Below are 144,179 nucleotides of genomic sequence, written 5' to 3' on the forward strand. Positions count from 1 at the left end.
TACAGTTACTACTAGCTGCACCTTTCCTGACTTTACATTTGTAGATTTTATTTCATTGTTTAATTGCCACTACAAAAAAAAAAAAAAGAAATGGTGGTTGTGTTTTCTTAGAGCATGAGTTTTGGTAAAAAAAAATTCAGATATGATCATCAAGATCTTCTGATTTATTTATTTTATCTTCTGATTTGCTGAGCATGACAGGCCTGAAAATGAAGAACCTGTGTGTTGATTTCCTGAAGTGCATTTTCAGTTAATCTAAAAGAAAGGTACTTTCCACATTCTCACATGAGCGACAAAGCAGAAAAGGGATGAGGTAAAGGAACAGCAACAACAAATAATTCTACAATCTTCATACTTAGAAAGGGATTTACAAGAATGTATTTTGGAGAAAAGTGTAGGCCTATATCGTTCAAAGGGTAGTTTATTTTGGCATGTTCATACCATCAGAGGAGCGATGACCGATCGGACGCGATTCCTGCTTCTTCATTTTTCCTCTTCTTAAAGGTGAGATACGGGAAACTAAAAAAGAAACCGTTTAAAATAGAATGATACTTTGACTGACTATTAAGAATGTAAACCGTGGCATTAGTGAGATAATCCAATTATCTGTTCTTGAGTCCTAATGTTCGGGTTTTCTAAAATGACAAAAGTGATTATAGGGAAGCTATATATATATATATATATTGAATAGTAGTGCTATATTATGTAATCTCGGTTGACATCGCATAATGTATAGGCTATTTTCTAATGCTAAAGAATTATGTAGAAGTGTTGCTTCTTATAAAAGGGTCACTTTCCATCAGTGAGCGTTTTTAAACCGGGTGTTTTTCCACCGTTTACTCAAAATGCGTAGCCTACATGATATAGACCACGGAGAGACATATCTAATGCTATACAATATAGAAAAAAGTAAATGTATAAAAATATTTATCATTTGGAAACCATAGTTTTCAAACTGATGGAAAACATGGTTTAATTACATATTTAATTAATTTAATGATTAAAAACTATTTGTTGTGCTTTTTTCCACTTTAAATGAAGCCAGAAACACTGCCTACATGTAAAGTGATTGTAATGAGGGGTGTAAGCAATAGAATGTGATTATTTTTTTAACTTATTATTCTAAATTGGACTGATTAGTGAAAAAGGATGCTGAGATAAATGTTGTTTAATAATATTTTATTCATGCTTTTGAGAAGTAACTGTTTAACAGAAACTAAACTAAATATTTTAAATTATCATAGCATCAGAAAAGCTGTGACAGCAGATGTGCTTCTTCATTTTCTCAGTACATTTTTTATCTGTTTGTTAAACCTCCTTGAGCAGGACCTGCAACATCAGCTCTAGAGTGTCAAGCTCTGAAGAACATCTTTTTAAATTATCCTGTCATTGAGAAGAAACATCTTGAAGAATGAAATGCCTGATGTCTCTGCTATTCCTGGTGCTCTTCTGTTCTGTGCTGGTGAGCGGTGAGTGCTCTTTTCATTAGATTATTTATGGCAGTAAATCTTAGTTTTACTTGTTGCAATTTAGTGTTGCATTTGGTGATTTGAAAATATAGATACAAATTATGATCTGCTTGAAAACTTTTGTCTTATTTTTTGTGCATGAACGAAGAACGAACAGATTTGTGATAAATGTTTTATTTTTTTTTAGGTTGTTTATTGGCATTTTTATTTATTTGTCTCCCCCCCACAAATGAAAATTCTGTCATCATTTACTCACCCTCATGTTGTTCCAAATATAGTAATACAGGAATGCGTGTTTAACTTTCAACCGACGTGATCATTATCTATTCATTAACCGACAAGATTATTAAATTCGAATTAAACGAAATTAGAATGGATGTGTCTGTGACCCATTAATAAAATTATTTTTGTTTTCTTTATTTTACAAGCAGTATTTTATTTTTATTGTGAGTGTACAAAAATAATAGGCCTATTTAACCCTTCACAGATTCGTATAAATAAATGTGACCATAAATGTCTGAGTATTTTAAGTTTTTTCCGCTTTTATTAGAAAATTCAAGTGATCGCGCCGGCGCTTCGCGCACACACACAACAGTTTTAGTAACTTGACATTGCAGCCTGTTAATTGTCAAAATAACATACAGTCAACCAAACGTAAAAAGTTACACTACTCATTTTAAGTAGTCTGTGTACAATCAAAGCATTTAAATAATAAATATAGTTTAGCATCCAAATACATTGTGAATATGGAAACATTTGGATTTGTGCCAAATTATAACGCTGGTTTCTGTCAGAGGTGGAAAGTCCAGGGGTCAGAAAGTAAAAGTCCTGCCATATTTTTATTCCAACCGCTGAAGCAGTGTTAAAGTTAATGAGATAATTAAGTGATTAATTGAGTGATGATTGACCGTTGTAAGGGTGGACCTCCTACAGGGGTTCAGGCTGTAGGGTTGCCGAGCGACTAAAGAAACGTTATCAGCAAGATGGTAGAAAACTGTACATTTCTTGTCTATTACCACCCACTGCTACTTATACCAACGACGGAAATAAGCACAGTTACAATAGCAAAATATGTGGAGGGCGTTGCTATAATGTGACAATATTGTATTGCAATAGGTAGCACTTCAAAGTTAATACCAAATCAAAACTAGTTAGCACATCATTTGAAACCCAAATATGAGACATTCAAACTGACCAATCAGGAAATTAAAACTTCCCCCACTGTGCTAAAGGTGTGACAGTTCATAGACCCCCGATGTATATACATTTTGGCCTACAGGGCTTGATCACTATCAGCACCTTTGAGCCTTCCAAATGGCCCTTGTAGCAAGAGAGAGGGGGTTGAATCAGTAAAGCAAATGTCTTTGTTCATTTTAAAATATCCTTTAGATATTTTCAATCTTACACCGTTATTGAAGACACCTGATGTTAACAAGCAGAATCACCAAAGGAGAAAATCACAATTTTTAAGTCACCATCATGGAGATTAGGGATTGCTTTAGTTGAGCTCTTGACCCTTGAATTTTTAATATTACATTTTGTTTGTCTGTAACTGAGTTATAACATAATCATGATTTGACCTGAATCACCAAACTCATTTAAAGCCCAGTCTCTGAGCTAGATTTACATTATTGATTATAGCAGCACTGTGATTCTACAGCAAAAGATCCTGCTTTTTCAATATAATCCAAAGGATTTCTTAAAAGTTGTTCTGATTTTTAAAAACAGAAAAAATTTTTGTGTTAGGCACACACAGACATCAAGAATCAGCGTATGAATCTCAACAACGGTGTCAAGCAACATGTTCTGATAAACAGATCAACTCTGAACGCTAGAAAACAAGAAAATCACATAAAAATAGCAAAAATTAAAATAGTGAGAATAAAAGAAATTACTAAGACAATTAGGTTCATAATTTATTCATGCAGCAATGCATGATGGGAGCCATGGATGAATTTTGATTGGTGGCACCCATAATGCACTGCAACATGCTTTATTATTCTCACCACTGTTGAGATTCACAGGCTGATTCTTCATGTCTGGGTCTCTAAAATAAAGACAGTTTTTTATTTTCAAATTAGAACAGCTTTTAAGCAATCATTTGGATTATATTGAAGAAGCAGGATCTTCTGCTGTAGAATCATAGGGCTGCTGTAATAAATAATGTAACTCAGAGATTGGGCTATAAATGAGTTTGTTGATTCAGGTCAAACCATGATTATGTAAAAACATACCCAAGACCACCTGATCATCTTTTCTCTATGTTTATCTGGATGTTACTTCAGTTAAAGCAGCTAAACAAAATATGATATTTAAAAGTCAAGGGTCAAGAGCTCAACTAAAGCAAACCCTGATCTCCATGATGGTGACTTAAAAATTGTGTTTTTCTCCTTTGGTGATTCTGCTTGTTAATATCAGGTGTCTTCAGTAATGGTCAATCATCACTCAATTAATCACTTAATTATCTCATTAACTTTAACGCTGCTTCAGTGGTTTGAATAAAAATATGGCAGGACTTTTACTTTCTGACCCCTGGACTTTCCATCTCTGCCAAAATTATGTCCTGTATACCCCCCGTAAAACTCTTAATTGCGCCCCTGTTGACACCAAGCACGTCTTGAGTACTAGGGAACCTGTAACCTATGGAAGTTAATTAATGCCAAATGTGTTGAAACAATAAAGCTTGTTGAATTGCACTAATTGAAAAAAATATGCATTGCATTAACCGTACTTGCATTTTAATGCATTGTATTTTTAGAGCTTGCATTTTTCTGGGCTGAAATTAAAACATGGTCATATATTTATGCTGTGCATATTTCAATTCAAAACATGTCACACACGTTTTCATTATTAAAAATCCGAAGATTCCTATTCACCTTTCAGATTTCACTTCCAACATATTCATTCTGTTTAAAAATACAAAATAAAATATTCAAAAGGTAATTTTCGGTCCATTTTATTTCGTTTTACAAATTCGCTTCCATAAATTCAGTGGTTCAAATTTGACAGAAAATTCTAAATTGGACATCCGGGAACTGCTGTGTTCGAAATCACCCCCTATACCCTCATTCACTATTCCCTACATTACTCCACTAATATAGTCCACTTGAAGGAGTGAATGAAATGAGTGAGTGAATTCGGACACTGAGTGCACCAGAAGGGCTGCCGATTTCGCATAGTTTGTACTGTTGTTTAATAATCATTTTGAAATGTAGAAAACTGGCAGCTCCAGTAGTAATGAATATTTATGTTGAACTCTGCCATGGAAACTAGCATGTTCAAACCTTTTAAACGATTTAATGATCAATTAAAAAGGAATTTATACCTGTATGATAATGCTGGACCAGCGCGGTTTGGAAATAAATTGGATGATTGATTCAACTGCAGACGCCATCTCCTGGCGAGACACGGGAATTCATTCAGCGAGCGACTCTCACAGTGCATTATGGGTTTTCTCTAACCGGTTGAGCCAAAGCCACTAGAAGGCAAGCCTGTAACCTTTAGCCAAAAAAGCGTAACGGCTAATGCTAACTCGCAGGGAAGGACACCAGAGGCTGTTTTTTAAATGGATATCAATGGATTAGAGCAGTGGTTCCCAAACCTGTCCTGGAGGACCCCCAGCACTGCACATTTTGGATGTCTCTCTCATCTAACATCTCCCTATAATATACAATCTCTGGTCAAGTGTTGTACACTTGTTATTGCAATGCATTGTGGGATTGAATGAGTGCACTCAACATCATCCGCTATGTTTCAGACACCACTACAAACGGCTGTTCTCTTTGTTCTTCCTATTTAAAAATATAGGGGTGATTTCAGACACAGACACAGTTACAGCAGCCAAAGAAACATTAAAGTCAGGAAATCAAGGGTCAAGAGCGCAACTAAAGCAAACGCTCACCTCCATAATGGTGACTTCAAATTTTACTATTTTCAATAAGACATCAACATCTAAAAGTTTTGTATGAAAGAAATAATCAAACTGGATTGTAATAAGTGAAGATGCTGAGATCTAGTCAGATCTGTTAGCATTTAATGTTCTGTTGCTGCTGGTCATGTGACAGTGTTTTCAGCTTATTTAAATAAGGAGATTTTACTTTACTGCCAAGTCATTCGACCGTTTTATCATCCAACTGTTTTGTTATTGTATTAACTACAGATTATTTTTGTAATTTTACATACATTTGTATGTAATATAAGTAAACAAAATACAGTAAATAAAAATACAGTAATTTTTCTGTATAAAAAATGTGAATTACTGTAATTTGTCAATCATTTTTATTCTGTCTGTGCAGAGTTATAAATGGAAGGTCTTATTGAATTTCACAGTAAATTTTAAAAAGCAGCCAAATAGAGCATGGGAAATGAAAGTGGGCTGCCTACATAAAACCTGCATGGGCCCAAAGGTGCAAAGGTTGCTTTGGGCCCTCATCCTCACTGGGCCAACACAGGTAGCAGTTCGCTAGTGTGGGCTGCTCACAGAGAGCCCGCAGTGAGCCCAAAGCTGTGGGCCTCGCCTGGGTAAGCCTGCACTGGGCCTGTTTAGGTTTGGTGTGGGCTGGCCCTAGCCCACTGTGCCCGCAAAAAGCCAGCATGGGCCCCACAGGGCCATGTTTGCAGAGTTTTGTATGGACAATACAAAGGTTAGTTTATTTTGGCATGTTCATATCGGATGAATACTGGGAGATCGCAAACTGCATCATCTTCCTCATACTATCAGAGGAGCGGTGACGGAGTGGACAAGATTTTTGCTTCTTCATTTTTCCTCTTCTTAAAGGTGACATACGGGTCATTAAAAAAAAAGAAACTGTTTAAAATGGAATGATTGGCTATTGCAATGGATTGTGAACATAAACCGTGGCGTTGGTGAGATAATTATCCCAGGTGAAAAAATACTAGCCATAGTTATTTATAGTAAATACTATAGTGCTTTTGAAATTGTAGTATACTATAGTATTTGCAACACTTTGTTAATAAATTCTACAGAATACTGTAGTATTAACTATAGTGAACTGATAAACTGTAATAAATACTGTAGTATACTTTAGTTTTTACTACATTAAACTGTAGTGTATATTGTAGTATAAAATACCCTATAGTTGTAATACTTAGTACAGTATTGGGTAAAGTAATTTGTTTATATTACTATAGTTGTTATGTTACCATAGCAACTATAGAATTACCACAACAAATTAATTCAAGTACTTTTCTATAGTATGGTTTTTTATCTCACAATTCTGACTTTTTTTCTCGCAGTTACGAGTTTACATCTCGCAATTCTACGTTTTTTCTCAGTATTGCGTGATATAAACTCACAATTGCGATTTATAAAGTCAGAATTGCGTAATATAAAGTCATATATACTCATCTGTTTGCTCGGCCTCCTGAACAGGACCTGCAATATCAGCTCTGAGATCTTCAAGCTCAACAAAACTTCTCTTTCATTCATTGCATCATTGTGAAGAAACATCTTGAAGAATGAGAAGCCTGATGTTTCTGCTGGTCCTGGTGCTCTTCTGCTCTCTGCAGATGACTTCAAGCGGTGAGGACTCTTTGATTTTAATTAAGATAAAATGAATTGTTTTCAGATTTTTTGTGGAAGGTTTAGTTTCATTTGTTGCATTAGGTGTTTTAAAAATATAGATATATCAACTTAGGATCATGAGCATCGTATATATTTGTGATAGGCTTATTTGTCTCTATTTCAGCTCCATTACAAGTTAATGTGGCTGAAAACTGCTGTATAGAGTTCAGTAAAGTGAAGATTCCTGTGAGACAGGTGAAGTCTTACTACTGGACCAGCAAATGCAAACAGGCTATTGTGTGAGTGTCATCTTAGACATTATTTATTTATTTTATTTCAATATTGCAATGTCAATCTGAATGAAAGACTCCATTAAAGAAACACTTTGATCTAAATCTTGTTTTTGTCCTTTTCCCCTCAGGTTTCAGATGATTTCAGGGAGAGAGATCTGTGTAGATCCAGAGACCACCTGGGCGAGTGGATATGTTGCTATAGTGGACAAGAGAACAACATCTGTGCCAGCTGACCCTTCTGTTTGTAAGTCAAAATAAAACCTATTTGTTGCATAAATGCACACTAAGTTACAATTTATACAAATTAACTATAGTATATACAATTTATATAAATAGCACTGAGCATTACACCATTAAGCAGTTGAAACATATCTCTGTGTATTAACTAAATATTTACATCGAAGAGGGTTGATTTACAATCCTATAATGAATTGGAAATCATAGTTTTCTTAAAACCAGTGTATCTATTCTGGTATTTATGTTACAGGCAATGTCTTCATTTGGTATCTTAGAAGTGACTGTGGGTCTGACCCATGTCAGGAATGTAGTAACAGTGTTTACTTGTTTAGCCCAACTTCCAGAAAATTCCAACAAACAAGTACACAAATATGAACTTGTTTTGTAATTAATTAATTTGTTCATACAACCAACTTTATCAAGAGTCATATTTGGAGAACTGTCAGTTTGAACTTTATTCTTATTAATTTTATTCAATATATATATATATATATATATATATTCAGTGAATCATCAGCTGAAGTTTATATCAGTGTGCTCTGTGTGGAGGTATTTTTGGAGGTAAATCCTGACAAAACGCAGCCTTGAAGGGAAAAGATATTGCCTATGTTTTAGCTAATTGTGTTTGCAGGGGTTGTTTATTGTTTTAATAAATATGTGATCATGCCAAAGGGTAGTCTCCAGGAGAGTTCAACAGCGTCCCAGATGAGAAGAGTCCTTCCAGAATTTATGGCTCTGTGACCCTTACCAAAGTGTCTTACATAAATAGAACAAAGCGTGTCCAAGATAGTGGGTCTCATTCACTAAGCATGTGTACGCATGAATTTGTGCGTGAAATCTGTGTGCAGACATTTTCATGAACAAATAATGATTCATCAATAACTTTCCTCTTAAAATTTATTTAAAAAAATGTAGGAACAACTGAAACCACTCGTGTACAAAAGTCACATATTCTTGGTGGCTTTATAAACATATTAAGATGAAATTTATACATAGATTTTAATATATTTCATCATATCTTTAATAAATTTCATATTAACACACATGCTTTTTTGTCTCATAATTGCAATCTCTCTCTCTGTCTTTCTTTCTCTGTCTCTCTCTCTAATGGTATTAGTCTGCTATCAAGGCTCAAGCCTTCGTTACTAGTTCTGAAATGACGTTTTGAAATTAGCAACGGAGGCTTGGGATGAGATGCCTAAGAAATGAGATGCGTAAGAAATTAGTCATACACACAACAGCATTTTAAGGGGAAAAAAACTCACAAATGTCTTGAAATAAATCATCTAAACAATGTCTTGAGGCATGGTAACCATAGTACAAGTGGAATAATTGACTCTGGGCCGTTGAATTCTGAGAGAATAATGCACATTATATAGTGTGCATTATTTTCTAAGAATTCAACGGCCCAGAGTCAATTATTCCTTACGTGTTTTGTCTTTTAAATCATGTCAGTTGATACAGCAGGTGTTCATCACTAATGCTCACCCTTGTGAAAAAGAAGTGCACTTAATTGTTTTGAATGTGTACTTTTTGTGTACTTCAAATCTTAAAAGTATACTTTTTAAAAAGTGCACTTGCAGATAATATAATATAATTAAAATTAAAGGCCACTTAAGTGTACTTAAAAAGAATATACTTTAATGACAATATTTATTAACACACTTAAGTGCACATTTTAAAAATGCACTTTGTAATAATGCCTAATTAAGTTGTACTTAAAGAAAGTACACTTTAATGACAATATTTATTAACACGCTTAAGTGCACTTTTTAAAAATGCACTTTGTAACAATGTCTAATTAAGTTGTACTTAAAGAAAGTACACTTTAATGACAATATTTCTAAACACACTTAAGTGCACTTTTTAAAAAAATGCACTTTGTAATGTCTATCACTTTATTTATTACTTAATTATCTAATTAACTTCAACACTGATTCATTGTTCCCTTTTCACGCTCTGAGTGTGCACTCATAAACACCAGCAGTGTTCATTTAAAATAATGTTCTACAGTGTAGCTACAATAATATTACAGGACTGCCCATAAATTTCCCATCATACATTTGCATTTACAGTTAAAACATGAATACAATGCATTGTTGTAAAATTTATTGTAAAAATTACATCATTTGCTAACAGTGCAGGCTGCATAAAGCTGTGTTATCTTTGCAATGGTTTTCTAAAGTATTATACAGTATTCATTATTAATAATATGGAAACTGATTTTACACATATTTTATTTATTACTTTGTTATTTACAGCCATGGACTCAGATCCCATTGAAGTGGCAGCCCTGGGAAGGCCTCTGTTCCCTGGTATGCTTTATGATTGCCGTAAGGATTCCTTCATTCCAGGTGATATAAAAAGCTAATTTTCTCCTTTTTCAGCATTATGTTAAATCACCTATTTACTAGTTGTGTAACTTGTGTAACAACAACATAAAACCTGCATGTTTTACAGTACTTCACTTCCTCATACATACAGTAACTGTTAAAGCCACTTCTCATTTCAGGTGTTACTCTGTGGGATAAGAAATCATTGAGTGAAAATTTGGACACCCGTCCACAGCCCCATACAGATTGGAAGTTCACTAGCGAGGACTCTCTCTCTAGTAAGTCCTTTCTTATGGATGTTAGTGCTTCACTGAAGGCCAGTTTCTTGGGGGGGCTGGTGGAGGTGGAAGGATCTGCCAAGTACCTGCATGACACCAAATCCTCAAACCATCAGTCCAGAGTTACAATGCATTACCGTGAGACCACAAGATTTGAACAGCTCACTATGAAACACCTGGGCAACATCATCTACCCTCAGGTATTTGACCAGAAAACTGCAACTCATGTGGTCACAGCTGTGCTGTACGGAGCACAGGCTGTCATGTTGTTTGATCAGACATTTTCAGAGAATGACAATGAGACGAAGATTGGTGGAGAACTGAATGTCATGGTCAACAATATTCCTAAATTTTCTATTGGGGGAAAAGGATCTGTAAACATGACAGAAAGTGATAAGAAAAAAGCTGAGCATATCGCCTGCACATTTCATGGTGATGTTCGTCTTAAGAATAACCCCACCACATACATGGAGGCCCTGGAAACATGCAAGCTGCTCCCCACTCTGCTGAAGGAGAATCCACAGAGTGCAGTTCCAGTAAAAGTCTGGCTCTATCCTCTTCATCGACTGAATACAAAAGCAGCTCAGTTAGTGAGAGAAATCAGCACAAATCTGGTTTCCAACACTGAAGATATAATGGAGGCACTGGAGAAGACTAAGAGGACATGCAATGACCTCCTCAGAAATACTCTGGTAAATGTTTTCAGTGACCTCAAAAAGAGGCTTCTGTCATTTCACAAATCATTGAGCAATTACAAGACAATGCTTCAGGAAGCTGTCAGAAGGGTCTTGCCTGCTATTCGAGGAGAAGAAACAACAAAGGAGAAGTCACTAGAAGACATCTTGAAGATTCACTATGACTCTGATTTTAATGCTGACAAGCTTAACCAGTGGTTAGCGGATGCAAAATCTGAACTTTCCATTTTGAGTTTTCAAACCATGACACTAGATAATACAAAAATTAAAAACTCAAATGACCTCAACAACATCCTACTTAATCCTGATATTGATGCTGTGGTGTGCTTGACCTTCACATCTCTGAACTATGAAGATCAGTATCTTTCAGCGCTGAAGGAGTTTCTGAAATCTGACAAGTTTAAAGACGTTGATGAGAATAAGATCTTGTTTTCAGTGGCATCTGTCAGAAAGTGGTTCACTGATCCTGATGTCATTAAAATGATGAGAGATAACTTATCTCTCTTCAGAGATTTTTCAGAGGCCAATAAAGATGAAAACAGAATTCGCTTCGTTATTTCTGCCATCTCCAATGCCAATATTAATGGCTCCTCCATCTATTTGTATGAAAAAGGGAAACTGACAGATACACAGTTCCAGCCCGTGTCCAAACCTCCCCCACCAATAGTGAAGGTTGCCCTGAACAACACCGTGTACCTGAAACTGCAGAAATCCCCAACTGGAAAAACAGTGAGTTACAGAGTGGAGTACAAGCAAGTAAAAGCAGATTCTGGAGCTGAGTGGCTTGTCACAAACACAACTGATGAAGACTATATTCTGACTGGATTGGAGTCTAGAATTCAGTACTTGATCCGCTACAGGATAGTGGGTAAAGTGGGAGTGAGTGAAGCCAGTGACACTGTCAGGCCCATACCTTAAAACATATCTATTTATTAATATGTATTTTGGATAATGTGGCTATATGTGGCCTTATGTGTTTGCAATGTGTGTATGTGGGTGTGCAAATGTATTGTAATGTACAATGTAAAGCGACCTTGAGCTACGGAAAGGCGCTATATAAATAAAACTTCTTCTTATACCATTCTCAGCTAACTGTTATCTGCACATCTTTTTCATTTAATCTTTTTTATTTAGTTTTTTTATGATATAAAATGTTCTGTGAATACAGCCCCTGGTGACATTTGTTGGTATAAAAAATAGCAATTACATGAAATATCAGTGGCCACTAGATGGCTGTAGTACTCACTGGCTGGCTGCATAAGGCTGAAATCTATAAACCAATGTTGTAACAAACTTAACTTCTTAAGTTTTAGATTTTATCACAAGTTAAAATTGTAGAATTAAAAAAAAAAACAAATATTCAAAAACAAATATTCTCATGTTAACATTGAAGTGTACTGGGAATTCATTCTATTTATAAAACTGTTTAACTTAATCAGTGAGAATGAGTGTGTGTGTGGGGGGGGGGGGGGGGGGGGGGGTGGGCAGCATTGAATAGAAAGAAATGTACATATACAAATCATGCAGTTAGCTAACAATATATTCATTTAAGCAATATATTAATTTAAGGTAGAAACAGGGTGCGAATTACACACTGGCCTTCAGGAAAAAACTCCAAATTTAACAATCAATCACAATTCTACAGACTGTTACCAATGTTTTTTTTTCGACCATCAACTAAAGCCATTACACTGCAAAGGTGGAGCAGAATCTGCATCTGACACGGCATTTATGTTTATTTACACATAGGCCTACTGTTTAATGCTGCTCATTACATTGCATAAGGTAAAAAGCCTATAAACATGAAGTCATTCGCCTAGGGGTGAAGCTGCAATGTCATGACAAAATCCTTAGGGATGATTATTGCTCTTAAAAATGTAATGATGATTATTAAGCTGTCAAAGTTTTTTGGTGGGGAAAAAACATATTCTGGCTACAGACAAAACAAGCCAAGAACCGTAACCCATTTAGAAGGCGACGTTCTCGTGACCTTGCGCAACGTTCCCTAAAAGTTCTAAAAGTGATGACAATTCCGAACATTTACAGAACATTAGGGACGTTCCTGAAACGTCCTCTTTTGGTAATGAAAGTGTTGCAGTTCAAGGTTCCTTATATGACTTTGGGGGGACGTTCCATTTTGGTTATTTTATGGTCACATAAGAACGTTACAAAGAGGACATTTGGGACGTTAACTGAACTTTCCCACATGGTCCTCTGTTGGTCATTTAATAACGTTCCTGATATGAGTTTAGAGGGACGTTCTATTTTGGTTATTTTATGGTCGCGCAAGAACGTTACAAAGAGGACATTTGGGAAGTTAGCAGAACATCCTGTAATAGTCCCCTAAACATTCCCAGAACGTCCTGAATGTTCCCTGAAGGTCTGGCAAATAACATCCCCCAACTCTTAAAAGAACTCTACATCGTGACCGTCTCTGAACATACTGGGAACATTACCAGGTGACATTTAAAAAAATGATCAATGACTGGCAAAAGCGGCTACCGAACAAAACTGTAAAATTAAAGTAAAATATCCTAATTTATATTCCTTTAATATCTAATATCTAATTTATATCTATCACACCTGATGCAACTCATGAGCTCATTAGTAGAGACTGGATGTGTCAGATATAGGGAGACGTACAAAATGTTCAGAGCTGCTGCTCGTCCAGGACAGGTTTGAGAAGCACTGCTCTAAATCTCAGCATCCGCACTTATTTCAAACCAGTATGACTTTATTTCTTTCATACAAAACTTCTTAATGAGGTGTTGATGGTTTATTGAAAATAATAAAGTTGAAGTCACCATTATGGAGGTGAACATTTGCTTTAGTTGGGCTCTTGATTCTTGACATTTTAACATTAGTTTTTTTTTTTTTTTTTTTTGCTTGCTTTAACTGTTTTTCCAAGACATGCTTGTTATAGAAAAAAAATTACAAGAGAAATTTTCATCAGTTGAATTTGGTTATTTAATGACGGTGATTCAATCATTATGGAGTGTCCTGATTCATATGCTGAATCTTGATGTCTCTGTGTGTCTACATGATCCTGTCTGAATAATTTCTGCATAATGACAAAAACTTTCAAAATATCAAAGCAAGACATGATTTTATGCAGCATTATAGTGCTACAAAAACATGAAAGAAATACTATATCTAGAGATCAGTGAAAAAGGCTCCTGTATGATGCAACCAAATTTACCTGATAAAATCTTTTATCTCACAATTTTTGTTATAACAAATGTGCTTTAGAAATACACAGTTATATCAAATGGAGAATAAAGCCCCCCAAATAAAGTCTCTTGTAAGTGCTAAAATTATATATACTTGAAATAAATTGAGTTAACAAAATTAAATATCTACAGTAAATAGCTTTTGATATACTGTATCCTTCCTGGTGCTGTTCTGCAGTCTTTTACTGCCATTTCGTGGAGGTTTTTAATCTGAAAGGCTTTCAGTGACAAATTAGATATTATGTAAAGTTTTCTCAAAATATTATAGATAATTAAACCATACTAAAACTCTTGTCAACTGTTGCTGAAACCGAAATTGAAATCTGTAAGATTACAAGGATTACAACTGTAAGATTACAATTTGCAATGAACTGTTTGCTATATAATATCATAAAACAAAAATCAGGAAAGAAAGAAAATGAAGTTTCTGAGGAAAACAAGTTGTCTTGTGAATTCTTAAAAGCATCCCGTGGATCTCCTAATGGATCTTTAGACATTTCCAGAGACTCTCCTCCTTTGTTGTTTTAGTTGGAAAAGATCAATTAATGATTTAGTCTGAATAAATATAACATTTTAAAGTGAATTTTTAACTCCCAAGTAAATCACACCTTTTTTTTCTAACTGTGAACACACACAAAAAAAGCTTCCCTTTTCTTGTCATTACTCAGCCATATTTTAGTTCTGTGAAGCAGTTTAACTGTTGCTTCTCTATTAAAGTTAACTAAACAATAGTTTAGTGCTAACTGAGTTTAACAATAGTGGATTTAGTAGCTTTAATCAAACACACCTGAACCAATATTTAGTGTTATCAAAATTCAAATTTGATCATAAAATCTTCAGATTTAGTACAGTTAAAGGGGTAATGACATGGATTTCTTATTGTTTTAATATGATCTGAGATTCACTTATAATGTTATTAAAGTTTTTTGCACAAAACATATATATTTGTGAAAAAAAACGTTGTTTATAGATAAAGTATTATGAAATCATTTGATGCAGCTGCTGTCAGATCCAGTACAGCTGGCTGCTTCATCTCTCAACAAAAGTTTCTTTGTGAACTCTCAGGTAAAGAGCCACAGGTGAATATCAGCCGTTATGTGACTGAACGCCAGTGGGCGGGGCTTATTGTGATGATGTATAGCTATTCATCAGTGTCTTGCTCTGGAGGAAGGCATATGCAAATGTATTTGTGACGTCACAGATCCCACAATATCAAAACGAGCTGCTTTTGGAGCTTTGTTTATAATGAGGAGGATGGTTTAAACTATGAAACTTGCAGGATGTTTTAATGGTACAAAGACCTCAATATGTCAAAAGATCAAGGCAAGTTTGATTTCTCATGTCATGACCACTTTAATGCTGAGCACGGCAGAACTGAAAAGAGGAAGCCGTGTGTTGATTTTCTGAAGCACGTTTCAGTGAATCTGAAAGAAAAGTACCTTCCACTTTCATACATGAACGACAAAGCAGAAAAAGGACGAGGAAAAGGAAGAGCTAAAAACAACCCGTATACTACAATATTGATACTCAGAAATGGATTTACATGAATGTCTTTATGAGGAATTCCTCTCCAACTATGTATATAAGAAGGAGCTCAGACGTTATTCTGGACACATCAGATCTGAGATCTTCAAGCTCTACAGATTCTTTCTGTCTTTGTGAAGAAACATCTTGAAGAATGAGAAGCCTGAAGTTTCTGCTGGTCCTGGTGCTCTTCTGCTCTCTGCAGATGACTTCAAGCGGTGAGGACTCTTTGATTTTAATTAAGATAAAATTAATTGATTTTTTGTGTAAGGTTTAGTTTCATTTGTTGCATTAGGTGTTTTAAAATATAGATATATCAACTTAGGATCATGAGCATCGTATATATTTCTGATAGGCTTGTTTGTCTCTATTTCAGCTCCATTATCAGTTAATGTGGCTGTAAACTGCTGTATGGAGTTCAGTAAAGTGAAGATTCCTGTGAAACAGGTGAAGTCTTATTCCTGGACCAGAAGCGACTGTCCCAGACGAGCTATTGTGTGAGTGTCATCTTAGACATTATTTATTTATTTTATTTTAATATTGCAATGTCAATCTGAATGAAAGACTCCATTAAAGAAACACTTTGATCTAAATCTTGTTTTTGTCCTTTTCCTCTCAGGTTTCAGATGATTTCAGGGAGAGAGATCTGTGTAGATCCAGAGACCACCTGGGCGAGTGGACATGTTGCTAAAGTGGACCAGAGAACAACATCTAAAACAACAACAACAACAACTGTTTCTACTGCAAAGACTCAGAGCCCCACAGTCTAAAAGAAGCTACACTGTTTCTATTTGAACTCTGCATTTCATATTGTATATTGTGCTGATGTATATATAAAACTATTTTATTTAGAGAATAATTTATGTGATTGGATTCAGTTGTTTTAATAAAATATAAATGATAATTTTTATCATCATGGAGTATTGTTTTTATCCTCTGTTGCACACATGTTGAAAATAAACTCTTTATTTAAATTTAAGTCTATGTATCTGGTGGATCTATATATTAATAGATGTTAAGAAACAAACTATTTCTATTAAGTATCTCAGTCAGACTGAGTTGTCTAAAACTGACTACTACCTACAAACAAATCTGTTTAAACAACACATTTCCCTTCTTGAAGAAGGGAAATGAAGAAATGAAGATTCCCTTCTTGTGTAAGTACCTAAAATACTATATAATTGAAATTAATAGAATTAACAAAATTAAATATCTACAGTAAATAGATATACTGTGTCATTCTTGGTTCTGTTCTGCAGTCTTTTACTGGGAAAAAAACGGAAAAGCGTAGCGCCAGATCACAGTTCAAACGAATACTTATACATACAGTTTCTGGTGGTGCATAGATCCAAAGATAACTCCAAGATCAAAAAGAATGAAAGATCCGGAGATTTTTTGACTTCATTCTTGTGTGCGGATCTTTCATTCTTTTTGATCCTGCAGTCTTTTACTGCCATTCAGTGGTGGAAGTTTTTAATCTGATAGGCTTTCAAAGAGAAAGAACTAGGCTACATTAAATATTATGTAAAGTTTTCTCAAAATATTGTAAATAATAAAACCATACAAAAAATCTTGCCAACTGTTGCTGAAACTGAAATCTGTAAGATTCTGTAAGATTCTGTAAGATTACAATTCACAGTGAACTGTTTGCTATATAATTGTATCCTAAAACAAAAATCTTGTGAATTCTTAAATGTATCCTGTGGATCTCCTAATGGATCTTCAGAAATTTCCAGAGACTCTCCTCCTTTCTTGATTTAGTTGGAAAAGATAAATTAATGTTTTAGTCTGATTAAAAACATATTTAAAACAGTTCATGTGAGTACAGTGGTTCAACCTTAATATTATGAAGCAACGAGAATACTTTTTGTGTGCCGAAAAAACAAAATAACGACTTTTCAACAATATCTAGTGATGGCCGATTACAAAACCCTGCTTCATGAAGCTTCGAAGCTTTACGAATCTTTTGTTTCGAATCGCGTGTCAAACTGCCAAACTGCTGAAAACATGTGACTTTGGCACTCCGAACCACTGATTTGAAACAAAAGATTCAAAAGCAGTGTTTTGAAATCGGCCATCACTAGATATTGTTGACAAGTCGTTATTTAGTTTTTTTGGTGCACAAAAGGTATTCAGATACTTTCAGATATGATCATCAAGATCTTCTGATTTATTACATTTAGTGCTGAGCATGACAGGCCTGAAAATGAAGAACCTGTGTGTTGATTTCCTGAAGTGCATTTTCAATTAATCTATAAGAAAGGTACTTTCCACATTCTCACATGAGCGACAAAGCAGAAAAGGGATGAGGTAAAGGAACAGCAAAAACAAATAATAATAATTCTACAATCTTCATACTCAGAAAGGGATTTACAAGAATGTCTTTTGGAGAAAAGTATATCGTAGCCTAGGCCTATATTTAATAAAGTGCTCAGAAGTTAATACACATCAGTGTGATAGCCTACACAATTGTGTAAATTGTTCATGGCTCAGAACAATTAACGGGATTTATTTTCTCAATACAGTGTGGAGTTGTAAAATGCTGACTTGTGCAGTGACTTTTGTATGGACAATTCAGAGGGTAGTTTATTTTGGTATGTGTAACGGAGGCCAGCTAGTAGTCGCTGTGTGAGTAAACCTCACTCCTCTGATCTCAAGAGATGCTCTAGCGACTGACGCTAGCACTTGCAGCCTTTAGCCTCCTCGTTAGAGCATCCGACTCCCATGCCAGAGACCCGGGTTCGAGGCCTGTGCAGAGCAGGGCGAGTAAGACCTGGGTAGAGGGGTGACACATGTTCGTATTGGATGAAATTGCAGTGTGCCAGCTCAGTGTTGCCACTTAGTGATTTGGTCGCTAGATTTAATGACTTTTCAAACCCCCTTAACGACTTTTTTTCAAAAAAGCGCCTAGCGACAAATCTAGCGAGTTTTTGGACAAAACTCTGTCGCCAAAAGTCGCCAGTACTGCGAGCGTGAGGTTTTGCTTTCCAGCTGTAGTCACACCTCTCTCTGCGTCTACTCTGTTCAGTGAGTATGAGGCGCCGGACTGGACAAAAGCGAAGCAAACGCCGCGAGCGAGCGACACTGTGCGAGAGAGACCGAGTGTGCGCGCGAGAGAAACCGAGTGTATCCGAGAGCGAGCGAACCTGCGCGAGAGAGACCGAATGTGCGCGCCAGAGAGATCGAGTTGTCAGAGAGATTTATTGCAATTAAAGCATCACTTTCTTTTCACATGAACATGGTAACATATTTGTTACACAGCTACATAATGAATTAAGTGCAGACAGGAAGAGCTTTTAAAGCTTTATTTGTTTTTTGTTTGTTTGTTTGTTTTATTTTTTTATTTTTTATACCCCTATTGTTTTGCTATAAGACATTAACTGATCAGGTTGTGCATGCATTACTTTTGGACTTTCCAAATGATTACAGTCTTTTATTTTCATGCATCTACAGATTTCAAATTTCTTATTAAAAATGTCTGTGTTCTGCTGAAGAAAGGCAGTTGTGCATCAGGGTAAATGAATAATAAGAATTTAATTGAACAAATGAACAATTTTTTTAAAGGATTCATGTTAAAGCAAGTGCCATTTTCCTTTTTTTTAACTTCCTGTTTGGCTATTTATGCTGGGATTCAGTTTGGGTCAGTTTCAGCCAATTTGTCAATGCCTTTTTTTTTGGTCTGTGCTTTAATAAATAGCAAATTATGTACCATAATCTATTTCTTCTTTATTTATTTTTTCTCCATCTACTGAAAAATAGTTTGATAGGCTATGTCTGTACTTTATATACTACATATGCTACTAGAAATGTTAATTATGTATCGTTTATTAATGTAATGTATTAATTTTTATATTGTAGAATTATAGCTGTAACCAGTGCTGCAAATGTAAAACGGTATTGAAATGGTAGAATTACAGTAAATGGTTTTTGTGTTCTTTCTGTTAAACTTTTATCCCAGTTTTGAAACTGTAAAATTGGTCCCCAAATTCCACTCCAACATTAGAGTTGTTTTAATGACTGCATATAATCTGATCAATGTTTACTAATGTACTAATTTACTAATGCTCGGACACACTCGGTCTCTCTCGAGCAGTGTCGCTCGCTCGCGCCGTTCGCCTCGCTTTTGTCCAGTCCGGCGCCTCATACAGTGAGTAATATGTATGCACTTATACAATATGTACTTATGCACTACTCATCCATGTAGTGCGTGAATTGTTTAACATTATTTTTTCATTTAACATCGGAGTCTGATACCCCCTCCCTCTCCCCTATGTAATTAAAGCTGCGACAGTTGAGTGCATGAAGTGTCTAACATTCCACACTTCGTTTTTTCCGTTAATAGACCTTATGTAGCCCCGCCCCCGCCCCTTCTCTACTGACATTTGTTAAGACATCTGCTTTAAACATAACAATGCTCATGATAACTTTCATTAACTCTACAACAAGTAAATCCACTTCACCAGCAAATTATTCTTCAACAGCGATGCCATAGAAATATACAGAGCTACCGCAAAAACGGAAGTTCAAAGACAATATTCTAAAGATGGCGGCGCGCTTGTTTCTCTGGTAAATAAGGTCTACAGAGTACCTCAGGGATGACGTGTTTTTGTAGGCCAACCCGGAAGTTAGCGGCGCACGGATTCCCTCGTTCAAAAGCCTATGCATTTTTCCCATAGACTTTTGGAAAATCGCAAAAAATAAGCTCTGTGTTTCCTCTGCCATTCAAACTAGTGGCTGATTACAGCAAGACAAGCCTGAAGTGCCCCAAAGAAGCCGTGCTGTAAGAGTAACAACAATATATATATATATATATATATATATACATAAGAATGTAATAATATAATGTGTATAATAATAAAAAAAAAATGTACAATGTGACTTTAACGTTAAAGTGGGTTTTGAACTTTTGACCAACAGAGTATGTTCGTGTGATATATTGAAATTCTCTTCACAGGTTCAAGACCGTAAAGGGTCGTCAGGTGTGTGCCAATCCCGCTGATTCATGGGTACAGAAGCTCATCCAGACCATTGACAGCAAGCGCGTCTTGAGTACTAGAGGTGTAAAGACTACCTAAAAACCATACTTGAGTAAAAGTACAGATACCTTACATCGAAAATGACTCGACTGCAAGTTACAAGTAACCAATTCCAATACGACTTGAGTAAAAGTCTTAAAGTATCTGATTTTAACAGTACTTACTCATGCTGAATGTAGGCTCAGAGATGCTCTAGTCCTCAACTTGTGATAAAACATTTTATCACAAGTTAAAATTGTAAGAATTTTTTTAAAAACCATTTGTGTTGGGTGAGACACAACGATGCCAAAATATGCTTGCTGACAAATCTGACCATGCTATAAGGAAAAGAAGTATGAGACAGAGTAATCATTTATTTCTAACAAAAAAACATTGAATTTTGAAAATTTTAATATCTGATATGTTTTGAATATTAATAAATATTTGAATATTTAAAAGATATTCAGTCAATTCTTTATGTATGTGTGAGTGACTGTTTTCTATTTGACAGAATTCAAAATAAAAAAAACAAACAATAAAAACCTGCTCTGTTATAGGTTCATTCAATGCTTTGTGTGTGTGTGTGTGTGTGTGTGTGTGTGTGTGTGTGTGTGTGTGTGTGTGTGTGTGTGTCACATTGAGAATGTTGTTTGTTGTTTGTTGTTCTGTTTTGGTTGTGGGAACAGTGATTTGAAATGTTCTAAAAACGTGGAAATGTCCAGTTTGCTTAACGTTGCGTTATCTTAAGGTTAGCATAACATTCCTGCAACGTTCTTTCCACCTAATTTTTTTTAACAATACAACATTGAAAGAACACTTATTTGGAACATTCCAAGAATGTTAAAATGTCCACATTCTTTAATTTTAAAATGTTATTTTAAGGTTAGAATAATGTTCCTGCACCGTTCTTTTTTCTATTTTTATTCTTTTTTCAATATTTTTTATGAAATCTTGAGTCATTTCTGTCCCTCCATTGACAGCTACGCAACTACCACTTTGATGCTTCAAAAAGTTCTTAAAGAAATTGTAAAACTAATCCATATGAATGAATTTCACACATTCAATTCACATTTATTTGTATAGCGCTTTTCACAATACATGTCGTTTCAAAGCAGCTTCACAGAAAATGCATGTCAACATTACAATTTAGAGTACAATCAGAGATGGCTGTCCAATTTTTGTAATTTCAGCAATGTACATATACAAATCATGCAGTTAGCTAACAATGTATTAATTTAAGCAATGTATTAATTTAAGGTAGAAACAGGGTGCGAATTACACACTGGCCTTCAGGAAAAAACTCCAAATTTAACAATCAATCACAATTCTACAGACTGTTACCAATGTTTTTTTTTTCGACCATCAACTAAAGCCATTACACTGCAAAGGTGGAGCAGAATCTGCATCTGACATGGCATTTATGTTTATTTACGCATAGGCCTACTGTTTAATGCTGCTCATTACATTGCATAAGGTAAAAAGCCTATAAACATGAAGTCATTCGCCTAGGGGTGAAGCTGCAATGTCATGACAAAATCCTTATTGCTCTTAAAAATGTAATGATGATTATTAAGCTGTCAAAGTTTTTTGGTGGGGAAAAAGCATATTCTGGCTACAGACAAAACAAGCCAAGAACCGTAACCCATTTAGAAGGCGACGTTCTCGTGACCTTGCGCAACGTTCCCTAAAAGTTCTAAAAGTGACGAAAATTCCGAACATTAGGGACGTTCCTAAAACGTCTTCTTTTGGTAATGAAAGTGCTGCAGTTCAAGGTTCCTTATATGACTTTAGTGGGACGTTCCATTTTGGTTATTTTATGGTCACATAAGAACATTTTAATCGGATAGGCTTTTAATGAGAAAGATGATAGAACTAGGCCAAATGGATCTCCTAATGGATCTTTAGACATTTCCAGAGACTCTCCTCCTTTCTTGTTTTAGTTGGAAAAGATCTATTAATTTTTTAGTCTGAATAAAAATAACATTTTAAAGTGAATTTTTAACTCCCAAGTAAATCACACCTTTTTTTCTTACTGTGAATACAAAAAAAAAAAAAAAGCTTCCCTTTTCTTGTCATTACTCAGCCATATTTTAGTTCTGTGAAGCAGTTTAACTGTTGCTTCTCTATTAAAGTTAACTAAACAACAAGTTTAATGCTAACTGAGTTTAACAATAGTGGATTTAGTAGCTTTAATCAAACACACCTGAACCAATATTTAGTGTTATCAAAATTCAAATTTGATCATAAAATCTTCAGATTTAGTACAGTTAAAGGGGTAATGACATGGATTTCTTATTGTTTTAATATGATCTGAGATTTACTTATAATGTTATTAAAGTATTTTGCACAAAACATACATTTGTGGAAAAAAACGTTGTTTATAGATAAAGTATTATGAAATCATTTGATGCAGCTGCTGTCAGATCCAGTACAGCTGGCTGCTTCATCTCTCAACAAAAGTTTCTTTGTGAACTCTCAGGTAAAGAGCCACAGGTGAATATCAGCCGTTATGTGACTGAACGCCAGTGGGCGGGGCTTATTGTGTTGATGTATAGCTATTCATCAGTGTCTTGCTCTGGAGGAAGGCATATGCAAATGTATTTGTGACGTCACAGATCCCACAATATCAAAACGAGCTGCTTTTGGAGCTTTGTTTATAATGAGGAGGATGGTTTAAACTATGAAACTTGCAGGATGTTTTAATAGTACAAAGACCTCAATATGTCAAAAGATCAAGGCAAGTTTGATTTCTCATGTCATGACCACTTTAATGCTGAGCACGGCAGAACTGAAAAGAGGAAGCCGTGTGTTGATTTTCTGAAGCACGTTTCAGTGAATCTAAAAGAAAAGTACCTTCCACTTTCATACACGAGCGACAAAGCAGGACGAGGAAAAGGAAGAGCTAAAAACAACCCGTATACTACAATATTGATACTCAGAAATGGATTTACATGAATGTCTTTATGAGGAATTCCTCTCCAACTATGTATATAAGAAGGAGCTCAGACGTTATTCTGGACACATCAGATCTGAGATCTTCAAGCTCTACAGATTCTTTCTGTCTTTGTGAAGAAACATCTTGAAGAATGAGAAGCCTGAAGTTTCTGCTGGTCCTGGTGCTCTTCTGCTCTCTGCAGATGACTTCAAGCGGTGAGGACTCTTTGATTTTAATTAAGATCAAATTAATTGTTTTCAGATTTTTTGTGTAAGGTTTAGTTTCATTTGTTGCATTAGATTATTTAAAAATATAAATAGAGCAACTTAGGAACTAACTAAGAACTTTTATCTTATTTTTTGCATTGGAATGGTATAGACATGTGATAGGCCTTTTTGTCTTCATATTTCAGCTACCGGTGCAATTGATGCAGCAAATTCAAAATGCTGTATGGAGTTCATTAATGTGAAGATTCCTGTGAGACAGGTGAAGTCTTACTACTGGACCAGCAAATGCAAACAGGCTATTGTGTGAGTGTCATCTTAGACATTATTTATTTATTTTATTTTAATATTGCAATGTCAATCTGAATGAAAGACTCCATTAAAGAAACACTTTGATCTAAATCTTGTTTTTGTCCTTTTCCCCTCAGGTTTCAGATGATTTCAGGGAGAAAGATCTGTGTAGATCCAGAGGCCAGCTGGGCGAGCGAACATGTTGCTAAAGTGGACCAGAGAACAAAAGTCTAAAACAAGCTACACTGTTTCTATTTGAACTCTGCATTTCATATTGTATATTGTGCTGATGTGTATATAAAACTATTTTATTTAGAGAATAATTTATGTGATTGGGTTCAGTTGTTTTAATAAAATATAAATGATAATTTTTATTGTCATGTATTGTTTTTGTCCTCTGTTGCACACATGTTGAAAATAAACTCTTTATTTAAATTTACATCTATGTATCTGGTGGATCTCTCTCTCTCTCTCTCTCTCTCTCTCTCTCTCTCTCTCTCTCTCTATATATATATGTAATGTTAAGAAACAAAGTGTTTTAAGTATCTCAGTCAGACTGCATTGTCTAAAACTAACTATACTCCCTGAAACAAATCTGTTCAAACACATTTCCCTTCTTGTTTAAGTACTAAAATACTAAAGTACTAAAATACTTGATATTAATAGAATTGACAAAATTAAATATCTAAAGTAAATAGATATACTGTGTCCTTCCTGGTGCTGTTCTGCAGTCTTTTACTGCCATTTCGTGGTGGAGGTTTCTAGTCTGATAGACTTTCAGTGAGAAAGATGATAGAAGTAGGCTACATTAAATACTATGTAAAGTTTTCTTAAAATATTATAGATAATTAAACCATACTAAAACTCTTGTCAACTGTTGCTGAAACCAAAGTCTGTATCTGTAAGATTACAAGGATTACAACTGTAAGATTACAATTTGCAATGAACTGTTTGCTATATAATATCCTAAAACAAAAATCAGGAAAGAAAGAAAATGAAGTTTCTGAGGAACACAAGTTGTCTTGTGAATTTATGGTATGGTGTTGCCTCCAGGCAACATGGTCTATTTTAGTTTGTTTTTAATAAAATAAGGCACAAATTGAATGATCAAACATATCTCAGGACAGAATAACTCAAATACTAATCAATAAAAGTGCAAAAAAGACCAAAACATGACCAACAGGGGTCCATTTTGTGTCCTGTTTCAGCACATGTCACATGGCTCCATATTTTCTCCAATGAAAAATGCTTTTTTCACTTGTTTGTATCCATTTAATCACCCACAAAAAATACGAGTCACCTTCACTGGCAAGTAAAGAAGTATTTTCAAGAACTTTACATTATATATCATCAAATGTTTTAGAGAAAATAACAAAAAACTGTGTGTTGCCTTAAAGCAACATTGTACCATAATGGAATCACACAAGGCCATTATATTTGTAAGGAAAAGAGTTATAATTATCTAAATATATTTGCATTTTCATATGATTTTGTAATGCATTTATAAGAATAATAATTCACATACTATAACTGCATATATTATGATCTGCACATTTTCTATAGCACTTCAAAAAGGTATATGTAGCACTGGCAGTTGATGAGGGTGAGGATGAGGGGTCATACTGTGATGAGGAAGATGAAATCATAGTGACAATCCGTCAGGGATAGAGTGAGGGTGAGAGAGAAGATGGAGATGAGGATGAAGATGGATATGATAACTTGATATAATAACACAGTAATATGATGGTTTGGTAATACTTGTGTTCCACTATGGTACAATGTTGCCTGAGGGCAACAGCTGGATATAAAATGTTACTTTTTATTAAATATGAAACTTTTAATACATTAAAAACTTGATAAATTTGTTTTTTTAAGTGTCTAGTTAAAGAAATTGATGGTTTCAATAAATATATTCCTTTTTTTCTACATGAAAATGCCAAAAGTTTAAATTTTTCCATTGTGGTACAATGTTGCCTCGAGGCAACAAACTTATAAAAAATAAATAAATGAAAAATTTATGAAAATGTTTATTGATATTGTTAAAGTGCCCAATTTTAAGCAGGAAAAACAACACAAATAATTTTTTCCTCATTGATATCATATTGCGTACCATAGAGGAAGCATCCTGTGGATCTCTGGATGGATCTTCAGAAATTTCCAGAGACTCTCCTCTCTTCTTTTAGTTGGAAAAGATAAATGTGTATTGTCTGAATAAATATAACATTTTAAAGTGACTTTTTAACTCCCAAGTAAAGCACACCTTTTTATTCTTACTGTGAATACACAAAAAAAGCCTCCCTTTTCTTGTCATTACTCAGCCATATTTTAGTTCTGTGAAGCAGTTTAACTGTTGCTTCTCTATTAAAGTTAACTAAACAATAGTTTAGTGCTAAGTGAGTTTAACAATAGTGGATTTAGTAGCTTTAATCAAACACTCCTGAACCAGTTAATCAGGGTCTTTGGGTTTACTTTGGATGAAAGCGGTCATATTTAATGATAGAAAAATTCAAATTTGATCATAAAATCTTCTGATTTAGTACTGTTAAAGCTGTAATGACATGGATTGTTTTATTGTTTTAATATGATCTGTTAATGCTATTAAAGTTTTTTTTTTTTTTTTTGCATAAAACACATATTTGCAGAAAAAACATCATTTACAGACAAAGCATTATGAAATCATTTGATACAGCTGCTGTCAGATCTAATACAAAATTTTGTTTGCGAACTCTCCATACTGTATCCAGTGTAGAGAGCCACAGTGATTATAATCTTGTATTTGATTTTGACGTGACCCTCACATCAGTGTAGGCGAATGTCAGCCGTTACGTGACCGAACGCCAGTGGTGTGATGATGTATAGCTATTCATCAGTGTCTTGCTCTGCAAATGTATTTGGCAATGTGACATCACAGATCCCGCAATATCAAAATGAGCTGCTTTTAGAGCTTGATTAAATAAATGCTTTGTTTATAATGAGGACGATGGTTTAAGCTATAAAACTTGCAGGATGTTTTATGCACGGCAGAACTGAAAAGAGGAAGCCGTGTGTTGATTTTCTGAAGCACGTTTCAGTGAATCTGGAAGAAAAGTACCTTACACTTTCATACACGAGCGACAAAGCAGAAAAAGGACGAGGAAAAGGTCAACTCGCATACCACATGAATGGATTTACATGAATGTCTTTATGAGGAATTCCTCTCCTGCTATGTGCAGATGACGTCAAGCGGTGAGGACTCTTTGGTTTTAAATAAGATAAAATGAATTGTTTTCAGATTTTTCAGTTTCATTTGTTGCAGAAGGTGATTTAAAAATATAGATAGAGCAACTTAGAAACTAACTAAGAACTTTTATCTTATTTTTTTTTTTTTTTGCATTGGAATGGTATAGACTTGTGATAGACCTTTTTGTCTTCATATTTCAGCTCCCAGTGCACTTGATGCAGCAAATTCAAAGTGCTGTATAGAGTTCAGTAAAGTGAAGATTCCTGTGAAACAGGTGAAGTCTTATTCCTGGAGCAGAAGCGACTGTCCCAGACGAGCCATTGAGTGTGTCATCTTAGATGCTTTGTTTATAATGAGGAGGATGGTTTAAACTATGAAACTTGCAGGATGTTTTAATGGTACAAAGACCTTAATATGTCAAAAGATCAAGGCAAGTTTGATTTCTCATGTCATGACCACTTTAATGCTGAGCACGGCAGAACTGAAAAGAGGAAGCCGTGTGTTGATTTTCTGAAGCACATTTCAGTGAATCTGAAAGAAAAGTACCTTTCACTTGCATACATGAGTGACAAAGCAGAAAAAGGACTAGGAAAAGGAAGAGTTAAAAACAACTTATATACTACAATATTGATACTCAGAAATGGATTTACATGAATGTCTTTATGAGGAATTCCTCTCCAACTATGTATATAAGAAGGAGCTCAGACATTATTCTGGACACATCAGATCTGAGATCTTCAAGCTCTACAGATTCTTTCTGTCTTTGTGAAGAAACATCTTGAAGAATGAGAAGCCTGATGTTTCTGCTGGTCCTGGTGCTCTTCTGCTCTCTGCAGATGACTTCAAGCGGTGAGGACTCTTTGATTTTAATTAAGATAATTTTTTTTTTTTTTTTTTTTTTTTCAGATTTTTTGTGGAAGGTTTACTTTCATTTGTTGCAGAAGGTGGTTTAAAAATATAGATATAGCAACTTGAAAACATTTGTCTTATTTTTTTGCATTGGCATGGTATAGACTTAGGCCTTTTGTCTTCATATTTCAGCTCCCAGTGCACTTGATGCAGCAAATTCAAAGTGCTGTTTTGGGTCAAAAAATGTGAAGATTCCTGTGAAACTGGTGAAGTCTTACTCCTGGACCACGAGCGACTGTCCCAGACGAGCCATTGTGTGAGTGTCATCTTTAACATTATTTTTTATTTTCAAACTCCATTAAAGAAACACTTTGATCTAAATCTTGTTTTTGTCCTTTTCCCCTCAGGTTTCAGATGATTTCAGGGAGAGAGATCTGTGTAGATCCAGAGACCACCTGGGCGAGCGGACATGTTGCTATAGTGGACAAGAGAACAACATCTAAAACAACAACAACAACAACTGTTTCTACTGCAAAGACTCAGAGCCCCACAGTCTAAAACAAGCTACACTGTTTCTATTTGAACTCTGCATTTCATATTGTATATTGTGCTGATGTGTATATAAAACTATTTTATTTAGAAAATAATTTATGTGATTGGATTCAGTTGTTTTAATAAAATATAAATTATAATTTTTATCATCATGGAGTATTGTTTTTATCCTCTGTTGCACACATGTTGAAAATAAACTTTTCATTTAAATTTAAGTCTATGTATCTGGTGGATATAGATAGATAGACGGAGCTAAACGGAGACGTTTATGTTGCAAGTCACAGAATGGACTGATGAAACCTGTAATGATTAATCTTCTATTAAAGCATGAATTTGATGTAAACAGTAAATCTACATAATATTCACATATGCAGCTCATAGGGGACATACATACATAGCAGTTACAGCATGAAATAGTATTTAAACCTATAACATTTTACATAAATAACTTTTAAACAGCCTATGACATTTTTTATTTCACAATTCTGACTTTTTTTCTTGCATTTGCGTGTTTATATCTCTCAGTTCGGACTTTATAATTCGCAAGTGTGAGTTTATATCACAATTCTGACGGGGGGAAAGTCAGAATTGCAGGATATAAACTTGCAATTCTGAGAAAAATAGACAGAATGATGAGTAGCCTATATCTCACAATTCTGTTTTTCCTTCTAAGAAATGTGAGATATAAACTCGGATTTGTGAGGGGGAAAAAAGTCAGAATTGTGAGATATAAACTCGAAATTAACCTTTTCATTCTTTTATTCTGTGACTTCCATAGACTGCTACTGCAGAACTGTCATTTTCTGCAACCAGGTAGGCTCCGCCCACAAAAAAAACCTGCCCTTTTCTTGTCATTACATTTGCATATTTATGCAAATGTAATGTCATAGCATTTTATTTTAAAGTGGAACTGTTCCTTGTTCCAAGAGTTGCCCTGACTAAAGATTTTTCTAGTAGTCGTTCATTTAGGCCATTAATCATTTAGTTGCACATTTATATTAAATTAATTAATATAATAATAGCCCACTAAACCATCCTTTAATAACTATATAGCTATAGGTGTGATATAGCACATTCCGCGCTCAAGCTCACGCATAAATCTTGCTGCAAAGTACCGGCAAAAGTAATAATTATCAATGTGTTGGGGGAAAAGAACACATTTTAAACTATTTATAACATGTTTAAACTATAGTGCTTTCTGAGTCAGTGTCGGCTGCAAAGATGAAGTTGATCTCCTCTCTATATTTGAGAGATCTTTGTCCTGTATCCGACATCTGAAGACATATAAGCAATTGTGGGGATGTCCCAAACAGCAGCTTGGCACATTTGGCCATCGTTCACAGAGAGCAAAGGCTGGTTTGAGACTTTAAAGGGTTAGTTCATCCAAAAATGAAAATTCTGTCATTTATTACTCACGCTCATGCCGTTCCACACCCGTAACGCAAATTGAGATATTTTTGAGATATTTTTGTTGAAATCCGATGGCTCAGTGAGGCCTACATAGGGAGCAATGACATTTCCTCTCTCAAGATCCATAAAGGTACTAAAAACATATTTAAATCAGTTCATGTGAATACAGTGGTTCAATATTAATATTATAAAGCGACGAGAATATTTTTGGTGCGCCAAAAAAAACAAAATAATGACTTATATAGTGATGGCCGATTTCAAAACACTGCTTCATAAAGCTTCGGAGCATAATGAATCAGATTGTCGAATCCGCAGTTCGGAGCGCCAAAGTCACGTGATTTCAGCAGTTTGGCGGTTTGACACGCGATCCGAATCATGATTCGACATGCTGATTCATAACGCTCCGAATCTTCCTGAAGCAGTGTTTTGAAATCGGCCATCACTATATAAGTCGTTATTTTGGTTTTTCTGGCACACCAAAAATATTCTCGTCGCTTTATAATATTAATATTGAACCACTGTACTCACATGAACTGATTTAAATATGTTTTTAGTACGTTAATGGATCTTGAAGAGAGAAAATGTCATTGCTCCCTATGTAGGCCTCACTGAGCCATCGGATTTCAACAAAAACATCTCAAAATGTGTTCCGAAGATTAACGAAGGTCTTACGGGTGTAAAACGGCACGAGGGTGAGTAATTAATGACAGAATTTTCATTTTTGGATGAACTAACCCTTTAAATAGCAAGTAAATATATCCCAGTGCCTTTTGTTGTCATGTTGCAAAGTGAACTGAAAAGAGGAAGCCGTTTGTTGATTTTCTGAAGCACGTTTCAGTGAATCTAAAAGAAAAGTACCTTACACTTTCATACATGAGCGACAAAGCAGAAAAAGGATGAGGAAAAGAAAGAGCTAAAAACAACTCACATTCTACAATATTGATACTCAGAAATGGATTTACATGAATGTCTTTATGAGGAATTCCTCTCCAACTATGTATATAAGAAGGAGCTCAGACGTTATTCTGGACACATCAGATCTGAGATCTTCAAGCTCTACAGATTCTTTCTGTCATTGTGAAGAAACATCTTGAAGAATGAGAAGCCTGATGTTTCTGCTGGTCCTGGTGCTCTTCTGCTCTCTGCAGATGACTTCAAGCGGTGAGGACTCTTTGATTTTAATTAACATAAAATGAATTGTTTTCAGATGCAAATTGTTTTCAGAGCGACTTGAAAACTTTTGTCTTATTTTTTGCATGAGCATGGTATAGATTTGTGATAGTCCTTTTTGTCTTCATATTTCAGCTCCCAGGGCAGTTAATGTGGCTGAAAAGTGCTGTATAGAGTTCAGTAAAGTGAAGATTCCTGTGAGACTGGTGAAGTCTTATTCCTGGACCAGAAGCGACTGTCCCAGACAAGCCATTGTGTGAGTGTCATCTTAGACATTATTTCATTTTCAAACTCCAGTTGATCTGAATGAGACACTCCATTAAAGAAACACTTTGATCTAAATCTTGTTTTTGTCCTTTTCCCCTCAGGTTTCATATGATTTCAGGGAAAGAGATCTGTGTAGATCCAGAGACCACCTGGGCGAGCGGACATGTTGCTAAAGTGGACCAGAGAACAACATCTGCTACAGCAAAGACTCAGAGCCCCACAGTCTAAAAGAAACTGTTTCTATTTGAACTCTGCATTTCATATTGTATATCTGACCACTATTTCTATTTTTTCTATTTCTATCTATAAAATGTGATGTTTCTGTGAAATATGTTATATGATTTGAGCTTTTTAATAAAATATAAATGATTATAATGTGATGTGTAAAGCAATCTTTTTATCCAATTTAAACTTATTTTTGTTTAAAAGTCTGTAGTAAAGTAATATTACTACTATTAATAATAATAGTACTACAAAAAATCTAGTAAATAAATATAAAAAAAATCTAATAAATATTATAAATATTTGATACAATACAACTTTATTGTTAGTTTTCACAAAAATTCACTTAGCGTCGATAAGGTCAGCTTCATCATGTATTACCAACACAATTTACATTTTTATTTAATTTACAACATTTACAACATAAGTCATAGTGTTCATACACAACATACTCCAAAAAAATAAACTCTCATTTATCACACCACTGTTCCTGGTTAAAACAGACTGATGCAAGGAGTTTTTCAGTCTAATTAAACTGAGGGCTGTAAAATATTTCTATTTGATGTTAGAAGTTGATATTATAACGCATGTGAGAGATCAACCAGTCTACGAGCCAGTCTGATCATATTTTTGTTGTGATCTGTCTGAAAAGACTGTTCCAGCAGTAAGCCAACGATCTTTGCACAAATGCGAATTTGATTACATATTTTAGATTTAGTTTTGCAGACAAACTGCTGGTTTTCTTTGAACTGGTACACTAAAAGATACATCTGACTCCATCCACGGTAATGACAATCCTGTCTGCGCTAGTAGGTGTCAAGTACTGTAAATCTGCACATTTCTCAACACTATGGGATTAAATTCCCGCCTAAAGTATTGCGGTCACGGATCCAAAAATAATAAGTGTGAATCAACAATTTAAAAACACATGTAAAAATATATTGCACAAACTAAAAAATATAATGCAAAATGATCAGAATAGCAAACAACGTGGTCACGGATCAAAATATAAAAAGCGTGAATCGAAATAAATTAAAAGCGCATTTGAAAAATAACAAGCATGAAACAAAACTTTAAACACATTAAAAATTATATTGCACAAATCTTAAACTTGTGTTTATGTGTTATTAAAACTTGCTTTTATTACTCTGTACTTTGTGCTCTTATATTTTCTGCTCATATTTTACTCTTTTGTATGCTTGTGCTGTTTTTCTCTTTGCTCTTCTTTCTGTTATGCTCTTGCTTTTTCTAAATGTTGCAGTTTGAGTTTCATGTAAATTAGGCCGGGCTTAAGCGTCACCATTGGTCCACTAGTTCTAGATTGACAGCTCCTCCCCTAGCCAATCAATTGAAGAGAGGGAGTTGATGTCACTCCAATGCTAACAGGCTGATATCTAGCAAAATGACAATCAAACACTTTTATATTTAGTACAAGGTTTTAAAATATTACAACATTTTCCATGTTTTATAGCGGTTGTACCGAATGACCTGATGTTTCGGGACATGCGTATGAGCAAGTGAAAACATTAATTTTTCAAATAGTTAAAAGAGAGTTAGTTACTTTGCTTCACGACCATTTGGTCATTTGCAGGTGTCTGAATGATGTCACATCCTGTCACATGATACTGACCGCATGACTCGATCCAAAATGGTCCCTTTATATTGGTTACTCCAAATGACATCAATGAAATTCATTTTCCGGACATTTTTTCTCATAACAAAGCAATGACTTCTACACATAATTTTAAAACCATTTTGCACTATGTTGATATATGATGATATAAAATCATGCCAGAATAAAAAATATATACATTTATTACATTTTAAGATATTTTAATCACAAATGAAATGGACGGTTAAACTGAATGATCCTTCAAAATCTTTAAAACACCTTAATATGTAGCAAAATATAATTAAAACCTTTTGGATTCAATAAAAGAGATCTAGTTGGATATCATATCATACTTTGGATGTCATATCTTTGTTTGGACAAAAAAATGACCCGTCATGTCATTGACCCATATATATATCTCATGCTGATAGGATAGATGTGGTTATTGCTGATGACGAGTTGATTGGATAGATCATTTGTACGTGCTCCTCCTAAACTTTGTCATTTGATGTTTAATGCTCAGTGCTTAAAATTCACCCTTAATTTGAGGCTAGCAAGGCCGATCTTGAGCAAAATGTTCAGTCTGTTGCAGTCTAAGATAATAAAGAATACGCAATACAATACTGCAATTGTGACACAATACAAAGCAGTGAAATACATGAATGTAAGAAAATGCTGAGGAGGTGATTTTAAAACCACATAACACGACGCAACACCATGTAGTCACAGGAAATCTGCTTCCTTCTTTCTTCTCAGTAGTGCACATGTAAAACCAGTCAGGGTCAAACACATATTTTGTTTTTTCATAGAAATTATTTTCACAGCTGAGGAAAAGTGGTCTAGTTAGTTTTGGTTTTCCAAAATTTTGCTTTTCCCACGAGAAACTTTACATTTGCTTGCTAAATGCAAAAGCATTGACACAATTTTTCCTCCCATCTCATATTGTTTTCCTTTACCATGTCCCTTTAGGGGCTCCGTAGTAAAGAGATTAAGTAGTAGGGGAAAGTCAAGTCAAGTCTAAAACATGAATGATGCAAAAACACCATTTTGAATACACATGAATGTCTGGTAGACATCCCCTCTTTCTCAGAATATTTGTCCCTGTGAAATATTCAAATAATTAATGTTGAGTAAGGCCACTTGAAGAAAGCATGAATTGGGCCCTTTCTTATAACACTGAAAAAACAGAAGTAGAAAGAGGATGAGGAATGGAAACAGCTCAAACCATGATATGTTGATCCTCAGAAGTGCATTTACTTGAATATCTATTGGAGGAATATCTCTCATATACTCAGTAGACTATATAATGAGAAAAAGTAGCTCTCTGCATGCCACTCTGAAATATTTTCTCTGAATATTTGACTATTGGGTTAAATAAAATGATAGTTCAACTAAAAACCAAAATTGTGTGATTATTAACTCACCGAAATGTCTTTCAAAACCTGAATGAGTGGAACACAAAAGTAAAATTAATTGCAGAATGTTTAAGATGCCCTTTTCTTAAAATGTAAGACAATGGTGACCATGACTATAATAAAGTAAGGCAAGATTTCTAATGAATAATGACTTTCGTTCTGTTCCTCACACAAAGCAACCATTTCTTCAGATGTTTTGAAATATGCACACAGGTTTTATGATGCTTTATGCTGCTTTTTTATATGGACTTAGATGCATAAACAAAGCCATTATGTTAAGATGGTACCTTACAGGATTAGTTCACTTTCAAATGAAAATAACCCCAAGCTTTACTCACCCTCAATCCATCCTAGGTGACTTTCTTCTTTCTGATGAACACAATCGGAGAAATATTAATAAATATCCTGACACATCCGAGCTTTATAATGGCAGTAAGCGTTACCAAACGAGTATAAGCTGAAGAAAGTGTCTCCATCCACATCCATCCATCATAAACGTATTTCGCACGGCTCCGGGGGGTTAATAAAGGCCTTCTGAAGCGAAATGATGCATTTGTGTAAAAAAAAATCCATATTTAACAAGTTATGAAGTAAAATATCTAGCTTCCACCAGACCGCCTTCCGTATTCAAGTTACAAAGAAAGTGTAAAACTCTTGCAGTTCAAAAAGCTTACGCTACGTCCTACGCCTTCCCTATTCAACTTATGGAAAAAGTGTAACTGACGCGACGCCAGTTTACACTTTCTTCGTAACTTGTAAGATGTGAAATAAGACGTGAACATTATTCAGAATATCATCTTTTGTGTTCCAAAGTCATACAGGTTTGGAATTGCATAAGTGAGTAAATGATGGCAGAATTTTTATTTTTGGTGAATTATTCCTTTTCATTCTGTGTATGACGTTTAATTAATTTGCATTTAACCATTATTTGAATTGTTATTAAATTTAAGTATATATTAAATCAGCATTATTTTGACCTGCTCTCTGGATATCATGTCAGCATCGGCCATTGAAAAACAATGTCAGTTGACCACACGTTTAAAAATAGATGCCGTTTGTGTTTCCATGAATAACCTTTAATAATCCATGGAACATTTCCATTGCACAAAAGTATATATATATTTATATATAGACATCTCAAATTTTATCCATTACAAAATTATTTGCAGAAATTCTTTAGTAAACAATATATTCTGTATGTAAAACCCATTATTTTATGCCTGACAAGGTTGCCTTTACAAGAACAACATTATTTTCCCAGAGCCAAATATAAGAAAAAAATAAATATGACGAAAGACAAGGAACAGACAAAAAAAAAAAAAAGGATCCTCATTCAATGTCACTTCTTTGAAACAGAGTTCTGTGAATGTCTAGTCAATGAACGTCTCTCTCCGTCAATATATAATGAGACATAGACAATTCAGTTCAGTACACACTTCAGTACACACAAACCAGACTCATAGATCACTAAGGGCTGAAGCGTGTGAGCAGATACTGCTGAAGAATGAGGAATCTGATGTCTCTGCTGCTCCTGCTGCTCTTCTGCTCTATTCAGCTGACTTCAAGTGGTGGGTAGCGATCTGACATTATTTACTAATAAAAGTTATTTGTGCTATTATAATGCAATTCTGTAAATGCATTTACTTTATGCTTATTAAGTTTAAAGGTGAAACCTTTTAAAAAATGTTCTTCAGTGGCATATGTAATAATACACATTGTATTCTTTCAGGTCCTATAGCACTTGAAGCACTACCAACATGCTGTTTCGAGTTCTCGGATAGCAAAATTCCTCTGAAACGAGTGGTGTCTTATTACAGAACCAGCAGCAGCTGTCCCACACAAGCTATTGTGTAAGTGTCCTCTCATTATTTCCAGAGCCAAACTGAATGATTCAATCTGATCAAATCTTTTACTTAAGTGTTGTTTTGATGTGTTTTGGCCTCAGGTTTCGGACTGTTATTGGAAGGGAAATCTGTGTACATCCAACAACGCCATGGGTGAAAGACCATATTGCTGAAGTGAACAAGAGAACCAGAACAACAACTACAGCAAAGACGCCGAGCACTACAGTCTAAATATATTGTTTGGTATTTAAATGGATAAAAATGTTCATACTTACTGTTCTATTATTTCTTTACAGAGATTATTTATAATGCTTTTTATTACTTTAGAATAAATTGTATTAATATTTATTTTGTTTAAATCATCTTACATTGTACACCAGCTGCATTAAAACCGTTTTCTCTATTTATACAAATGAGAAGTTGGATTGTAGTGTTTTGTGGACATTAAAATGACTTTTTAATAATAAAAGTGAATGTCAAAAGGTGTCTTCTGATGGTGGTCTTTCATAATAATACATAAATGTAATATTTATTTCTGAAGTCAGCTGCTTTTTTGAGAATCATTAAATGTATTAGGTATTTCAATGTAAGTTACAAGGAACTGCAAGGGAGAACCTGTTAGAATCAGTGATAAGAAAAGTAATTTTCAGTTACAATCAGCATGCTAAAATCACGCCCCCCCAGGGGTGAACCATTGAAATTTTACTTATGACGTGACTAAGCCTTGTTTACTGAAATCACGTGACTTTCACGCTCCATTGGTTCGAAACAAAAGATTCGCAAAGCTTCATGAAGCAGTGTTTTAAAATCACCCATCACTAAATATTGTTGAACAAAACCATTTTTTTGTTATTTTGGCACACAAAAATATTCTCATCACTTCATGAACTGTTTTAAACACATCTTTAACAAGTTTCCAGGCATCTGCAAGTGTTAAGTACCTTGCTATCAATGCAGGCTTCACTTGAACCAACAGATTTTGTTGAAAAACATCTTAATTTGTGTTCCGAAGATGAGCAACGGTCTTACGTGTGTGGAACGACATGAGGGTGAGTAATTAATGACAGAAATTTCATTTTTGGGTGAACTAACCCTTTAAGGTATACAAAGCACTAGAGCCAGCAGCAAAGAAAAGAGGTAACATGTATGCAAAACTCATTGATTTACACATACATTAATTATTATTGTAATAATAAGTTTAAGATGACCACAATGCAGCCCTGAATATCAGCGGAGACTATGACAACTAGACGAGCCCTAGAGACAAACTGCCTGTGAAGACCTCGTCGACACAACAGTCATCACCACAGATCCTCAGCAAAGACCACGAGAACCAGACAAGTCCTTTGCACAGACCCAATGGCCAGCTTCAATTCCCCTCCCACCAAATGTTAGCATGATATATCCCAATCTTCAAGCAGAAGGAGCTGAATGAAATACTCTGAATGATATCAATCCACAATCTTACTTGTGATGTAGCCTGGAATCATAACCATACCGTGTTTGTTCATTTGGCCAGAGGACTGGCCCCCCCCTAAATGAGCCAGGTTTTAATGTATATTGTAGTGTATTTGCTCATTGTTAACACATGTTTATATCAAAGTGTATTTGTTAATTTTATAATAAAAACCCTTCATCTTTTAAAATGGTTTCTGGGCCACATCTGGCCCGAGGACCATGACATCTCTCAGCCAGATCTGTCTTACAGTGGCTGGGCCAGACCTGGGCCACATTAAACAATATAAGTTTTCAGTGTGCCACCCAGAACTGGGCAATATTAATAAATAAGAGTCATTTTACAGGGTGTGGGCCACATCTGGGCCGGAGGATACTTTTTGTGTCCATTTTCAGTGTGTGGGCTAGTTTTGGGCCAGGGACCCAGCCAGAACTGAAGCAAGGATGAGGCCCTAAGGTGGGCCAGACAAATTATGCTATCTGGGATTGGAACAGTTTTTCATGGGTACTGAACATTTAACACCATTCCTCAAACCGTCCCAGCCAGTACAGCTATGTGGGGCCCAGATGGGTGTCACCTGGGCTGTCTAACTGGGGCCCAGCCGGTTTTGTCCACAGTTTCCATGTAGGCCCCACATGGGTTAGCCCAGATGAAATGAACACTGCTCAGTGTGCACACTACAGGCTGTTAAATGTAACACAGAAACATGCTGGAGTTAATGAGATAATTAGGTGATAACGAGAATCAGAATCACTGAAGGACAGAGGAACAACAAGAACTATGACTTCAGCCACAGCCTTAGATGAAATCAACTGAAGATAAAAGACATTAAATATCTCAAGATCTGATTAAACATCTCCACAAACAGCATTACCAGCTTCACTTATTACTAACCAGATTGAATTTATTTCTGACATACATCTACAAAAGTTGTTATTGAGAATTAACAGAGGTTTAGATGTTGATGATTTGTTGAAAATAAGTTTGGTTTGATGTCACCATGATCGAGGTCAGTGCTTACTTCAGTTAGGCAGTTTTACTCTTGACTAGCATTTCCCTGGTTGGTAGGTGTTTGTTATGGCAGAAAAACAAGAGACAATGTGGTCAGCAGCTAGATGATTAGAACATAATCATCCTTTAGTGGTTTAATTCACTGATCTAATGATTGAGCTTTTTATGAGCAAAATGTGGGTCTCTTCTAGAATTACAACAATAAGACCATTTTCATCAGAAAATTTGAAAAACACATTGTTCACTAAACACTTCAAACCTCCTGCAAGACTTACTTACACAAAGACATCAAGAATCAGCGTATGAATCTCAACAATGGTGACATGCTTCATGCCGCAATGCATTCTGGGTGCCATGGATGAGTTTTGTATGAGGCCTGTCACCATTGTTGAGATTCATACGCTGATTCTTGATGTCTGTGTGTGAATAAATCTTGCAGGTGTTTTAAAGTGTTTAATGTTATTCTAAAAAAAAGATCCTGCTCAAAGTTAACAACATATAAAGCTCAGTCACTACAACAGTGAATTTTTTTTCACCTTTCTTGCCATAACAAACAGCTAGAACAGCCAAAAAAAACACCAAAAAAGGTCAAGTCAAGCTGCCTAACTGAAGTAAGCACTGACCTCGATCATGGTGACATCAAACCAAACTTATTTTCAACAAATCATCAACATCTAAACCTCTGTTAATTCTCAATAACAACTTTTGTAGATGTATGTCAGAAATAAATTCAATCTGGTTAGTAATAAGTGAAGCTGGTAATGCTGTTTGTGGAGATGTTTAATCAGATCTTGAGATATTTAATGTCTTTTATCTTCAGTTGATTTCATCTAAGGCTGTCGCTGAAGTCATAGTTCTTGTTGTTCTTGTGTCCTTCAGTGATTCTGATTCTCGTTATCACCTAATTATCTCATTAACTCCAGCATGTTTCTGTGTTACATTTAACAGCCTGTAGTGTGCACACTGAGCAGTGTTCATTTCATCTGGGCTAACCCATGTGGGGCCTACATGGAAACTGTGAACAAAACCGGCTGGACCCCAGTTAGACAGCCCAGGTGACACCCATCTGGGCCCCACATAGCTGTACTGGCTGGGGTATTAGCATATTTTTTCTATTTAATTTGTTTGTCGTTGTTGTTGTTGTTGATAAAAACTTTTAAAGCCTTTTATATGATTGTCATATTTGACCCCATATGCAGCACAACTGCCCTCCCTGTTATATAAGAAACACTCTGCAAATGGTTGCCAGTATCTTGTACCAACTGTTAGGCATACGGGCATGTTATTGAAACTAATATATACAGAATAATGATAATAATCACATATAAAGCATGTACAATTACAAATCTTCAAAGACATATATAAAGATACATATCAAAAACAAGTCAGACAACATAAGATTTTAAAGAATATAAATATTTAGACTCACTAACATTAATATTTGCAATAAAGTACATTGGCCCAAACAATCCCATTGTTTTTATATTAGAAGTCTTCCTGATAGATCATTCATTTACTAGTTCAGAGATGTTTCACTCATCTGTCGGGCCTCCTGTTGTGTTTTATGTGTTGATGTTGTTTCATAACTGTCTTCAGATGCTGAAAACAAAATAATTTTCATTTAAATTTTAATTAGTTAGCAGAATTAGTGAGCATTTTATAAGATAAATAAAATTTAAAACCAAATACTCACTAGAAGCAGCACTGGGAGAATCATTGATTTAAATGGTACACCAGGATAAAATTCTGAAAAATCAAAAATGTTGAAAAAGTCACAAACAGGTTAAAAATGTATTTTCAATGTGTTTTGTTTTACACCTCATTACCCAAAGTGACGTCCAGTTTGTTGTCCAGACTGAGGTGTGTGGCAGAGCAGGTGTATTTGTGTTTGTCTGCACTGATCTCCAGACTCTTCCTCATCTGGTACGTCCCGTCACCATTGGGCAGCAGATCTCCTCCAGTGAACACATGATCAGATACAGGCTGTCCATCTCTGAACAGGGTCAGGTTAATGTGTCGAGGGTAAAATCCTGTTGCCAAACAACTCACACGAAACCCTCCAGAATCTGAGTTTGCTTTCTGAATGAGTCTGACTCACGGTTTCACTGTGGAAAAAAAAGAATCATGAATATGGGAATACAGTCATTTATATCATATGATACAATTTAACACTAGCTTTCTACAGGATAGCTAAAATTATGACAATTAAGAAATAATTTCCTGCAGCACTCTTTCTACAACATTTCTACAAAATTACAACATCAAATTTGTACATGTAATATTTAGTTTTAACTCCTGACCTTGATTAACATCTTGTGAAGGTTAAACACATGTTCACTCATTGAAGAAGAAACAAGTGAGATTTAATTTTTAAGCTCATTTTCAGACTCTATTTTGTCATGATCTTTTTGTATGCCTTTCCTTATATCTCTGACTCAAAAATCACACATACTAGATAAAATGTAATTGTTTTTCTGACAGTGCATATAAAGGCAGGAGAGAAAACAGTGGAAAAGTACCTCTCCTCTTCCCTTGAGTTCCTCTCTTTTTAAGGTAACTCCTGAGATTCGTTGTGCAGCGTGGGTAACAAATATTTACATGGCGCCATTTGAATATCTCCATAAGTAGTGTTGATGGTTTTTCTATGCCTTGATATGTTAATATGTCATCAATAAAACAGTTCTTCTGTAGTGGAGCCGTCAAAAGCATACTTAGTGGTCATTTGCCCAGGTTTGTCATTGTCCAACACTTCACACAGATCGAGAAGAATATCAGATGTCAAAACAGACTCCAGCATCTTGTTTCATGTCTTGCTGACTTCATGACTCCCAAGATCAGTGCTTTAAAAGTTTAGATCTGACTTTTTTTTTATTTCAGTTGTATTTTCTTTCCAAATAAACTTACCTTCTGTTTTGTTATAAAATGTTCCTGTTAGTTTTCCTGAAATAAAAGGATGCAAATATTTAATTATACTATCATTTATAAAATCAACCTCCTCATCTTCATTTGTAGTATTTCCTCTTGGAACGTAGCTGTTCGTCTTTGAATCATAATATCCAACTATAATGTCATCCAACATATATAGGACACTAAGTGTAGGAAATGGTGTCTCTACTTTAATGTAAGTTACGAGAAACTGAAAGGAGTGAGAACCTGTGAGAGAAGGTAACACACAAAGACATTTTCATTTGTATTCATACTGTACAGAGGAATCTGAGAAACAGTCAGTATATTGAGATCCTACACAAAGCTGAACCAATAATAACATTTTGTAAATGTTTAAAATAAATATGTGTACAAATTAAATTACACAACACCTGAATTCACCTGCTTTTAAGGCAAATCCTATGAAATCCTACCTGTAAAAACAGCTGTTGGAAATGACAAGACACAGAAGAAAACTAATAATTTCATGTCTTTCTCTACAGACATTTTCAGTATGTATTAGGTAACAAGGTTTGGAACAAGTTAAATAAGTTCTTCTTGGAACCAACTCAGTTAACATAAAAGTTACGTCAGGTTTTTTTAAAAGTTACATACTGTTTCACTTTTGAAGCATAGCAATGTACAAATGGTAGCAATCGCAATTTTATTTAAATCTCAGACGTATTCTTTTAGCACATCTCAATAATGATCGGTTTTGCTCAGTTTTATTCGGTTACAAGATCTCTATGACGGTTGTTTTCGCTGGGTTACGAGGTCTCAACAACAATCAGTTTAATTCGGTTACAAGGTTTCAATAACTGTTGGTTTTGCTGTGTTATGAGATCTCAATGACGGTTGGTTTCATTTGGTCATGAGATCTCAATGACGGTTGTTGTTTTTTTTGTGTTATGAGATCTCAGTGACAGTCAGTTTAATTTGGTTACGATGTCTCAGTGATGGTTGGTTTTGTTGGGATATGAGATCTCAGTGATGGTCAGTTTTATTTGTTGTGAGATCTCAGTGATGGTTGGTTTTGTTGGGTTACGAGGTCTCAATGACGGTCAGTTTAACTCGGTTACAAGATCTCAATGAATGTCGGTTTTGCTGGGTTCTGAGATCTCAATACAGTATGTTTTGTCCTTTTACGAGATTTTAATGACAGTTGGTTTTTTTCTATTATGAGATTTCATTGACGGAAGTGAGATTTGGTTACAAGATCTCAATGACGGTCGGTTTTATTCGGTTACGAGATCTCAATGACTGTCAGTATTATGGGTAACAGTTGGTTACGAGATCTCAATACGGTATGTTTTGTCCTTTTACCAGATTTTAATGACAGTTGGTTCTTTTCCATTACAAGATCTCAATGACAGTCGGATTTATTTGGTTACAAGATCTTAATGTTTTTATTGGTCGGTTTTATTGGTTTACGACATCTCAGTGACGGTCTGTTTTGCTGGGTTACGTGATTTCAATGACGGTCAGTTTTGTTCCATTACAAGATTTCGTAGAGATCATGTTACTCAGTTACGGAATCTCAATGACAGACAGTTTCATTCATTTACGAGATCTCAGTGACTGTCGGTTTTGCACAGTTATGAGATCTCAATGACGGTTGGTTTTATTTGGTCATGAGATCTCAATGACGGTTGGTTTTGCTGTGTTACGAGGTCTCAGTGACTGTCAGTATTGCGGGTAACGGTTGGTTACGAGATCTCTATACAGTATGTTTTGTCCTTTTACGAGATTTTAATGACAGTTGTTTTTTTTCTATTATGAGATTTCAATGATGGTCGGTTTTATTATGTTACAAGATCTCAATGATGGTCGGTTTTACTGGGTTACGAGATCTCATTGACAGTCGGTTTTATTTGGTCACGAGATCTCAATATCAGTCGGTTTTGCTGGGTTACGGGATTTTAATGACGGACGGTTTTGTTCCTTTACGAGGTTTCGTAGAAGTCGTGTTATTCGGTTACAAGATCTCAATGACGGTTGGTTTTTCTACGTTACGAGATCTCAGTGATGGTTGGTTTTGCTGGGTTACGAGATTTCAATGATGGTCAGTTTTGTTTGGTTACAGGATCTTAGTGACACTTTTTTTGTTGGGTTATGAGGTCTCAATGACTGTCAGTATTGCGGGTAACGGTTGGTTATGAGATCTCTATACAGTATGTTTTGTCCTTTTACAAGATTTTAATGCCAGTTGGGTTTTTTTCTATTACGAGATTTCAATGACGGTCGGTTTTATTCTGTTACAAAATCTCAATGATGGTTGGTTTTGCTCAGTTATGAGATCTCAATATCGGTCAGTTTTATTCGGTTACAAGATCTCAATGACTGTCAGTATTGCGGGTAACAGTCGGTTACGAGATCGCAATACAGTATTTTTTGTCCTTTTACCAGATTTTAATGACAGTTGGTTCTTTTCCATTACGAGATTTCAATGACGGTCAGTTTTATTGGGTTACGAGATCTCAATGACAGTTGGTTTTACTGGGTTACGAGATCTCAGTGGCGGTCTGTTTTGCTGGGTTATGAGATCTCAGTGATAGTCGGTTTTATTTGGTTATGAGATCTCAATGACGGTTGGTTTTCTTGGGTTACGAGAGCTCAATGATGGTCGGTTTAAATCGGTTACGATGTCTCAGTGATGGTTGGTTTTGCTGGGTTATGAGATCTCAATAACGGTCGGTTTTATTCAGTTACAAGATCTCAATGATGGACGGTTTTATTTGGTCATGAGATCTCAATGACGGTTGGTTTTGCTGGGTTATGAGATCTCAATAATGGTCGGTTTTATTCAGTTACAAGATCTCAATGATGGACGGTTTTATTTGGTCATGAGATCTCAATGACAGTTGGTTTTGCTGGGTCACGAGATCTCAATATCGGTCTGTTTTATTTGGTTACGATGATCTCAATGACTGTCAGTATTATGGGTAACGGTCGGTTACGAGATCTCAATACAGTATGTTTTGTCCTTTTCGAGATTTTAATGACAGTTGTTTTTTTTACATTACGAGATTTCAATGACGGTCAGTTTTATTTGGTTACAAGATCTCAATGACGGTCGGTTTTACTGGGTTACGAGATCTCATTGATGGTCGGTTTTATTTGGTCAGAGATCTCAATGACAGTTGGTTTTGCTGGGTTACGAGATCTCAATATCAGTCGGTTTTATTCGGTTACAAGATCTCAATGACTGTCAGTATTGCGGGTAACGGTCGGTTATGAGATCGCAATACAGTATTTTTTATCTCTTTACCAGATTTTAATGACAGTTAGTTCTTTTCCATTACGAGATCTCAATGATGGTCGGTTTTATTAAATTACAAGATCTCAGTGATGGTCTGTTTTGCTGAGTTATGAGATTTTAATGACGGTTGGTTTTGCTCCTTTACGCGGTTTCATAGGGGTCGTGTTATTCATTATTTGGTCATGAGATCTCAGTGACGGTTGGTTTTGCTGGGTTACGAGATTTCAATGATGGTCAGTTTTGTTCGGTTACAGGATCTCAGTGACACTTGGTTTTGTTGGGTTATGAGGTCTCAATGACTGTCGGCATTGCGGGTAACGGTTGGTTACAAGATCTCAATACAGTAAGTTCTGTCCTTTTACGAGATTTTAATGACAGTTGGGTTTTTTTCTATTACGAGATTTCAACGACCGTCGGTTTTATTCTGTTACAAAATCTCAATGACGGTTGGTTTTACTGGGTTATGAGATCTCATTGATGGTCTGTTTTATTTGGTCACAAGATCTCAATGACGGTTGGTTTTGCTGTGTTACGAGATCTTAATGACTGTCAGCATTGCGGGTAACGGTCGGTTACGAGATCGCAATACAGTATTTTTTGTCCTTTTACCAGATTTTAATGACAGTTGGTTCTTTTCCATTACGAGATTTCAATGACGGTCGGTTTTATTCGGTTACAAGATCTCAAAGACGGTCAGTTTTATTGGGTTACGAGATCTCAATGACAGTTGGTTTTACTGGGTTACAAGATCTCAGTGATGGTCTGTTTTGCTGGGTTACAAGATCTCAATGACGGTCAGTTTTATTGGGTTACGAGATCTCAATGACAGTTGGTTTCATTGGGTTACAAGAGCTCAATGACAGTTGGTTTTATTCGGTTACGAGATATCAATGACGGTTGGTTTTATTTGGTCATGAGATCTCAATGATGTTTGGTTTTGCTGGGTCACGAGATCTCAATATCGGTCTGTTTTATTTGGTTACGAGATCTCAATGACTGTCAGTATTATGGGTAACGGTCGGTTACGAGATCTCAATACAGTATGTTTTGTCCTTTTACGAGATTTTAATGACAGTTGTTTTTTTTACATTACGTTTTATTTTGTTTCAAGATCTCAATGACGGTCGGTTTTATTTGGTTACAAGATCTCAATGACGGTCGGTTTTATTTGGTTATGAGATCTCAATGACGGTTGGTTTTTCTATGTTACGAGATCTCAGTGACGGTTGGTTTTGCTGGGTTATGAGATTTCAATGATGGTCAGTTTTGTTCGGTTACAGGTTCTCAGTGACAGTTGGTTTTGTTGGGTTATGAGGTCTCAATGACTATCAGTATTGCGGGTATCGGTTGGTTACGAGATCTCTATACAATATGTTTTGTCCTTTTATGAGATTTTAATGACAGTTGGGGTTTTTTCTATTATGAGATTTCAATGACGGTCGGTTTTATTTGGTTACAAGATCTTAATGACGGTCGGTTTTACTGGGTTATAAGATCTCATTGACGGTCAGTTTTATTTGGTCACGAGATCTCAGTGACGGTTGGTTTTGCTCGGTTACGAGATCTCAATATTGGTCGGTTTTGCTCGGTTACAAGATCTCAATGACTGTCAGTATTGCGGGTAACGGTCGGTTACGAGATCGCAATACAGTTTTTTTTGTTCTTTTACCAGATTTTAATGACAGTTGGTTCTTTTCCATTACGAAATTTCAATGACGGTCAGTTCTATTTGGTTATGAGATCTCAATGACGGTCGGTTTTATTGAGTTACGAGATCTCAATGACAGTTGGTTTTACTGGGTTACGAGATCTCAGTGACGGTCTGTTTTGCTGGGTTACGAGATCTCAGTGATGGTTGGTTTTATTTGGTTATGAGATCTCAATGACGGTTGGTTTTGCTGGGTTACGAGATCTCAATATCGGTCTGTTTATTCGGTTACGAGATCTCAAAGACAGTCAGTATTGCGGGTAACGGTTGGTTACGAGATCTCAATTCATTATGTTTTGTCCTTTTACCAGATTTTAATGACAGTTGTTTTTTTCTTCCATTATGAGATTTCAATGACGGTTGGTTTTATTCGGTTACAAGATCTCAATGACGGTCAGTTTTATTCGGTCACGAGATCTCAACGACTGTCAGTATTGCGGGTAACGGTCGGTTACAAGATCTCAATAGAGTATGTTTTGTCTTTTTACGAGATTTTAATGACAGTTGTTTTTTTTCTATTGCGAGATTCAATGAAGGTCGGTTTTGCTGGGTCACGAGATCTCAATATCAGTTGGATTTATTCGGTTACAAGATCTCAATGACTGTCAGTATTGCGGGTAACGGTCGGTTACAAGATTGCAATACAGTATTTTTTGTCCTTTTACCAGATTTTAATGACAGTTGGTTCTTTTCCATTATGAGATCTCAATGACGGTCTGTTTTGCTGGGTTACGAAATTTTAATGACGGTCGGTTTTGTTCCTTTACGAGATTTCGTAGAGGTCGTGTTATTCGGTTACGAGATCTCAATGACGGTCGGTTTCATTCGGTTACGAAATTTTTATTTGATCATGAGCTCTCAATGACGGTTGGTTTTGCTGTGTTACGAGATCTCAGCGACGGTTGGTTTTGTTGGGTTACAAGATTTCAATGACGAGATTTTAATGACAGTTGTTTTTTTTTCTGTTTTTTTTTCTGTTTTCGAAGCAGTGAATCATTTTGCAAAGCAATTGGTTAAATTGTTTCAAAGCTTTGAAAAGCTTTGTTTCTCCCATCACAAGTGTAATGTATTTAACAAAAAAAATCCAACATGTGGAAGTGCTATCAACAATTCACCCTTTGCTGGGAGTTGAATTGACAGGCGATCTGACCAATCATAATGCTCAATGTGCCGTTTTGTCTAATAAATTCATCAAACTGTAGAGTTAGTTGGTGGATTTGTAACTGAGACCGACTAGTGGGAACTGGTAAAGGTAAACTTGCACTAGAGACTACGGTCTTTGGTGTTCTTGTTAGTGAGGCTGCCTCCCATGCCAGTGACCGCTTGGAGCAGTTCAGACTGCACAGGTTACAAAGATACATTTAAAACATGGTGTTTTGAAATCTTTCTGTGGTTAGAAATATTTTGTAACAGTTTATAAGCTTCCTAAAATAGAGACAATAGCAACAATAGTAACAATATACAAAGTTTAAAAGTTTGGGGTCAGTCATTTTTTTCATTCTTTTTTGAAAGCAAAATTAATCATTTTATTCAGTAAGGACGTGTTAAATTGATTACAACTGTTTCCAACACTGATAATAAATCAGCATATTAGAATGATTTCTGAAGGATCGTGTGACACTGAAGTTTGGAGTAATGGCTGATTAAAATTCAACTTTGTATCACAGAAATAAATAATATTTTAAAGTATATTAAAATAGAAAAGGATTATTTTTAGTTGTAATAATATTTCACAATATTACTGTTTTTCTGTATTTTTGATCAAATAAATGCAGGCTTAATGAGCATATGAGACTTCTTTCAAAAACATTAAAAATAGCATTGAAAAAAAGTGCTTCCATGTAAGTTGTAAGAACGAAATAAAGTATTATTTCATTTGTGATGTGAAACTAACTAACTACCTGCATGGTATGTGATGTAATGTAGGGATTATTTTTGCCCCAGGGTTACACCCCTTATTTTCTGGGGTTTATTTTAACCCTTTATTCAGTACAGTTTATGGCGACTGTACTGGGGCATTGGCCAGTATGTGAGGTGTTGTGTGGACTATTTTACACCAGGGTGACACCCTTTATGCAGTACAGCTTATTGCGACTGTACTGGGGCGTTAGGACCCACTCAGGCCACAGGTTGATCAGACTCACTGGCCTTTCTAACACCACTTCCCACAGCTACCCAGTCTACCAGGAGATCTCTCATCCAGATATAGACTGGGCTCAACCCTGCTTAGCTTCAGTGGGTGTGCAGGTAAAAGCTTCAGGTTGAACGCTGCAAGGCTGTGCAAGTGTTTTTTCAACCAGACCCTCTTACATAGAAATATAAATCTCAACAATGGTGACATGCTTCATGCCGCTATACACTGTATAACAGACTATTATTAAGTTGAATTAATAGTTGAAATTAACTGCATTACATCCATGATCAAAAAAAAAAAAAAAAAAAAAAAAAACCACTGTGTAAGATTAGACCATTAGATGCTTTTACTAGCTAAGTAAAATGACAAGAAAAATGGGGTAAGAAAAATAATTTTGTTTCTGTTTGGGACAGAAACAAGAAACACACTGCAAAAAAAAATGCCTTTGTTACTTAGATTTTTTTGTCTTGTTTCCAGTCCAAATATCTAAAAATTCTTAAGTCAAGAAGCATTTTCTAGACAAGTAAAAATTATTGTATTGTTTTCAGAAGAAATAAGTCGAAATTAAGTCATTTTAATTCACCTCTCCACTTCTCCACTCATGGTTTTTGTTTTCAGTCTTCTACCTGATTTTTAATACAGTGTGATCTCATGTTGCAGTAAAACAGGGTTCATAATTTAAAGGTATTAATAGGAAAACACTTTTATTTTCAAATCACATCAGTGATTCGGGCTATTTCACAATGATCTAGTGATGGATAAAGCACTGGTTCATGAAGCTTCTAAACCTAAATACATATTATACAGACACTTAATATTTATGATTAGTTATTTGCATTTGATAGATTATACTTTCAGTAAAATGTTTTCAATGGATTTGTAAAAGCTGTTTTTATGCATGTTTGGCATGAGTTTTTGTTGCATTTACACTGTTTTGACCAGCAGGGGTCACTAGCGTGTGGTGTTTTGAACACTTTGAAACAATGAATCATTTTGCGAAGCAACCTGGTTCAAAGCTTTATTTTTCCCATCACTACAATGATCATTAAATCATCATCTGATTTTGTTTGACAAAGAGAAAAAAAGCATATTATAAGAGTTAAGAGCCCAACTAATGGAAACACCAATCACCATTATGGTGACTTCAAATGAAACAAACATTAGCATTAAACTTCTGTTAATGAATGATAGGAATAAAGTCAATCTGGTTAGTAATATGTGAAGCTGTAATGCTGTTTGTGGAGTTGTTTAATCCTCCTTTGCTGAGATCTGAAGAGATTTAATGTCTTCTTTTATCTTCAGTTGATTTCATTTAAGGCTGTGGCTGAAGTCAGTTCTTGTTCTTGTGTTTCTGTTTGACTCTTTTTTTTTCTGTTCTCTTTCCTTCAGTGATTCTGCTTGTTAACAGGCTTGTTAATGCTGAGATGAGTTTATAAATAATATATAAAGATTTTACTGCTCAGATAAGGTCCAGTTTTTTTTGCTCTTGGCTGTGGCATTGCTGTGGCCTGCTTATGGCTCAGATCTGGCAAACAGGAGCGGTCCGCCCATTCACACACCACATGTGGCTCAGATCATCATTGATAATAATTAATATGATTAATAATGATAATGATTAAACACTTCAGTGCCCTTCCAAAGGCACCATTTTAGGTAGTCTATATAAAGGGATGGATTGTGTGTGAGAGAGAGAGTCTGGTGGTCACTCCAATACTACAATGTTAATGCCTATTTTAATACTCCTTATAACAATAAATAAAAATGTTTAAGGTACAGTATGATGAATTAACTCCGCGAAGAACATGACGGTACTGTAGACAAACCCACCATTGCGATGTTCATCACGGTGCCAAATAATATCCATATGTCCATAAAAATATATTTTGAATTTGATGTGAGTAGGTAAAAACAATAGCCGGTAATGAGTGTGGTATAACCATACTTATTAGCTAATCAGAAAAATGAAAATTGCATGTAGGTCTAAAATGAGATGAATTAAGTAAATATGAAAATTGTAATAGCAAATAGGTTTAAACAAAAATAAGATCTATCTTATTCAATAGTTCATAATAAAATCCAAAGTACTGTATATAATAGATGAAGATTCCCAGATAGCAACCAATGATCGAAACAATGTTAAATCAATGTTAATTTGTCAACGTTAACCACTTTGAATCAACATCACTTTTGCACCCGCAATTAATGTTGAAAACATGTTGAAATTTCAACAAAAAATCAATGGTAATGGCATGGAATCAATGTTACTATGTGAAGTTGGTTCAACGTCATGCTTGCACTCTCAGAAAATGAAACACAACTACAACTGACTTAAAGCCACACAGCCTGAAATCAACTGAAGATAAAAGAAGACAATAAATCTCTCAAGATCTCAGTAGAAGTTCTTTTTGAGAATTAACAGAGGTTTAGATGTTGATGTTTTATTGAAAATGTTTGGTCACCATTTTGGTGGTCAGTGTTTCCTTTAGTTGGGCAGTTTGACTGGGTGAGGCTTTTTTTTTGGTTTTTATAACAGTGTTAACCAAAACACATAATTTGTTGCAAAGAAACCAGAATCAATGACAATCAGGTGATATAGTTTTCATCATCATAAAGCAAAATCATTTACTATTTGTACTCCTAACCAAAAGTATTTATTTGCTTTTAATAGGTTAAATTCACCAACAATACTTTCTTGCTACAGATCAGCCATTCTGAATCTTGACTTTTAAAGTGCAAATTTTTTTTAAGAGTTTTAGACACACAGACATCAAGAATCAGCATATAAATCTCAATAATGGTGACATGCTTCATGCCGCAATGCATGCTGGGAGTCATGAGTTGTATACTATGGTGGCTCCCAGCATGAAGGATGTCACCATTGTTGAGATTCATATGCTGATTCTTGATGTCTGTGTGTGTCAAGATATTTTTTTTCTCCCATAATGTTTTTTAAAACAAAATTCATAATGTGATCTGTGGAAAGTATTATTGTAATAATATTGTATTATTAATAAGCTACTCTGTTTTATGAGGCAGAAAACTATATCACTCATTCATTTTGTTTCTGTTTCTTTTTTTTTTTTTGCAACAAATTAGGTGTTTTGGTAAACACAGACCATGAAAAGCCAAGCGTCAAACTGCCCAACTAAAGGAAACACTGACCACCAAAATGGTGACCAAACATTTTCAATAAAACATCAACATCTAAACCTCTGTTAATTCTCAAAAAGAACTTCTGCTGAGATCTTGAAATATTTATTGTCTTCTTTTACTTTCAGTTGATTTCAGGCTGTGTGGCTTTAAGTAAGTTGTAGTTGTGTTTCATTTTCTGAGAGTGTAAGCATGGTGTTGAACCAACATCACATAGTAACATTGATTCAATGCCATTACCATTGATTTTTTGTTGAAATTTCAACATTTTTTCAACATTAATTGCAGGTGAAAAAGTGATATTGATTCAATGCAGTTAACGTTGACACATTAACATTGATTTAACATTATTTCGATCACTGGTTGCTATCTGGGTTGTGAAGATCAGAGTTTAGAGGAAGATGAACCCAAAATAAGTATTTGCAGAATAAAAAGAGAGGCAGAAGAGAAGAAGCAGAAGTGAAGAACAAAATAAGAGCAAAGAATATATATGCAGGAAACTTACATCTTTCTAAACTGGTGTTTTGGTCTGATAAGAAAAGGTCAGATGTATATGTCATCAGAAAACCATAATGAAGGTGAACTAATGCAAATGAGGAACTCCTAAATCAGGTACTATTCGGAGAGGAAAATGTATTGTTTATCTTCACTATCTCTCTTCTATTGTGAGAAACACATTGTACTATTGGATAAGATACAGAGTTATACTGTAGCTGTAAATGAATTATATTTCTCACCAATAAATCCAAGCTGCTAAAAAATAAAAGAATATTTTATTTATATGCCGTATAGCTCAGAAGCGCAATAGCGGCATCATTTTAAGGAATCTGTAGGAGGTCATTTGAATTGAATGAGGGTATTTACGTGAAATGCACTGCATTGTATTCGCTCATATGCATTTCTAGCACATATAACACCTTCAAGAAAAGAGGAAGAGGGTTCAAAGACAGTGTCATACTACTTAGAAAAGGCTGCGTCACTGGTCCATAGAATCAACATAGGGGATTTCTTTCAACACAAAAAATAGCTCACCGTCTCTATATAGTGGACTGCTGGCAATACACCACACTTTGACTCTCTCTTGATTGGTTTGTCATACCTGAAGAATGATGACTGTATTGAAGACCGCAATACTGCTTCTGATGCTGTGCTGTGCTGTACAACTTAGTACCTCAGCTGGTGAGTGTCTGCTTCTGACATATTTTTTTTCTCTTAGGATGTAAATCGTTTTAAGGCTCAAATTTAAAACTTTTCCAACGGAAACCTTATTTAAACAATGTAAAACAGTTTTTAGTTACCCGGAGAATAAAAACTTACTGTTTAAAAATGTGTTGAATCACATTTACTAGTGAAGCCTTTACTTTTCAGGTCCTCTTGCGGATGATTTAGCAAAAAGTGTCTGTTGCTTTAGTGTAAACAATGTCAAAATTCCTAAGAAAAAGCTGGAGTCTTATCGTTGGACAAGTAGCAGTTGCCCCCTTAGACACATTGTGTGAGTATCCTCTCGATATGTTTAGATGTACACCTACTAACATTTAGAATTCACTCACATTCGTGTTGCTTTAATGCTTTTGCCTGTAATCTGCTATAGGTTCGAAACAGTCAAGAAGAGACAATTCTGTATGAACCCTGAAAATAGCTGGGCCAAGTTGAACAAAAACCACATAGACAAGAAAAGGGCTTCAAAATCATCAAAATGAAACTTGGAAGAAATGTTCTACATGTAGACACACACACATACACCCCCATATATAAGTACAATTGTAAAATAAACCTGTAATATTGAATTGTAACATTATTATTGTAATATTATTCAAATGTTTTGATCTCATTATCTGTGTCAAAAATAAACATACTGATATGAACTTTAAATGAGCTGTATTACTAATATTAGAGAATAGTGCATAGAAGTTGTCATATGTTAAGATTTTCTTCATTGTCCATTATTAAATTATCTGCATTTTTATTTACTATTTGCTTACTGATGTACTGTACTTAACAGTTTAGGTAACTTAACAGTTTTATTAGATTCTGTCAGTTAGTTTTGCCAAAATGTACAAATATTTCAATAAAAAAACATGTATTTTGATTTTAAAAAATCTTGGATTTATTTATTTCCATTGATGCCAGTGTTCTTTTTAAGTAAAATTTCTAAAAAGCATCCTGCAGATATTATTTTTTAATTTTTTTTTTTCTAATGGCAATAGAATATCCTATAATTATTATAAATAGGACACATTATAACTGCTATTTGAATATTTCACTAGAGGGCTCTGTTAGACTACACATCATTTCAATCACCAGACCTCTATAATATATACAGTGGTGGAACAGGCCGAGATTCATTGGGGGGACCCTATAATTGGGGATATATTTTAGATTTTGAAACCATAGATGCAGAAAATCTCACTATACTTATGTATGAAATTTGCCTATTGCATGGAGGCTATTAGGTGGATAAAACATGGAAATCATCTACATTTTGAACTGGAACTCCATCCTCTCTTGAAATTCACTCCCTGGACTAAATCTAATCCTACCCATAACTTATTCGTAAAATCAGAAGGAAATGATATAGGTGAATAAGAATGGCGTAGAAGCCCTTAACCCTGGTTGTAATCCTAAACTTAACTGTAAACCTATCTCTCAAACCTGATTGGTTGATTGGAATATTGTTCCAGGATCAACAAGAATGTTGATCCAAGAACAAGTTCTACTTGGTGAAATCACATTCACCATGCATTCTCCATACGCTATTTCGAATTGCACCCATGTTAAAGGAACACTCCACTTTCTTTGAAAATAGAAAGTGGAGTGTAGAAAAGTGAAAGTGAAAGTGGAGAAAGTGGCGCAATGATATTACGTGTTCCTTTAACTTAGCTGATGTCTTGGTCTGAGGTGCTGCGAGGACACGCACTGATAAAGACTATAGAAACACATTCTCATTGGCTGTATTCCGGTCATTCATAAAAGTTAACATTGTGCAACCATAGACGCAGATGATCCCTCTACATTTATGTGAGGAACTTGCAGAGGTGGAAAGTCCAGGGGTCAGAAAGTAAAAGTCCTGTCATATTTTTATTCCAAATACTGATTATATAAAAACATAACCAACCCCACCTGATCACTTTTTCTCTTTGCTTGTCTGACTGTTATAATTCAGTTACAGCAATCAAACAAAAAGTAATATTAAAAAGTCAAGGGTCAGGAGCTCAACTAAAGCAATCCCTGATCTCCACAATGGTGACTTAAAAATTGTGATTTTTCTCCTTTGGTGATTCTGCTTGTTAACATCAGGTGTCTTCAATAATGGTCAACTGTTAAGTGTATATATAGAAATCATTTTAATTTCCCTAAAAAATTTTAACTGTAACTGAAAAATGTTTACTCTACTCCCTTTCCAGTCCCTTCTGAGAGCTTTAGACAACATAAATAATATTGTATCAAGGATAAAAGAACTTCTATCTTTAAATAATCAATATCAAACAAACCAAAGTGTTTCTCATAGAGCTGCCAAATGTTTTAGTTAGGATAATAGTTAGAATTCCAGAGCATGTATTTTTACTTGCATGATCCAAACAGATGCTAACAAATGAACAGTAGCCTATTCTGGTTCGCCAGCAGAGCACTAGGCCAATTTTAAAGGGAGAGTTCACCTAAAAACTTAAAAATTCTGTCTTCATTTACTAACCCTCAAGTTGTCCTAAACCTGTATGAATTTTTTTCTTCTGCTGAACACAAAAGAAGATATTTTGAAGAATGTCGGTAACCAAACAGTTGATGGACCCCATAGTATTTTATGGAAGTCAATGGGGCCAATCAACTGTTTGGTTCCACATATTCTTCAAAATATCTTCTTTTTGGCTCAGCAGAAGAAATTAATACACGTTTGCAACAACTTGAGGGTGAGTAAATGATGACAGAATTTTTATTTTTGGGTAAACTATCCCTTTAAGATGCTTAGGAGGAGACAGAATTAGGGTATTTGCTACTAAGCAGCATTTTTTTAATGCATTTTTAGCTCCTTGTAACAACACCAAATTAAGAGGAAGAGTGTTCAGAGAAAGGTTGTTGAAGAAAAGATTGTGTTACTGGTCCAGAGACTCAACAAGGCGAGTTCTTTCAACACAAAAACTAATTCACCAATGATAGAGTTCACCAAGTAATAAAAACAATGTTTAAAGACGTGGTTTAACACTTGGATACAATCCAAAACTGTTGTTCCACAGAATATATTGTGCACATAGTGTAAAATCTTCTGTTTCTGAAGCACAGTCTTGTATTTGAGTATTTCTAAGCTGAATAATCTCTAAATTGCTGAACTATAGGATTCTGCTCAGACTAACGTAACATTTTATCTCGCCGGCAGCTCAAGCTCTTCCAGTCTCTCAAAGGTGTTGTTTAAATTCCAATTCCACATAACATAATTTTTAACATGCAGCACTTTAAACAAACATTTCAAATGTGAAATTTTTCCCTCAGGGTTACGACTCAAAAAGCCCAATTTTGTGTGAAACCAAAGACATAAAGAGAAAAATGTGAGAAAATGCAACATATGTAGCCACAATTATGCTGTTTATACTTCTAAACCACTCTTATTTTTTTTATAATAAACACATTTTTGTTCTATCTCCTCATTAACAGAGGTGGTGTGACAACACAAGCTCCCAAACACCATCCTAATATTGGATAACACTTCTTTATTCAATATCCACAAAACCTGAATACAAACATAATGTTGGACCGATATTAATAACATTTAGTATTTAGGCTTACTATTAAAATAATTCACTTGAGGGCACACGTATATCTTTCCAGATTATAAACTCCTCATAATCTGCTCTCCCGAGTCTGTTGATAATTAAAAGTGTTTGTCCTCTTTTATTTTCCTGATATCTTCCTATCATCTATAGAGGCAACGTCACATACGGCATCTTTTCCACTCTTCCTGCGTCCACGTGCCTGCCACTACAAATACCACAATCCATTGTGAAAATCCACTGAGCCAATGAAATGCAAGAGTGGGCGGGATTCTATTACATCACTACAAGTGGCCAGTCGCTGACCAATAGGGGTTGAATTCTCCAGGAGGAGGACAATCGCCTTTCATGCTCGCAGCATTGTAACGTTTTTCCCTGGCCGATGCTCGCATGCTTGTTTTTGTCCTGTGCACGTTTACCTCTCCTAAAAATCCGGTAATTTAGTCCAAATCAGAATCAGCCGTAAGAGTTCATCATCGCTTCTGCACTCGACCCTTTCTGAGTCGACTCATCTTTTTATGCCTGATCTATTGGGATTCAGAGTGGGTGTTGCCACAGGACGATGATCGAGAGACCCGACTCAGCTGTTTCCAGCGTTGCAGTGAGTACAATATTCATACATTTATCTAAATCTATCCAGAAAATACATTTAAAACTAGGCTACTAGTAAAAATGCTATTTGTAACAACAACAGTTACTAGTTGGCAGTGAATAGCTGATATCTGAACCACAGATCCCCATAGAATTCAATGGCAAATATTTAATATTAGTAGAAATGATAATATTATATCTAGTACTAGTTTTTAAAACAATTCTAGTCACTAATAGATTACTTTTACGTAAATATTTACTATAGTGGGATTTAAGTAAAAATGAGTACTATTGATGTAAAAGGGGAAAAAAAGACATACTTGTTTTATAGAACTGAATGTTAAAATAGCTTACCATAATCTGGGGTGCCTTGATTTGATGAAAAGCTCACTGATTTTTGTGTATTATCGATAAAGTGAAATATGCCACATGCTCATGTAGTAAAACGTTGTACTTTCATCCAAACAATAAAAGAACTAAGAAACAAACTCTTCCGAATCTACATTTTAAGTATGTGCCACATTATCTTATAACACAATTAAACATGATGAGGTCAAAAATGGTTTCCAAATTACCATGCCATGCTTTAGGCATGTGTGAAGATGTGAATTTTAAAAGTGAACCTAATGTTTTTTAAGGCCCTGTTGTTGTTGTGTCAGACCTTACACATATGTTGAATATGTTGATTACCGTTGTTCATTGACCTCAAGACAGATGATCGTGATTCCAGATGCATACAAATGTGTTTTTAGAGTAAATAGTTGGGCTGTTAATAGCTGTTTGGAGAAGCAAATGAGAATGACAGGCTCTAAGCGTGATGCCCAGATCTCTTGTGGAGAGCAGTGAGTGGAGATGCATTTCAATAGGGTTAGAGAGAGAAGAGCAGCCAAAAACTGTCACCGAGCATATATCACAATCCCATCTGTGTGAACTTGACTTCAAATATCCACTTTAAATCAACATGGCGCCATTTGGGCAAAAATGAGTGCTCATAAAAGTGAAGTTAGTTATGAGAAAAGGTCTGGCATCATGTGTTTGCAGATGCCAGTTGATATTTTTGGTATTTTGTTATCTAATGCTTCAGTGCTTTTTGGGACCAGTATATTTAGGGTCCTCATATCAGCTGTGTTATACATCCTTCGAAGGATGAATGAATTACACAAATGTTAAACCTATTCTGAAGTGTAAGCTTGTGAACACTCACCTACGCATTTGCATCCTTCAATCTAACATGGTTACTAACATGGAGAGGGGTTCAATAATCAATGATTTGATTCACTCATCTGGTCAGATGTTGTGTTGTTTGCCATGTTGGGCCATGACATCAATCTTACAGTTACGTAAGAGCGCTTCAAGAGCGAAAGCATGGAAAATGCCCTGAGCTGTTCACAGAGCATGGCTATTTATAGACTGGTGTATGAATTATATAGTATGAATTTGAAGAAGATGCAATTGCGTTGTGAGATGCGGGTGTCCATAAACTGTCAGAGGTTTCGTATCAAATCCATTTTGATATATTGTTCTTTTAAAGGGATAGTTCACACAAAAAATGTCATAATTTATGCATGTCATTCCAAAGCTGTATGATTTTTAGCAATCCACCATCCTTTATTCAAATTCTGTCTGATGATTATTTTCTGATAATTATGTTATGGCCGATAACATAAATTTCTATTGTATTATTATACTTTTTCTATTATTTAATATTTTATATAAAAATATATTGGTTATTTTGCATTTTTAAATTGTCGACATTAACTGATCAGTTTTTCTGTTTGGCTGTAAAATCTCAGAAGCAGCTTTTATTTTGACAGTGACAGGACTTTTATTTTGACAGCACCAAGAACGCCAGCACCTGAGCGCGGATGTGAGCGTAAAATTAATGTTACCTTTTCTTTATTTGAGAAAATATTATTCCCAGTGTAATATTTTTCCCAATTTTACAAGATTACTGTGTGCATTGTTGGTTACAGCGTTTATTTCCTTTTTATTCATGTTTTTAAACTATTTCATATTTGTGAAAAATACAATAATAGGATTACATATACAAAGTGTTGCTAAAGCATAAATCTGTTTATTTAATAGTTTTACTTTTTATATTCATTCATTTTACAATTTATTATTTCTAATTTAGTAAATTTGTCAAATAAATCTAAATTTAATTGCAGCTATTGTAATGCATGTAATAGCGTAATATCATCAGCTTTATAACGGTCATCGGCCAACCTTTAATATAACAACCTCTTTAATATAATATATAATATAATTTAAAATCACATACTATATTTTGTCAAATTGAAAATCTAAAATCAATCATTTTAAATGCTATAAGCGAAGTTTATTTAAACATGATGTACAACATAAAAATTGATATTTTTTAATATTTTGCTTAATGCATTCAACACTTACATTATTTATTATTTATTAAATTATTAGTTTTATTAATTATTAAGTGAGCATCAAGTGACGACAGTTAATCTAAACGTAAAATAACAATAAATTAGAATAATTATTGGCTAATAACCGATATGGTACCAATGTAACATGCATCCCCAACGATTTTCTTTATTCCAAGAATGATGGCAAAATTTACATGTTTGCATGAACCATGGCATGCACTGTTTCCCCAAAAATCTGTTGGCTTAGTTATGATAAATATATTTGTGGTCATAGTCATTCATTCAGGCTGAAAAGAGTTAACTCGCCCTGGTGATCATAGCCCTCCCCATTCAAACTATCTGTCTCTCTCTAAAATGATCTGCATGGCCCCTACTAGTTAGTTTTCCATTGGCCTACCATGCATGAGAAGCTCAGCGGAGCCAAAGCAGAGCGATCAATTGTGTTTGCCTCGCCTAGCGTGTGCTTCAGCGCTGTACTTCCGAGAGCATGAGATTACAAGAGAAGGAAAGTGACGGAGAGAAAGGGATGCAGGAGCTTGAGAAGGAGAACTTGCATCTGGACAAGGCGCTGGCTGTGATCTGGAGTGAAATTCACTGTCTCCATGACGACATTGAGTTCATGATGGATTTGATACGAAACGTAAATGAGCATGTGATGCAGGTGTCCCCTCATGTCTGTTTGTCATGAGATCCCATGTGTCCTCCCTTCCCCAGCCTCTTGGTTTCCAAAAGTTGTGTTTGGGCAAGCAGTTTTGGTGTGTTACTTTCATACGTGCTTAACGCAGATCTGTTTACTTATCCTCAAATTAGCAAAATTCCTTGTTATCCTTTGTTGTGGTATCCCTGCATGTTAGATTAGGAGTTGACTGTGCCAAGTCATTATCCACTGTAACTAATGTTAATATTAGCATAGCCTTTAATATCTTTCCTCTGAAGTCTTCTTTAGCCCTGTTTTGAGAGGGATAACAGTAATGGAGGAGCCGTTCTGCTCTTTAATCAGTGGAATGTGGAGTAAAGCTGTGTTCTCTTCCAGCAGAGGAATCTGGAGGGTTATGTCGGCTTCGCCAACCTCCCCAACCAGGTGTACAGGAAGTCCGTGAAGAGGGGGTTTGAGTTCACTCTCATGGTTGTCGGTAAGTCGCAAAATTCTTTTGCTCACCTCTGAGAATGTCATTCTGTAAATGGGTGCGTGTTCCAGTTTGATAAAGTGATTTTTTTTTTTTTTTTTTGGTTAGTATATTTTTGTAAGATTTTTTTAGACATTATTTCAGATAAAAAAGTGTGTCAATCAATTGTGTTGTACGGAGCCCCGCACATGACACACAGGAAAAAAAATACGTATATCGTGGCCGCAAATTAACAATTCGTTCCCATGACATACTAATCCCTCAGGAAACATTTAGGAAACATTTAGGAAATGTTCAGGAAATGTCCAGGAAACGTTCAGTTAACACTAACAGGGTTGATGGGTTTACAGTTCAATTTGACATTGAAAGTCTTGTGCTCAAGGTTGTGAAACTAGAATACATTACTGAGAAAATGTATGCTGAAGTTTTATAAACAGTTATCAATCTTTTTTTTGTTTTTTTTACTATATAATCATAGTAACAGGGTTGACATTTGAAGATGCTACTGACATCAAAAGATGAGGGTTTAAGTTCTTTCATTCATGTCTTGAATGATGATGATGTCATAATGATCATCATCATAATGATCATAATCATTACTAAAAAATTAACAACAGGGTTGACACATAACCTGGCTACAACTAAAATTTACATTGTCAACTAAAATAACCCCCCTATAGATAGAAAAACAAAATGCATTGTTTTTTCATGCATATTTTCATAAAAATTTGCATATTTGCTCACATAGTAAGGAGAAACATATGGAAGCTTGTTTTCGCCACTGAATAAAAAATAAAAAAAGGTAATTGCGACTTTTTATTTGACAATTCTGACTTTTTTCTTGCAGTTTTGAGTTTATATCACGCAATTCTGAGAAAAAGTCAGAATTGCGAGATGTAAAGTAGCAATTGCGAGATATAAAGTCAGAATTGCGAGATATAAAGTCAGAATTGCGAAATGTAAAGTAGCAATTGTGTGATATAAAGTCAGAATTGCGAGTTAGAATTGCGAGATATAAAGTCAGAATTGCAAGTCAGAGTTGTGAGTTATAAAGTCAGAATCGCGAGTTATAAAGTCAGAATCGTGAGATATAAAGTCAGAATCGCGAGTCAGAATTGCGAGATATAAAGTCAGAATTGCAAGTCAGAGTTGTGAGTTATAAAGTCAGAATCGCGAGTTATAAAGTCAGAATCGTGAGATATAAAGTCAGAATCGCGAGTCAGAATTGCGAGGTATAAAGTCAGAATTGCGAGTTATAAAGTCAGAATTGCGAGGTATAAAGTCAGAATTGCGTGTTACAGAGTCAGAATTGCGAGATATAAAGTCAGAATTGCGTGTTACAGAGTCAGAATTGTGAGATATAAAGTCAGAATTGCGAGATACAAAGTCAGAATCGCGAGTCAGAATTGCGAGATATAAAGTCAGAATTGCGTGTTACAGAGTCAGAATTGCGTGTTACAGAGTCAGAATTGCGAGTTATAAAGTCAGAATTGCATGTTACAAAGTCAGAATTGCGAGATATAAAGTCAGAATCGCGAGTCAGAATTGCGAGATATAAAGTCAGAATTGTGAGCTATAAACTCGCAATTTATATCTTGCAATTCTGACTTTATATCTCGCAATTCTGACTTTATATCTCACAATTCTAACTCGCAATTCTGACTTTATATCTCGCGATTCTGACTTTATATCTTGCAATTCTAACTCGCAATTCTGACTTTATATCATGCAATTCTGACTTTATATCACACAATTGCTACTTTACATCTCGCAATTCTGACTTTATATCTCGCAATTACAATTCTGACTTTATAACTCGCAATTCTGACTTTTTTCTAAGAAATGTGAGTTTATTATCTTGCAATTCTGAGAAAATGGCATTTCTTTTTTTCCTCAGAAATGGACTTTATAACTCGTAATTGCGGGTTTATATCTCAAAATTCTGAGAAGAGAAGTCAGAATTGAGAGGAAAAAAGTGAGAATTGCGAGATATAAATGTGCAATTCTAGGAAAAAAGTCAGTCTTTTTTCCCCCTCAGAATTGGACTTTATATCACGCAATTCTGAGAAAAAATGTCAGAACTGTGCAATGTAAACTCACAATTGTGAGAAAAATGTCAGAATTGTGATAAAAAGTCGCAATTATCTTTTATTTTTTTGTTTCTTGGCAGAAACAAGCTTCCATTGAAAGTGAGAACAGGCCTACAAATTCATAAAAATAAAATGCAAATAAAAAATGTTAAAGAATGTCTTTAACACAGTAAAGTTGTCAGTGATAACTGATAGTCGTATTTTGCATACATGAGAACCACAAATGGCACTCGTTTTGTAGAATGACACACAAAATGAGCTTTTTGATTTTTACTTTAAGTGAATAATCTGTGGCTTTGAATGAAAGTGATCTTTTTTTGCTGATGGACGAATGAGTTTATTCCCCCATACAAGAGTAGATGGATGATGAGTGTTTGGATGATCAATACTATTGTCATCATCACACACTCTCTCTGTGGTTTGGATGCTGTGACTAAAGCTGTATTGGAAATATGGATCTCTGTGACATAACTGCTGTGGAGCACCTCACCATAGTATGTGTGTCTGCAGTGGGTTTACTTTCCAGCTCTGGTGCAAAATAACCTCTTTAGTTCTCTTTTCCTCTATTCCTCTTCCAAGTTGTTACTCATGCTGTGTCTGTCAACTCATTCCCTACCTCTGTTTATAGGCTAGTTGTCTAGTTTGGGGTTTCCTGTTTGATAAAGCGGCCTATTGAGATGTTTGTAGGCTACTGGGGCCTGTTTCATAAAACAAGTTTACCAAATAATCCAGGTTTATTTCAGTAAGTCTGATTTATTGTCAGTTGATTTGGTTCAAAATAATCAGACTAACTGAAATTAGCCTAGCTTATTTGGTAAACTTGTTTTATGAAACAGGCCCCTGGTGTCAGGAGACAAGGCTCGCTAGTCTTATTTATTTACTTAGAAAGCAGCTTTCTGTTGGTCAGCGCGGCGAATTTGAATTACCAAGTTGAACACAAACCTAATCCGCGAAAAATCTTTCCACCCGAATGTGGATTCCAATTGAAATGACTGGATATCGTCCACAAAATCTTGCCGAACTACACAGTAAATGTGATCACACCTAAACTATTTTGTAGACAGTTCAGGGCTAGTTGGGCTATACATTGTGTTTTTGTGAACATCATGCTTTAAGAAATGTCAGATTACAGTTTGAAAATGTGTAGAATGTTCAGCATTCTGTGACCAATAATATTTGTATACGGAATTGGTCTTTTTATTTACATATATGAATGGGGGTTATTCTTATCTTTTACATATTTGCATACTGAATGCTGGTCACATATTTGACATATTGTATGCAGTACAATTGAAAAGTTTGTGGTCGGTAATATTTTTTAATGTTTTTAAAATTGGTCTGCATTTATTTGATCAAAAATACAGTAAAGACAGTAATGTTGTGAAATATTTCAATTTATATAATAAAATATTAAATATAATTATTTTAAAATGTAATTTATTCATGTGGTGGCAAAGCTGAATTTTCAGCATCATTACTCCAGTCTTCAAAGTCACATGATCCTTCAGAAATCATTCTAATATGCTGATTTGCTGCTCAAAAAATCATTTATTATTATTATCAATGTTGAAAACAGTTGTGTGGCTTCATATTTCTGGAGAAAACCATGATATTTATCAAACTGTTTTGTTTTTCAGGACTCTTTGAAAGTTTTATTCATTTATGGAAAGAAACAGCATTTATTTATATATATGTAAATGTCTTTACTGTCACTTGATCAATTTAATTAAACCTTGCTGAATAAAAGAATTAATTTCTTTAAAAAAATGTTACTGACCAAAAACATTTGAATGGAAATGTAATATATTTGTCTTTCTGTTAACAGTGATTTGCATTCTCTAATAAAACATTTTACCTCAGAAGAAAGATTCCACCTCTCCTAACATGCGAAATTTGCTGTAATGTAGTCTTAACTATCTCAGTGTCTAATACAGCTAGCTGGGTTTTCTATCTACTTAAAACTGTCCATCCAATGGCCTTTTAAAGAACAAAACTGAAAAATGTCGTCTTGTTCTTGTGTCACTCATCCTGACAGACACTACAGGGCTTTGGCTGTCGACTCCAATTTTCCCTCCAAAATTTCAGGGAGGAAAAAATCTGTTTCCTGTCTTTTCTCTCGCTCTCGCTCTCCCTTGTGTTTTTTTTCCACAAGCATTTCCTTTCTTGAACTTTCCCTCTCAAACCAGCTGGCAAAATGTTTCTTCAGGGAGAAAGCTTTGGAAAATGTGAAGAGTTGTAGAGCTTCGTTTTTTCAAATTGAGTTATCATAGGCGTGTTGGAGGTGGTAAAGCTTGTTTAAAATATGGTTTTCTTTGTACAGTCTCCATTTTTTTCCCCTTACTCAAGCTGTGTAGGAGAACTCACACCTGTGCAAGCAACGAATAGAAAAAAAAAACAATTTCACGCATGTTTTCGTTAATTGCGCTGTTTGCATTCCTTCACAATAACAACTCTGACAGCTGTGTTTAGACAAAACTTGAGATGTTTTAAAGTGATGAATTTTCCAATCGGTAGCTGAAGTCTTCAGACATGACGTTGTTGAATTCCATGTCATTCACAGATATTTTCAAGCAATTTGTCTAGTGTGGCTGTTTTAGCATAGCTACCGCTAGGAGCTGCTACTTTTCTCGTACATTACCATGCTGTAGGTCCGTTTGAAAGGTCCCTGGCTGAAACACGGACACACACAGGCAGGATATTTAATCCCTGGATTATGAAGCCAAAGCTTCCCCTCTTTGGCCTGCCAACAGGTCATCTAACAACCCGGTCATGGAGCTAAGCCTGTCAGACAGTCTTAGCCGACACATGCTAATGTATCCGCCAATGCACAAACAAACACTAGCATATCTTTGGGTTTTCAAACAAACTTTAAAAGAAAGTTTCATTCCACGTCGAATATGAGAATATTTTGAATTTATTTTTGTCTTTGTTTTCTGTCAGACTCTCAACAGCTATGAGTCTATGAAGTAGAGTAACACCATTATGCTTATCTCACTCTACGGAAGCCATTGTTGAGTTTCATCATGTTGGACAGATTTTTGTTTAGATGGGGTTTTTAGATGGGGTTTTAGAACTAATCTAGTTCTAAAACTAGTTCTAAAACCCCATCTATCGTATTTCTGGTGCAGTCCGCTTTGCTATATCTATACGCTCCAACTCATTGGTGAAATGTTGCTTTACAGTTTTTCTGTCACATTTTGGGAAGTGACGTGTTTAAACGAACTGCGTCATTTCAACCACAGGTTTCAGATCCATAATGAGAACATGCAAAGGGTGCTTTAGGTCACTGAAAATTGAAATTCTGGTGTAGATTATTGGAAAGCTTGTTTGGACCTCCTAAGAAATGACAAGCCCACTAATATCATGTGTAAGGTGTATCTTACCCGACTTTTATTTGTGTGAAGACAGCTATGAATGAGAACAATGCCATTTGGAGAACTAATATTCTAAGCTGAAGCATTTCTTATCGTTTTATTAAAGCTGTGTGTATAATATTACAGGTTCAGAACAGAAAACAAGAAATTGATGCACATCGCAGAAACATAGACCGTAGCTTAAGGCAGAAGAGGCAATGCAAGCAACCCCAGCTGTGTATGTGGGGATCTCGCATTGGCGTTTTCAAATTTATCCACTTGGGAGAGCATCTTCAAAGCTCAATTTTCACAGGAAAAACAATCCCTTCTCCTTGTGGATGGAAGACCAAAGTGTAGAGAAAAAGATGCATTTTCAAATGTATCTGGATTAGTATAGACCAGTGGTTCTCAACCCTGGTCCCTCTTGGCGTTTCTACTAATGAGCTGATGGCCTGAATCACGTGTGTTTGGTTAGCAAGAGATAAGAGGCACCAGGACCAGGACCAGGGTTGAGAACCACTAGTCTAGACTTAGTATGAGTTGATATAGAGCAGGGGTGTCAGTTTGTGGAGGGCCACTGTCCTGCAGAGTTCAGCTCCAACCCTAATCAAACACATTTGAACAAGCTAATAAAGGTCTTCTAGGAACTTCCAGACAGGTATTTTGGAGCTGGTTGGAGCTACACCTTGCAGGACAGTGGCCATCCAGGAGCGGAGTTTGACACATTAAAGCCCCGGGTATACGTAGGCCATCCGTGTTCGTGCACCGTCCACATGACGTAATTTTCGACATGCGGAGGGCTCGCGGCCGGCCGCACACCCCGTCCGCGAGCCCTCCGCATGTCGAAAATTACGTGCAGCCCAAATTTCGAGACCGCACAGACGGTGCGCGTGCAACACGCTTGAAACAAAGAGAAACTTCTTCCAAGACGAGTAAACTTAGCATATCCTTCTCCATCGTTTTAGATTCTTGTTCAGTGCATCTTCCAAACTATGTTGCAATGGTGGATGCACTGTTTCTTCTTCGATCATGCCCAACGAAAGTTTCATTGATGACACGACTCAGTGCTGCCCTCCGATGTCTGGTAGAGTATAGAAAAAAGTTGTACTGCGCATGTGTCGAACTCAGTCATCCGCGGTTGAGTATACTTTGAAAGATGCGCGGACACAACTGCGCGCGCGATGCGTCCGGGCGCGGAATACTTCAGCCATCCGCGTTCGTGCACCATCCGCATGACGTAATTTTCGTCATGCGGAGGGCTTGCGGCCGGCCGCACACACTGTCCGCGTGCAGCCCAAATTTCGAGACCACGCGGACGGTGCGCGTACAACAGCGCATGCGCAAGCAGGACAGAAGAGTCCACTAGGTGGCAATATGCACAGTACTGAGCACAATGTGCAGAGAGTGTGTAAAGAGTGTGTAAAGAGCGATTCAAAAACGAGAAGAGTAAACTCATAAGCATGCCTTCTCCATCGTTTTTGATTCCTGTTCTCTTGGTGTATCTGCTGAACTATGTTGCAATGGTGGATGCACTATTTTTCTTCTCCGATCCTGCCCAGCGAATGTCCCGTTGATGACACAATGTCTGGTAAAGAGTATAGAAAAAAATTTATTGCGCATGTGTCAAACTCGGTCATCCGCGCGCATCCGTGGTTTTGTATACTTTGAAAGATGTGCGGATGCGACTGCGCGCCAGACACGTCCGGGCGCGGAAAGTGAAGTATACCCGGGGCTTTATGTTTATGTTGATTGCGCACGTGCAGTGTGTAACATCACACATGTCACCTCCATAGATCTTATTTTCTGTGTAGGACAGATTGATTTTTCCTATTTGAAGTGAGTTTTGTGTGTGTGTGTGTGTGTGTGTGTGTGTGTCCATGGGAGTTTTTACAGAGCATTGCTGATTGTTATCTCAGGCTGTTCGGAGATGAACTCTGACCTTTGTTGCCGAACAATGGATCTTATCACTACAGGAGCCCCTCTCTGCAAACCAGTTAAACACACACTTACTACCATACATGCATTCTCACGTCCTTTGAAATCAGTAACTGTAGTAAGTACTTGATCTGTGTGTTTTCCAAAGCTCTAGTTTTTTCTAACTAGTTCAGATGATCATAGTTTGCCCTGTTGTTCTCTGCTCTGTGTTTATCTGTTGGGGTAGTGGGCCTCTCTTTCGCTCTCTGTCTGCTATCTGTTTGTTAAAGAGTTAAGCAACTGTATGGCAATTGTACTAGAGCCCCTTTTATGAGGGGAAAAAGAGTGAGTGAGGAAGAGAAGGGATAGCTGGGATTAGATGGGGGCAGGGTAGTGGAAAAGGGGCGGAGGTGGGGGATTGTCAGGATATCTGAGCCCAGTAATGGGCCCTGGGGTGCTTTCTGGCCCATAGCATGATGACAGGAAGAGGTAAAAAGATGAAAGTCAAGAAGAATGTGTGGAATCTCCTGGAAAGTTTGTCTATTTGTCCTCCCATCCACCCATCCATTCAGGGTAGTAGTAATTAATAAGAGTAGAATTTTTTTTTTTTCTCCAAATCTGAATAGGGCAGTTTATGATAAATTGATAATTGATTATCATACATTTTTGAAAGTCCATTTTAAAGGACTTTACCAAATTATTACATGGATGACTCGCCCAAAAATAAAAATTCTGTAATTATTTACTTGTACTGTTCCAAACATGTATGACTTTCTTTTTTTCTTTTCACAAAAGATATTTTGAAGAACATTTGGGAACCAAACAACATTGCAGCCCATTGACTTCTATTGTATGAACAACAACAACAACAATAAAAACATTGTGATTTCTCAAAATATCATATTTTATGTTCAGCAGAAGAAAGAATGTCATACAGACCAGTATTATTTATATACTATTCTAGTATTTATTCATATTTTTAATTGTTTTATTTTTTTTATATTTTCAGTTTAATTTTAGTGTATGTTAGTCAGTTTATGTGCTTTGCTTTTTATGGATTTATTTTTGAAATATTTCTATTTAATTTTATATAAATTAGTTCTATTTTCTAATTTTCATTTAAGCTTTTAAGTTTTTCATCTAATAATTATTTTATTTCAATTAATGAAAGTGATTTTTAATAGTTTTACTTAGAAACAACATGAGGGTGAGTAAATGACAGATTTTTCATTTTTGAGTGAACTATCTTTTTAAATGTAAATGTAATTTTTTTTTTTTGGTGCAGACTATTTGAGGTTTATGCCATGTAATACTAATTTTACACTGCTAGCTACACTATCTAAAAGATGTTTAATGATGTTTTTGATATATAAATCTGTAATAAAATGAACTATGATGGTACTGGACATGCTTTATCAGCATACTGCACAAAACACTGGTTATTCAAATGCTTTTGAATACCATTCGCCCCATTTTTTCCAAGCTAAACGCTAACCGTATCAAACTGGGTCAGGAAGTGATGCTAGCATGCGCCTTTTATTTGGAAATGTCTGTTTCCCTGGTAGCCTGTCTGGGTCTAGTTCAATATAAAGCCAGTGGAAATAGGGTCTATTTATCCGCACTATGAGGTTGTGCCAGTCTATTAGCACTAATATAGACTTTTTCCTCTATTTAATGGTTTTCCAGTGTCTCTGTTTGTCCCCGCTGGAGAGGCACATGTGCTGTAGTAGTAAAAGGCAGATGATAGAGGGACCAAAATGAGAAGGGGAGGTGAGTTCACTCCATTCATCCATGGGTCTGATAAAGGTCAGCCAACTGTGAACTAGACCTGGATCCTTGCTGTGTGACTGAAGTGTCTCGTTTTCAGAGATCATGTGGACCGATATTTAATTAAAAGAGGGGATGAGGCTAATTGGGTCTGGCTTTACCCTGAGGGGGTAAAAGGGAAAAAGAGGGAGAAACAGGGCGTTAGAGATAGCTGGAGCTGGAGATGCTTGCTAATCTACTCATTCTCACCCATTAAAGCAGTGGTATCAGGATTTCATGAACAAATTCTGCTGTGTGTGTGTGTGTGTGTGTGTGTGTGTGTGTGTGTGTGTGTGTGTGTGTGTGTGTGTGTTCCTGTAAAGCACAAGCTAACCTCTGGAAATGGTTTGAGTATTTTAGGTATGTTTTCACAAAAGTTTTATGTGGTTTTAACCAATCAGCTATGTAATGAAAAGTAAACTACAACAATTAAAATAATAATAATAATTATTTTTATTGTTACTATTATTAACTCTTGTAGGGAAAATTGCGTCTTGCATATATTAGCAGAAGAGAAGAGAAGATGCTTTTTCCCCATGGTCTTTCTTGTGTGTTGGTACATGGCTTCCATTAAAATGCCAGTGTAAGTGCAGGCAGACCAAACAACACTCTGTCTCTCTTTATCTGTCTTTCCTCCCCCCTTTACTTCTCTTCCACTGGTCGCTGATGTCCTCCCACCCCATCCCACACACACATACACATAGATGCTTTCACAGTCCAGTCACTCTGTCTTTTTTAGGCCCTGTTTACACCTGGTATTAAGATGCATTTTGGTCGACAAGTGGACCACATCCAGAGGTAGCTGAAAACGAATTCGACCGGATTGTTTTCGTAGTATGGACGCTCATGTGGTCAAATGCACTCAAACAGCCACAAAAGGCAGCCTACTCTCCGCCCACTAACTTAATGCGTAAACATTATGGGAAGTGCGCTCGCCAGACGGGATTTACTTTGTCGGCTGAAGTCCCAAGTTTGGTTTAAAGATGAAAAATGTACCAAGCACAATGTTCTCTCACCATTCCTGATTTCATATGTAAATTGCGCAAGCTTATTTTGTCCATTAGATTTGAAGATCTTAAAAAAAAAAAAACATTTACCCACCCATAGACCCTCCCCTTGAAGAAATCAGAAGAGAAGTGGTTTAAAGTGGACAAAAGAGACACCAGGTGTAAACAGGTATGTGTCTGTTTCGTCTGCTTCTGATCTGATCGACCAAAATGCATCTTAATATCAGGTGTAAACAGGGTCTTTATCTATCTTTCCTCCCCCTTTACTTCTCTTTCACTGGTTTGCTGATGTCCTCCCAAGACACCCCCAACCCCCCATACACACATACACATAGATGCTTTTACAGTCCAGTCACTCTGTCTTGTTTAGGTAAGTCAATGTAGCCTGGGGCAAGGAGAAGTAAATTTACTTAGCAGACAGAGGGTGGGTTTGGTGTCTGTGTGTTATCTCTGGCATAGCACAGAGAATCTTTAAGTGTGTGTGTAGATTTTGAACTGTTTTGGCTCCATAGGACACACTGGGAACTGCTCCTGCTTTGAAAAAGAGAGGGAGAGGGTCCAAATGAGGGGCTCAGGGTCAGGGTCGAAGGTTAACTGTCAACTGATATCATGAGGGAATTGGGTCATCTGGGTCTCATTTTCCAATTTAACTGCATTTTGTTACTTTCTAAATTGCATTGCGTGATAAGCTTAAACACAACAAGAAATCAAAATTATGATCAATTGTATTTCTTAATACATATAATTGAGTGTTTGTGACATTATCAGCAATGAGACTGGCATTTTTAGGCCTGTCTCCTGTCCCATGTAGGGCCTGGTGTGGTAAATGAATAAGACAAGAATTGGAAGCTCAGAAGCTGAGGACTGTGGGAAGATTGTTTATTGAGAGAAGGAGCTTTCAACACCCCCTCTTGAAGCCTAGGATCAAGCTTGTGTCAAAAACATGGAGTGAGAATGTGTATTTGAGTATGTGAAGATGGTGTACACTTCAATGATGCATTGGTGGTCTGCTCTGCCAGATGAGCCCAAGTGTTCCCTTCCCCCAACTCAAGAGATGTTCCAAATGACACTGCCTAATGCTCGTCAGTTGTAAAGAGAAATGTGGAGTTGGCTAGGAAGAATGGAGCAAGCAATGTTTTATTCCTTCAGAATAAAAGAGCTTTCTCTCTCTCACTCTTCCTTTTTGTCCACAACATTTTCCCAATATACCCATGAATCCGCTGTCTTTCGATTGCTGTCCTCAGTAAGAAACTATTGAATTTCTGGCCAGGGTCCCACATGTGCCATTGGTTGGCTCAAAAACAACAAACTAATTGTGTGTTTCTGTGTGGGTGGATGAATGTGAGAAAGCTTGTGAGGATCTGTGGAGAATCTCATATTCATCACCTCCTGTTTTTAAGTATGGATGTCTCAGTCTCTTGCATGTGGCATTTCATCCTCTCCCTCTTTTTGCTTATATTAGTACATTTCATGACACTAGTTGAGAATGGCAACTTAACATTTTGTAACACAACTTTTGTTTGCCACTTTTCTAGGTGAGTCTGGACTGGGCAAATCCACGCTCATCAATTCCCTCTTTCTGACAGACCTGTACTCCAAAGACTACCCTGGCCCATCTCAGAGGATCAAGAAGACTGTTCAGGTATGTCCTCTTTAGCTGACCTTTAACTCCTGATACTGATACGTGGCATCCCTAGTCTTGTTCTCTTTCTTCCCTTACTTTTGACCCTTTATCTCTAGCCACCATTATCTTCTACTGCCTTGCAGCCAAATATGATGTAGAGAAGCCCCGAGGGAGGCTTTTTATTCTTATTCTGATTTCTTATCCTTACCTTGGACCAGGATTTGGCAACTTTTTTTAATTATCAAAGTGCACCATTCGAGTGAAACTGTATACCTAAATCGATACCTAACTGACCAGTTCAGTTGGGCATACTTTTGGATAGCATAAAATATAGATCTGTTTTCTTGAGTGCCCCCAACTGTTGTGCTGCAGGAGCCAATTTGTGGTCTGTCCATGGTGAACTTTTTGTCAAAAATGGTATACGTGGTGCTATAAGCAAGCTATGCAAGTAAACAAATCCACTCTGCGTTATCCAGGGGTTGCACAGACAATTGGGACCACCACCCACCTTCCCCCACCATTCCCGCCACCGCCACACCCCCTGCTGAGTAACAAAGTTTTGTAACACTTTTAAAGTGCTTAGCTTCTTATGCAGCTCATTAGATTACCTGCATGACCATAAGGAAGGATCCTTGGGCCTTATCGCATTAATCACGCTTAATGTTGTTTTTTGCCTCTTCAAGTCATAGTCAACCAACACCTGAATGCATTCAGACAGCTGGAGTACCAGTCAGGCTCAAGCAATCGCAAACAGATTGCTGCCTTTTGAGAGTTCCAGGCCAGAGCAAATGCTCCCAGACTCACTAGAGGAAAGAGACAGCAGAGTTTTGACCTTATATGGATTTGATAAACAGGGTGAGAACAGATGCTGAGGCTGGAACATCAGAAATGGGGGAGTATACACTGCAAACAGCTTGCGGTATGATGGAGTGACTCAATTGGAGTGTTTTTTAAAGAGGATAGGAGGGGCAATATGAAGGGGTCTAGATTCCTCTGGAGGCTTGTAGGGTTCAGTAGGAGGTCAAGAATTTTCCCACGAAACCCAACACTCAGCATTGACTTTCCCACCACCCTAGAGATGGGACGTGTTCTGAGGTGGCCCAGCCCTTTCTGGTATTTAAGTGCAGCCACTCTCGTTCCTCTTTTATAATGATGAACAAACAACCTCTGTGTCTTTGCTGCACTCAAGACAAAGTTCACGGTTAAGGTTCAGATCAAAGTTGTTTTGAACCTTGGTTGTGCTTGGATGACATGGCAAGTCTACTGACTTAGTGGAAATCTTGAAAAAAGCTACCCAATCATGCAAGTACAGCTCCAGTCTACTTGAATGGGGAAAGATCAAAATCTTAAGAACTGTCAAATTCTGCTTCTAGAGGGCTATACTATACTGCAAGGTCTACTAGAAACTTCCAGGCAAGTGTGTTAGAGCTAAACTCTGCATGACATTGGCCCTCCAGGAGCAGGATTGGGCACCCCTGCAATAACATGTCAAATGCACCAATAAAATCTGACTGGTGTCATACATTTTTCCTCTTTTGCTCAAATTAGGGTGGTCAAATTCATGTGTGTCCTGCAGCCATCATGTCAAACCCTGCCTCCCTAAGTCCTTGTGGTCCTTCTCCAAGTCCACACTTTGGTGATGTAATGCCACATAGACTGTTGGGTGGAAGTCTGCTGTGGAGACAGCATCAGTGAAGGCTCATGAGCACCCTTCTGAAACCTAAAATGACGAATGAGACACCCTACAGCCTCATAGACTTCACATACACAGTGACTATTGCAAGACCGCAAGTACACATTAAGTGTGCAATTTGGGAATTAACTATTGTGGCGGGAGGAGCAAATGACAGACACAATAGGTGTGGCGTCAGGCCTCGGAAAGGTGTTTATTAACATAAAAAGAAACCGTCCAAAAAAGGGAATATAGTGTCCAAGGGGATAAAAGTATCCAAATAAACAGGGGATCTGGTGTCCTCGCAGTGCTGGGAATCGTGAAGGAAAGGTAGTGTTCAGATGGGTTGGTCCAGGTAAAGAGGACGGGTCACGGCAGCCGCACGCACTGCCCTCTTTGGTTCAGGGAGCGAATGGCGGCGGCTTCTCCAGTGGCTCATCTTCCCAATGGCCGCGGCACTTGAATGGCAAGGCAGCACAGCCATTCTTAACCTGATGGTGGTGACGCGTGCATCCCAGCACGGGCAAATGATTCCGGCGGCTCTATGTAGTGTGGGAATCCCTCCCCGCTCACCTCCTGGACCTGCAAGGACACCAGCGTGCAGGCATGATGAAAGAGATCGGTCCCCCAAGGAGAGGCACTCTCGGCATTTTAACAGCGCCGGTGACGAGGCTTCATTATCTTCAGGTGTGCCTCATCACACGGCGCCAGTCCTTGTTGTTACCATGCCCCTCCTTTCTCTCACCTACTCCAGTCGGGAAACTGGTGAAGGCCGGTGATTTAAGAGATGGGGTAGTGCTGATAATAAGGAGGCGGCATTTCTTTCCACTCATTTTTTTTTTTTTTTGAATGAGTAGCCTGTGTTCTCATCATACTATATGTGTACGCATCGATTATAGTTTGTTGGGATCTTGTTTAGGGTTATTTGCTTTTCTCAGCACTGTGCAGAAACTAACCAAACACAACCTTCACATCATCTTACAGTTTGAATGCAACTGTGGCATCTGTCACCCAACATCTAAACAAATTCATTCTCGTTTGGATAGATGATCTAAAACCAAAGGGGCTTTGCTTGCTGCCACTGGAACTCAATGGAAGATTCATCCAAGGCACCACCTCTCTGTTTTTACCACAAAACAACTTAAGTTTTAGAGATTTTAGATTTCATCTTCACATTCCATACATCACTACTTTCACAGATGAAATCTCTCTGACATTTTAACATTTCTCATGTCCATGCTTTTCTCTTGATTCCCGATTTAACCTTCTCTGGCACTCTCCTGGGTGGCAGGATGCCTTTGTGCGATACACTTTGTCTGAGCTGTTCCACCATTGAATGCCCGTGGTATAAATTTGTCAGTCTGGCCAAAGGCCATGTTGTGATGTGTGGCTGTCTAGTCCTCTGTGGTCAGTTTAGGCAGGACACGGAGACAGCGGTGAAAGTATTTATATTCCAAAACAATCTGCAGTGTTTGTGATAGTAGCCACACAAGGGCCACTCTGGTTGCATCAAATGAAAGTCTTGACATTTTTGTGGCTTTGTGTTTCTACATTTTCATTTATTTCTTTTTCTATGTTGTTGCAAACTGAAGTGGTCCGATGTGCCTCATAAACATCCTAGCATGAGCGAGAATGGAAGAGTTTTATTAAGGTTCACTCCTCTCCTCTTTCCTCCAATTCCCTCGTTTTCTCTTTCTTACACTTTCTTCTCCTTAAGTCTCTCCTGTCTCTCCCTCTCTTCCTCTCTCTCCTCTTTTTGAAGAACTAAGAAAGGTTGTGGTTGTTTTTGTTAGCGAGAAAGTTGCGCATGTGTGAATGCGAGTGCAGTTTTAGAAAAAGAGGGTCAGCCAAAAATAACCAGGCCTGTGAGAATAAGCGTTTTTACTGAAAGCAGCTGAAATAACTTCAGGAGATGATGAAGCTGAATCATAGTGACATCGGAGATAACTATTTCAGTGTCTCATCTCAACTCGATGTCTCACGCATAGCCTAACCTAGAATGCAACTATTGCACATGGTTGTCTGAATTACTCTGACTAATTGGAAGACGAATTGAATACTCACTACTTGTTTTTAATGTAGGACTATTTTTAACTTGACATTATTTTAAAACATGAATGTATATGTCTGTAGCAGCAGTGAATTTAAAGATGGAACTTTTAATAAAATGAACTAGTCAATGCCAATATTTGTTTGACAGCTAGTTGACCATTATGGCCTATCTCTTGTTAAAGGGTTAGTTCACCCAAAAATGAAAATTCTGTCATTGATTACTCACTCTCATGTCGTTCCAAACCCGAAAGACCTTTGTTCATCTTCGGAACACAAATTGCGATGAAATCCCAGAGCTTTCTGACCTCCGATAGACTGCAACGTTATTACCACTTTCAAGGCCCAGAAAGGCTGTTAAATTAGTCCATGTGACTACGGTGGTTCAAGCTTAATGTTATGAAGCAACGAGAATACTTTTTGTACACACAAAAAAAAAAAAAAAACATATTGTTGACTTTATTCAACAATTTTTTCTCTTCGTTCTGACATAGAACCTGGAAGCGCTGCACTGTGTTTACTACGTGAACAGCGTAGGAGACTGACATGGAAAAGAAGAAATTGTTAAAAAAAATCGTTATTTTTGTTAGTTTTTGACACACAAAAAGTATTCTCGTTGCTTCATAACATTAAGGTTGAACCACTGTAGTCACATGGACTATTTTAACAATGTCTTTACTACCTTTCTGGGCCATAAAAGTGGTAATAACATTGCATTGTATCGGAGGCCAGAAAGCTCATGGATTTCATCAAAAATATCGAAGATAAGCGAAGGTCTTACAGGTCTGGAAAGACATGAGGGTGAGTGATTAATGACAGAATTTTCATTTTTGGGTGTACTAACCTTTTAAGCCCTATTTGTTATTAGCTTCTTTTGTATGAGCTAAATAGCTATAGAGTTCTTCAATGGTCATCTATGACCTTTGTAGGCTCACGTTTGGTTTGTTGCAAACGCAAAGGTAGAAACTCTTATGCACAAACTGTATTAACCAAAATCTCCACTCACATAAATGTTTGTGGCTTAGGGTTAGTTAGCATTGATGTTCTGTCAATGACATGAATCTGGAACAAACAGGCAAGGTTGCTGTCTCAGGCTTAGTCACGTATCCTGTTGTGACAATTCTGGTCCTTCTTTCAGGTGGAACAGTCCAAAGTACTCATAAAGGAGGGGGGCGTTCAGCTCACGCTCACCATCGTTGACACACCAGGCTTTGGAGATGCAGTGGACAACAGCAACTGGTGAGTTTAATTTCAACGGCCTTTCAGACTCTTAGATAGACCCTGTCAGAGACATAATCTCCAATATAGTCAAAAGATAAAATAATTTTTTTATGCAGGATGCTATATATGATGGTGATGCAATGACTTCTCAATCTTTGCCTCTGACTTTGCCTTTCATATCTCCACCTCCCCTTTTTCAGCTGGCAGCCAGTCATCAATTACATCGACAGTAAGTTTGAAGACTTCCTGAATGCTGAATCTCGTGTTAACAGGAGGCAGATGCCTGACAACAGGGTGCACTGCTGCTTGTACTTCATCGCCCCCTCTGGTCACGGGTAGGTACTGCACCCTCTACAAATGAAGCCTGGCATGAATCAACCAGCTTAAAATAGAAGCACCACACATACATGTCCTGATTTACACATCTTGCACTTTGTTCAGGAGTGGGATGATGTTGGAATTTTGTACATGAATACTATACGACTGTGGTACAATGAAGGCATCAGAACACGTGACTGTGCACTGATTTAAATGCATTAACGAGTGAAATGGAGAGACAGAGGACGTATGAGCACAGATGGAGATGCACACTACCCACACCGTATCTAAAAGCATTACATAATGCCTGCTAAACTGGGCCTGACGTATGATAGGCGTTGACTTGTTTATTTTTGAAAATTATGAGCTTGTCTGGCTTAGTTTTACTAAGGAAAGGAACGGTTGTTATGACAGAAATAAGATTTGTGGTTAAAATATGACATATTTCTTGTGATGCAAGAATGCTTGGGGAGTATTTATAATGGAATCTTTCTGTACATCATTGAAACATAGTTTTAAATTTTGTTTTTTATTAATCTTTATTTATTTATTTTTATTGCAGCTGTCTGTTGTTTTGTGATTTAAAGACATTAACATGTGGGAAAATCCTCTCTAGTCCTTTAGAGTATAGTTCATGATCTACAGTCTCTGAATAGAAAAAACAAAGCACTGTTTACTTATAAATTTAGATTCAGTGACCCCCATGTGTTCAAACAGCCACACACATTTTCTTGTGTGCCCTTTTTGAGACGCCACTATGAAGCAACATTCATATCTCCGTGACCTTTGTGTTGCATCTTCAGTCTTGACATTCCTGAAATGTATAAACAGCCCCTCAGCTGGCCCCCAAAGTCACACAAACACACACAAACCCAGCTCAGTTTAAAGAACAGCCTCTTTGTCTGGAATCCCAAATGAAAATGATGCAAAGAGAGACAGAGTGAAGCCCTCATTCCCTCCATGACATAATTTTTCTGGTTTGGAAGGAAATGATGAGAAAACGGTCAGTGCTGTGTGGTGGCTCTGTGCTCTGGTCTGTTTATTCATACCCGTTTCTGGTGCCTGACTTGTTTTTAGTTCTGTTGCATCACTGGAAAGGACATTTTTGTATTTGTTTTATGTGTAAGCTTTGCAGACTTATCTAATGTTTATTTAACCTTAAAGGGTTAGTTCACCCAAAAATGAAAATTCTGTCATTTATTACTCACCCTCATGTCATTCCACACCCATAACACCTTCATCTTCGGAACACAAATTAAGATATTTTTCATAAAATCCGATGGCTCAGTGAGGCCTCTATTGGCAGCAAGATAATTAACACTTTCATATGTCCAAAAAGGTACTAGAAACAATATAAAACAGTTCATGTTAGTACAGTGGTTCAACCTTAATGTTATGAAGTGACGAGAATACTTTTTGTGCGCCAAAAAACAAAATAATGACTTTTCGACAATATCTAGTGATGGGCGATTTCAAAACACTGCTTCATGAAGCTTTACAAATCTTTTGTTTCGAATCAGTGGTTCGAAGCGCTGAAGTTACGTGATTTCAGTGAATGAGGCTTCGTTACGTCATAAGTGTTTCGCAATTTCAATAGGTCACGTGACTTTGGCAGTTTGATGCGCGATCCGAACCACTGATTCAAAACAAAAGATTCGTAAAGCTTCGAAGCAGTGTTTTGAAATAAGCCATCACTAGATATTGTTGAAAAGTCGTTATTTTGGGGGGGTTTTTGGCGCACAAAAAGTAGTCTCGTCGCTTTATAATATTAAGGTTGAACCACTGTAGTCACATGAACTGTTTTAAATGTTTTTAGTACTTTTTTGGACATCCGAAAGTGTTAATTATCTCGCTGCCAATAGATGCCTCACTGAGCCATTAGGATTTAATCAAAAATATCTTAATTTGTGTTTCTGACCCCCATAGACTGCAACATAATAATCACATTCAAGGTCCAGAAAGGTAGTAAAGACATCGTTAAAATAGTCAATATGACTACAGGGGTTCAACCTTAATGTTATGAAGCGACGAGAATACTTTTTGTGCGCAAAAATACAAACAAAAATAGGAACTTGTTCTCTTCCATGTCAGTCTCTGGCGCTGTTCACATGAGCAGCACAACGTATGCATGTGATTCTGATGGAGGAGCCGGCCAATAATGAGCCGTTCTGACATAGAACCCGGAAGCACTGCACTGTGTTTGCAACGTAAACAGTGTCGGAGACTGACACAGGAGAGAAGAAATTGTTGAATAATGTTGTTGTTTTTTTTTCTTTTGGAGGGGTGGGGTACTGTATTGTACTACACCTTGTTATACAATAATTTAGTAATCTAAATAATAATGTATTAGCACCACAAGCAGCTTCACAAAACAAATTAAAATGTTAGACGCAATTCAATTGTTTTTTGAATTTTTTTTTTTTCAGACTGAAGCCTCTTGATATCGAGTTCATGAAGCGTCTACATGACAAAGTCAATGTCATTCCCCTCATCGCCAAGGCCGATACTCTCACGCCAGAAGAGTGCCAGCTTTTCAAGAAACAGGTGTGTGTTAATGTGTGATTTTACATTTCAATGCTGATCATTTACATTTTACCATTTTTCTCAAGTATACTACTATTCTCTCATCATAAGATTATGAAGGAGATCCAGGAGCACAAAATCAAGATCTATGAGTTTCCCGACACAGAGGACGATGAGGACAGCAAACTGATCCGAAAGATAAAGGTAAAGATTCAGTCCATTAACATGAATCCAAGAAACTGTACATTGTACTAAACTTTAAGTAAAATGATCAAACAAGGAGTGTAGCAGATAATTACAGACAACATTAGTTAATGCATTATGAACTAAAAATGAACAAAAGTATATTTATAAAATTAAACAAGGTTTCCCTGACCGTGAGATCCCTGAGTTTTGGTTAATGTTAGTTTACAAACACTATGCGTTTGTTTTCTTTTTTTTTTTTCCTTTTTTTTCTTTTTTTTGGGGAATTTATATTAAAAAAACTTAGGGTAACACTTTAGTTTAGGGTCCAATTCTCACTGTTAACTAGTTGCTTATTAGCATGCATATTAGTAGGATATTGGCTGTTTATTAGTACTTATAAAGCACATATTAATGCCTTATTCTGCATGACCTTATTCTACATCCCTTAATCCTACCCAATAAACTTAACAATTACTTTACTAACTATTGATAAGCAGTAATTAGGAGTTTGTAGAGCTAAAAGTCATAGTTAATATTTACTTAATACTAATAATTGGACCCTAAACTAAAGTGTGACCAAACTTTTAAAATTCTGTGAATAAAGTGATTACAATGTCTTTAATCAATATATAATTTAATCTGCTAGAAATTTCTTTTTTTCATTTTATTTAATATTATTTAATAAAATTATATACTGTTTCTTGAGGGGTGGAAGCCTCATACCTCCACATTTCATAAATCATTACTATTGGTCACCCTTTACGTCGGTCTGTGAGTTTTGCAAATATTTACCCAATGAAAAGTATTAAAAAGACCTCGTAAGTCCATTGGATCCTTAAACTGTCTGTAAAATCTCCACCCTGCCTCTATCGGGAATGAAGTGCCCCAAGCATTTTGGACCATCTCTGCTTGTTTGCAATGCAAGGGTAAATAAAGAACTGGTTGTTTGAATAAGTCAAGCGTTTTCTTTCCTCAAGAAACACTATAAAGAGTGATGTTTCATGTATTTGAGGAGCGGAGAAGAGAGTATTAGCCTAGCATTTTTCGTCAAGTCATAGCCGATACTGTCTTAAATAGCCTGTGCGCAGCACTTCGTCCTTAATAACATGAGATTTTGGACATTAAACAAACGAATCGTCCACACGGCTACAGTAAGCTTTATAAGTAAGCTTCGAATACAATGAATTCAGACATACTACTCATTTGGTGTACTGTTTTTCGCCTACTGTATAGTAGGGAAGTATTCGACTTCGGACGCAGCAACAGTGTTAAATTACTTAATTTTTTTTCAGTGTTTTTTTTCCATTTCCTGAAAAGTAGCTGTTTTGATATGAGGTTTCCGCCTGGAAGTGACAATATATAATTATATAAAATCTCAAACAACTGGAAAAGTCTTGGAAACTCATTCAGTGAGAATCTTGAAGATTTCCTAATGCGTTACCTAATGTTAACATATACAGTGTTACCTAAATTTTTAAATTTTAATTTCACAATGCAAAAACAATGATAAATGCTTTCATCATTCAAGTCTTTATTTTTCCCAACAGCATCCACAATGTTGTTTGTTTCTCTAGGTCAGCTTGAGGTTATTATTGACGAGATGCGAACTGCTAGAACTAATTTAGTTGTCTGATCTGGCCTGATCTGGATCTAAAGTTCAATGCGATCCTACGTCAGACCCCCTGCATCCGTTCACTCTCCCTGTGTGTGGTCGATACAGACTCTGTAATTAACTGTGGTTTGTACCGACAGGAGAAGATGCCTCTGGCCGTGGTCGGTAGCAACGTGGTGATCGAAGTGAATGGCAGGAAGGTCAGAGGTCGTCAGTACCCCTGGGGTGTGGCAGAAGGTACGTCCTTTGACATGAGGACTGCACCATTTTTAAGGGAATAGGGGTGTTCCAGTGCGTACAAAACAAATGTATGCACTTGCTGGACGATCTCCCTCCCAGCTGAGGGATTCTGGAAAAGGGAGGGCGACGAGGTACAAGGTTTTCCAGAGAGAAAAACTGTCACCCCTTCTTTTCATCATTGGCCACAAATGACTTGTTGTTGTGGTTTTACTTTCCCCACATTTCTTTCTTTACAAAGCGCTCTCCTCCCTGCGAAACTTTTTCATTTGGAATTGTTGTTGTGTTGGTGAGCGAGTGTGTCTTTTTTCCTCGGTTGTTTATGTGTCATTGTTTCTTTTCTCTTTTTTTCTTTCTGTCTGCTCTTTTCCATGACTGACAGAGGGCATTATTGGTAAACAAAACCATTTTTCATTTCTCCTCTCTTCGTTAAGGCCTCCCCCTCCTTTCACTTTCACCTTTTTGCTGCTCTGAAACTTTGCTGATTGTCAGATATGTGCTCTATAAATAGTCATGGAGAAACCTGTTAGCTGCAGCCCCCATAGAATATAGAGCAGCGCTGCTCTCTAACATGTTTATATGTTCTTAATTACTCTCTATGTAGGGCTGGATGATATAGCATGCTTCAGAAATCATTCTAATATGCTATTCAAGAAACATTTCTTATTATTATCTAGGTTGAAAACAGTTGTGATTGGGGCCTAAAAATAACTTTTTGCCACACCTGCCAATGGCCGGTAACTTAAGAAAATGTACTGGCCATAAATATTTTTTACCTGCCATGAAACTCTTTTTGCAGAAACGGGCAGTAATGACAAAAAAAATATTAGATACCAGTGAAAATTCACAATTTTTTTATTCCAATTTCGATACCACAGCTAAAACTACTAGCCTAAATTTAAAACATTATCAAAGTCAAGTAAATAGTCAGTAATAAAAAAATAATCAAATTACAAGCAAAAGCACAAATAAATACAATAGAGCAAAGATACAAATGAAATAAACAGTGCTTTTCAGGGAGGTCTGACAGTAGTTTTCAGGTAGCCTACAGAAATTTAATGAAGTAAGCAAATGTAAAATAAAAAACTTCATAGTCTTCACTGTACATCCTTATTAATTAATCCTTAATAAAGTTACAAAGTTAATCAGTCAAGAGCAGGGAGTGCTTTTTTTTTTTCCTTTGTTGTTTGATTAACATTTAAAAACACAGACAGCAACAGGAATATTAGGCTGCTGTCACTTTAAGACCGAATGCATGGATCTAACATACTGATACTGTACATATGCATTTACTTTCTCAAATGTTTACGTTAAGTCATACTAAGATACTTGCTATTTTTTAATATAATTTTGTGTGAATTTGTCTGCTCAAGACAAGTGCAAGATGACATGAAGGAGAGCTCAGTTTAGTATTCATGCGCTGTCTGAGACGTGACTTTCGGATGTATGCGCGCACAACTTTCCACACAGCGCTCGAGTAACGAAATGAGTTCTCTTTCGCGTCTTTTTAAACTTTAGTGACAATGCATTGCTGGCCCGTCAACTGTCCCAAGCGTCATTCAGGTTTGTTCACGTTCATGCATTGTTAAAAATAATAAAAATGTTACCGGCCAACTGTCAAGTGACACTGTTTCATATACTTCTACTCACATTTAGCGCTTGGCGAGTGTTAATTTTAGGCTCTGGTTGCAATGCTTAGTAATTTTGTGATAGTTTTTTTTTTTCAGGATTCTTTGAATTTAAAAGAATAGCATTTATTTGACATTGTTACATAGCCTATATATTATAAATATAATAAACAATTTTGAAAAGAAAGATTTTATATATATTTATTTCATAATACATACAGAAAAAACAATAATATTGTGAAATATTATTACAATTTAAAATTATGGTTTTCTATTTTAATATACTATAAAATATAATTTATTTTTGTGATGCAAAGCTGAATTTTCAGCATCATTACTCCAGTGTTCAGTGTCACATGACCAGTGTTCAGTGTCACATGATCCTTCAGAAATCATTGTAATATGCTGATTTATTATCAATGTTGGAAACAGTTGTGCTGCTTAATATTATTTTATAACCTGTGATACTTTTTCAGGATTCTTTTGATGAATAAAAAGTTTAAAAATATCAGTATTTATTTAAAATAGAAATCTTTTGTAACAATATACACTACCGTTCAAAAGTTTGGGGTCAGTAATTTTTTTTCTTTCTTTTTTTTTGAAAGAAATGAATACTTTTATTCAGCACGGATGTAAGTTTATAAATAGTGATAGTAAAGATTTATATTGTTAGAAAAGATTTATATTTTGAATAAATGCTGTTCTTTTTAACCTTTTATTCATCAATGAATCCTGAAAAAAGTATCACAGGTTCCAGAAAAATATTAAGCAACACAACTGTTTTCAACATTGATAATAACTGAGTATCAAATCAGCATATTACAATGATTTCTGAAGGATCATGTGACACTGAAGACTGGAGTAGTGATGCTGAAAATTCAGCTTTGCATCACAGAAATAAATTATATTTTAAAGTATATTAAAATAGAAAACTATAATTTTAAATTGTAATAATATTTCACAATATTATCGTTTTTTCTGTATTTATTATGAAATAAATGCAGCCTTAATGAGCATAAGAGAATCATAGACGAGGAGGGAACACAAAGCCAGCCAATTTGCGCAGTCTAGGAAACATAACTTGCTAAATTAAAACTGAATATTTCAATATTTATGATGTTGCTTCATTTGATATTGCCAACAAAATCATTGCAAATACATCATAAATTTTCGTCATATCATCCAACCCTACTCTTATTTTTAAACAAAACCTTGCATTCAGACATGCATGCCTCCCATTACTTATTTCCAATTTCCATTTTGGATTTAAATACGTTGAGGGATACAAATTGTGCCTTGAGTCTGGGGTCAATTTTTTTTTTCACCTGTTACATGCATAATTTTTTATTAAAGTTCTTTGACATCATCATTTATAAGCATTTTTGCCTCTGAACTCTGATGCGGGGTTGACTGAGTGCTAATGTTTCCATCCTAACCTCTGATCAACACTATTCTAACATATGATTCAATATATGGGACGTGTTTTTGAGGCACCGTCCATACCTGTCAGCATCAGGAGTTTGCTGTTGCTGTCCCATCGAAAAAGAAATTACAAATCCCATGATCCCTTTAGACATATGACTCCACCTCCTGCCCCTCCCCCTAGCTCCATTTGGCTGGTATCTCTGCTTGTCATCGCTATGCCATGTAACCCTTCCTACAACACACCATTTTTAGTCTTAGTAGCCTATAAATCACAGGTTGAGTGGGGGTTCCTACAGGAGAGACTTTAGTCCCGCCCCTCCAACTGCTCTCTCACAGGTAGGTGGTTGTAGCAGATGATTGACACGTGGGTCAGTCAATCAGAATCAGTTCTCCGTATAGGTAAGGTTCTTGCTTGGTAAAGCATCTTAGGGCTCTATAACTGTTGTAACTGTGCAGGTTAGACTTGCAGAAGACGTTTCATCCTTTAACCATCTGTCAGAAACCAGTGTCTCTGGTCCTTTTCCAGAATCCCATGTGACGACAGCGATGTTTGATCATACATAACTGTGTATGATCACATTACAGCGGTCTGAACTGCTAACCTGTTGTTTATTTTTGTGACTGTTTAACCTTTTGGCATATTCTGTTTGGTATCTAAACACTAAAATGTGTTTTTCTTTTAATTGAAAACCACCTGACATGTGTTTTTTGATTTTTCATTTGTCTGATGTTGTTAAATTTATGTTCCGTCCTCAGTGTCTGATCCTGTTTGCTTTAAATGTCTAATTTGTCGCTGTATTATGTCTGTTTTTAAATGTATTTTAAAAATTAGGGATGCACTGATATTAAAATTTTAGCTGATATGATAAGACCATTAATTATTTTTATGTTATGGCTGATAATTAATAAATGGCTAGTAGTATAATAATCTAGTAGTTATTTTAGGTATCACAAAATTATATTGTACAGTATAAGTTTTGAGATTTATTAATGTTTTTAAAGATTAAACACTGTCTTAATGTGAAAATAGGGGAAGTTAGCATGCACAATCAAATATCCAATATTATTCGATACTGATCAATTTAATAATAATAATTTTTTTTTTTAAAAACATGGGGCGATAACCAATATGGTATTGATATATCATGCATCCCTACTGAAAATTGTTGTTGACTGGGTTTTTTAAATTAAAATAGAGGTCCAGTCTCATCATAACTGCATACATCCTCAAAAATAATGCATTTCATGTCAACTTTTAATGTTACACTTAACAATATTACAGTATTATATGTTGTAGTCCTGCATGTGAAACATTAAGTGCTTAAATCATTGTGTTTTGACATTTTAAATGAAATCTAAAAAATAAAAAATAAAAAAATGAAATTTTAGGGATTCTAAAGTTTTGAAGGGTTTGGTAATCATTCTGATGATGTTATTGGGCTAAAATATCTTCTTCATTTGTTCTTGTTTCAGTGGAGAACGGTGAGCACTGTGACTTCACGGTCCTGAGGAATATGCTCATCAGGTGAGAAACGGACTGTGTAATGAGATCGCTGTGAATTAACACTGTGTCCTGACAGGTTTCCAACATCAAGTAAATGAAAGTAAAATACTGAGGATGCAGATCATTTACATTTTTTTTAAATTAGAGTTTAACCTATCATCTAACTACTCCGTTGCTGTTCTAGGACTCACATGCAGGACCTGAAAGACGTGACCAATAATGTTCACTATGAAAACTACCGCAGCAAGAAACTAGCAGCCGTCACCTGCAACGGGGTCGATGCCACTAAGAACAAGGGCCAGCTAACAAAGTACGAGAACATTTTTATTTTTAGTTCAATGTCATTCAGATATCCATCCACCTATTTTATGCGAATTTTGTGTTATCGCATAAAAAAAAAATCACTGGATGGAAATGGCAAGATGTGCATAAATTCTAATAATGCAGATAAAAACCTTATGTGCGCAATTCAGGTGGATCATCTGGTGACACTTTATTTTAAGGTGACATAGTTACGTTGTACTTACTCAAATAAGTTCTGAGTAATATTAACTAACTACATGTACTTACTATAGAGTTACGGTTAGAATTAGGGTTTGGTTTAGGGTTAGTTACTTGTAATTATGCATAATTTACTGTTGTAACATGTAACTATGTCACCTTAAAGGGTTAGTTCACCCAAAAATGAAATATCTGTCATTAATTACTCACCCTCATGCCGTTCCACACCCGTAAGACCTTCGTTCATCTTCAGAACACAAATTAAGGTATTTTTGATAAAATCCGATGGCTCAGTGAGGCCTTCATTGCCAGCAAGATAATTAACACTTTCAATGCCCAGAAAGCTACTAAAGACATATTTAAAACAGTTCATGTGACTACAGTGGTTCAACCTTAATGTTATGAAGCGACGAGAATACTTTTTGTGCGCCAAAATAAGGACTTTATTCAATAATATCTAGTGATGGGCGATTTCAAAACACTGCTTCATGAAGCTTCGAAGCTTTACGAATCTTTTGTTTCGAATCAGTGATTCGGAGCCTCTATCAAACTGCCAAAGTCACGCACCCCCAGTTAAATCAAAATAACTCTTCTCTGATGACGTGTTTACTGGCATGAGGGCAGGAAAACCTGTCAACAGTGTTGCCAAGTCCGCGGTTTTCCCAAGGAATTTGGCTACTTTAACACTGTTGCCGCGGGTTGTTTTTTCATGTTTCTGGGTTGAAGCGACCCCAAATAACATGATATTTAGCCCCTGGAACCCTGCCAAAAACATGAATTTTACCCCCCGGAACGCGATTTTTACCGGTTGACCTCCCCTGAAATGCGATTGTGCTAGTTTTGAGTAGCAATTGGGTGGGTTTTGTTGTGTAAACCTGGCAACCATGCCTGTCACTCACATGAGATCACAGCAAACCACAATGATCCGAAGATCCAATCAATTTCCCATGGACAAAGTCAAGTCCCGCCCCACATTTTTTTTCTCAGTTTCACTCAGATATATCCGTCACAATAGGGGAAGAAATGTCTATCGCAGCTTCCGTTTCAAGGTGAAGTTAAAATATCTAGTCTCCTTGTTGCAATGTCACTCTTGTAGGAGTCCCTTGGCCCAGATGGAGGAGGAGAGGAGGGAGCATGTGATGAAGATGAAGAAGATGGAGACAGAGATGGAGCAAGTCTTTGAGATGAAGGTCAAAGAAAAGAAGCAAAAACTGAAGGACTCTGAGGCAGAGGTGTGTATGTGTTCGGTTTCTAGTTATGACTAACATGCAGTATCACAAACATTTAACTGACTTCATCCCTGTGCTTCCTCGATGCAGTTGGAACGGCGTCACGAACAGATGAAGAAGAATCTAGAAGCTCAATATAAAGAGCTAGAGGAGAAGAGACGCCAGTTTGAGGAGGAAAAAGTCAACTGGGAGGCCCAGCAACGCATCCTGGAGCAGCAGAAACTTGATGCGTCAAAGTGAGACTTTCTCTGTTCTTTCATCTCAATTCCTCAGTGCCCTGCTTTCTCTCTCTTAAAAGAGTCTTTCAGTTACTAAATAATGCATTTAGTGGGGGGTAAAAATGTATTTATTAATAAGGAACTGCACTCATGCATAGAAGTAGATTCAAGCAGGCTGACTGTCACATTTGCCTCTTATAATCAAAAATCTGGACCACACTGAAAATCTGGAATTCAAAATGAAATTTTAACCAGACAATAGTTTTAGTTTTTTAAAAAAGTAATACAAAATTTGTTTTTAAATTTATTAATATTTAATTAAAACATCTAATTTAATAATAAAAGGTATGATTTAAAAATTATAAGAGAATATATTGTATTATGTAATATAATAAATATATTATAAACAGTAATATATTATGAAAATATTATTACAGTTTAAAATAACTTTTTATATTTTAATATATTTTAAAATATAATTTATTTCTGTGATGCAAAGCTGAATTTTCAGCATCATTACTCCAGTCTTCAGTGTCACATGATCCTTCAAAAATCATTCTAATATGATGATTTGTTGCTTAAGAAACATTTTTTTATTATTATTATCAATGTTGAAAACAGATGTGCTGCTTAATATTTTGGTGGAAACCGTGATGCATTTTATTCAGGATATTTGATTATTAGAAATATAATTTTTTGTAACATTATAAATGTCTTTACTGTCACGTTTTGATCAATTTAATGTGTCCTTGCTGAATAAAAGTATTAATTTCTTTAAAAAAATAAATAAATATTACTACTTCCAAAGTTTTGAAGGGAAATAGGAAAAAATAATAGGAAAAAGGGAAAAAATAGTATTAATTATAAAAACTGAAATGGGAAAATATTAGTAATTACAACAAAGTTACAATAGCTATAACTAATATTTTACTCTTTCTTGATAAAATTTATATCTGAAATGGTTCCTATTGGTTAATGAATTTCTTCACCAATGTTTTTCATCTTTCTTTGTTTTCAGGACAATGGAAAAGAACAAGAAAAAAGGGAAAATCTTTTAAAGACATCATGAAGCTCCATTCCTCTATAAAACCAGAAACTCCTTGCATCTCTTTTGATGCTCTGATGATCTATGACCCCATAAGAAACCCATGCACAAGTGCTACGGTACATTTCACACTCCTTTGCAACAAATGAAATGAGTTTATCACCATCTTCTGGTCGACTGTAATTTTACACCACATGCCCAGTATGTCAAGTGCATGTTCTCATCTTACTTGACCGACATTCCTTTGAAACTTTAAATGATGGTTATTACAAACAAGACTTTGTGTTTGTAATATTTCCTAACAGAACAGGCAGTTTTTAGACATTTTTTGACATCATTCGCACACCTTAGTGTTAAGAAGGTCTCATAGTAGGTTTGTAAGAATGTGATGGAGAATGAGACAGACGGCTGGAAGAAAGTGCAAAGAGTTGGAGTTAAGCAAGTATGTGCTGAAAAAGCAAAGCTATGAATAGATGGTTTCATGGTGTTTGATTTGGTGTGCGTGACATGATGATGTGCATTTCTTTTGAGGTCATAGACATTTGAAAACCTGTTTTAACATTATTGCACAGCTAAATGATGACAATAACCGTTTTCCATGTTTTTAAAGCATTTGCTGGCTGTGTACGTAGATAATTGTGTCCCTACCATAGATGGTGTTATCCAAAATGGCATGATTGTCAACATTAATAACAAACAATAGTCATTTTTGATATGGATGAATATAAAATAATTACAATAATATTTTAGGATGTTGCTCGAACGTTCTGCCTTAAAATTGCAGACTGTTTCGGCATTTGTCTGCTCATGTTTTGTTTTATTTTTATTGTGATCATGCCAGATGTCCCTCAATTCATTCCTAAACTGATCTGAGACCATTTTAGTTGTTGGGGCTGGTCCTGGATCAGGGCTTGGTGGTCAGTTTTAACCTAAGCGAGTTCCGTATATCTAAACTGATCTTATTTTAGCCATACTTACACCCCTTTATAATAAACTCACTTTACATTCCAATTGTTGATGAGAATCTAAGCGCTCTTTGTTTCTGTTGGATAGTTTAGATTGACAGCACGCAGGCTCTGTCACATGCCAAACAGCGTATAGACCGCAATGTGCACAAACCTCTCAACCTACCCACTGCAAAGAGTCCCTGTATGCCTCATGTGTTCACACACTATTATATATTTTGCAGGTTTGTCATTATGCAAGTTCGAACACTCAGTTCTTCCTGTCGTGGATCGCTAAGCCACACAGACGCTCTGAAGTACATGTTTGGTTTAAGATTTTTAGTAGAACAGTATTTTGGGAAAAAAGGAAAAACTCTTTTCTTTAACCATTCTACACTTGTTTTTTTTTTTGTTTTTTTATTGTAGACCTGAACATGGCTCTAGACATGTTTGTTTTCTTATTATTTTTTGTACATGTATACGGTTTTCAATCTCCAATTGTTATCTTCGTCTGTTATTCTTTCTGCCTAACTGTACATTATTAAACATGAGATGTTATGCTGATGATGGTTGTGTTGTCTTTTCTTATCAGTATTTGTGTTATGCCACCATGTCGAGACACCTTTAATCTCTGTGTATTTTAATGTTAATTTGCATTTTCGACTGTTGAGCATAGATTCTTTACGATTTCTGTGAAATGAAACTGTCTAAAACTGTTTTAGTATTCTGGTTTTACTATTCAGTTGTAAGCCCAAAGTATAGTTCACTTTTTATGCGTACGCGAGGGTCAGTGTACAGTGCGCGTGACGCAAATTTTGTCATCAGAAAAGTATGCGCGTACTGTACGTGCCGGATATTTGTAACAACGCAGGTCGCACATGCGCATTTAAATTTTTTTTTTGCAGTAACTGGTATATCCACAAGGTGGCAACCATAACATGGGGGCGTCGATAGTCGAAGAAAAACTGCATAAACAGAACAGACCGTAAATAATGCAAGCTACGGAGACCAGGGCCAGAGATCGTATAGAGTACCTCAGAGATGACCTGTTTCTGTATGCAAAACCCGGAAGCGAGTTAGCATTTTAGGACTTCCGGTTCCATCACCCTAAAGTCTATGGGTTTTTCTGAAATAAGGTCTGTGGTTAACAAAGCTTCTAAATATTTTAACGTTTTGATCTATGACATAAAACACACCAGTTATAACCCGCTTGTGATTTATTTTAATTTTTTTTATTGTGTCTTAAAAACGGCGGTTGCTAACAAGTTGCACCAAACGTGTGTACTGATAAACCAAACCAAAAGTGTCATAACCCTTTGTTAAACACAGAGCTTATTTTTTTGCGATTTTCCAAAAGTCTATGGGAAAAATGCATAGGCTTTCGATCGAGGGAACCTGTGCGCCGCTAACTTTTGGGTTGGCCTACAAAAACACGTCATCCCTGAGGTACTCTATTATTATAGGGTGATAAGAGGGTCTGTATCTCTTAACATTGGAAAAAGCGTAACGGCTAACTAAATCACGTGCGGCACCTCTCAGCCTATCGTGTCGCCGTTCAAAACTCCTCCCTGCGTACCGCCCGTACCGCCAGTTAGCATTAGCCGTTACGCTTTTTTGGCTAAAGGTTGCAGGCTTGCCTTCCAGTGGCTTTGCTGGGGCTAAGTTCCAGTTTGTTTGTTTTTTTTGTTTTGTTTTTTTAATGCAGTCTCGTTGACTCGTATGTACATCATTGCTTACGTTGCATGAGTGCCCACTACTGGTGGAACTCGTGCAATGGGAAGAAAATTTTGTACATTTTAAAGATAAATTCATTAACCTGGTGGACTTTGAGAGTTCAAAATAAAGAGCTCCAACCCATGTTCAGTGTGCAAATTGAACAAAGAAAAAGTCTGTGCATTGAGTTGTACCTGAATCCACTGTTAAAAATAAATCATCCACTCGCCAACCGCCCGATGATATTCTCTGATTTAGATATCTGAACCTGATCATCCCATTACAATTATTCACATTCTCAGTGTTAAGCATGATGATAATGGTAACATATCACACTGAAGTAGGTTGCTTATAAATGAACATTTATTTTAAATGTTCCCTTCAACCTTAAATTGTCACTGTTTCATTACATCAATGTAGGAAAATACTCTTATCAAAATAATGTCTGTTAGTTAAGCTTGTGTATATTTTTAGTTAAAGCTGTTAAGTTATAAAGCAATATCTCAAGTGGGGTTTTTCCTTTGTGTTTTATAGAATGACCACTAGGAGATGCTCTAGGCACATGTTTTCCTTGATTGGTTTTACATGAAGAGAAATACGTTCAGTTGAAAAATAAACTAAAAGTGTGACGCACATTCGTTGCGTCTTACCGTGAAATGAGAGTTCCGTGTCTTTATTAAAATCAACACATTAATGATTTATCGCTCATCCACCCGCAATTAATTGGAATGTTATTTTTTATTACGTGGCCCGCCCGACCCGCTGATTATCCGCAGTATCGAACGGTTCGAGAATGGACACAGGCCGGGAACCGCAACAGAACCGTGTCGGTGGTAAATGAGTATCTGAGCATGTGACTTTCTGTCTTTGTTTTGTCGACAGCCGGAGGCGGCACGAAATGTGATGGAGGCGGACGCCTCATAATTCTCTATGCAGGAAAAACCCTGCTGACAGAAAATGTTGCGGTTTAAAGTGGACTCGTTTTCATGCTACACACAATGTTCTATATTAAATATTTAGCTAACAGTCTAAGTAAGAAGTTACCTAGCATAAGTGTATGTTAACGTTAGCTCAGTCAAGGCTAACATCAACAGGTGTAGACGACAACAACACTGATCTTCAGAAAACAACAGATTTTACACTAACTATGAGTGATTTCTCTGCAGAACAACTGTATCCTTGTGTTAAGTTTTGTACAATCTATAAATAAATAGAAAAAAAAAAATCAACCTCATGAATATTCTGGTTGAATGTTTGTTGTTTTAATACAAAAAGCATTACAAAGATGTTTAAATCTATTCCTATAAGCTGATCTGAAACCAGTTTGTTTCATTTTAATGGTTTAGACCTGGACTTTTAGCTGATGGGGCTCAAGATTAGTTCATTATATTTAAAATATCTTATTTTATAAAAAGAGCAACAAAAATACCTATATATAATCACAAACTCTAACTTTTTCAGCTTTATATTTATGCAAACGTGTTTCTTTATTTGTATATTTAGGCCGTTCATTTCCATTTTTTTCTCCATATTATCTTCTGTTATTCTTTCTGCCTATCTACATTATTAAACATGAGATGTTATGCTGATGAGAGTCATACTGTCTTTTTCACTATTTATGCTCATTTTTTATGCACACATTGACGTGAGTCTGACACCAGGTAATCTCTGTGCTTTTTATTATTCATAGATTGAGCGTGAAATGACAACAGGTTTAACATTCAGCATCTTGCAGTATTGATAAGGAGATGCAAAAAAATACATTTAATAAGAAAAGGCAGTTGTGTAAAGCAATAACAGTATTATTTTGTGAACAGGTGTTGCGTTTTCATTTCTCAAGCAGCTTCTTTATCCAAGCCTCGTCTGGTTTCACACAGAATTTGTGATTTTTTTGTGTCGTAACCCTGAGGGGGGAAAAAAGTTCACAATCACATTTTTTTTTGTTATTGCTAGCATACGCAAAACCATTTGTATCATTTGTCTACAATTTAAAATGAGCATATTTTTTTATTTTTTTAAATTATAGCCTATATTTTAGAGTTAAATATACCTACATAACGCCTGCGATAGGACAACGTGAATGTGTCCTCTCAGCTCTCACAACTTTACTGTCTGGAATTTGGAATCCGATAAAATCGAAGCAACACGTCTGAGGAACTACACCAGCTTCAACTGTTGGTGAGATAAAATGTATATCTTTATATATATATATATATATACACACACACACACACACTACTGTTCAAAAGTTTGGGATCGGTAAGATTTTTAATGTTTTTAAAAGAAATTTCGTCTGCTCACCAAGACTGCATTTATTTAATTAAAAAAAAAAAATACAGTAAAAACAATATTGTGAAATATTATTACAATTTAAAATAACTTTTTCTATTTTAATATATTTTAAAATGTAATTTATTCCTGTGATCAAAGTTGAATTTTCAGCATCATTACTCCAGTCTTCAGTGTCACATGATCCTTCAGAAATCATTCTAATATGCTGATTTGCTGCTCAAGAAACATTTATGATTATTATCAGTGTTGAAAACAGTTGTGTACTTTTTTTCAGGATTCCTTGATGAATAGAAAGTTGAAAGAACAGCATTTATCTGAAATACAATGCTTTTGTAACATTATACACTACCGTTCAAAAGTTTGGGGTCAGTAAGAATTTATATATATATATATATATATATATATATATATAATTCTTTTTTTTTTTTTTTTTTTTTTCAAAGAAATTAAAGAAATTAATACTTTTATTCAGCAAGGATGCATTAAATCAATCAAAAGTGACAGTAAAGACATTTATAATGTTACAAAAGATTATATTTCAAATAAACGCTGTTCTTTTGAACTTTCTATTCATCAAAGAATCCTGAAAAAAAATATTGTACAGAAATATTTTGTACAATTGTACACAATAAATGTTTCTTGAGCAGCAAATCAGCAGATGAATGATTAGAATGATTTCTGAAGGATCATGTGACACTGAAGACTGGAGTAATGATGCTGAAAATTCAGCTTTGCATCACAGGAATAAATTACATTTTAAAATATTTTCAAATAGAAAAAGTTATTTTAAATTGTAATAATATTTCACAATATTGTTTTTCCTGTATTTTTAATTAAATAAATGCAGTCTTGGTGAGCAGACAAAGCTTATTTTAAAAACATTAAAAATCTTACCGATCCCAAACTTTTGAACGGTAGTGTGTGTATATATATATATATATATATAAACCTGTTCAAAATACTTTCAATATTAATGTGTTGATATACGTCCTTCAAAATAAAGGTCCTTTGTAGTTATTACAGCATATTGGTTTCTGGGTTTCTTTCACACATCATATGTCATATTATGTTTTGTTTGAAACTTGAGAATACAAAGTTCACTGAGGAACTTGCAAAGACTAAAATTCTTTTGTTTCTAATTTAATCAATTTTTAAGTGTGAAATATCGCTTTACATTTATTTGCAATTAAATTATTATGGCATATATGTCCATACACATAATAATTTAGTCAAGAGCAAAACTACACTTCAAGAGAACTTACATTCTGCCTCAGAAGTCCAGGCCATCAGCAGGACCAGCCCGAACACCAGACACAAAGAAGATGCCCTCATGATTTCTGATCTGAAGTTGATCTGGAAGCTTGATAGTTGTTGTAGATGTCTGAGACAACCCGTGCCTGCTTCACACTTTTAAGCGCTTTCGAATGTGATGTGTAAAATATTTTTTGGCTCTCTGTCACCATGTTTTTGTCTCAAGTTGTGAGAGCCTATTTCCAGTAATTGTTTAGGTGACAAGACTTGCTCCTGTATACGTGACTTTCAACAAACTAACAATAGTCAAAGGGTGATATCCTGTATAGGAAAACAGAGGACGGGGGTCAGTTTGGGGTCGTGAGTTTTTTTAAGTCTGCATTTATTTAATTAAAATGACAGAAAAAAACAGTAATATATTTTGAAATATTATTAAAATGTAAAATTTTAATGAGTTTATCACCACTGTGTCGGGGGTTGGATCTGTTCTCTTCAGCAGGGTCGGCTTTGGGAATCATTTGCTGGCATGGGCTTAGGCAAAGGCCTGGAGGGGTGGATTGCCAGGATACATTTTGGACTGTCACACCACCCCTGTTAATGAGACAGAACAAAAATGCATTTACTTAAAAAGGAGATGGTTCTGAACAATAAACAGTTTTGGATACAAATGTTTCAATTTGCAATGACAAAACTCACGTTTCTCTATTTTCCCAAGCTGCATCTGTTAAAACACTGAAGAGAAAAAAAGTTGACATTTGACACAAGTTTGTTTAAATTACTCTGACAAAATGTGTTAAAAATAATGTTGTGTGGAATTTGCAAGTCTTTGAAACTCAAACCACCTTTCAGAGATTAGAGAAGCTTGAGCTGTTGGTGAGATAAAAAAACAACAACAACACTGATCTTCAGAAAACAGCAGATTTTACACTAACTATGAGTGATTTCTCTGCAGAACAACTGTATCCTTGTGTTACGTTTTGTACACCTTAATAAATCAATAAATAAATCATCTAGACTCCAAGAGAACCTACTTTGAGCCTCAGAAAGTCCAGGCCATCAGCAGGACCATCCAGATCCCCAGATAAACACAAGATGTCCACATGTTTCTGATCTGAAGATGATCTGCAGGGTTTGACAATGAGTTTTTGGAGATGTCTGAGTGAGTCACATTTACTTTCTTTTAAATGCTTTCTGATGTTACAGAAATTCAGATCTGAGGTTTGATAAACACTGATATGTTTAAATCCCACCTCTACTAGTTTCCTGGACTGACAACCTCACATGAATATTCTGGTTGAATGTTTGTTGTTTTAATACAAAAAGCATTACAATGATGTTTAAATCTATTCCTAAGCTGACCTGAAACCAGTTTGTTTCATTTTAATGGTTTAGACCTGGACTTTTAGCTGATGGGGCTCATCCTAGATTAGTTAATTATATTTTAAAAATATTTTATACAAAGAGCAACAAAGAGTATCTATATACCTTATATAAGCACAAACTCTAACTTTTTCAGCTTTGTATTTATGCAAACATGTTTCTTTATTTGTATATGTAGGCCATTAACTTCCATTTTTTCTCCATGTTATCTTCTGTTATTCTTTCTGCCTATCTACATTATTAAACATGAGATGTTATGCTGATGAGAGTCATACTGTCTTTCAGTATTTTTGCTCATTTTTTATGCACACATTGACGTGAGTCTGACACCAGGTAATCTGAAAAAGCTTTTATTATTAATTTGCATAGATTGAGCATGAAATGACAACAGGTTTAATTAACATTTAGCATCTTGCAGTATTGATAAGGAGATGCAAAAAAATATTTAATAAGAAAAGGCAGCTGTGTAAAGCAATAACAGTATTATTTTGTGAACAGGTGTTGCGTTTTCATTTCTCAAGCAGCTTCTTTATCCAAGCCTCGTCTGGTTTCACACAGAATTTGTGATTTTTTTGTGTCGTAACCCTGAGGGGGGAAAAAAGTTCACATTCACATTTTTTGTTATTGCTAGCATATGCAAAATCATTTTTATCATTTGTCTACAATTTAAAATGAGAATATGACAATTTTTTTAAATTATAGTCTATATTTTAGAGTTAAATATACTTACACAACGCCTGCGGCAGGACAACTTGAATGTGTCCTCACAGCTTTCACAACTTTACTGTCTGGAATTTGGAATCCAATAAAATCGAAGCAACACATCTCAGGAATTACACCAGCTGCAACTGTTGGTGAGATAAAATGTGTATATATATATATATTATATACACACACACATAGAGAGAGAGAGAATTGGACCATATTCAAACCTCTTCAAAATACATTAAATATTAATGTGTTTATATATGTCCTTCTAAAGGTCCTTTGTAGTTCTTGATGATAATTTGCAGAATCATCAGATCACCATATTGGTTTCTGGGTTTCTTTCACGCATCATATGTCATATTATGTTTTGTTTGAAACTTGAGAATACAAAGTTCATTGAGGAACTTGCAAAGACTGTAAAATTCTTTTGTTTCTAATTTGATAAATTTCTTAAAGAGCGAAATATCACTAACTTTTTATGTGCAATTAAATTATTATGGCATATATGTCCATATACATAATTTAGTCAAGAGCAAAACTACACTTCAAGAGTACTTACGTTGAGCCTCAGAAGTCCAGGCCATCAGCAGGACCAGCCCGAACACCATACACAAAGAAGATGCCCTCATGATTTCTGATCTGAAGTTGATCTGGAAACTTGATAATTGCTGTAGATGTCTGAGACAACCCGTGCCTGCTTCACGTTTTTAAGCGCTTTCGGACGTGATGCAAGATAGAAACTCAGATCTGCGGTTAGATAAGGACATGTACTGCAGCCCCCACCTCTTCTTCAATGCCTACACGGATAATCACATTTGCTATATTGGCTTTCTGCTTTCTGCTTTTTGCAAGAGATTGCGAGGTGATAAAGTTTACAGCAATGATACACATCTTCAGACAGTACAGTTTCTTGCTGATGCCCATACCAGAAAGTGCCATACTTATATCATTTATGTATGTTTTAACATTCTGGTAAAAACATTTCTGCATTACTCTTGTATGTCCAAAATGCCTAAAGACTCATCTATTCCATGTGGTAAATTCATGATCTGACTTTTTCCACCTGTCAGCATTTGGAAAATGGAAAAAAGTACATGCCCACTGCATTTATTTTCAATATGCAAATATTAAACTATAAAGAAACGTGTTGAAATAAATAATACTTTGTGTATAATAACTTTCATTAACAAAAAGAACACTTAACAGAGCAATATTTAATTCACACCAACTAATGTTTTCTCATTACTTTAACTCATCAAAATAATTTTTAAAAATTCAAAAAAATGTATAAGTTATACGAGATTCAAATTTTTAAGTCAGCTTAATATAATTTAAGTTGAAATGACTTGCTGATTCAACTTAAAAAATTAAGGTAGAACTGCACTTTTTAAGTTTTTAAGTTGAAATAGGTGGAATTTTTACAGTGCAAATATGAATATGCATCAATTTTTCATGGAATTATGGATTTTCAGGGCAAATATGAATATACTTAGTCATGTATGTAACTATAATTATTTATATATAAATATGATATATATTATTTAATCATATGCTATTTGCCATGTTGCTAATAATTTCTAATAAAAAACAATTATGATTTTATTTTAAACTTTATTTAAACATTATTATAATTATTATGCTATACTACTAATAATTTTAAATAAATGTAAGATTTATTTTCTATATGAAAAAATTTGCTTATTTAGATGATTATCAGATTATTTAAATATCACATTTAATTTTTTTTTTTTTTAATTTTTTATCAAGATCCCACACAAGTTTTATCTTATGCGTTTTTGTAATGATTTATTTATTGCGCTTGTGGAAAAAAAAATCAAAACCACCCCCTCCCCCTTCCCCCTTCCCCCTTCCCATTATCAAACTGTGACATCTACGTTCTGTCTGACATTAATCTGGTGATTAATCTTTATTCCACTAAGATGTTTTCAGTGCTTAGCATTTCATGCCATCCATATGAACTTTCAACTTTCTTTTAAGAAAATCGTGATCTGTTTATAATAGTGACACTCTTTACATACATGGTCATTCTCTTAAGACCATGCACAGTCGTGTTAAGTTGTAAGAAAAAGTGATGCATCTCAGCAAGCCTCTGCACAGCCTGATAATGATCTAGTTCTGTACTTTCAGCCTGTGGGTTTTTTTTTACGATATGTACCCTCATTTTCATGTGCAACAAATGGCATATATGCAAATATTGTACTAGGATGTGTAAATGTATTAAAATGTATATCAATCATATAATCATCTTTACCTCACAAACGGTACATATCTATACATTTTCAACAGTATTCGTGATTATCCTGACATATAAAACAATACATCTGGAAATGTTTGATAATTAATTATAATATCATGTAGACCTGCTAAGGTATTATTAATCTATCCATGACTGATTCAGCAGAACATCAAAACTTCTGAGGAACTACCAACAGTGACATATTTAATTTTTTAAAGTGTCATGAAAAACACTGACATGCTTTGTAAGTGTAAAGCATGACTCATTTTGTCTTTGAAGAATCTGAATCAGAATGAGCTTTGCTAAGTATGCTTACACATACAACGTGTGTAAGAGGTTAGTAATCAATGTACTGTTAGCTACCAAACCCTTGTTAGTCACACAGGCATTTGTTAAGAGACTTAACTGTCTTTGTATATTGTTCTTCCAGGTTTTTCAGCTTTAAGCATTTAATGCAATGCTCTATTAATGTTACTGCATACAACCACAGTATAAAGGCTTTAATCCACTTAATCTAAATTCATATTACATTGTAAATATTAGATGTTTTCCCCTTCAAATTAGAATTAGCCTAGTTTAATCAGTTTTCACCACAGGAGCAGAACGGAACCTTTAGTTCAGTGGAACAGACACTTACCATCTGTTTTCTGAGAAACATATCCTTCTGAAACTCTCACCTACATTTCACAAACGTTCTGCGGTGGCTATTTATTGCTCAGCGATTTTGCTGTTAAAGTTTGCACTCTCTTCATTAACTATATAGAGGACTGATGCAAAAACTTGAGAAAATGAGATCCAGGCAGTCCAGCAATGATTATGTCAGAGATCAAATTTAAATAAGGAATAACAAATGTATTAATTAAATTATATAGACAAACAAATTCATTAAGTAATTAATAGTTAATAATAAAATCTAGAGTATTGTAGAATCCAGAGCGTTGGAAGAGACAAAATTAAGACATTTGCAGAATGAAATGAGAGATAAAAGAGAAGAAGCAGAAGAGCAAAGAAAAGCAAAGGAAAAGCAAAGGAAAAGCTAAACTATCAACGACTCAGTCCATTTTATACCATAAGCATAGGAAAACTTACATCCCACTCAAACTTATGTTTTGGTCTAATCAGAAAATGTCAAATGGATTTACCTATTATGTCATAGACTGGTCAAGTGTCAAAAAGAGATATAGGGGTTGTTTTGACCCCCTTAAGGGAATTTTGCAGATCTTACATTATCGGACATATTTTGATATAAAAGTTCAAGATCAAATAAGCAACTAATTCCGAAAACATCGCTTCTGCAGTACTTGGCAGGCATCCAATATCTAAGCACAAACGTGTCAACGTGACCTGTCACCTTGGAACACTTTGAAGAATAATTGAATATAACAAGCATACATACTCTTAAATATAAAATAATAATATCCATAAAGGAGTACAATAAAGAGTAAGTACTTGAAAATATGATGAGGATTAATATATGGAGTAGGAGTACATGAATATATGAAATCAAAAGTAATATTGATAAATCATAAGCCACAAGTGATTAACATAAAATATGAATAAAACTGCATGAATATTGACCATTTTGGATCCACCAGGACCAAACTTGCAAACAAACAAACAAACAAATAAATAAATAAATACATAAATAAGGTTTTGAATTCACGGTTCGGTACAGGTTCAGAGAAAACAAAACAATTTTCTCTCTCTTTTTTTTATTTTTATTAAACAATGTTTTACTGAACCAACTGTGTCTCTGTCTTTAAATTTATTCAATTATAATTAAAATTTTCTTAAGGATAAAAAAAAAAAATCTACCTCTGCTAATGCTATAAACTATTAGGGAGCCCTTACTTGCACATTACTATAATAAAGGTCACAATTAATAACAGAGCCCAAATTATTAAATTCAGTTGCTATTTATTTTTAGACATAATCATCACCACTTAAATAATAATAAAAAAAATGTATGTATTGTAAGCATGTAAATTACATATAGGGCAGTTTATGCATTAACTTCTGTTTCTCCAACTCGTTGTTGAAATATAATCATTTACACAGTGGCTGTCATAACTTGTTTTCATGACGGATTTATTTAGGCCTTTACATTAACAGGTTAAAGGTGCAATATGTAAGAATTTTGCAGTAAAATATCCAAAAACCACTAGGCCAGTGTTATATATTTTGTTCACTTGAGTACTTACAATATCCCAAATGTTTGCAAATATTTGTAAATCGTGAGAAAATTGCAATTTTAACCAAGGCTCCGGGACGTGTGAGGAGTCGCCTATCAATTGCGTCATACCCGCAATACCCTCGGTTTCCTGTTTTATTTTGTATAAACAATGGAAACACCAAAGACGCTTTAGTATATTACATGTTTTAATAGACAAGGGAACAACTGTTTTGATATATTTATAGACAGAAAACTAATTATTGTTATATAGCTCAACACGTTTAGTCTTATTGTTTAAATCTAATTTTCTTGATTTTTTGCGAGTACCATACTTTACCATGCCTCAGAGAAAAACACTATTTTGTCAAGTAGCTAACAAAGCATAATCAGATGCAGCTTTATTTTTAGTAACAGTAATACAGAATTTTCTCCATCATACAATACGTTTTAAAATTAGTTGTATGCCATTTATCAACACAAGTCATCCAGCATTTAATATGATATTCTAAAATCGATCTATCTTACTGCAGTGTGTCTTAAACAAGTGTCTCACAGCAGCCGCCGAGCGAACGCACAGAGTAACGTTATAACATCATTTTTAACACACTTAAATGGATCTAATATGATAAACAGCGCTGTGTTACCTCATACTCATGACCGGAAAAGCGGAAGCGGCGCCGGCGACTGTGACATAATAAAAGTTCAGCTGCTCGTGAGGCGTGTGTTGCGCAATCGCTCCAGCGGCCTCGTTCAACTCCCACAACACTCGGTCCTGCACTGCTTCATATTACAGTAACGTTAATAATCGCGTCCATGAACATGATTTCTTCCCGAGTCCTCCTATCCCAAGTCTTTTCCACTGGCTGTGAGGTGAAGACCACATGTCCCAAGATTCCGCGTTTAAACTTGGCGTCTTCAAGCTACGCCTTTGTTTTGAATATGCCTCTAGCGACTTCTAGCGGACAGTAAATACAGTACATATTACACTTTTAAGTTAAATATAATTAATATATAGGCTAATATAGTGCATTGATTTAGCGAAACAGTTAATTTCTCTAGCGAACTAACAAGCTGTTGACACTGAATGGCTTTTCTAAAGTAAATGTAATACTACGTGACATATTGTTTACAAACTGTTTTACTGACATCTTTCTGTGGTTGAAACACTAAGTTGTACTGTATCTTTCAACATACCTTCATGTTCATTCATGTTCATTCTGTAGTAGTGAAGAGGAAGGGATGATCGCTTTCACTCGCGCTCCGCGCTGCCGTTTGAACTGAGGCGCCTATAAAGCGATCTGTCACGCCACATCAAAAAGCGTCAAAACGGCATTTATTGTTTGAATTTTGAGATAAAATGGACAAAATTTGAAAGATGGCACTTTGTTTCTTATCGAAAGTAACAAAACACAGAGCTTATTGTGGTTAATGCTGGTTAAAGTAGGTTAGGCCAGTGGTTCCCAACCACGTTCCTGGAGGCCCCCCAACACTGCACATTTTGCATCTCTCTTTTGTCTGACACACCCATTTCAGGTTTTGAACTCTCTACTAATGAGCTGATGACCTGAACCAGGTGTGTTTGATTAAGGAGACATGGAAAACATGTGCTGTGTTCGAAATCGCCCCCTATACCCTCATTCACTATTCCCTACATTACTCCACTAATATAGTCCACTAGAAGGAGTGAATGAAAGGAGTGAGTGAATTCGGACACTGAGTGCACCAGAAGGGCTGCCGATTTTGCATAGTTTGTACTGTTGTTTAATAATCTTTTGAAATGTAGCAAACTGGCAGCTCCAGGAGTAATGAATATTTATGTTGTACTAGCATGTTCAAACCTTTTAAACGATTTAATGATCAATTTAAAAGGAATTTATACCTGTATGATAATGCTGGACCAGCGCGGTTTGGAAAATGAATGGATGATTGAGTCAGCTGCGGGCGCCATCTCCTGGCGAGACTCGGGAATTCATTCAACGCACAACTTTCACAGTGCATTATGGGTATTCTCTAGCCGTTGAGCGTGCATCGGTTGTACACTCGTTATTGCGGTGCATTGTGGGATTGAATGAGTGCACTCAACATTGTCCACTATGGTTTCGGACACCACCATAAATGGCTGTCCCCTCAAATAGTGCACTGTTTAAGGGTATAGGGGGCAATTTCGGACACAGCCATGCAGTGTTTGGGGGCCTCCAGGACTGTGGTTGGGAACCACTGGGTTAGGCTAAAAAGTATTACTGTGCGCGCCTCCTTCTGGATTGGAGTGTGGATCGCCTGTATTCGTCGTCATACTGCATGAACCGAACCGTGACATCCGTACCGTGATGGTTCGGGACGAATACATTAAATCAAAATATGTATTTAGTGTTTTCTTCATCTTAATTTAATGTAACTCAAAGTTTTAAGTACACTGTAAACCTGAATAAGTTGGCAAAACTCAAAAAAATTGAGGCAATCAGTTACCTCAAAATTTTTAAGTTTAGAAATTCAAAGTTTAAGTAAGCAGAACTGGCAGATTTTTATTTTGTACAACTCATACATTTTAATTGTTCTTAACTTGAAATGTTTGAGTACACCCATACATTAAACTTAAAATTATCATGTAACCCCAATGTAAACATTTTTATTAGTGTAAAATTAGCTCGTTATAACAAGCTAATTCAAAAAATGCTAACTTGCTAATTTGTTAACATGTTAACAGTAGCATGGTATAGCACATGCTGAATGAGTATCAATATAAAACATAGTTGCTCTCAGACCAAACCGCATGCACCACTTACACAACTATTTTTAGTGTAGGCTACTGTAACATGCTTTTCATTTAGAGGTTTTTTTTTGTTTTTTTTGGCAGTTTGACTAGCCTACTATATTTTTACAGTATGCAAGTGCTGAAAATACAGACATTCAGTACTATACAATATTCAATACAATACTATACTTAAAATGTATTGACCTTACTACTGTAGGTTGCGATTACTAGCCGCTACTCTTTTTTTTTTTTTAACGTAATTGCAAAATTTGTTTACTGTGTTACAATATACTTTTTTTTTTCTCTGTAACTGCATGCTTTGGATGTCTAATGTCTAATGAGTGATCTGTAGTGTTTATATTTTGACTGGCCGTGTATGATCTGAAAGCATTATTTGATTTTGAGCACAGATAAAACGGTTTGAGGTCAGAAGAGTCAGATGTTCTCTGAATGTAGTTTGGTTTTTTGTTTAAGGTTTTGAGAAAGTGGGTGATGGTTTCAAGTAATGTGTTTTAGCAATTTAATTACTTAATAATCATTCAATTATGTAAATATCTCATGTACCTTTGTATTTATTTATGTATTGTTTGTTTGTTTTTCGCCTTTATCTAGTCTAGTCTCTACTCAACAAGAAATTCAGTGCAGCTCAGCCCCACCAGCAGAGGTCGTCAGTAAAACCTCCTGCGCTTTTTTGCAGCGCGCTGTAACCTCTGCGCATGCGCTCTTACCGCGCGTCTCTTCCCTCCCCGCACTATCAAACTCCTGCCTGTCCGCGCCGCCGAAACGCCGAGCCGACAATGGCACAACTGGTGGGACCTCTCCGCAAAGAGCTCGCTGACTCCCTCTCCTCCTGCCGGGTATTGGTGGTCGGAGCGGGAGGCATCGGTTGCGAGCTGCTTAAAAACTTGGTGCTCACCGGCTTTAAGAATATTGAAGTGGTAAGTGGGAGGAAGGCGGACTCTCTTTGTGCTGCATGAATCAGGCCCCATTATCACCGACTCTCATTTATAATAATTTGCAATGAAAATGAGAGCCATACACTGTATATACCTGTGCATTACACGTTGCATTTAGCGTTTTAATGGCGTAATGCTGTTCGTCTCATCGTAAACATTGAGAACAGATTTTTTTCTTTCGCGCCATGCTCTGTGACGTACAACGTCCCTTGAAAACATTGACCACACTTTACGCTAAATTACCGTAGTTATTTTCACCAGTAATTCCTCAAATGTGTGGTTTTTTTATTTTTTATAATATATTTCTGCGTGATATCAGGCAAAGAATGTTTTAGTGTTAATAAACAGCTATTTGCCATCTCTAAATGTAGCGTATGTTATGATATACAGCCTTTAACGTTACTAAGTAATAGTAGCAGGATTGATTTATTTATTTTTTGTAGTTTATTTAGCAATTGTTCATCTTGTACACAAGGTTATAAAACTATACAAGGTGTTTATTAAAAGGATAATTAAATGCAGGTGTTTCTACAAACATTCAGTTTTCAATAATCAGTTGTTTACTGTACAAAGTCATGGTAACAGGGTTGACTATTTAAGAAAGTTTCCTACTGACAAAGTTAACAAGCATAAAGTGATAAAATAGAGACACATATATGAACTTGAAGCATTTCTTTCCTGAAAGGAGGATGATATCAGTGTTTTAGTTATTTATGTAGTTGTCCGTCATTTTAATAAGGGAGTGTTACAGTAGAACTTTTAGGGTGTCTTTAAAATGCTTGGTGGTTTAATGGTTTTATCAGGGTTTTCGCTATCAATTTGTGCTGTTTTGGTTCTTTAATAATCCTCATTTGCAGATTGACCTGGACACCATTGATGTCAGCAACCTCAACAGACAGTTCCTGTTTCAGAAGAAACACGTTGGGAAGTCCAAAGCTCAGGTAAATGGAAAAAACTGAACTCAACTTCAACTCATGTGTGATTTAGAAATATCCATCAGACATTGAGGACTTGGTGTGTTTCAGGTTGCCAAGGAGAGCGTGCTTCGGTTTTGCCCGTCTGCGAACATCACTGCCTACCATGACAGCATCATGAAGTGAGTCCAGTTACGTTTTTGCCAAGATGAAGGCTTTTCGTATGAAGATTTCATTGTGTTTCAAGCGACTGTGGTTACTATATCAAACACTAATTCTTTGGCCAAAAAGTTTGATCTCCAGTGTTGTTGTCTTTGCTCCTTGCAGCCCAGATTACAATGTGGAGTTCTTCAGGAATTTCCAGCTTGTCATGAACGCTTTGGACAACAGAGGTATGGTTTATTCAGCGGATCTTGGCATAAGTGAATGAACTCTAGCTTAATTCCATCTAAAATGTGTCTTTTCTGTTGTCCATGCAGCGGCCAGGAATCACGTCAACAGAATGTGTTTGGCTGCCGACATTCCCCTCATTGAGAGCGGCACGGCTGGCTATCTGGGACAAGTCACAGTTATCAAGAAGGCAAGGATCTTCTATTAAATCAACTTTTTTTTTGACACATTTTGATATTAATTATTTCAATGTCATGCTCTTGGCATTCACGTCAATTTCCAAAATGCAGGGTCAGACAGAATGCTACGAGTGCCAGCCTAAACCTACACAGAAAACCTTCCCAGGGTGCACCATTCGCAACACGCCCTCTGAACCCATTCACTGCATTGTGTGGGCCAAATATCTCTTCAAGTAAGTTCACTACAATAACATTTGTCCTGTCTCATCTAAAGATGTCGACTAAACTGATGTTGTTTCTAGTCTAGGGCCCTGAAATCAGTTTTAATTTTTTTCCCTAAATTCCATGTTTTTGCATTTAAAATTTAACGGATTAAGTTTTAATAATTAAAAGATTTCTAATCAACTGACTTCATAGTTTAGTTTTTTTACTTTAAAATAATTTTATAGTTATTAACATTTTATTATTTATTTATTTTTTTTTTCAGAAATTCTTTCTTTTCTAGATTCTTTGTTTTATAATTTAATACACATTATTATCAAAAATGGTGGAAATCATATGAATGTGTAACACTTTAACAAATAAATCTTTTAAATTGTAATCAAATTAAATTCTTTTTTTTTTTGGTAAACAGTGTTGCACAACAGACGTTTACAGATTACATTAAAATATGGATGAAATATTGTTACGTTCTTTAATGTTTTAATAAACTTTATTCATATTAATGTAGTGCCGATCTGAGCCATTTTCCATTCTTCATTTCCACAAGGGTCTTGCGCAAAGGATTTGATTTCCATAACTTGTCTTGTAAAGCTGTACTTTTTCTTTGTCTTGTTAAATTATAGGAGAAATCAAACTCAAAACTACTTCACACTTATTAACGTTACAAAAACATGAATTCTAGCCTTTTCCATGGTCAAAAGACTGTCTAGCACCAACCCTTCCTTCCTTATTCTTCTTCATAATTGTTACGCAGACGTAATGTGTAAAAAACTATTCGGAGTCACGTGATGCAATATAAATAACACAAAATATGTATTTATCTAAAAACATAATCACTTTTTTAAAAAAGGCAAAATATTACAAAATTCTTATTGTTTATGGCTCTAATAATGAATACTTTGAGAAGTACTTTGTTGTACAATATTAATATATTTCTGCCATCATTTCTTCAAGTTAAATCAGACGTTTATTTTGGCAGGTTGTGGTGGAAAACCTTTGAGTTTCTGTGTAGCTGATGATAGTTTCATTAAATTAAGTGCTGTATGAATACAGGCCTGTTCTGGGCGAATTAGCTTGGTTTTGAGGGCTAATTTAATTGCCCTAAGCTTACATGTTATATTGAATTGCCTTCATAGTCAGCTTTTTGGTGAAGAGGATGCGGATCAGGAGGTATCGCCCGACACGGCTGACCCTGAGGCTGCCTGTGAGTAGCCGCACATTTACAACTTATTTACTACTACAATGGTGAACATTTCTGTGGTAGGGTGCTTAAATGTACTTGAATGAAAAATAAATGTACAATTTGGTGTATCAAAGCCAGAAACTACCTTTATATTTATGCATGGAGACTTGTTCTGTTAAGTATGTACTGCAAGTTAAAGGGATAGTTCACCCAAAAATGAAAATTGTCATCAGTTGCTAACCCTCAAGTTGTTCTAAGCCTGTGTGAATTTCTTTCTTCTGCTGAAGACAAAAGAAGATATTTTGAAGAATGTCAGTAACCAAACAGTTGACGGACCCCATTGACTTCCATAGTATTTTTTTTCCATTCTATGGAAACTTTTCATCAACTTTTTGGTGACCCATATTCTACAAAATATCTTCTTTTGTGTTCAGCAGAAGAAAAAAAAAAATTCACACAGATTTACTCACTCTCAAGTTGTTCTAAATGATGACAGAAATTTCATTTTTGGGTGAACTGTCCCTTTAACTAATTGTTAAACATGCTGTGGTTTTTATTGGAACCATCTGATAAGATGTTTGTGCGTTGCTTATCAACCACAGGGAACCCTGCAGATGCAGCAGCCCGAGCTACAGCCTCAGATCAGGATGGAGACATCAAGCGGGTGTCCACTAAAGAGTGGGCTCGCTCAACAGGCTACGATCCCGTCAAACTCTTCAACAAGGTGCAAGCTCTTACAAACCTGACCTTACATCATTACCCAGTCTGTTCTTTTAGAAGTGGTCTAAAAGTGATATTGTGTTTCCTTTCAGCTTTTTAAAGATGACATCATGTATCTGTTGACCATGGATAAATTGTGGAAAAAGAGGAAAGCCCCATTACCTCTAGACTGGACAGAAATCCAGCAGCTTGGTGAGTCTGTTGACTCTAGTCATGTCTAGTTATATATATATATATATATATATATATATATATATATATATATATATATATATATATATATATATTTAAAAAATCTAGTAATTGTATTTCAAAGACATGTTTAATGAGGCTGTATGGTGTGTGTAAAAGCTTGTTCTCAGGAGGAGGCCTGTGGCACAGGTCTGAAGGACCAGCAGGTGTTGGGTGTTCAGGGTTACGCTCAACTCTTTCAACGCAGTGTAGAAACTCTCCGATCTCAGCTGACAGAGAAGGGTGAGGGTGCGGAGTTAGTCTGGGACAAGGTGAGTTTCCACAAAATGGTTTGAATTGTCCAAAAGTTTGTGATTGGGAATGTCAATGGGTTCAATGAAAAGAAAAAAAAAAAATATATATATATATATATATATATATATATATGGTATAGAGCGCATTTTTATATATATATATATATATATATATATATAAAATGCGCTCTATACCCTTAAATAGTACTATTTTTGGGGATAGCCATTTATAGTAGTGACCGAAACCATAGTGGACATTATTAGGGTTGGGAATCGAAAATCGATTTTGGAATCGGAAAATTAAGGTCAGGAATCGGTTATAAAATACGTGATTTTAAACCAAAAAACGTGGGCACAGAAAGCCGCCTCTCATACTGAATAGTGCGCTATACTCAAAATATCCTCGTGAACACAGTCGGTTATGTCTTAAGAGAACATAAATGATTGACAAAGAAACCAAAATATGTAACCGCACATTGGATCCGTGCAGCTCTTAAAGTGACAGCAGCCTAATATTCCTGATGGTGTCTCTATAATAACGTTAATCAAACAACAAAAGACAGAAAATACTCTTGTTGTTCTTGACTGAATAGCTTTTGTAACTATAAAATATATATATATATATATATATATATATATATATATATAAGTGTAGTGTTAGTTAATAACTGTTTACTTGTCTTTAATAATGCTTGAAATTTATATTAGCTAGGCTAGTTGTTTTTGCTATGGTATTTTTAAACCATAGGCAAAAGTTCCTTGTGTAAGTGTTCTTAAGCCTGTTGATTTTTGTTCATGGTATTCAGCTACAATGAAATGTTTTGCAATAAGACTTAGAATAAATGTGAATGATGTCCAAGTTTTTTTGTTTTTGTTTTTTACCTTATTGGAATCAATAAGAATCGAAATCGATGAGCATAATTGTTAAAATTCAAATGATACCCAACTCTAGACATTATTGAGTGTACTCATTCAATACCATAATTCACCTCAATAACCAGTGTACAACACTCAACGGCCAAGCCAATGTGAGCATCCAGCATAATGAATTCAAAATGGTTATGGTTTTCACAAAAATATTAACCAGCACAACTGATTTCAACATTGATAATAAATGTTTCTAGACCAGCAAAAATAGCATATTAGAATGATTTCTTAAGGATCATGTGACACTGAAAACTGGAGTAATGATGCTGATATTTTTTTTTAAACAGACAAAAGTGCTTAATTATATTAAAAATACTTATTGGCTATCTGTCAATTTCTATTTCTCTAATCAAAATAAAAGGAATTTAGTTTTCTAATTATTAAAGATTGTTCAGTGTGAACTTACATTTGTGGTGCTATTTTCAGGATGATCCTCCAGCCATGGACTTCGTAACAGCAGCTGCAAACTTGCGCATGAACGTCTTCAGCATGAACATGAAAAGCCGCTTTGATGTCAAATGTAAGTGTTTGGAAGGCTGCACTGCCACTGTGATTGTCTGGAATTTAATTATTTGAAATTATTTTTAGTTGGTGTTTAAAAACAATATTTGTTGTGTAAAACTTAGTGAGACAACACTTTTTTTTTTTTTTTTTTTTTTAAGTTGTCCTTTTTTGGCTTAAAGTTGCAGCAATGCTTTTTTTTTTTTTACCAAGAGCTATGCCCTTACGGCTCAAGAGACCCAGACTCTTTGGCTGTGGCTAAAAAATTAGTTCAGAATTTATAGTGGCTTTAAACCATGTTGTCTTCTCTTTTAGCCATGGCAGGGAACATAATTCCAGCAATAGCCACCACTAATGCAGTCATTGCGGGTCTCATTGTTCTGGAGGGGCTCAAAATTCTCAACTCAGACTTCGAACAGTGTCGCACGGTGAGCTTGCGGTTGTTTATTTTAAAGATTATAATCGTAAATGTAACAACCGAACTGCATCACATCCTGTGTTATCTAACACATCTTTGCGTTTCTTTTTCTCGCTTTTTTTATGTTCATTACATCTCAGTTGTGAAGAACTTTTTGACCTTTTCCTGTTTTGAAAGTTTTGTCAAGTGGTACAGTTGTGAGTTGTGGTCTTAGTACTATGTTTATCTTTAGATCTTTCTGAACAAGCAGCCGAACCCCAGGAAGAAGCTTCTCGTACCGTGTGCGCTAGACCCTCCTAATCCCAACTGTTACGTGTGTGCTAGCAGACCTGAGGTCACAGTAAAACTTAATGTGCACAAAACCATTGTGCAAGCTCTTCAGGATAAGGTACCACAAATGTTTCCATCCACAAGCTTTGTTTTAGGCGTTGTTCTTTGTGTGACCTCCATGAGAGCTCATGAAAGTTCTCATTTATATTTACGGTGGGGCTTTTCAGATACTGAAGGAGAAGTTTGGCATGGTGGCACCAGATGTGCAAATTGAGGATGGAAAGGGAACAATCCTCATCTCCTCGGAGGAAGGAGAGACTGAAGGTGTGAATTATTTCTGCCGCTAGAGGGCATCTATTCTCTACTATAACAAAACTCTGAGCTTTGCTTTAGGGTCATCCCGTGTCAACTCAACTAACATGTAGTTACGGTACTGCGTATTTGAACTCTTGGTAGCTTCAGAAGCTGTTTAAATGAACAAAATCCCATCTTCCAAATATCCCTGAAACTGATTCAAATACAGATTCTTATAAATACATGCAAGTTAATGTGCCTCAACTATTTTCAGTGGATTTTTGGTACTCAGAGTTGTTTTATGCACTTCTTTTGATTAGAGGGAAACAAGATACATTTCTAGTTTAAATATTATTTATTCTTCAGACATTCCTCTTTAAATGCAACAAGTAATCAGCTATGTGCAAAGTGAACAACATTTGGTTTTTGATCACTGAAAATAGGTAAAATTCAACAATTTGAACATGGAGCTGCTTTGAGATCCCCATATCTGTGGGACTGAACTATACAGGACTTTGAAAATTTAAGATTCCAAAAAAAGTTTATTAATAATGAGAATCTAGAAGGAAATTAAGATATCTTGAATATTTTTAGAGTTACAGTTACTTTGGAAAGGGATATTTATGGCACTCAGACAGCTATATTCTATGCAATTGAGTTGATAGAAAAACATTACATTTCTAGTTTCAACATTATTTGCTCTTCAGATATTCCTCTTTAAAAGGAAAAAAGTATCAGCTGTATGCAAAGTGACCTACATTTGGTTTTTGACCACTGAAAATGTGTACAATTTGCCAGTTTACTCATGGAGCTGCATTTAGATCTCAATATTTCTGGGATTGAACCATCAAGGGCTTTTAAAATCAATGAAGATAGCAAAAGGAAAGTTTAAGAACCAGAATCTAAGAGGATATTAAGATACTTCTTGAGTTACAGGCATGCAAACTTGAGGCAAAAAACACAAAAAGTGCTTTTTGCCATTTTTGAACGGTCACTGTTGGGACATAATGAAAGAAAGATAGCTAAAGTCAACAGATTTTACTAATAGACCTACCAATCTCTGTGTAAAAATAAAATAATGATGCTGCCATCTTTCTAAAGTCATTTTTACACCCCTGTAAATTGGCTCCATGTCTCAGGTTAAATGTCATTTTGACCCCCCTCTACAAAATAGCGGATTACTCAGTAAATATACATCTGTGACATTTTAATATTTTGGCTTTCATCAATAATAATACTCGTCTTTCTACAGAAAAAATATTAACAATCAAAAATTTGAGCCAGGGAAGTTTCTGAAGTTTGGTTGATTTGACACTGAATGACCCTTTAATGTTTTGGTCCCTCTGTTTCTCTATAGCAAACAATAACAAGTTTTTGTCCGACTTTGGGATTCGGAATGGGAGCCGTCTTCAAGCAGATGACTTCCTACAGGATTACACTCTTCTGGTCAATGTAATTCACAGGTTGGTGTATTCATTTAGCTAAGAGGATACTTCTTTGCTCTTTCTTGAACATTAACATTTTTTTTTTTTTTTTTTTTTTTTTTTGTAGTGAGGAATTGGAAAAGGATGTTGAGTTTGAAGTAGTGGGTGACGCCCCGGATAAGGCGCCAACTCCGAGTGCCCCAGAAGAAGGGAAAAACATTGCCAACGGTAACAAAGATTCTGCCCAGCCTTCTACCTCATCTAAAGGTAAGAACAACATTGATTTTCTGCAAACCTTTGGCAAAACATCTGCTTTTAAAAGGAATAGTTAACTTAAAAATGAAAAATATTCCAAACCTGCATTTCCAATTATTCCTCATGCAAAAATATCAAATTTCTCCAAAAAAAAAAAAAACTTGTAATAAAGCCAGGGTTGCCAGGTTTTCAGAACAAAACTCACCCAATTGCTACTCAAAACTAGCCCAGTCTCATTTCAGGGGGTTCCCCTGGTAAAAATTACGTTCCAGGGGGTAAACTCTGCGTTTTTTTAGCGGGGTTCCCCTGCTAAAATTTGCATTCCAGGGGTTATTTGGGGTCGCCTCAAACCGCGGACATGGAAAAACAATGTTAAAATAGCCCAATTCCATGGGAAAACCTCAGACTTGGCAACACTGAATATAGCACACAGTACTCATACTTGCTGTTGTCATTTTGGAGTTTTGCATTATAAAAAAAATCAGTTTCATAGTTTGGAAACAAACAGCTTGGACATTCTGCTAAGCATCTCCTACTGTGTTTCACAGGCAGTTTCATCATTGCTGTTTATGAGTAATGCACTTTTTTTGTGTTTGCAGCAGCTGCAGAGGATGATGACATCCTTATCGTAGACTCAGACGAAGAACCGTCCTCCAGCGCCATGGAAGCTTCCCCGGAGCCTAGTAACCGCAAGAGGAAGCATCACGACGCTGAAACAGACGACGCTGCGTCTAAGCGCAAACGCCTCGACCAGCAGCCGGCCGATGATGATGAAGACATCATCGCTCTAGACTAGCATTTTTGACAAGATTTCTCATGCTCCACGAAAGAGGACTTTCCTCACGTTGAATTTTTGTACGGTTTCTCTTACCAAACATGTAAATATATCTGTACAATATGGTTCAAGCTCAATGGATGTCGTCTTTTCCTTCTGTCCTTTGTTTTTTTGGGAACAGAAAACGGCTGAGTTATGAACTGCACTCGGTTAGGTTTTCCTCAGATGGATAAAATGCTTTTCAACTTTGTATTTTTTACAATATGTGTGACCTGGTATTTTGCCGTGTTTTAGAGAAGTGCTCACGGTATTTGAATGCATTTTTTCATCTTGAAAACCATATTCCATATTTATTACAGGTTTTGTTTTTGTTGCCAACCTCAGTAATATTTCAAAGTAACCAAATCATTGTACAGTAACACTATTACTGTATGATGGCTTGTCTATCTTCTGTTGCATTGCTTTAGCACCACGATAAAAAAAAAAAATATTGTGACTTTTTAAAAAAAAAAAAGAAAATACATTCAGACAACTATTTATACCATTGTGTTTTATTCTTATATATTAGCTTTTAGAAGTATAAATGAGCCCATGCCTCATTTACTGACCAAACTGAGGAGCTGAATAAAGGACATCATCTCATTTAACCTTTATTTCCCATAAAAGCGTGTTCTTGAGAGGGTACAATGTCCTAATTGCGCGTTGTTTACATTACAATGTTTGACGTAAGAACAATTTGTTTTCGTTTATTACTCACGTAGATGTCAGAGTCCACAGTTCACGTGGTAGATGTCGTCAGTAGGGTTCATCTAAGATGCTACCTGACATGATTACCCTTCCCCTATTTGGCAACTCAAGTAAAATGCAAGTTTTACGTTTTCAGTGGCACATTTCGTGGGCGATGGTCAATATTTATTTATTTTTATTTTTTTTTGTAATTGGTCTAGATACCTATTTCTTTCCTGCGTGATGTAAGAAAATAGTTTTTGCAGAAAAAAAAAAATATTTTACATGACAAATATCGAATACAATGGAGCAATAATTTAGAAATGTTGATTTGGTAAACGGAAAAAAACGAGGGAATTCATTTTCAATCGACCTGGCCGTTGAGTGCATCGGCTGTACACTAGTTATTGAGGTGCATTATGGGATAGAATAAGTGCACTTGATAATGTCCCCTATGATTTCGAACACTACTAATGGCTGACCCCACAAATAGTGCACTTTAAAAGGGTACAGAAAGCCATTTTTATTTCATTAAACCCATTAACATAACCATAACTTTTGACATTTCAAACTCGTAACAAGTTGCAATTTAAGACCTTTATTGCTTTCAGTTGAGTGATGTAAATAATTTTAGTAGCTAATGCAAATTATATGCAGGCTAACAAACATTAATTTGTTCTACGTATTTATAATATAATGGTCACCATTATTACCTAGTTTTTAACGTGTATATTTTATTAAATAAATACCCTAAATAAACCTTGAATGCCCATCCTCTGCATATAATTAAGACTCAACGCCCCTCAAAGGATGAAGCTGATTGGACCAAGGCTGGACACCCGACCCCCAACTGTACCTAGTCCTCCATTTTATCCACCTTCTGCTGGGATATTTAAACCTGTCCGTCCGCTGCTGTCTAGACCACAAACAAAAGCTCTTTGAGTTTCGTAAGACCGAGACAATTGGAAACATCTAGATCCCCATTCGTAGTTTGGTGGGCGTTGTTAACCAGCCGTTTTTTTTTTTTTTTTTGCCTTCATCCTCCAATCAGTAAGGCGCGAGAGGAAGTTGAGTGTTGTTGGCACGAGCTCGGCGCGAGAGCGCACGCCAAAGGACTATATTATTTACATGGCGTGACGTGAAATCTACGATTAATCAAGCTTTAAGTTTTAATCCGAGTCTTTAGGCAGTCTTCAGGTAGTTTTTGTTCCTACATAATTCATTTTTAGCTTGTTAAAGTAAACTGAACACAACATGGTGACACTGACAGCGATCGTAGCGCCTCTCGGCCGACAAATCCACAGACATCTGGCGAAGCATGTCAGAAGACAGCGATGGATACCTGCTCGGGCATGCAACTTGTCCGCATGCTCCAGCAGATTAGCCCTGAGTCAAGGTTAGTGCAGTTTTTAAGTTTTTGTTATGGTAAATCGCCCCCAACCCCATATTGTTTGGGTTCGTTGTCTTTTTGTGCAATATTTCCCATTCTCTCACCACTAGGTTATATTACAGATGTTGTATTGTAATTTATGACTGGGTTGATGATTATGGAGTCACAATGTATGTTTATTATCAGCGACAACGCCTTCCTGAATGACTTCCGGGTTTTGAATGATAGGGAATGTTTACAAGAAACACGATGGTAAATGATCACTGCATTGATTATGTCAGGGCAACTGCAGTAGTGCGTTGTGTATCATTTTTGTGGGGCAAATACACCTTGAGTGCTATCATTTTTGGATGTATGAAATAACCCCATCCTTTTACATCATGCTTTACATGATTGACATGTCACTGTTTTTCCACAGGCTCCGCCCACAAGAGATATATAGGCCATGTTTATGATGTCTGCAGAACATTTCATTGAAAACATCCCTGAAGATGCAATATAAGTCACGAGGTTTTTTGCCTGTAAGAGTTTTTAAAAAATTAGTTTTATCAGGTTGTAGTAAGTAGACAAATAAAGAATATTAAACAGGGTATAACATGGGGCCTGAAACTCGTTTTTACAAGAGTGAGTGGGTAACAAGATTGTAAACTTAGGCTAAACTAAACTCAGTGGGAGTAGTTATTTATAAACTTAGATTTCATAATTTTTTTGTAATTGGTTTGCACGCAAGAAGTATCATGTATAACAATGTCATATTCTTGAATATTACTATAACTGTTGTATATGTTTGTTCTCATATCTTTACCATGCAAGTAGTAGCTGTTACAGATTTCATTTCTATTGTGTAGACCTTATCTTATCTAAAACCGATTGGTTTATCAACACATAAAACGGGTCTTTTCCGATTTTAACGGTTTAAGCCTCACATTGAAAGCCACATAAAAGCAAAGAACAGTTAAAGTTTAATAAGTAAAGGTTACTTACAACTAACCTAGTTGTAAAATCAAGTGAACATTAACAAAGGAACAATAAAGTGTTTTTCAGTTATTGTGGTCTGGCAGCTCCATGCTTTTGGTAATGAAAATTACAGAGTAAACATCCCAAATCAAGTTTATTACAAATGTTCATTTTAATCGACATTTAATCAAAGACTGAGCTTAAATAAGATATTTTATAACAGAGTTATAGTTAGAACCCATGCTGTGTTTGCTTACCACAAAATGGGTCAGCACAGTTATAATCCCTCTTTACTAGACCACTTAAATGGCTGACAGGTCAGGAATTATAGTAAAGGCCATTTTAATCTCATGAAAAGCCTGTTGATCACATTCTCTGGTCGCTTTAATTCCTTCTGTAGAATTTAGAGCATGTGACCACAATCTAAGCAGTTATTGTGCAAGAAGAGCTCCGATAGCAAACCTTCTTGCTGTATAAAGGAACTCTTTCGTGTTTGCTCAAGGATAGCCTATAACGTTCCCAAGGCAAAGACTATTCATAAAGGTGGCATAAAATCCTGCTGACTGTCTTCCTGTTGAGCGTTACAGTCAGTTTTTCCCTGACATTCCGAATGTCAGGGGTTTTTTTTTTTTTTCTTCTTTTTTGAGTCATCGAGTCACAGGAGGAAGCATATTTTCTTCTCGACTTTTACTTCTCTAACACATTCCAGAAGGACGGCTCGTCTCCTCTTTGTGCCGCTTGAGTTGGATTTCTTTCTGCTGCTTTTTTTCTTGTTGGGATTTTAAGCATTTAATTTTAGAATCAGAACAAATGTGTAACGCAACGTGTGAGGCTGCCCTGTGTGCCATAAAATGTAGGTTTCTATCTATCTATCTATCTATCTTACTGTATGTTTTATAAAGCAGTTTTCTTTAGCTGTTTGTCATATTTGTTGTAAAAAAGCTACATACATTTTCTGAAACATCTTGTGCTATTGTTAGACTGTCTAAAAATCTAGTGTGCTGCCTACATAGACAGCATTTTGGAGCATCATGCTTGTTTTTGCACGTTTCTGATAGTGCTAAGGTTTCCTTATCCTGACCGGTCATTCTCTTCACAGTACATCCGATGTGGCAGGAGCCGCTTGCCATTCCCGGTGGAGATCGCCAGTCTCCTATTGACATCGTGGTGCGTAAAAGCATCTTTGATCCGCAGCTCAGACCTCTGAAAGTGCAGTATGACCCAAGGACCTGCCAGCAGATCTGGAACAATGGTTACTCTTTTCTAGTCGAGTATGACGACACCACTGACAAATCTAGTAAGTTATCTTCATTGACTTAATACCAAAATTTGCTATGGTATCCATAGTATGTTCTACAGTTACCACAAAAAAACTGCATTAGAATAAAATGACTGAAAATCTTCTGTAGGTAGATCCCATATTAATGAATTATGGTTTTACAATAGTAATACTATTAACTATATTACTGTAGTGGAGACTTTGCTTGCCTTAACTTTTTCCAAGTTGGAATTTCCTATGAGCTTGGTTAAAATTTTGGTAATTGTGGTTTTAATTGTATTATTGTGTAATAACTGTGGCAGAAACTAACAAATGAACTGTTTTGTGACCTGAAATGAATCTATTTCAGCTCTGAAGGGAGGACCACTGGAGGATCAGTTCAGACTGTGTCAATTTCATTTCCACTGGGGAGAAAACAACACCTGGGGCTCTGAGCACTCCATAGACCGCCGCCTTTACCCTGCTGAGGTACCCTTACGTAAGATTTTAATATGTTTTAAGGATTTATATAGCAATGAAGAACGAAGTCCTCTTTTTGAGCCATCTGGATGTCATTTTTTACTATGAGGAAGTATTTGTCTCTTGCGACATAGAGCTTCTCTATAATAGAGGGTGGAGACTTTAACGTAAGGAACAACCTACTATTTCTAGTGTAAAATCTGAAAGATAGTTACCTCAATGAATATGTGGCACTAACCCAGGATTAGTACTGTACTCTTTGATAGCCAGTTACATAAGGAGGTATGTGTGAGTGACCTTACTGTGCCAAAAAGCCAAGTTTGCCTTTGTTGGCGCTGGTGAGAATGTGACCCCTTTACGGCTCTCAGCACTCCTTTAGCTTTACTGATTTGTCTGTGTAAGTGAGTATGTGTAACAAAGCTCAGATTTCAGTCCTGTAAATGGATCCTGTATTGTGTAAAGTGCTTTCATTCCCTCCTCCTTGGTTGAATCTAACTGTGCCAGAATGAATGGAGGGCTGTCAGTTTGTATGGATGTTGGCTTAAGCTATCAATGACACGTCAAAAGCACAAAACCCTGCTATGTACAACTGCAGGATTGTGTAATCATAACCTGAACCAAATGAAAAGGCATTATGGAAAAAGTGCTCTTAATTATAGTTCATATTATCATGGGTGTGTGTGTGTGTGTGTGTGTGTGTGTTTTTTACAGCTCCATCTTGTTCACTGGAACTCTGACAAGTACAGTTTGTTTGAGGAGGCTGTTATGGAGGAGAATGGACTAGCTGTTATTGGAGTCTTTCTTAAGGTACTGATGTGTGTAATTATTATCAGACTTCTTTTTCATGGATCTTTATGCTTAGTAGCCCTTTTTTAAAAGTAAATTTGATTTGGTATTTGCACAGATTGGAAAGAGGCATGAGGGTCTTCAGAAACTGGTGGATGCCTTGCCATCAGTCAGACACAAGGTAAGGCATCAAACATTGTGTTTTGTACACATTGGCATTGTTGTGAGTTATAAACTGAGATTAGGAACCTCAGAGATCCATGATATTTTGGAAACAGGGGGATGAGGGTTAATCTTATTGCATACATTTTTTACAATCTTACAGTATGTAATATTCTCAATCTTTGTCATCCAGGATAGCGTGGTAGAGTTCACCAAATTCAACCCTGCATGTCTCCTTCCGGAGAACATTGATGACTATTGGACATACGCAGGTTCTCTGACCACTCCTCCTCTTACTGAGGCGGTGACATGGATTGTGATGAAACAGCACATTGAAGTCAGTCACGATCAGGTAAGAGAGGCTGATATGAGACAGGAAATTGAAGGAATATTTTCCCCCATAGCAAATTTAATTAAATAAATTTCCTTGTATTATTATTATTACATTATTCTTTGTAATATTTGTGGATATTACACACACGGACAAGGTGGTCAATTGATCGTAAAGTCTCGCTGTAACGTAACTAGCGACCAGTGGTGGACAGTAACAAAGTATTTTTAATTCGTTACTGTACTTAAGTACATTTTTCGAGTATCTGTACTTGAGTATTTTTATTTTGAGCAACTTTTACTTTTACTTCACTACATTCCGAAGCATAAGATCGTACTTTTTACTCCACTACATTTCATAAAACATATCGTTACTCTTTATTTTAAAATGAAGAAATCGTCACATGCTCAGAGACGCAAAAGCGGTGTCCGATTCGTGCACGAACTGATTCTTTTCAGTCATCCTGTTAAATCGGTTCACAAATCACATCAACAATTCATTCGTGAATTGGATTGATCGTATTGCAGCTGTTCTCGAGTCAACAAATCACTGATTCAATGATCCGTTCAGAGCGACTCTCCAGTGAATGAATTTCACTGTCTGACTGAAAATTAGCCAAGAACTGGGGGATCCTCTGAGTGTGCGCGCGACTGATGGTGAAAAGTAAGTCAGACCACTAATGTTGAATTTTAGGATGAATTGTTGTAAGTGAAAATCATACTTAGGTCACAACTGTCAGTTGTTTTTGAACTAAATCTGCTGCACAGGGCGATCTGTTTTAACCCACTGAAATGCTTTAATGCGACACGTCCACGTCTACAGATCTCGATCTCGATTCAAACAGATCAAATTACATTTTAAAGCTAACTTGCCGCTTCAAATAACGGTTGTATCGATTACATCGTTGCGGCACTTGGAGGTGCCAAAGTGACGTAAAATGTATTTGACATTGAATGATTCATTCAAAAGATTTGTTCAAAAACATTGATTCATCCAGTAATGAAACAAGTGAAGTAGTTGAGTGAGTCATTAAATCATTCATTCAAACCCATTTTTTTTTAAATTAATTAATTAAATATTTTTATACTGCAGCAATTAATATTTTGTCCTCTAGTAAATAATTATACACAATTTTGTTTAGTTGTCTGTTCAGAATCATGGGAGAATCATGATTTCTATTTGAAAGAAACAAAAAAAATCTTGATTCTCATTTTATCCAGAATCGTGCAACTCTAACACAAATTAAAATAACACATGCACGTTCATCTTCCCCTCTACTGTAGCAATTTCTTAAAATGTTATGTATTTAGCCCTATTATTATATATTTGTATATTTGACATAATAATTTTGAGCGATAGGATTATATAAAATACATAATATAAAATTAAATTATATAAGTGGCCTATATAAAATTACAAAATAAACATTCATCAGTTAGTACTTTTTTACTTAAGTACATTAAAAATCAAGTACTTTTGTACTTTCACTCAAGTAAAATTGAAAAGGAGCACTAAATACTTTCACTTGAGTGATATTTTATAACATGTATCTGTACTTTTACTCAAGTACTTGATTTGTGTACTTCGTCCACCACTGCTAGCGACAGATCAGTTATTCTGTATTGTGACGTACATCGGAGTGAAACGGTTATCGAGAAGGAAAGCAATGTATCACGTGGACTTTGTTCTGTCCATCTGAATGTGAGCTTGCAGTTGATTGTAAAAAAAAAAAAGGTGCAGGGTTTAATTATGAGGTAAAAAAAAAAAAAAAGAATAAATAAAATAAGGCAGCAGCTATTTCCCGCTATTTACACTTAGTGAAAATAGCATATTTTCTTAGCGATAGATGCTATTTACACTAAGTGTAAATAGAATATATTGCTATTTTCACTAAGTGACAATAGCAGCATTTTCTTAGCGATATGCTATTTACACTAGAGTTGCATCCCAAATGACGCACTATACACTATGCACTTGTGCTCTATGTACTCATCCATGTAGTGTATGAATTTTATACGTTTATTTTGTCATTAAACATCGGAGTCTGATCCCCCCCTCCACATCGTAATTAAAGCTGCGACAGCTGAGTGCATGAAGTGTCCAACATTCCACACTTTGTTTATTCCGTTAATTTAGTGCATCATCCGGGTACTTAAAGTGCCATTTTTCTTTTTGGAATTTTCTGTGTGAACGCACTACTCGCACTGTTTATACTTAAAAACGTCATAGAATAGTGCATCATTTAATAGTATAACATTTTTAAAAAATTTAAATGATGAAAATCATTATAGATTTGTGATGTTGATAACTGTGGAAATGCATCATCATAGCCTGTCCATTAGATTGTAAAAGGTTGTGTAGGAAAAGTGCAGAGTTTGATGAACGTTTACATTTAACACAAGTCATTAATTCTTCTGGTGTTTAGGAACGATAGTATATATTCTGCTTCTTGATGTCAGAAAGCTGTGGAAGTTCACAGCAAGTTGGGTTTTTGCAGCTTAGTTTCAATAAATATACGATTTTTTAGTTCTGAAAGTCTGTGCAGTATATCAAACTGCAAACGGGCCATGAAAACCATACATTTAAGCTTTGAGATCTCTCACACTGGATGTTTTGACTCTGCTGGGAGTGTGTTTGTTATTCCGACTTCATTTTCCACTGCTCCATGGTAACCTGGGAAATGGAACAGAAAAGCTCCTCTGCCTGACTGCTGACATCTGTTTTCTCTGTTCACCCTATTTGTCTTTTACATATGATCTCTCTCTCATTCTAAATACCAATATTTGGATGTGTTTTCTATTTTTTACATATTCTCTCATAATCCTTTTTTTTTTTTTCTCTCTCTCTTTCTCTCAGTTGGCAGTGTTTCGAAGCTTGCTGTTCACATCGGCAGAAGAGCAGGAGCAAAGAAGTATGGTCAACAACTTCCGCGTTCAGCAGGCTTTGAAGGGACGAACTGTCCGTTCGTCTTTCTCCCCCTTTCTCCAAGATGCGCCCACAATGGAGTAGCAACAAAACTCAATGACCTAATTCACATCCTAACCTTCAAAAGAAGCACAAAAAGACTCATCAGTCACTCTTTATGATGTGCTGATATCCGTATGGTCTTAACTGGATTTTGTAAATGTTTTCACCAGAGATTCCATTGAAAGGGATTAGCAAATATATAGTTTAGTTATTGAAAGAGTTAGTTTATTCCTGTCAAAAGGTTCATCCAATTCATCGTCATTTCGCTGTATTTGTACAAGTAATGAAAATAATGCTAGAATTTAAGAAATTCTAATTGCAATATGAAACACGCACAACATTTCCTCTCACCGTAGTGGCAAGGGATGTCCATGTTTGAGGACAAACAGCCCCCTCTTGTGGATCACTGACAATGCACATGCCTTGTTTTGGGGCATTAGACCTTGCAAAGTTTTTAATTTGTGTATACAGTAGTTTTAGTTTAGTGCTACACTTACCTTGTTTGCTGCGAGGGAATTTATTTTATGCATGATACTGACAATGCCTTTCACTTTAGGTTGGTTTTTAGATGCTAAATACAGTTTTTTTTTTAGTAGGTCTAATATACATCTAGAGAATATGTTAAGGCTACATTATAACATTGCAGTATAAATAAGACTAGAAATATAGTCTTTATAAAAGGTACACAAGACATTTAGAAATTTCAAAGGAAAAGGAGTAGATTAATGCACACAGTTGTTTAGTGAAGATGCATTACTGTTCTTGATATGTGCAGAATAGGTTAGTATCATCCTTAGTGCCTTTTGCATTGGACATAATCATTGATTAGTTCTCCATTGCTCTCATGTAATCAGTAATCTGCAACTGCACAAGTGGTTGGCCACATTTGCCTTTCGGTAAAACGTGCCTCCAGTACAAATCTACAAGTCTTTGTTGTTCTCATGATATTACGTTCGTAATTGTTCATCTGTGGATCTTGAACGTGTATTTAGTGTTGGTGATTTTAAAAATAACAGAGAAACTAGTCTTTATGTCAGAATGTCTTGTAAAATGTATTTGGGAGCACCTGGATGTGTCTTTCCACTATTTCATGAAATACCTCTCAGAGAGGAACCTCCATTTTTGAGCATATGTGCTCTATTTAATTTCTCCACTAGAGGTGTACATGAAACCAGGCACAATGTAGAAATGAGATCTACAGTAAGACCCACTGATTGTTATATTTCAATATTGGTGCATTCCGTTTTCCTTTCTGAAATATGCTGTAAGTGGCAATAAAAATGAAACTGAGACACTAAAGTTGTTAGAAACATCCAGGACCTTTTATGCTGCTAGTATTATATGTGCAAATGAATTGTGCATTTACACCTTGGGTACTTCAATGTTTTTAGATTGATGATAATATTTAGAAGATGGTTGAAAAGTAACATCAGTGTTCAGTTGTTCCAGGCAGGTGCAGAAACAGCAGAAGTTCAACATGCAGCTAAAATTGCCAAGAGACGCTGGTCTCTTTGTGATGGTTGAATAACAATGCTCTTGTATAAACTGTCCCTAAAAAGGCCTCTCATTTGAATGGGCCACCTGGTTTTCTCCCTACTTGGTCCATGGTTGAAATTCAAAGTGATACTAACTAGACTGGAAAACTGGATTTACACTGTACAAACTTTAGGTTACGGGGAGACTGGGATCCCTTCCCTCCACCTGCCCAAGTCTTTAGCTACTCTTATAGTAGTGAACATTCTTTCACATCAGGAGGCCCTGGAACAATGTTTTCTCATTGAAGCAGCATTGAATGGTGTGTGAAGACACCTTTTGTTGAATTTGAATTACGCAGTGAATGAATTATGGATTAAGGTTCTTGGACATTCTGACTCTTTGCTGTTGGTATTGAGGGCCATGTTGGCATGGTTTTGTACCCCCCACACACCCATGATTTGCCTCCGTTTTGTCACTTTTAAGGGAATTTAATAAACATGGTTTAACACTAAAACTAGTTTTGTTTTATAGACAGCCCTTTTACTTTTCACTTGAAGTCATTTACATAACTGTCACTTGTGCTGCCTATATTTTATGATGCAAATGTATGCAAAACTTTATTATGATTCATTCTTGTGTTGTGTACAAACTGCATTATTCATTATTAGTTTTATGAGATTTTGTATTTGAAATGTATTTGGCCCATTTTTGGTTGATTTTCATTTTGTTTTACTTTTGGGTGGACACAAGCATGTGCCCTGGGGATTTAAGCAGGAAGAGGGTGGAGCCGGAGGTTTATGGGGGCCCCATCCCAGCAAGAGTTGTTGCAGGTGCTGGTTAGGTCCGGATCAGCTGCGCTAAAAAGTACGTGTTTTAGCGGACTTAGCAGAGGGGGTGCCTACAGACCCAAAAATGAACATCAACAAATACACAATATAACCTCTCGTTCATGCTGTCTGACATGTATATTAACATTTTATGTGTAAAAAATGAAATAAAAAAATCTTGAGCCAAGTCTTCAGGGGTGGACTGTGTGTTAGTTTCAGACTTCTGATTCCTTTAAATTATTTTAAAATGCATTCAATACTCTTGTATGAAATCTTTAATCAAAAATGAAATTGTAGTGGTGCTCAAGTAACATTACATACTTTTTTATGACCAAATTTACCTAAACTTAATTTTACATTTACATTTTAATGGCTGGTTATGGAGTGCCACTCAAGAAAGTGTATTTTTTTAGTTTTTAAAACTATTTTTAAAAAAGAAAGAAATAAAGCTTTTAGGTTAATTCTGTTGTCACCGAAATGTTCCCTCTGCTGCGATCTCCGTCAGCCAATATGAAATGGAATTTATAATCATAGTAATATAAATGCAGAATTGTATTGTGAAGATGAAGGCATAAACAAATAAATAAATAAAAAAACTTATAAGATGATGGTGTCAAAATGCAAGCATTTTGTTGACAGGTAGCCTACCTTTTTTAGGACTGTTGTCAAAGGTAAACACCTTTGTACTCATTTCATAACCATGGCTGCTATCGATTGTCTTTCTCTAAGAGTTAAGAAGATTTCAGGCAATTAATCTGAACCAGTGGAGAGCAAGTTTCAGACGAGTTTGGGGCTAGACAGCACCTTAAAAGACGAGACAGAGAAGAAGGGCAGGGTGTGGGTGTTTGTAGAGGCTGGGGAACCTGGATTGAGTTTTGTCTCAAACTTGGTTCAAAAAGATTCCGTTCCATGTTTGTTGTTCTTGGCTGCATGAGTTATAAAAATGGGACGAGACACTGGGTTTTTGCGTATCCCAAACACAACATGGTTTCCCATCATTGTGTGAGAGAATTTGGAAACATGCTCTTTGTGCTCAACAGGAAAAACAAACTATAGAGGGGAACCGATTGAAAAGCAGCAGATCAAGTCTTCTTTTTTGGATAACCTTGGAGATTGTCATAGTTGTGATGAGGAAATAAGTTCTGTAACTGTGCAATATTTCAAGTGATGGTGAATGCTTCTGAGATCTCTTTAGCTGCATCTGTTTGATGACCAGGCATCGCTAATTGAATAGAAGCCACAGATGAAAGCTTCTAATATGAGGCTCCTTCCTCTACTATGGTTTTGTTCTTCAATGTTTTTGCAGGTTATTTTTAGACAAAAAGAAAACCATTCAGTCCTATTTGCTTTCTATAAACAGGAACCTATGGCTTAAAGATGTTTCTCAGAACTCCAATCCAGCTGTTTTCCTCTTTAGATCAAACATAAGAGTTCATCAACTTACTGTTGATTGACTTTTTTTTTTTTTTTAATAAATGTTTCAAACCAATCAATTGTGTGTTCAAATAATCACAGAGAGATTTTAGTACCGAACCCTGTGTATGCGAACCTAAATTATTAGAGTTACAAATTAGATATGTACATTAATTCTTGGCCAAAACCTGACAGGCCCTCTGAAGTTTCAGTTTACAGAGGAGCTGATTGTTTTCTACTTTTAATGATAACCAGCCTTTGTGATGCCAGGGAACTGAGACGCCCACGCCCCTCTCTCCCGTTGAGAAAGAAAACTGAACTCTTAAATATCAGGGCACAACACAGCAGCAACCACATAACTTATCAAATAAGAAGTCACCTGCTGTCTCATTTATCTTTAAGCTGAGAAAACATACACCATAAATATGATTACATAAATGTGAGCACACATGCAAAGAGAATGCAGGTGGCAGCAACACATTTTTTTCTAAAACATGCCTTGATGAATAACCTTAAAATTAAATGCAAACCTAGGTCATGAAGTTCAAAAGTATTAGTACAACACACTTCCCCCCTGCAGATAATACTCTCCAGGTCTTCTGAGATTGATACCTTGTAGGCATGTGACATGTAAGTCATTCTCTTTGAAACACACAAGCTTGTGGATGAAATTTAAGTTGTTTTGTTTAATTTGAGAACCAATATCTTTAAAGCCCATGGGGAATGTGACATGATGTTTTGGAGGCCTTTACCTGAAAACAGGAAATTAGCAGGGACAACTTTTGTTATTTTTTCATATGTTTCTTCAGACATTATGATCAAAGGAGTTTGAGTCTAAAGAATTTAAGGGCTGAACCTGAAACGGCAAGTAATGGCAATTCACGTCTAGCCATGGATTATAGTCTGAATATATTAAATAGAAAAACTTGACTGAAAAACACTGAAGACTAATTATGCTACAGGGAAAAATCATCTAGAGCAGGGTTTTCCAACCAGTTGTTCACAAATGCCTAGTAGTTCATAGTGGAACTGCAGGGGGGTTGTATTTGCTTTTACCAAATTAAATGTGTATTAAAAAGTGTAAAATTAAAAACGTCAACCAAAATATTCCTCTTGACTGTGTACGCCAGAACTCGACTCTTATGTGAACGCACGGACGGACGTTACCAGAAGTGATTATAGTCTATAAAGTTATAAATATGGATATTTTTGTTACAAAAATGCATTGCTTCACATCAGAAGGCCTTCATTAACCTCCTGAAGCCGTTTGGATTATTTTTATGATGGATGGATGAATGTGCTTTTTTGGCCTTCGAAATATCGGTTATTCACTGCAATTATAAAGCTAGAAGAGCCAGAATATTTTTTAATAGAACTCTGATTGTGTTTGACTGAAAGAAGAAAGTCATATACACCTAGGATGGCTTGAGAGTGAGTAGATTATGGGATCATTTTCATTTTTGTGTGAACTAAGCCTTTAAGCAAAGACTAAAAAAAATTAGTCAAAATACTGCACAATTAATAATAAAAAAAACAGCTAATATAAGCCTCTTAGAATATTCTAATAGCATTCCTTGCTTTCTATAGCATTCAAAAAGTATAGTTTTTCATACTATTCGAAATTAATAATATTTGTAATATAACGAGAAATAATTGACCATATTGATTGTCATAAACATGTAGTCCTAATTCAATTATTATATTTATTTAAATGTTATGACGTGACTTAAAATCTCAAGGGATACTTATGGGATTCAACGGAATTGAAAAATTATGAAAGGCCCTAATCAAGCATATAGCCTATAACTTTTTTAACCTGCTGGACCACTCAGTAAAAGGAGTTTCTTTAAAGGGTTATTTCACTCAAAAATGAAAATTCTGTCATTAATTATTCACCCTCATGTCGTTCCACACCCGTAAGACCTGCGTTCATCTTCAGAACACAAATTAAGATCTTTATGATGAAATCCGAGAGGTATATGACTCATCCATAGACAGCAATATAACCACCACTTTCAAGGTCCAAAAAGGTACTAAAGACATTGTTAAAACAGTCAACTTGACTGCAGTGGTTCAACTTTAATTTTATGAAGCGACGAGACGCAGGAGCTGGCCAATAATGAGTCGGCGTTCTGACGTAGAACCTGGAAGTACCGAACGTAAACAACGTATGAGAATGACACAGAAGAGAAGATATTGTTGAATAAAGTCGATATTTTTGTTTTGTTTTTGTGTACAAAAAGTATTCTCATCGCTTCATAAAATTAAGGTTGAACCACTGTAGTCACGTCGACTTTTTTAACAATGTCTTTCTGGACCTTGAAAGTGATGATTATATTGCTGTCTATGGACGAGTCATATACCTCTTGGATTTCATCAAAAATATCTTAATTTGTGTTCCGAAGATGAACGAAGGTCTTACAGGTGTGGAACGACATGAAAACAAATGAAAATTACCCAAAGCTTTACTTTACCCTCAAACCATCCTAGGTGTATATGATTTTCTTCTTTCTGATGAACACAATCAGAGTTATATTAATAAATATCCTGATGCATCCGAGCTTTATAATGGCAGTGAGCGGGATCAATGAGTATGAAGCTGAAGAACGTGCCTCCACCCACATCCATCCATCATAAACGTGTACGCCACACGGCTCTGGGGGGGTTAATAAAGGCCTTCTGAAGTGAACTGATGTGTTTGTGTAAAAAAAATATCCATATTTAACAAGTTATGAAGTAAAATATCTAACTTCCGCCAGACCGCCTTCCATATTCAAGTTACGGAAAAAACGGAACCGCCGTCGCGTCGCTTTTTCCGTAAGTTGAATAGGGAAGGCGTAGGACGTAGCGTAACTTTTTGAACTGCGAGAGGTGTTGCGCTTTCTTCCTAAGTTGAATACGGAAGGCGGTCTGGCGTAAGCTAGATATTTTGCTTCATAACTTGTTAAATATGGATATTGTTTTTTACACAAATGCATCACTTTGCTTCAGAAGGCCTTTATTAACCCCTCAGAGCCGTCTGGAGTACAAGTTTATGATGGATGGATGTGGATGGAGGCACTTTCTTCAGCTCATACTCGTTTGGTACCGCATACTGCCATTATAAAGCTTGGATGCGTCAGCATATTTATTAATATATCTCTGATTGTGTTCATGAGAAAGAAGATAGTCATATACACCTAGGATGGCTTGAGGGTGAGTAAAGCTTGGGGTAATTTTCATTTGAAAATGAACTAATCCTTTAATGACAGAATTTTCATTTTTGAGTGAACTAACCCTTTAAGGAATTGATACACTAGAGGGCGATAGATTCACCATTAATACTGGTCTCTGACGCGATTAGGAGGAGAAAAGAGGCAGGCCGAATCAGGAGATGCTTTTGTGCGTCTCTACAACATTGACTTGACACACTTCAGAAACCACGTTTCTCTGAGTCGGACCGGAATCCACGGTACCACCGTTCATCAGCGAGCCCAGACTGAAGGAGCTGAAAGGGTAATTTTTATACTTAATAAAAGCAAAACAAAGCGTCTGGCTTTGTTTGACAAAAGGAAGCAATGTCAGGGTTGAAGAAACGGAGTTCAAATACATCCGCGGACCGGGATGAAGACGACAAGCAGGTGATGGAGAAGATGCTCAGAGGTGGGAATGGCAACATGAGCCGACCAGGAGACGGCACGCCTGATAGCCCGACCGCAGATATTAGCGCTGCGGATGGAGAAGAGACAGTCGAGCTGAAAAGAACTATAACTCTCGTGAACGGCGTGGCCATCATTGTAGGCACCATTATTGGCTCTGGCATCTTCGTAACTCCAACCGGAGTGGTGAAAGAAGCCGGTTCAGTCGGGTTGTCGCTGGTCGTGTGGGCTGTATGCGGCGTCTTCTCCACTATAGGTGCGCTGTGCTATGCTGAACTGGGGACCACCATCACCAAATCAGGGGGTGACTACGCTTACATCCTTGAAGTTTATGGCTCCCTACCTGCGTTTCTGAAACTCTGGATCGAGCTTCTCATCATAAGGCCGTCCTCGCAGTATATTGTCGCCTATGTTTTCGCAACCTACCTCCTGAAGCCCATCTTTCCCTTCTGCCCTGTCCCTGAGTCAGGAGCCAAGCTGGTCGCCTGCTTATGTATCCGTAAGTAACCTGTTACCTACCTCGTTAGGTCACACGAAAGTTCGTTTTACCCCTTTATTTCACATATAAACAAAATCACTGAGGGCTTTAGTCAGCTTTTATCGTGAATCTCCTCAGTTTAACGTTTCAGACGTTAGAATTTACCTCAGCTGTCATCATGAGCGCCACGCGCGTGCTTCATCTTCTCAGCGTTCAAGTCTCCTCGTGTATTCATCATCAAAATATTTTTCATAATTCGGCCATATTATACATATAAACAATTTTAACTACGTGTGTGACAGAAAATGTGTCATTAGAGACAGAAACGCCATGTTTTGACACTGATGCGTCGTGTGTAGCCTATAGGAGGAACTGAGAATGTTGAAAAGGTGCAGGAGAATTTCATCATCTAGTGAAGTGGCACGCGCTTCTACATCACATTGGCGGGCTTTATGCAAATTGGTTGCATTGTTAATATTAATTATACCAATTCAGCGACGCTTTAATATTAATTATATTTTGATTACGAATGTATATATTTTGAGAAAATGCACATTAGATTTCTTTTAGCATGAAAATTTAAAAAAAATGCAGAGTTGTTTATTAGATGTTTTAAGTTATTAACTAATGTAAAACATTTTACATAAACTTAATAATTACTCCACTTTTTTATTTTTCAGAAACTCCCCTTAAATATATCTGTAGACCTATATGCAATAACATAACCTGTCTAAACTAAGATTATTCATTGTAAATGATCGGGCTATTAATTGTATTCCCTTATTATAGTGTGCTGTAAATTGTGTGTGTGAGTAAAACACCAATAATAGTTAATGAACACAGCCCTCTAGTGCTACAATCACAATCACAGATCTTTGACATTCATGCTCATATGGCAATATGTTGAGGGTGTGATTAACCATGGCGCCCATGTGAGCAATGAAGCCCTCCCGCAGGTTTAAACCAGTTAGGATTAGCAGAATTAGCCCAAGCTCTAATTACCAATTGGCCAACAAATTAAAACCCATATTTCTTTTTCTTTCTCTCTCTCTACTTCTTTCTCATTTAGGCCAGATGAATGCTTGATTGGGGTACAAGAATGTGTATTCTTTGTGATTGTGAGGGAGTGAATGAACACAGCACCCACTATCCGCTGTAATCTCGCCCTGATAGTGGCTTGTCTAATCCTTCCTTAAGAACCCACATGACAAGACAGAAAGGGAGGTAAACACGACTATGACCATAAGCTTAAGCTGAGCAACGACAAGTTGCAAGATTTACACATTTGATACAAACACTGAATGTTCAGCCCAAGTGCCCAGTTTTATGGTCTGGTTCCTCATAGACAGTATTTGGGTCTGTTGGCATAGCAGCTGGCCATTATTCCCCTGACCCAATTTCTCATGTGTTTTGAGGTTATGATTGAAAAAGGGACTCCAGGATTGGTTCGTGGCATTAAACTATGCTGCGTATCCATGGGAGAGGCCCCCTGAGCGGGACCATGCTCTTGCCATGAGGGAGTTTAGGGAGGAACCTGTCTCATGATCCCTAGTCTGTTAAGAACGAGAACTGCAATGCCCGACAGAGTGTGTTATTGCGTGAGGGGACTCAAGCTCTACTGTCCTACCCAATACAGACCCCCTTTTGTACTTTAGGGGCACACAAAGGCCATTGGGTTTCGCCTCTCTGTTTGGTGCCTAGACCGATTTACAGCTAATGCTGCTTTGAAGTATTCATTAGTTAATCACATTTAATAGGGAGCTTGGAGGCAGGGTCTGGAGGCTGAGATGGTAGGAGCTCATGATTTTTATTATTCCTTCAAAATCTGTTTACCAGTATTTGATCAGTGAACTTTCATGTTTCAGGCAGGCTGTGGCACATATACCTGCTCATTTTTTTATCCATACATCTGTTTTTCAAACCACTTATCTTGAGTAACTCATCTGGGCCGTAGGCAGGGAAGCACCCAAACAGAAAAGCCTCATGGTTCATCCAGGCCTCAAAATGAGGACCTTCTTGCTGTGAGGCAACAGTGCAGCGACCCATTGAGCCAACATGCCACCTATATTCATACAGTTATGACTATTATGACTCTAGTATATTTATTTATTGAACAAAACAATATGACAAAATAATTTCAATATGATTGTTTTTGAGTTAATTCATGCAGCCCTACACACAAGCATTGCAAACCTGGGGAAAAAAATCACAATTAGATTTGTTTCCTCAAATCTTTACCCACAAGGCTATCGGCCCCGACAAAGCCAATCACTGCGTCCAAAACTGAATACTTCCCTACTATATAGCATGTGAAAAACAGTACGCCAACAAAGTAATATGTCCAAATACACAGTCTTCGAAAAAGTCCCCGGATGACCTAGTACTTCCGGCGATGGACACGCGTCATAATCTGAAAACCACGCCCACCGAAAACCCTCTCCATTGACTTTGTATTGCATGACGCTGCCTCCTTGTTATTTCTGACTTATAACAAAAACAGAACAATGTCTAAAAGCTGCTATATGACAGGGTGTACAGCAAACAATCTAAAAAACCCAGAACTAAGTTTTTATAAGCTGTCGACAAAATATCAAGTGTTTAAGGACACAAAAGTGGATACAGGCAATTGAGACAGAGCGCAATGTGTCATATTATTCTTGAGAACTACGCCCAACGTAATCGGCGACAGGAAATATAATATATAAAACTGACATTTGGATATTTTAATTACCAGTGACAAAATGTTTACTGCACACGTAGGCATACTGAGGCATACTGAGTGTCAGGATCCCACAGTTTACCCATTCTTCCTGCTGATGCTTCACGTCTTATTGCCTGTGTCCACTTTTGTCTCCTTAAAGGCTGACTTTTACGGTTCGGTAGCTTCTTAAAACTTAGTTCTGGGTTTTTTAGCTTGTTTGCGGTACACCGTCACATAGCAGCTTTTAGGCATTGTTCTGTTTTTTGTTACAAGTCAGAAATGACAAGGAGGCAGCTTCACGCAATACAAAGTCAATGGAGAGGGTTGGATTGTTTTCTCCCCCAGCGTGGGTGTGGCCTAAATGCGCTCTGTCTCTATGAGGCTAAGTAGGTAATTTATCAATGGAGGTGAAGCGATGCAACTGACGCTGGTAGGTCATGTAATGACAATACGGTAGGATTACATTCATATAGAACTATATAGAACATACTTTTTTAACAGTCGCGAAGTAAGTTCAAATTCAAATGTAGTACCTACTCAGACAGTAGGCGATTTTGGACGCACCGAATCAATCTTCAAAATTTTGCCACATAGTCATCCAGTCAATAGGCTTTCTGTTAATCGCATTAAAACAGAATTAACCAAACAAAAAATTTGAAGTAAGTGGATGTAGTAAGTAGGGCAAGACATTTGAATATGATTCAGATAATCATCTGCAGTTCCACCCTGTAATATAATTAGAATCCATTAGGTGGATTAATGTGTCCTCTAGTATATAATATTTCTAATCATTTGAACCTTACATGTGGTGCTGAGTCTGACATTTTCAAGTTTGGACAGATAATTCTTTTAGCACAGTTTATTTGATATCTGATTTCCCATTTAACTCTAACAAGTCCGAATTTGGCAGCCATGCTATTTCATTAGAAAAAGTAGCACACTAGAGAGCATGCTGCCACGTGTAACTGAAATGTAAACAGCGTTTTGTGGGCGACGCCTCTTGAGTTCAAGCATGGCTGACAAATTCTACCATAATTAGTTTACCAAGAATTTAGGTTAACTTCCTCTGAGCTCCTGTTGTGAAAGACTAAAAATATATGCCTGTCGTTCTTTTTCTCCTTCTTTCTCTTCCCATAGTGTTGTTGACTGCTATCAACTGCTACAGCGTGAAGGCCGCCACAAGGGTCCAAGATGCCTTTGCTGCTGCTAAGCTACTTGCCCTGGGCCTCATCATCGTTATTGGTTTTGTGCAGATTGGCAAAGGTGGGTAACACACACAAACACACCTAAATGTCCTCCAACAATAAGTCAGGTAACTAAACAAGTGCTGAAGAATGGAATGGAAAGCAGGCAAATTGCTGCCATTTTGGCTAATGATGATGCTTCTCTAATTTAAATAAAAAAATAAATAAATTGGACCATGTCACACGGCGACCACAAGAACCCATATGAATAGTGCATGTTTATAAAAACTGGCAGAGGGAATGTAGTATGTTTTCTAATACGAATAAAGGTTTGCATGGACTTTGTTTAGATTTGCTATGGATACGGTGTACTGTTCCAACAGTTTTCATTACAATGTTGCTTTGCTCGGCTGAGTGAAAAGTGTTTGCAAGCTAAGCTAGACAAAGTTCAGTTCAACATCAGCCTCGTGCAAAAAAAAAAAAAAAAAAAGAAGAAAAAAGAAAAGACATTTTCCAAGAATGGGGTACAATTTGGTGTCCCATTAATTTTTTAAAGCAATTAATAGATAAACTATTAGCAAACATAAAATTAACATAGAATTTAATTTTAAACACATCAAATATCCTACCTCATAGGTTCTGGACTGTTTCCAACAATTAAAATCACACAATATTAAAAATAATTTCATATTTAAAATCATACAAAATATCATAATTTGGAAGACAAGTAAATAATCTCATTTAATAATTTAAAATTTTACACAGATTTAGTGTTATATTGCTGGGCCATTAAACTCTTTTGCTAAAAATATGGTGAAACTAATATTTTTCTAATATTTATATTTTATATAAAAATATATTAATAATTAAAGACTAACATTTGATCACAAACATTTTTTAAAAAAAAAACAATTTTTATCAATTTAATTTTCTTTTATTTAATTATTATATTTTATTTAAAATTTTATTTACTTTATTATTTAATTTAATTTTATTTAATTTTATTTTATTTTATTATATTTATATTTATATTTTTATTTATATTTTATATTATATTTATATTTTTATATAATTTGACCTAATCAAATAATGTATATAATCGAAAATAAAAATGAAGTTTATCAGCAGTCTTGGTTTAGTAATCTTGACTCATATGTGACTCATATTCAAGCTACGTAAAGGCAGCATACAGTTGTAGTTATATAGTTGTGAACCAGCCAGTTTGGCAAAGAATTGTAGACTAGCTGAATGTGCAGCCACAACAGCAGCTCTGATTGTTTGTCATTGAGACACTAAATCACTGACAGCAATAGTCTTGAGAAATAGTGAGCAAACAAAAACAAAGAGCAGTTTAAAGATTTGTAGTACTAGCTGGCAGACCTTACCGCCAACTTTGACATGAATGAACTACAGTAGTTTCTGTTTAAACGGTCACAGTCACCAACTGGAATTAACATCAGTGGTTTCACAGAGAATAAAATTTACATTTATACATTTAGCAGATGTGTTTTTGGGTGCACTGTTCCTTTATATAACATTTTTTTCTTTGGGTTCGGTTTCTCATTAGCTTACTGGTATAAGCTCACAAATTCAGAAAAGAACAAGAGGATTTCACAGTCTAAGATGCAGATTAATAAAGGCCCATTCACTTGGCACATGCCCGTGTCTGCTGCACAAACAAAGACCTGAAGCTGGTATCGCTCACTCAACTGAGAGTCAGCGAGACAGGACAGGTTAACTCGAATGGATTATTAGATTACTAGATCTTTTATCTCCCCTCCACCTACTCTCACTGCCCACAGCAAGTGGACATGTAGTGACAGACAGCAAGATGGTTATTAAATGAAAGAAAAATGGGAAGGAGACGCTGTGCTGCTTGTTGATTACTGAAACCTGCAATATGGGAGCCAGAACTGTAGGGCACGACTGTTTTTTAATTGACCTGCCTCACCCAAATTTTCGCCAAGAATGTCAGATTTTTGCCTTGCCTTTGGGTGTGGGTTTCTTTAAACGGTTAAGCCTCAGAACTATTTTACTAGCTGAGGTTGCAACATGCATGATAGGGATGGGCATTTTTGTCATTTTTTTTTTCATTTCGAGTACTGATAGGTCTCAGTAACAAATACTCAAGTACACTGTAAAAAATTTAAGTTGATAAAACTTAAAAGTTTAAAGCAAACCAGCTGGAGTAGATTTTTGAGTTTTCTCAACTTGCAGTTCAATTTACAACAAGTTGAGAAAACTCAAAAATCTCCTGCAGCCGGTTGCCTTAAACTTTTAAGTTTTCTCAACTTTTGATTTTTTTACAGTGTACTTAGGGACGGGGTCAATCTGGACAGCATGATGTCTAACGCTAACCAATCTGTTTCTTTTGTCTGGTTGGTTATTGCGGGATTTTTGACGGTTCTGCTCAAAATGCCACAATAACCAATCAGAAAAAATAAATATATTCAAGTCACTTCGATCATTGTTTTCATGATTGATCGTCGGTTGTCACGTCCGAGTACTCGAGTCATGCCCTAGTCCGAGTACTCTGGAGTAAATCTGGAGTCTTCGGTGTCACATGATCCTTCAGAAAACATTCTAATATGCTGATTTGGTGCCCTAGAATCATTTCCTGTTATTATCATCAATGTTGACAACAGTTGTGATGCTTAATATTTTTGTTAATTGAAAAAAGCAGGTGAAGAAATGTCAATTAAAAATATACTTGTATTTCATTCAGTACTGAAAAATATTATTAACATCCCAGAATGCATTGCGACGAGCTTTGTGAAAAGGAAAATCCAAGATGGCCGATGAGGCAAGTGAAATGTTGATTGTAAATATACTTATATTTCATTCAATACCGAAAAATATATATTAAAATGTGTTAAATTTAAATGGAAAATTGGAAATAGTATTTTGGCAGATGTGCTGGTATTTTTATGTTTAGATTTTGATATTCAGTTAAGGTTTAATGAGAATTGCATATTTAGCTTAGCAACATAAGACAAGCAATGCATCCTGCGGTGGACATTCAAGTGTGACGTCAGAAGCCACGCCCATGCCCAATACATCACCTTGTGACTCCTCATCCCCGTTCCACCCCGGAAACTTGATTTGTTGAATGTAGGTTTCCGATTGAATGGGTTTTTAGGCGTAGGGGTAGGTTTTAAGCGGGTTTCAGTAGGTTTTGAGTGGGTTTCAGTATGTAGATTCCAAATTAAAAGGGTTTTGTAGGCGTAATGGTAGATTTTGAGCGGGTTTCAGATGTAAGTATAGGTTTTGGGTGGGTGTCAGTATGTAGGTTCCAGATTAAAAGGGTTTTAAAGGCATAAGGGTAGGTTTTGAGTGGGTTTCAGTGCGGTCTGTCATAAAAAGAGAAATGTAAAAAGTAAATGAAAAAGAATTGGGTGTGATGGTTAAGTGTTCTCAATGCTTCTTCCTGTTTTCAAAGTTAAAGAGAAAGTGCAGAATGTAAAAGTTTATAGTATATTATGTCATTTGGGACATAATTTATTTAAATCAGTTGTGAGATGAGTTTATTCTCCCCATGTGAAGTGGATACCTATGTAAAGTGTTTCAAATCAGTCATGTATGGCTTTCAATTTTGGTTAGAATGCATTAGATGATTGTCCCTGTTGACTAGGCAGCTGGCCAGCTGTTGGGCGTATTTGTGTGCAAGCTAGATAAGCAAATGCAAAATGATTGTGAGAGAATGATGCCTGTGAATTTGATCTACAGATAGACACACCCTCCCTGTCCTTAGAGGGTAATATTTTATAACATATGTTGGTGGAAATGTCCTCAGATTTGTGTATGGCTAAAATGACTAGACAAGTGTTCTATTTAATTTATTTATGAAGTCTTGCTGTTGAAAGAGCTGTTTAATTCACAATGTCTTCCTGTGTGACATTTCCTCTGTCTGTGTCAGTTTCTGTGCTCAAAGTGGCTACTGTTTGACTGTTTGATAGACTTATCTCTCTTAGTAGTCTAGAAAAGGTCTCAGTGTGAATCTTAGTGCTTGTGTTTATTTTGAGAAAAGTGCTTGTTCTTAATACTGTTGTGTTATCACACCAACCCACCCAGCCATTGCTAAAACGTAGCAGGCAACAGGACACCTCGTGGTTTTTAGGCTATCGTGAACTCTGCTGGGACTGGAGCTCCGCCCACACTGGGACAGTTGGACTTCGCCTCACTTCACAGACTCCACCCACTAATTTAACATAATTTTAAGTTTTGGTCTTTTTGCCACTGTATTGATAATTATAGTTGAAAGCTGAGAAGTGATGATGGGTAAAAAGGAGGGAACAGGAAATGATGCAAGCCCGACTCAAGTGCCGTGACTCACACTAAAAGCAGGCAAATGTTTTTTTGGCAGAGTCAATATTAAATGCAAATAAGTCATAATGAAAACAATACAAAACCAGCATGTCTACAGCACCACTTCTGAGGTTGTGTAACACTTCCTGTATTTCGATTTTAACAAGTTTTTTTTTAACCTGTATTTGTCGTTTTAAAGGATGTAAATGATACAAAATGAATGAAGTCACTTCAGGGTGATGAACCTCAACCTATATGTACTTTATTTTGTGAAATTAAATGGCTGGTTATTTGGGGTCAGTAAGATCTTTTAATGTTTTTTGTTGAAGTCTCTTTTACTCACCAATGCTGCATTTATTATATCAGTAATATATCAGTAACAGTAATATTGTGAAATATTCTATATGAATATATTTTAAAATGTATTTTATTCCTGTGATCAAAGCTGAATTTTTAGCATTACTCCAGTCTTCAGTGTCACATGATCCTTCAGAAATCATTCTAATATGATGATTTGATACTCAAGAAACATTTCTTTATTATTGTCAATGTAACAGTTTTGCTGCTTAATATTTTTGTGGAAACAATGATACATTTCTTAAGGAATCTTTGATTAATAGAAAGTTCAAAAGAAAAGCATTTATTCGAAATTTAACATTTTTGAACATTGTTTCACTGTAACTTTTCATCAGTAGAAATTAAATAAATAAATATTGACAATGGACCGAGAAAGAGTGCAGTTTAGTAATTTGTATATTACCACAGAATATTGCGATTGACCAATCAGAATCAAGTATTCCAGATCATAAAGGGTTAGTTCACCCAAAAATGAAAATTCTGTCATTTATTACTCATCCTCATGTTTCACACCCGTAAGACCTTCATTCATCTTCGGAACACAAATTAAGATATTTTGGATGAAATCCGATGGCTCAGTGAGGCCTCCATTGCTAGCAAGATAATTAACACTTTCAAATGCCCAGAAAGCTACTAAAAGCATATTTAAAACAGTTCATGTGACTACAGTGGTTCAACCTTAATGTTATGAAGCGACAAGAATACTTTTTGTGTGCCAAAAAAACAAAGTAACGACTTTATTCAACAATATCTAGTGATGGGCGATTTCAAAACACTGCTTCATGAAGCTTCGAAGCTTTACAAATCTTTTGTTTCGATTCAGTGGTTCGGAGCGTGTATCAAACTGCCAAAGTCACGTGAACAATTGAAATTTCAAAATGCTTCGATACACTTATGACGTAACAAAGCCTCGTTTACTGAAATCACGTGACTTTGGCAGTTTGATACACGCTCCGAACCACTGATTCGAAACAAAAGATTCGTAAAGCTTCGAAGCTTCATGAAGCAGTGTTTTGAAATCGCCCATCACTAGATATTGTTGAATAAAGTCCTTATTTTGTTTTTTTGGCACACAAAAAGTATTCTCGTTGCTTCATAACATTAAGGTTGAACCACTGTAGTCACATGAACAGTTTTCAATATGTCTTTAGTAGCTTTCTGGGCATTTGAAAGTGTTGATTGTCTTGCTGTCAATGGAGGCCTCACTGAGCCATTGGATTTTATCAAAAATATCTTAATTTGTGTTCCGAAGATGAATGAAGGTCTTACGGGTGTGGAAAGACATGAGGGTGAGTAATTAATGACAGAATTTTCATTTTTGGGTGAACTAACACTTTAATTTTAACATTCTTCTGTTTGATACTAGAATATGACAATACACTTTTCCAGTATGTGATTGGAAATGTCCAGTTGTCCGGATGCCCTAGTTTTCCTCACTATCTCTCAAATAACTCTCTCTGTCCACATTGATGTGACAACGGTTACACAACTGATGCTGTGAGAGACGCTCTACTCACTAAACTTACTCACCTTCACACACTGAGGTGTTGTCTGTTAGTAAAGTGTGTGTTTGAGGTTGCGTGTTGTTTTTAGGAACTCTTCAGGCTGAATCTAGGCTATGTAAGCTGAGATCTGCTGTCGAAGCGTTTCTCTCAGACAGAGATTGGGCTCCTCTGGGCTGGCGTAGTTCTCTGAAGCTCAGGCCTGAGCCCGTAATACTCAAGTTTTTACAAAGAGTTTATACAAGCTTTCAAACTCGTTCTGCGCCTGATTGCCTCAGGCCTACAGTCACACACACCTACCTCGCCTGCTGTGCCATGTGACCTGGCGGCGTTGGCCTCCATCGATCATATTGGTTCACATGAGCTCGCCCTGGGCTGCAATCATTCTTACACAGCAAACATATTCACAAAATTACTCTCACAGTTCATTGCCATAGGACAACACTTGTACATGCTAACGTCAGTTAATGCAAAAGCTAACATGAAAAAACAATGAACAGTACTTAATCTGGGTAATGTTAATTTCTACACATACAAATATATTTGTATAGAAGCTTACTTTTTTCTTCAGTGTCACATGATCCATTAGAAGCCATTCTAATATTCTGATTGGTGCTCAATAAAAATTCCATATTATTATCAATGTTAATATTTATTAATATTTTAGTAAAAGTAATATTTTTGTAGAAACTGTGATACATTTTTCAGGATTCTTTGATGAATAGAAAGCTTATTTGAATTTTTTTTGTCACTTTTGATCAATTTTAATGGTCATTTAGTTTAACCGTCCAAAGGCAAATACAGCCATTTCATTTGTGATTAAAATATCTTAAAATGTAATAAATGTATATATTTTTTATTCTGGCATGATTATATAACATCATATATCAACATAGTGCAAAATGGCATTAAAATTATGCGTAGAAGCCGTTGCTTTGTTATGAGAAAGAATGTCTGGAAAAATTTATTTCATTGATGTCATTCGGAGTAACCAATATAAAGGGATCATTTTGGATCAAGTCATGTGGTCAATATCATGTGACAGGATGTGACATCATTCAGACACCTGCAAAGGACCACATGGTCATGAAGCAAAGTAACTAACTCTCTCTTAACTATTTGAAAAATTCATGTTTTCACTTGCTCATACGCATATCCCGAAACATCAGGTCATTTGGGACAACCGCTATAAAACATGGAAAATGTTGTAATATTTTAAAAACTTGTACTAAATATAAAATGTTTGATTGTCCTTTTGCTAGCTAGCTAGATATCAGCCTGTTAGCATTGTTTGAAAATATCGTCATTCGGTATAACCAAAAGTGTCATTTAGTAAAACTGAAATTTTGGTTAAACTGAATGAATTTTTGGTGACAAATTTTGTCCCATCTTGTAAAAAAAAACAAAAAACAATAAAAGCAGTGTTAATTGATTATAAAAACCACATAATCTCATTGTTAACACTTAATAAAACTTCAAAATTAATTATATCTCCATTATGGTTTTTTTACACTTTCAAAAACTTTATTTGTCAATGACCCATATAAAATATATATATAACATAGAC

The 144,179-nt window shown here is 36.0% G+C and overlaps 9 protein-coding genes and 1 pseudogene across 29 annotated transcripts in view; 8 read left to right on the forward strand and 2 right to left on the reverse strand.

Moving 5' to 3' along the window:
* The first annotated feature begins 279 nt into the window (after positions 1-279).
* On the forward strand, positions 280-11,916 carry LOC127507330 (cytolytic toxin-alpha-like). 5 transcript variants are annotated; one of them, XM_051884329.1, is made up of 7 exons: positions 280-504; positions 1,327-1,469; positions 6,862-7,011; positions 7,178-7,292; positions 7,415-7,530; positions 9,785-9,877; positions 10,036-11,916. In XM_051884329.1, the coding sequence occupies exons 3-7, from the start codon at positions 6,948-6,950 to the stop codon at positions 11,745-11,747; spliced, it is 2,100 nt and encodes a 699-aa protein (XP_051740289.1). In that variant the 5' UTR covers positions 280-504; positions 1,327-1,469; positions 6,862-6,947; the 3' UTR covers positions 11,748-11,916. The 5 variants fall into 5 exon arrangements, with proteins under 5 accessions (XP_051740289.1, XP_051740291.1, XP_051740292.1 ...); XM_051884331.1 differs by having other exon boundaries at positions 1,327-1,462; XM_051884332.1 differs by lacking the exon at positions 1,327-1,469 and having other exon boundaries at positions 298-504.
* A 3,399-nt stretch (positions 11,917-15,315) lies between these two features.
* LOC127507331 (monocyte chemotactic protein 1B) lies at positions 15,316-31,891 on the forward strand. 12 transcript variants are annotated; one of them, XM_051884335.1, is made up of 4 exons: positions 15,656-15,801; positions 27,469-28,117; positions 28,310-28,433; positions 28,525-28,809. In XM_051884335.1, the coding sequence occupies exons 2-4, from the start codon at positions 28,054-28,056 to the stop codon at positions 28,673-28,675; spliced, it is 339 nt and encodes a 112-aa protein (XP_051740295.1). In that variant the 5' UTR covers positions 15,656-15,801; positions 27,469-28,053; the 3' UTR covers positions 28,676-28,809. The 12 variants fall into 12 exon arrangements, with proteins under 12 accessions (XP_051740296.1, XP_051740297.1, XP_051740305.1 ...); XM_051884338.1 differs by lacking the exons at positions 15,656-15,801; positions 27,469-28,117; positions 28,310-28,433; positions 28,525-28,809 and adding exons at positions 23,440-23,748; positions 23,946-24,043; positions 31,480-31,505; positions 31,618-31,891; XM_051884334.1 differs by lacking the exon at positions 15,656-15,801 and adding an exon at positions 23,603-23,748.
* Positions 31,892-35,773: 3,882 nt separating this feature from the next.
* LOC127507250 (monocyte chemotactic protein 1B) lies at positions 35,774-37,079 on the forward strand. Its single transcript, XM_051884227.1, has 3 exons — positions 35,774-36,333; positions 36,495-36,615; positions 36,711-37,079. The coding sequence occupies exons 1-3, from the start codon at positions 36,270-36,272 to the stop codon at positions 36,838-36,840; spliced, it is 315 nt and encodes a 104-aa protein (XP_051740187.1). The 5' UTR covers positions 35,774-36,269; the 3' UTR covers positions 36,841-37,079.
* Positions 37,080-40,751: 3,672 nt separating this feature from the next.
* On the reverse strand, positions 40,752-49,167 carry LOC127507727 (hereditary hemochromatosis protein homolog; annotated as a pseudogene).
* Positions 49,168-53,236: 4,069 nt separating this feature from the next.
* Positions 53,237-54,348, forward strand: LOC127507765 (monocyte chemotactic protein 1B). Its single transcript, XM_051885063.1, has 3 exons — positions 53,237-53,431; positions 53,621-53,744; positions 53,844-54,348. Exons 1-3 carry the CDS (start codon positions 53,359-53,361, stop codon positions 53,950-53,952), a joined length of 306 nt encoding a protein of 101 aa, XP_051741023.1. The 5' UTR covers positions 53,237-53,358; the 3' UTR covers positions 53,953-54,348.
* A 2,980-nt stretch (positions 54,349-57,328) lies between these two features.
* Positions 57,329-91,799, forward strand: septin15 (septin 15). 2 transcript variants are annotated; one of them, XM_051885055.1, is made up of 13 exons: positions 57,329-57,613; positions 61,036-61,135; positions 72,835-72,941; positions 77,783-77,883; positions 78,066-78,200; positions 80,610-80,727; positions 80,818-80,910; positions 82,645-82,741; positions 87,268-87,319; positions 87,483-87,608; positions 88,896-89,031; positions 89,119-89,264; positions 90,265-91,799. In XM_051885055.1, the coding sequence occupies exons 1-13, from the start codon at positions 57,575-57,577 to the stop codon at positions 90,302-90,304; spliced, it is 1,290 nt and encodes a 429-aa protein (XP_051741015.1). In that variant the 5' UTR covers positions 57,329-57,574; the 3' UTR covers positions 90,305-91,799. The 2 variants fall into 2 exon arrangements, with proteins under 2 accessions (XP_051741015.1, XP_051741016.1); XM_051885056.1 differs by having other exon boundaries at positions 61,039-61,135.
* A 2,811-nt stretch (positions 91,800-94,610) lies between these two features.
* Positions 94,611-99,394, reverse strand: ccl33.3 (chemokine (C-C motif) ligand 33, duplicate 3). 4 transcript variants are annotated; one of them, XM_051885062.1, is made up of 4 exons: positions 96,955-97,082; positions 96,503-96,812; positions 95,003-95,120; positions 94,615-94,852 (listed from the first exon to the last, which is right to left on the reverse strand). In XM_051885062.1, exons 2-4 carry the CDS (start codon positions 96,570-96,572, stop codon positions 94,777-94,779), a joined length of 264 nt encoding a protein of 87 aa, XP_051741022.1. In that variant the 5' UTR covers positions 96,573-96,812; positions 96,955-97,082; the 3' UTR covers positions 94,615-94,776. The 4 variants fall into 4 exon arrangements, 3 of the variants coding, with proteins under 3 accessions (XP_051741022.1, XP_051741021.1, XP_051741020.1); XR_007928421.1 differs by lacking the exons at positions 95,003-95,120; positions 96,503-96,812; positions 96,955-97,082 and adding exons at positions 98,602-98,719; positions 99,139-99,280 and having other exon boundaries at positions 94,611-94,852; XM_051885061.1 differs by lacking the exons at positions 94,615-94,852; positions 95,003-95,120; positions 96,503-96,812; positions 96,955-97,082 and adding exons at positions 98,206-98,456; positions 98,602-98,719; positions 99,139-99,394.
* A 7,068-nt stretch (positions 99,395-106,462) lies between these two features.
* Positions 106,463-117,434, forward strand: uba2 (ubiquitin-like modifier activating enzyme 2). The gene is made up of 17 exons (XM_051885054.1): positions 106,463-106,699; positions 107,575-107,658; positions 107,743-107,813; positions 107,959-108,023; positions 108,111-108,211; positions 108,312-108,433; positions 109,559-109,626; positions 110,208-110,329; positions 110,418-110,517; positions 110,677-110,828; positions 112,164-112,257; positions 112,554-112,666; positions 112,889-113,044; positions 113,154-113,250; positions 114,578-114,683; positions 114,772-114,911; positions 115,499-117,434. The coding sequence occupies exons 1-17, from the start codon at positions 106,478-106,480 to the stop codon at positions 115,693-115,695; spliced, it is 2,010 nt and encodes a 669-aa protein (XP_051741014.1). The 5' UTR covers positions 106,463-106,477; the 3' UTR covers positions 115,696-117,434.
* A 121-nt stretch (positions 117,435-117,555) lies between these two features.
* On the forward strand, positions 117,556-127,221 carry ca5a (carbonic anhydrase Va). 2 transcript variants are annotated; one of them, XM_051885059.1, is made up of 8 exons: positions 117,590-117,796; positions 118,209-119,600; positions 119,847-120,044; positions 120,376-120,494; positions 121,197-121,292; positions 121,390-121,452; positions 121,627-121,785; positions 124,621-127,221. In XM_051885059.1, the coding sequence occupies exons 2-8, from the start codon at positions 119,558-119,560 to the stop codon at positions 124,771-124,773; spliced, it is 831 nt and encodes a 276-aa protein (XP_051741019.1). In that variant the 5' UTR covers positions 117,590-117,796; positions 118,209-119,557; the 3' UTR covers positions 124,774-127,221. The 2 variants fall into 2 exon arrangements, with proteins under 2 accessions (XP_051741018.1, XP_051741019.1); XM_051885058.1 differs by lacking the exon at positions 118,209-119,600 and having other exon boundaries at positions 117,556-117,796.
* Positions 127,222-131,801: 4,580 nt separating this feature from the next.
* The window catches only part of slc7a5 (solute carrier family 7 member 5), a 26,572-nt gene continuing 14,194 nt past the window's right edge, over positions 131,802-144,179 (forward strand). The window contains exons 1-2 of the mRNA XM_051884239.1: positions 131,802-132,584; positions 136,402-136,527. Of these exons, the coding sequence (XP_051740199.1) occupies positions 132,005-132,584; positions 136,402-136,527 (706 nt within the window). The 5' untranslated portion in view covers positions 131,802-132,004. The remainder of the gene's footprint in view (positions 132,585-136,401; positions 136,528-144,179) is intronic.

This window comes from Ctenopharyngodon idella, chromosome 24, assembly GCF_019924925.1.
Source record: "Ctenopharyngodon idella isolate HZGC_01 chromosome 24, HZGC01, whole genome shotgun sequence".
NCBI classification, from domain to species: Eukaryota; Metazoa; Chordata; class Actinopteri; order Cypriniformes; family Xenocyprididae; genus Ctenopharyngodon; species Ctenopharyngodon idella.

Excerpts from the sequence above, each read along its gene's own strand:
- LOC127507765 (XM_051885063.1), top strand. The coding sequence starts at position 53,359 with ATGATGACTGTATTGAAGACCGCAATACTGCTTCTGATGCTGTGCTGT. Across the intron at positions 53,432-53,620 it reads ACAACTTAGTACCTCAGCTG|GTCCTCTTGCGGATGATTTA; the intron begins GTGAGTGTCTGC and ends TTTACTTTTCAG. Across the intron at positions 53,745-53,843 it reads TGCCCCCTTAGACACATTGT|GTTCGAAACAGTCAAGAAGA; the intron begins GTGAGTATCCTC and ends AATCTGCTATAG.
- LOC127507331 (XM_051884336.1), top strand. The coding sequence starts at position 15,738 with ATGAGAAGCCTGAAGTTTCTGCTGGTCCTGGTGCTCTTCTGCTCTCTG. Across the intron at positions 15,802-28,309 it reads TCTGCAGATGACTTCAAGCG|CTCCCAGTGCACTTGATGCA; the intron begins GTGAGGACTCTT and ends TTCATATTTCAG. Across the intron at positions 28,434-28,524 it reads TGTCCCAGACGAGCCATTGT|GTTTCAGATGATTTCAGGGA; the intron begins GTGAGTGTCATC and ends TTTTCCCCTCAG.
- uba2 (XM_051885054.1), top strand. The coding sequence starts at position 106,478 with ATGCGCTCTTACCGCGCGTCTCTTCCCTCCCCGCACTATCAAACTCCT. Across the intron at positions 106,700-107,574 it reads GCTTTAAGAATATTGAAGTG|ATTGACCTGGACACCATTGA; the intron begins GTAAGTGGGAGG and ends CCTCATTTGCAG. Across the intron at positions 108,212-108,311 it reads AAGTCACAGTTATCAAGAAG|GGTCAGACAGAATGCTACGA; the intron begins GCAAGGATCTTC and ends TCCAAAATGCAG.
- ccl33.3 (XM_051885060.1), bottom strand. The coding sequence starts at position 99,208 with ATGAGGGCATCTTCTTTGTGTATGGTGTTCGGGCTGGTCCTGCTGATG. Across the intron at positions 98,723-99,138 it reads CTGGACTTCTGAGGCTCAAC|CAGTTGCAGCTGGTGTAATT; the intron begins GTAAGTACTCTT and ends TTATCTCACCAA. Across the intron at positions 98,457-98,601 it reads TGTCCTGCCGCAGGCGTTGT|GGTTACGACACAAAAAAATC; the intron begins GTAAGTATATTT and ends TTCCCCCCTCAG.
- LOC127507330 (XM_051884329.1), top strand. The coding sequence starts at position 6,948 with ATGAGAAGCCTGATGTTTCTGCTGGTCCTGGTGCTCTTCTGCTCTCTG. Across the intron at positions 7,293-7,414 it reads AAATGCAAACAGGCTATTGT|GTTTCAGATGATTTCAGGGA; the intron begins GTGAGTGTCATC and ends TTTTCCCCTCAG. Across the intron at positions 9,878-10,035 it reads TAAGGATTCCTTCATTCCAG|GTGTTACTCTGTGGGATAAG; the intron begins GTGATATAAAAA and ends TTCTCATTTCAG.
- ca5a (XM_051885058.1), top strand. The coding sequence starts at position 117,655 with ATGGTGACACTGACAGCGATCGTAGCGCCTCTCGGCCGACAAATCCAC. Across the intron at positions 120,045-120,375 it reads CGACACCACTGACAAATCTA|CTCTGAAGGGAGGACCACTG; the intron begins GTAAGTTATCTT and ends AATCTATTTCAG. Across the intron at positions 121,293-121,389 it reads TTATTGGAGTCTTTCTTAAG|ATTGGAAAGAGGCATGAGGG; the intron begins GTACTGATGTGT and ends GTATTTGCACAG.
- LOC127507250 (XM_051884227.1), top strand. The coding sequence starts at position 36,270 with ATGAGGAATCTGATGTCTCTGCTGCTCCTGCTGCTCTTCTGCTCTATT. Across the intron at positions 36,334-36,494 it reads TATTCAGCTGACTTCAAGTG|GTCCTATAGCACTTGAAGCA; the intron begins GTGGGTAGCGAT and ends GTATTCTTTCAG. Across the intron at positions 36,616-36,710 it reads TGTCCCACACAAGCTATTGT|GTTTCGGACTGTTATTGGAA; the intron begins GTAAGTGTCCTC and ends TTTTGGCCTCAG.
- septin15 (XM_051885055.1), top strand. The coding sequence starts at position 57,575 with ATGATCGAGAGACCCGACTCAGCTGTTTCCAGCGTTGCA. Across the intron at positions 72,942-77,782 it reads GGATCAAGAAGACTGTTCAG|GTGGAACAGTCCAAAGTACT; the intron begins GTATGTCCTCTT and ends TCCTTCTTTCAG. Across the intron at positions 80,911-82,644 it reads AACTGATCCGAAAGATAAAG|GAGAAGATGCCTCTGGCCGT; the intron begins GTAAAGATTCAG and ends TTGTACCGACAG.